General features: G+C 47.8%; 6 protein-coding genes across 32 annotated transcripts in view; 4 read left to right on the top strand and 2 right to left on the bottom strand.

Moving 5' to 3' along the window:
- Positions 1–21,368: 21,368 nt before the first annotated feature.
- Positions 21,369–31,052, bottom strand: COPS4 (COP9 signalosome subunit 4). The gene is made up of 10 exons (XM_082760147.1): positions 30,947–31,052; positions 29,542–29,621; positions 28,619–28,770; positions 27,186–27,289; positions 26,314–26,467; positions 25,052–25,202; positions 24,506–24,676; positions 22,846–22,961; positions 22,403–22,487; positions 21,369–21,936 (listed from the first exon to the last, which is right to left on the bottom strand). Exons 1-10 carry the CDS (start codon positions 31,018–31,020, stop codon positions 21,803–21,805), a joined length of 1,221 nt encoding a protein of 406 aa, XP_082616273.1. The 5' UTR covers positions 31,021–31,052; the 3' UTR covers positions 21,369–21,802.
- Positions 31,053–31,243: 191 nt separating this feature from the next.
- On the top strand, positions 31,244–65,827 carry LIN54 (lin-54 DREAM MuvB core complex component). Of its 8 annotated transcripts, none has more exons than XM_082760144.1 (14): positions 31,244–31,333; positions 43,490–44,217; positions 49,456–49,576; positions 52,210–52,355; positions 53,915–54,070; positions 56,450–56,666; positions 57,406–57,479; positions 57,635–57,832; positions 58,866–58,951; positions 60,283–60,354; positions 61,228–61,330; positions 61,639–61,776; positions 62,454–62,656; positions 63,116–65,827. In XM_082760144.1, the coding sequence occupies exons 2-14, from the start codon at positions 43,525–43,527 to the stop codon at positions 63,315–63,317; spliced, it is 2,409 nt and encodes an 802-aa protein (XP_082616270.1). In that variant the 5' UTR covers positions 31,244–31,333; positions 43,490–43,524; the 3' UTR covers positions 63,318–65,827. The 8 variants fall into 8 exon arrangements, with proteins under 8 accessions (XP_082616270.1, XP_082616265.1, XP_082616271.1 ...); XM_082760139.1 differs by having other exon boundaries at positions 58,860–58,951; XM_082760141.1 differs by lacking the exon at positions 31,244–31,333 and adding an exon at positions 31,545–31,581 and having other exon boundaries at positions 58,860–58,951.
- SEC31A (SEC31 homolog A, COPII coat complex component) lies at positions 63,380–103,211 on the top strand. Of its 16 annotated transcripts, none has more exons than XM_082760134.1 (31): positions 63,380–65,171; positions 66,150–66,268; positions 67,135–67,270; positions 67,519–67,601; positions 67,970–68,093; positions 70,023–70,221; positions 71,162–71,257; positions 72,769–72,909; positions 73,449–73,591; positions 74,090–74,189; positions 75,295–75,456; positions 75,637–75,789; positions 77,575–77,811; positions 78,334–78,408; positions 80,596–80,646; positions 81,449–81,526; positions 83,892–83,967; positions 84,644–84,822; positions 86,329–86,455; positions 87,217–87,362; positions 88,792–88,965; positions 89,244–89,417; positions 92,048–92,140; positions 92,790–92,898; positions 93,345–93,656; positions 96,098–96,136; positions 97,498–97,556; positions 98,795–99,061; positions 99,261–99,380; positions 101,698–101,769; positions 102,480–103,211. In XM_082760134.1, coding segments are annotated over exons 1-31 (4,026 nt in total). In that variant the 5' UTR covers positions 63,380–65,169; the 3' UTR covers positions 102,660–103,211. The 16 variants fall into 16 exon arrangements, with proteins under 16 accessions (XP_082616260.1, XP_082616258.1, XP_082616257.1 ...); XM_082760132.1 differs by having other exon boundaries at positions 96,098–96,145; XM_082760131.1 differs by having other exon boundaries at positions 93,345–93,701.
- Positions 103,212–107,924: 4,713 nt separating this feature from the next.
- On the top strand, positions 107,925–120,355 carry SCD5 (stearoyl-CoA desaturase 5). The gene is made up of 5 exons (XM_082759562.1): positions 107,925–108,126; positions 114,090–114,220; positions 116,503–116,708; positions 118,308–118,540; positions 118,690–120,355. Exons 1-5 carry the CDS (start codon positions 108,003–108,005, stop codon positions 118,878–118,880), a joined length of 885 nt encoding a protein of 294 aa, XP_082615688.1. The 5' UTR covers positions 107,925–108,002; the 3' UTR covers positions 118,881–120,355.
- A 1,905-nt stretch (positions 120,356–122,260) lies between these two features.
- On the top strand, positions 122,261–131,982 carry TMEM150C (transmembrane protein 150C). 4 transcript variants are annotated; one of them, XM_082759558.1, is made up of 8 exons: positions 122,261–122,344; positions 124,990–125,071; positions 126,058–126,111; positions 126,231–126,263; positions 126,366–126,433; positions 127,197–127,324; positions 128,901–129,078; positions 129,321–131,982. In XM_082759558.1, the coding sequence occupies exons 2-8, from the start codon at positions 124,992–124,994 to the stop codon at positions 129,527–129,529; spliced, it is 750 nt and encodes a 249-aa protein (XP_082615684.1). In that variant the 5' UTR covers positions 122,261–122,344; positions 124,990–124,991; the 3' UTR covers positions 129,530–131,982. The 4 variants fall into 4 exon arrangements, with proteins under 4 accessions (XP_082615684.1, XP_082615685.1, XP_082615686.1 ...); XM_082759559.1 differs by having other exon boundaries at positions 122,300–122,344; positions 124,987–125,071; XM_082759560.1 differs by lacking the exon at positions 122,261–122,344 and adding an exon at positions 123,678–123,967.
- A 148-nt stretch (positions 131,983–132,130) lies between these two features.
- The window catches only part of ENOPH1 (enolase-phosphatase 1), a 5,257-nt gene continuing 1,744 nt past the window's right edge, over positions 132,131–135,643 (bottom strand). The window contains exons 2-6 of one of the 2 annotated variants that reach the window (XM_082759564.1): positions 135,420–135,521; positions 135,103–135,305; positions 134,041–134,173; positions 133,594–133,717; positions 132,131–132,969 (exon numbers count right to left, since the gene is read on the bottom strand). In XM_082759564.1, coding sequence (XP_082615690.1) covers positions 132,830–132,969; positions 133,594–133,717; positions 134,041–134,173; positions 135,103–135,305; positions 135,420–135,521 — 702 coding nt within the window. In that variant the 3' untranslated portion in view covers positions 132,131–132,829. Of the gene's footprint in view, positions 132,970–133,593; positions 133,756–134,040; positions 134,174–135,102; positions 135,306–135,419; positions 135,522–135,643 lie in introns of both variants that reach the window. The other variant, XM_082759563.1, reaches the window with a different exon arrangement.

Below are 135,643 nucleotides of genomic sequence, written 5' to 3'. Positions count from 1 at the left end.
TAACAAGAGGCGGAGGAGAAGAGACTTGTCTTTTCATGTTCTTCACCAAGGAAAAAAAAAATATGCTTGAATGAAATGATTTGAGCTTAGTACTGGCAAAGGATCGGTCAAGAGGCATTCCTGTATAGTTTCCAAAGCTCACACATCCTGGGAATTTGGCAGACCTCCTGATAAAACAAGCCTCGCTCGCCAGTCGCCTGTCATCCCCGAGAGGGGATGGGGTTCACTGCACCCTCAGACCGTGCTGGAGCTGCTGGAGCAACTGGGAGAAACCTGGCCACAGCCAGCTTACAGGGGAAGCAGATAAAAGGAAATTATCATCTGCAGACCATTAACTGAAGGAAGCACCTTATGAGCACGCCCCGCCCCAGGCTTGTTCCAAACCAGCTAAACTCCATCACGATCAATAAGCCCTTGAAGTGTATCCCAGCCAATTCATACAGAGAAAAAAACAACAAATAAATCCCTTGAAACAGAAGAATAGCCAAACAAGACAAAAGGTAGAGGCTGCAGCTAAGTGAGTGCAGCCAAAGGTAACATGAAAGGCTGCACTCAAGACACAGAAGTCCACTGGAGCATCTCAAAGCACCACCTCTGTTATGCTGTACAAACCGTTCTTTTCTCTTCTTGGTTTTTATTATTGCTTGAGTGGACTCCAGGTGTTCCCCAAACAGATCTTCAGTTTCAGAACTGCTCCACTCAGATGAATAATGAATAATTACAAAAGGAAACAAATCTGAAGTTTCAAATGTACTTCGGCAGCACAGCAGTTATTTTTGCTCATTGTCTCCACAAGCGAACCTTACTGCCTTCAGAAAGGGTCTGTTTTCCACAAGAAAGGTTTCTAAACAGCAGAAAACAGGATTACTGGTAGCTTTTGCTTGCACAGCCCAGAAACCTTAACACGAACCTGAGCGCAGACCTGCTTAACTCCAGACAGCAAGCTTTTAAGGATTTATGTTTTAAGGACAGTGACAACAGCAGTTGTCGCACTACAAGGAGAAAAACACTCCCTTTTCCTATTTATCCTCTTCCATTTGTACTAGCTATGCCACAGGCTCCCCCCCACTTTGGGTGCATTAGGACAAGGCAGGCGCAGTCCCTGCTTGACACTCGCTTCGAGTGGCACAATCACTCACCATCAGAGCTGCAGCTGCGTCAGACCAAGCTGAAAGGTAAAACTTGAGTTTTCCGGGGCTTGGATTTTCACAAGAAGTAAGCTCTCCTAGGCTACAAGAGCATCAGAACCACTTTTATCCATCTTTTACCCAATAAACAACTTCAATCCAACTTTTTTCAGCCCCGTTCTGTGCACAACGATGCCGACAGCAAAGCTCCAGCACACCGAGCGCTGCCAGGAACACGTGCACAGGACAGACCCTCCTCACGACGCTCTTCCTGTTGGACATAAGCGTGCCTCACAGAAGGCTGGTTCCAAACTAAGTCAACTCCTTCCGGATCAGTGAAGCCCTTGAAGTGTGTTCCAGCAAATGCTACGGAGAAAAGAGTCTGTCCAAACAGAAGAGCAGCCAAACAGGACAGAAACGCTTACATAAAAACGAACAGTTTGGTAGCCAGCTTTCTAAAACGCTAAGCCTTGCAAAGGAGATGTAAGCGAGGAGCCAACAGCAGCAGTTAAAGTGACCTTTACTAAGTCATTTCCTACACTGAACGATGCACACAGATTTAGCTTTATCACAATCAATTTGATGATAACACACAACCTCTGATGGGAAAAACTTTGGGCAAATACCCTCCGGTGTCAACATTTTTGCTTGCGTGCCTTCCCGGCCCACCTAAGGAATGACTTAAAGGAACTGAACAATAGGAACTTGTCCTAGCAGGAGCACAAACTGTGGGACCATTCCCTTCCTGAACACATGGCTTTTGTCATCTGTTCCCTTCGCAAATACCTGCAATTGCCAAAAACACCTGAGCCACCTGCCCTAGCAGCACGTAGGGCCCAAGCCCTTCCCTTACATAACCCCTTCTCCTGTTGCACGCCGTTCTGACCACGGTGCAGCTGTAGCAGTAGCGACAGATCCATGCTGTCTGGCGGAGAATTCAGGCTTCTTCCCGGGGCCCACACCTCCACAACCACCTCCAGCACTCATTCCAGCCACTGCTGCCTGTTGTCCCCAGTCCTTGAGCTGTTTCCATTAGCACTGCTGTTGTGCAGCGAGGTCAGAGAGGCTCACCTCTCCCCATCGCTTCTCAGTTGTTTTTTGTGACCCACCATCGGTCTCTCCCTGTCGAGCTAATTGAACAGGAGCACAAGTGCTCAGTCCAGGATGCTCAGCAGCAGGGCCAGAGCACGCTGTCCTTTAGGAGCCTTCATGTCCTTACTTGTACTGCTGCCAAACGTGGGAAAAGCAAGCATCTGCCTGTCCCGTCTGAATGCAAATGTGGTACAATGTCGGGGAAATCCCTGTCAGGCAGAAAAAGAGGGTAAAAGTCCATTTCATCTTCAGTTGTGAAGCACTCACTGTTACCTTTTTGTCTTCAGAGACCAACAGCTTTCTCCAGGTAGCGTTTCAGGCCCAGGGTCTGAAGCAGTCTTTGCTCTCTTGTCCTTACAACTGCAGGTCACACGCAGAGGGACACCAGTAAGGGTAAAACACACAAGGTAAGTTGGTAATCCTGCCTAACAACTGTTGCATTCCTCAAAAGCTTAAGAGCACTTCTCTTCCTAAAAAGAAGGAAAACCTTACAAGATCTGGAAGCAGACAGACAGTTCTCTCCAGGCCTGTGATTTAGAAGCACTTATCTTGGAGACATCTGCGGAGCCAGTGCGAAGCACGCAGCACTCACAGGGGAAAGACCAGGTTCACTGCTCGCAGCTGGCATGCTGAGGAATGTTGATTCGAAAACAAAAAGGGGAAGACCCCAACTGCCAGCAGCCCCAGAGCTGCGAGGCGAGGCCAAGCCCATCTGCAGCTCTGAACTGAGGAGCACCACGCCACAGAGATCAGCTGGCAGGGGCAGAAGCAACAGCTCCAGGTGACAAGTCCATCCTGCAACACAATTAAGTAGAATGCAAACATTTGACAGGTCATTTTGCTGTCCTGTATGGAAAAAATGAGATAAAACAATGTTTTAAGCAAGTGCAGAGCAACTGTCCAAAAAAAAAAAAAAAAAGCGGAGTCTGGGTGCCAACAAGTGCCAGCATTGAAGCTTCCCCAGCTCTGCTATATTATTGACACCCCAGATCACTATCAATTATTGTGCAGTTGTCAACGCCAGGCAATTGCTGTCACATGCTTGTGACAGATCAAAGTGCTAATCCTCTGCTAACTGACATTTATTGCATTAAGCCTGCATGAATGAAGAGAAGTTCAGAGGTGCAAGGATGAGATCTCACTAAGGGGATGAAACCTGACACAAACTTAACCATTTCCCTGCTCCAGAACAGTTCTTCTGGAAAGCACGTTTTTGGTGCAATTACATTTGCTCAAAAATTACCTCTACCTATTTGACCATTACCAAACAGAAACAGGGCTGAAATTTGCAATGCTCCCAGGATCACGGAAAAAGTTTCCATAGCTGTAGCCCACAGTTTCTCCTATTAAGCACCAACTTGGCACTTTTGGCACAATGGGCACACAAAGCCTTGGTGGCACTTCCCTGTGTGTTGGTTTGAGCCTCACCAACATCACTAGACATTGGCCCTACACACCACGCACCTCTAGGAGATGGGCTGCCATGCAACACGGACCTGTGCAGTTGTAACCCAAGTCATTTTCCATTATTTCACAGAGACAGGGAGAGCACAACTGTTTTACTCAGTGCTTTGTACAAAAACACAAGTGGGCTAACTTAAGTAACAATACACATAGATGTGATGTGTAAATTGAGTTATTTTACATAAATGAGAAACATCAATTTTAACTCTAATTTCTAGACTACAGTAAGCTGTATTTCAATACACAACTGCAGTTACTAAGAGAAGATGTGAGAGAGGAAAGGACAGACACCAAGGACAAAAGCACCTTTAGGTCAGCCACAGGGTTTGTGACCTGTCTCTCCAAATGTTGGCAGTCTCCATATCTGAAGAAACAACATGAAAACTCCAGGACACTATTTGCTGTTTCTCAGTTCTTTTTAGAAGAAGCAGCAATGATCCAGCGGCCTTCCAGCTGCTCAGAGAACTGGATATGGATTGCAACACCCGACCGCTACAGTGGGAGCAGATGCATCACTCCGATGGGAAATCCATGAATTCACACCTTCATGCCCAGACATTTCAACCTCCTACAAATAACCTTCTGCTGTACAAGAGAGAGAAAGCGGGGCAAATATTTGTTGGGGTGTCTTGTTAGACAAGGAAAGCAGTAGGGAAAAAAGATTCATCAGCATGTCCTGGACCTGCCAAGAACATACATAAAAGACCTGGGCACCTGCAGTTACCTAGTTATGGCGTTGCAACTGAAGTTGCATTACAACCACAGGTATCACGCACGGGTTCACCCTTTTGTTCTCTCACAGAACCACAGAATATCCTGAGTCCGTACCAATCCACAGAGAATCACTGCCAGAAACATTGCTAACAGCTACACGGGCAAAAGCCACGATGGTTTGGCAGGGGTCTCAGTCAAGCAGAACAAAACAGTAGAAGTCTCCACAAGTGCACACAGTTAGCCTTGCCCCTGTCTGATAACAAATATTTTACATTTGTTTTAGCTAAGAAGGCCTGCCTAACACATTTTATGAATCTGACTGACTACAGAGGAGGTCTTTTATCAGATCTCCACTGCAGATTTATTTTTGAAAGCATTTTTAATTCAGCACATGAGTATAAGATTTCAGCTTTGCTCTTTATGCATCAATAAAAAATGTGTCACAACTTTTAGACATTCTGTGATGTTTTGTTGTTTTTTTAATAGCAAAGGTATTTCATTTCAAAGGAGGTTTACCACTGGTACAGGAAGTGTTTTGGTGCTATTCTAGAACCTGTTCCAGAAAACAGGTAATTAATTTGGCTAAAATCTTTTTGATAAGAATTCAAATTAAGACCAAACTGGAATCCTTCAACGTGAAAATCTTAATTCATGGCTGCCCTGCACATAGATGGAAAACTTAGATCCCCACGACGTAAAGACTTCAGAGAAATACTTCCATGCAATTGCAGAGCAGACACCCTACACGGCCCATGGGATCAGCCTGAGCTGTGCCTGTGGGAAGCCCGCTCACCCTCGGCTTCGTGTCCTCAGACACCTCCTGTGCTTAGGTCTGCCTGAGGATGGAGACTTACTGCTTCTCTTTCAAGGTTACACTCAGGTTTCGTGCACAGCTTGATCCTCAGCTGTTCAGAGCAGCTACTCAACTTGCATTTGAACTACTGGGTGTTAAATATACAGGTCTCTGGAACCACGGCCACCACACTGAGAATTTTGATGGCTACATTTGCATATCTCCACTTAAAACATGCATCCTTCTGAGCAGGTGAAATATTTCCATCTGCTCCAATTCATGGATTCCTTGATTTCAAGTCTAAAAGAAGCCCACAGGACTATGCCAGCTGATCTCCTCCCACCTGGCAGGAAAGCACAAAGCATCTGCTTTTGTGTTGTGTGTAGAGGGACCACACTGCTGGTTGCTCGCCTTGCCTGATTCACTCCCTGACATCTAGCGTCAGGGCAAGAGCAAAGCCTCACGGCATGGTGTGGAATAGCTGATCCTACTGCAATCCAGAGAAAACTCCCTGACCTCAAAGCTTACCAAGTGTAAAATCTCAGTTAAGTAATTTGCTCTGAGAACTTCAAGTTATTTGTTCATTCACAGGGTAATGTCCAGCAAAATCTAGTGGGCATAGCCCTGTAAAACAAAACATGAATTTCATGAGGTGCGAACACTTATAGAGGGCTGTAATCTGAAAGTAATTCTTTCTTCAAGCTGGCTCTCTCTACATGGAGACGTGGCGTTTCTTCCTGTCCAACTATTTTTCCTTGACACTATCCACAGGTTTGCCTTGGGTACTTGTTTATGGTGTGAAAATAAATTCATGATGCAAACTTGTATAAATACCCACTCAGATTTACTCAGGGAGGATATGTTCCAGGGGAGAAATAGATTGCCTTAGAACAACTGGTGATTGTCAGACCACAGCCAGGGTAGTATTACACAGACAACTGCAGCTAAATTTTCAGAAGGCAAATGCAGCACGAGGCTCTGTTTCACTGTTTCACTCCTTTTCCTACCATAGCCAGCTCCTTCTACTTCAGCTTTCAGCCCATCTCCTCTCCCTGTGTCACACGACAAGATCATCGCTTTAATTAGATGCCCTGTTGCTATTTCCTCCTTTTTTTTTTTTTGAGAAGTGCAACCGCGCATTCTATATCTGTTGGTGATTTGCCTAAACAGCAGTTATTCACATGGCTGTAGCAGCAAGCATCCACCGCCACAGCAAAAAACTCCTGTCAAATTACCCTGGTGCTGAGGAACTTCACTTTCCTGAGAAGTCAAAGCCACTTCTCAGAAAAAAGAAAACCCCTAGAAGCTAGCGGATTCACTTTTATTTAAGAAAAGGGAGGCATACTTGTACAGTTTAATACATTATTACATTACAGTCGTGCTGTATTACCTTACAATACAGTTGTAATTATTACATTTATACATTAGAGGGTGGTGAGGCACTGGCACAGGTTGCCCAGAGAGGTTGTGGATGCCCCATCCCTGGAGTCGTTCAAGGCCAGGCTGGATGTGGCTCTGGGCAGCTGGGCTGCCAGCCCTACCCAGAGCAGGGGAGTTGAAATTAGATGATCTTTAAGGTCCTTTTCAACCCAGGCCATTCTATGATTATTCCTTGACACTATTAGCGAGAGCTAAGAGCTTATCAGCACTACAAGACAAAGCACACAGTCCTGCTATTAATACATGCCACTTGTGGCTTACAGGGCCACTAAAACTGGCAGGGAAAAGAAACTGAAAGCAGACAGGCAGGAAGGTCTCTGCTGACCTCCAGAACAAGCACTCAAGCAAGGAAGCACCCCAGCCTTGCAACTGTGATCGCAGACTGAACAGCTGCGCTCGCCCAGCCCTCTTCATGGTAACTGAAAAGCACGGGGTGACAACAGAGGTCGTAACGTGTTTGGAGAGCTTTTCTCAACCTCGTGCTCGCAGCCAGCAGTCAGCTGCATCCAAACCTTCCTTCTCAATGACTGAGGAAGGGACAAGAAGGCTGAATGGCCATTCACTTGAGGACATGAGAAACACGAGCTGGCTTCAGTCAGAAACAGACAGACTGCAGGTTATATCAACTTGTAGAAAATACCAGGTTGTGTTCATCTGTTTTCACACAACCGTGAGCAAATCCAGTAACCTACATTTATAATTCTACCCTTACAGACGAAACTCACACAGACTTACCAAACAATTGGCTTTGTACTTAAACAGATCTTCAGAGATGGATTCGTTGCCTTTTTATAGGTTTTGTACCAATAAAAGCGTAACCAGTACAAAAGCTACATGCCTACAGATTCATTGTATAGCTGAGCTAGGTAACAAATCAAACACTAAAACACATTAAGGTGCCAGAAGGAGGCAGTGCCAGGCTACAGCATCAGCAATGAAAACAGCAGTCACACAGCGTCAGTGCTCACCAACTTCTGACACTCAGCCCACCTGCAGGGTCCCTTTTCAATCTCTGAGGCCAGATTGATGTAACTTTCACCAAAATACACTCTGCTAAAGGTCAGCACCTCCTCATTCTCACACAGCAACCCTTACTGCAATTGTCAGTGGCCAAACTAATCTTGCAAGAAAACACCACCCGGAATAGCATCGCTTTGCTGTTGGGTTACTTGATGCTGAGTAGCACCACGGGCTTTCTGGTCTAGGTTTTTGCTGCTTCAAATATATCATGCATAATGTCCTATCTCCTAGAAGAATCACGCAGACTGGGATGTTAACACATGGTCCTTATGTTTAACTTTTTTCAGGTCTTCTTTACTAACCCCCACCGACCATTTTTATTGCTCAGTTTAGGTGCTGAAGCATTCCCCTGACACCGGAGGCCTACACAGCGAGCACTGTCACCCTGTGAACAGACCGCACCTGGGACAAGTGCAGACTCCACGGGGTTGATGATTAATACCGAAAACAAATCAGAACAGAGTGGCTGGTACTATCCACAAAAGAGTTAATCCTGTGGGCAGAAGATTAAAGCCTAGCAAGGAACCAGGACAGCTCGTTAAAAATGAAATACTCTGCCTAATGTCTGCCCTGTTACTCATTCCCTTCCAGAGCGACCAGGGTAAATCTGCTGGTGTTTCAGCTTGTAGATAACCCGACTAGTAAATCAACGAGCAAGAGCACATAATTAGGAACTCATCTGTTTCAGATTATGGAATATACAATCTGTTTTCACGCGTAAGAAGATAAACCCCATAATTCACTTGACATTTCACCACCACCTTGACATATCATCTTTCCGCTGGTGAAAATAAATTGCCTGGCAGCTGTGTTATATATTTTGCCTAAATGTATATTTAGATCTGTCACGTGTGCAGTCTGGGGGATTTGTGGCAGTTTTAAGGGGCAGAGACTGCTCCGACTCAGCTGCACGCAGGCAGCATGAGACAACATGGCAGTAAATGGCACAGGGGTGAACACAACAGCAGTACCAGTGAGCAGGACAACTCCTTAATACCAATCGATTAGCACCAGCTCACTGAACTTCAGCCTTCACCATGCTTGAATTCAGATTGCACGGCTGCAGCACCCCAGTGCTTGGGATCAAAACAGCATGAACAGGACAATTTTCAGAACTGACACCTACACGAGTCTGTTGGGAAGCCCTACACCCCCGGGCTTGGCAAGCACAAGGTTTTGTACTGCCCGGGATGCCAGCAGAAAAGCTGCCAGTCTGTGCTTCACGAGCACGTACATGCAATCACGTGCACTGCCAAAAGAAATCCCCCCTTCAACAGCCAGCCGCTGGCGGAGACGCATCATTAATCCATCTGCCTCGTGCTGTGTTCCCCTGGGAGTTCATTTCCCTGCTCCATCCATCCCACTTCGATGCTGCAAGGGTTGAAGGCCTGCTGAGGGCATTACCTTCATCACAGCTGCCTGCAGTACCCGTTTGCTGGTACTCCACGACTCATGGGACATCGATATTGCCACAAGCAGAGATGATCCTGTCCTTTTACCTGGGAGTGACACCGCTCTCACCTTTTGGCCCAAGAATCAGCACCTGCCCAGGTGGCTCCCTGCACACCCACGCAGCCAGGCGGGGCATGCACACGGGCAGGCACACGGCAGCCAGCTTCCCTTGCTGCTCTCTTTCTTCTACCAAGACAGATGACATCAAATTAATTACATTAATAACATGCAACTGCTTTTTATTAGTTCACTTGCAGCGTAGAAAGGAAAAACGTCTCCCAAGAGCTAGCCATCACAAGTAAGTGAAGAAAAAAAGCTCAACAACTAATTGGCTGAAGTGCATTTAATGCAGGAGGTCAGCTGGCTGTAAGAGATGTAAAGGCACTTTCGGAGGGATCAGAGTGCAAGCCCTGATAATCAGGGAAGCATCCTCTGGAACATTTTTATTACTCACAAGTTAAAGCAATGATGGGGACAGCCCCAGAAAATCCTTCATACATGGTTAACATACTCTGAGATAAGGGGAGGAACCCAACATGGTCCCTTTCTCTCTATTTTGACATGCATAGGCCAGCTTTTTTCCCTTGTAGTCTCAAGTGGCAGCACTCGTGTACCATCACATGCTGTAGTAGCACTGTCACCACCAACACAAGTATTTTTTCCATCCACGTGAGCACATCTGTAGCTCATTTTGAAAATCTACAGAAGGGCTTAACCACTTACAGAGATCTGAGCATCACATTTGGAGCCTGACTGATTCTCAGGGGAGCTGTTACCCTCAGGAGCACACAGCCGAAACTGTGGTGGCCACGGGGACTGTGCTGTGAGCAGTGTTCATCTTGCCCACCGAATGCTGCTGAAAGGAATGAGCATGTCAAATCCATCACGTTGTCTCCCTCCACAGTCCAGTAAGAATACATAAACTTTTACATAAACCTTGTCTGCCTTATAATATTTTCTTGTCTAAACAGATCATCTTTTCTGAAGAGGACCCTATAGAAGAGCACAGCCTAAGTCCTGCCTCCAGGAACACCACCACTCCTGCTGAGCCTTCTCTCTAGCCTTCCTCGCAGGAGTTTTAAGCCCAGACGGTGCCACCAGGGACCAGCATAACGCAGCAATTTCCCCTCCAATGCTAGAGATATCCCTGCAGGGCATCTTCCAGCTAGCACAGATACATGACTGCCTAACAAGCCTGACAAGGCAAAAGCTGAAGGCGGTGCCTTGCAGCAAGGGGCAGCACGGCTTCTTGTCTCGTCCCTCCCTTCACAGGCCCCAGGGAGCCGCTGCCACGTCCTGCAGAGGGAGAGCAGGCAAGCACTGCTCAGCACACCCTGTAGGCGCAGCCTTCCCCCACAGTGGAATCTTCCACCATGGGATTTGGCTGCTCTGGAGGGAAACCTACCCGTTTTTATCGCCCTTGCAGCAGTAGAGCTGCCATCTAGATTTCAGGTAGCTCTCCGGGTCACCACGCACAACAGCTATTTCCAGGAAATCAAAACCGACTGGAAAGCATGAATAAAACATGAATAAAAATGGTCCGTGCACAGCAGGAAAGAAAAGCTTTTATCACAAGCTAAAACAACACTGCGTGCAATTGATTCCTCAGGGCACACACCAAACCAACTCGCCAGCTTAAAGGGTAACTTTTTAATGGGATGTAGATCACGAAACATTTCAGGTACCCAAACCCATCCCGCGGGTGAGTCCCCTCACATGGGCTGGAGGCTTAGGGCGCCCCCACAGCTCTGCCAGCACGGCTGGGCAGAAGGCAGCAGCCCAGGCTGGTTCATAACCCTGTGGCCTGCATGAGAAGGCTTGGCACTGAAGGCACTGCCTCCAAGCCGCGTTACACGGCCACGCTCAGTGTAGAGCAGCCAGGCCACCAACCCGTGTGGGATCCGCAGGTGCCAGCAGAGGCCTGTACACCCGGCACAGCCCAGCTGTAGTTGCTGTGAGACAGAACCCAAGTTTCATTATTGAAGCCCTTCAAATGTGGCAAAAGCAACCAAACCCTTTCCAGGCACCACATCTAACTCATGGAAACACGAAGAAGACATCCTGGTCCTCTCTGGATCACCAACCCAGCTAAATCGAGGGGCTTCCTCCACCAGAAGGAACACCTCTCACCTGGGGGAACGGAACAACTTGTGCTGCTAGTCCCAGCACTAGGGAGTGACAGTAGTGTGCTGGTGAGGAAGAGCTCAGCATCTGCATCAATCCCCTCTTCCCGTAATACAGGTTAATACTGCAATCTATGCTGACAGCAGCCAGGAGCAATTGCAACGTGTCAACAAAGGAAGAAAACGCCTGCCAAGCCTGCAAGTGAGAGAAACAAAGCAGCGCCCTTGGCAGAGCACAGGTGGAGCCTTTAACCATCTTCTCCTCTAACCATCCTAATTGCTTCAGACCCTCAGGAGCAGGTAGCAGCTGGCTTAGAGCTGTCTGCTAGCAAGGCAGCTGAGTTCAAGTCAGTCAGCAGAAAGCTACACAACAATTAAACGATCACAGTTAAAGCAAGGCCCAGAAAAAGCCATCTACCCAGTGCTAGCGAGCGCAGAACCAGTGTTCTCCAGCCTCATGGGAAGCCATTCCTCACAGCATCCACGCAGAGCCAACTCCACCTGCCCTGGTTATCAGCAGTCCTGCCCACAACTTACCTCCCTCACAGTTCCTCAAGTTTTCAGAAAGCTTCAGGCCTGACCAGACCATTAGGTCATCATGCCTGACCTCCTGCAGATCAGACCCTGGCATTTCTCCGCTACCTCCAGGCTGAACTCAGTCAGCATTAGCTGACAAACACTTTCCAGCAAACCTGCCAGTCTGGATTTCAGCAAAGGAAAAAGTGGAAGTCTACCCTTTTCCTGCTTTTAGGACCTGCAGCCTTATTTTCTAGTTACAGTTGCATGTTTCTAACTCCTGCCCATTTGTTACTGCATTTCTCACCCTACTTTAGTAAACATCCTTTCCAGGGAAGAAAAAGTATTGTAACACAGAGACTCCAGGGACTGCTTTTGAAAAAACTCAACAGCAAAAGTTCCTCAGGTCCTCCCTAAAAGGCATTTCCTTATTTATTTAAACACAAAAAATAAATCCATCTGACTTGGCTGTGACGTGTTGCCCTAGTGCTTCAATATCCCCTTTAAAAGGGGCATCAAAATGTCAGGGTTATTTCTCTCCATGGCTTTGCCAGGGCTAACATGCCAGCTAAGCAGCAATGACACACTTGCATATCTGTGTCTAACTCTGCCCGCACACATTTCGAGGTCCTTTTTGCTTTAGTGACTCACCTGCAGCCAGCCCATCTTGCCCACCAGCACATCCTCACTGTAGTGCAGCATCCCCCGATTTATTCTGTTTACTTGCAGGCTGTGACACAGATGCTGAGCTGTGGCTGTTTCTGACAAAAGCGTGCAGCAGGTAACGATTCCTTAATCAACAGCAGGAATGAGATCCGTTCTCTCTTGGCCCACTGGCTGGTAACAGCTAACACTTGCAAATCACCAACTCCTGCGATGCTGAGTGCCTCTTTTTTTCCCAAACCTATTACACCTGCACAATTGTTTTTTTCCTGAGCTGAATGCTTCTACTGAAGAGACACAGTGTGGCTTCTTTGCCAGCAACTGCTTTCCTTTAAACCAGGCTGAATTACACTACCACATTCCCAGCCTCTAATTCTTTATTGAGCGAATCTTGTTTGTCTTCTCATCTCTCTTCCCTGGCATTACGGACAGGCTGGCAAGCCTACCGATGAGCTCCTGGTGCACTGAACAATGCTCCTCTCTCTTCTGGCTCACTGCACATCCCACTAGGCAGAGAAACACCACTTACCCCCCAAAGGTGCGTTTCAGCTAAAATTAGCACCTACAGAAATCACATCAAACATGGAGCAGGTAACTGGGGATTCCCGTGGCAGAAGCTGCAGCACCAGTTACTCAGATCAGCATGAGGCCTTCTGGTCCCATTGTGGGCGTCCAGCTGCCCCTGCAGTACAAACCTACTTTTCAGGCCACCTGCATGGCCATACACCAGCCCTATTGGCTGCAAATGCATCCTCAGTTCCCAGCCAGGGCCTCCAGGGACCTTCACACTCATCTTCCCTTCTGTGAATCTCTATCCTGCGTGACAGCAAAAAGGCTCTCAGATCAGAGAAGCTGCCCTGAGGCAAGAGCAGCAGTTACTGAGCTCCTTTAGCAAAACCCAATAGGTCAAAACCATTAGTCAGCAGCTCATAAAGGAGACTAACAAAGGCAGCTCTAGCTTTCCATCCCCATCTCTCAGTTCCTTCTGCTTGAAGCAGAAGGACAGGTGCAATGTCCAACTACGACTTCAGTGTTACGTGCAACTTCTATTCTTAATAACTTCATAAAAAAGCCTTCAGCAAAGAATTAGGTTTTGCAGTTGTTTAATCTATATCCACAACCTTTTATCTTCATTCATTCTTTGTACCAAACTGAACTTACGAACTACGATCAAGCCTGCCTACAGGTGTTTTTAGAGAATTTTAAACATTCTAGCACAGAAATAACCTGAAATTGAGCTCTCGATAACAGCTCAGTAAGCTTCTTTATAGAGAAGATTTTGAATTGTTCCAGCACCTGGCCTCCCACTATAATACAGTCTTGAATGTTGTTCCCTCCTCTTTTTCCTGTACTTGTATTCATTTACAGATTAAAATCCTATCACACCCTATCTATGTTTAAAGCCCCTGTAGTGCTGTAACACAGCTGAAAACAGCAACACAACACACCTGGGAACAGACAACCACCAACTTGTTCCATTTTTACTCTGCAATATTTCTAAATCTTAAGTCTCTGTGATTATTAAATGTACACGTGTAGTTTGCAAGAGGCCTGGCTACTCAGCTGGGGAGTGACAGGTCTCCTATCTTAGGGTGTCACTTACCTTCATAAAGCAGATGACAAGAAAACAAGTACTACAGGCTTAAAAGAAGTTCAGGCGATAACATTATTTTACAAAGACCATAGTTCTTCAAAACCAAAACATCTTCAGGAGCTCCTCTCTTTTTTGCCACTTTTCCAATCGTCTCTCTCCAGATTATGCATATGCTAATCCAAAGCACAAAAAGCAGTCATGCTGCTGCCCGTGCCACTAAAGGCAAGCACAACAGAATGCCATGCCCAGGAGTGACAAGATCAAGAGCAGGAACTGTAAGGAGTGATGATTTCCTGTACTTCAGAGCAGAGGATTACAGCTGACACTGAGTTATGAACCCATGAAATCCTTACAGAACAGTAACTGCAGCATACCACACCTTAACATTTCACTCAGATTTTATACCTGGGGCTAGAGCTTAGACTGTCTCTACAGAGCAGAGTCAAGCTACATTGAGTACGCAGGGTAATGCGGTCTTCTTGCTTACTGGCTTTTTAAGAGACTCAGTGGCAGTTTAATGGAGCTCAGGTATGTAACTGCATGGCTTACAAGCAAAGTCTCTGCAGCACTGCAGTGCTTGGCATCCAGAACTGATCGTATACTCAGGTATCACTCTCTGAAGTCTCCTACAAACAAAAATGGAAGTGTGTATGTGCCCTCAAGTGTGTAGAAGTTGAAATGATTGCAGCACCCAAGAGCCAACTAAAAGATAACCATGCCAAACCTCTTCTTGAGCTGGGTAGTTTCTGTAACATGCAATTTCTTCAATCATTCCCCCAAAACCTTCCACTCACACTGTGCTGTAAAAATACTTTGTCAATTCCTCCTTTTGGAGTACAGCAGCACACAAAAAGGAAATCAGGAATCACTTTTTGTTTAGCCATAATGAAAAAATGCTGGCAACCTGTTTCTGCCTGGACAGTGGGGGAACAGGAATTGTCGTGATGGTAACCTTTGCTTTACAGAGATTTGTCTTTCTTGTTAGAAAGCAGATGAGACTGTACACAGGTTTTGCGCTAATGAAACCAAAAAGTAGCAAATGCTAAAAACTTGAAAGGAGACAGCTTTCCCTACTACACACACTGCATTAAGGTTTTTTAACAGTGGAGTTTAGCAAAAACCACTAGGCTTGTAAGGCACATGGTGAGCTAGCCTGCTGCACAGCCAAATAATCTCATTAACAAAATGCACTTGAACCAACTCAGTATAGTCAATAAAATAAACTACTTCTTTAATTAAAAATAACGATAGCAGAATGTGTTGAAGACTTGAGACCTTCCCTTATTATGGACAAACACGTCCTCCAGATCAATGCTTACGAGTGGCATATTGTCAGTTCTCCCACAGATATATTGAGCACAGCAATAAGGATCAAAGTACCTACTAGTAAACCTAAAGCTGTTCAGCAGCTGACCAGCTAATGCTACCCACACAGTAAAATACTCTGGATTATGAAATTGCCTTCTCTTTTTACAACAAAAACAAAGCAAACAACCAAAAAAAGCCAAGGGCATAGTAAATATCTGCATATAATACCTGTCGAAAGTATTTGTTCCTAGAACTTTAGAAAAAAAATGACTAAATATCTATTGCATTAAAAAAGCTTAAAACAATAATGAAAGTAATAACAATTTAAAAAAAAGAAATAATTTCTAAGGCAGGAGAAAGAACAATATGCTAACGCAACCTAAGAATAGTCTACCTACCATACAAGCTTATCTAAACTTCAACTAATTTGGCTCAATCAAAGCACTGATTAGCATTGAGTTAGCAGGGGGGAACAATCACTAATAACAGATGGAGAAAAATGCAAATAACTTGTCTGAAATACGATTCTTTAGACTATGATTCAGTTTCTTGGGATTGGGAGAGGTAAGGGGTATTTTATTTTGTTTTAACCTCTAATAAAGGTTGAATAATGTCTTCACTTTTACAAGCCATAAAATACTGTTATGGTTGTTGTAACGTACTTAGCTATTCGTACTGAACAGGTAGTAAAAGTTGTTTTATTTTTTGTTATAAGTCGGGCATCTCATCAATAGTGACTTAATCTACACTAATACTTGCTAGGACATGAGAGGGAGGTGTACAAACATAAATGCAGTTTTATTAGCCTGAACTGCATAAAAGTACTGTCATACTATCTATTTGCATTTTTATTGCTGTTTTATCTGTTTGATATCTCAGGAAGCTAGAAGAGAAGTTAAATAAAATAATGGTTGGTGGTAAAACTTTAAGCTGTCTGAATGTGCTTACTTTTCCACTAAAAAAAAGTGGTGTTTTTTTTTTTTTTGTTTGTTTTGTTTTTGGTTTTTTTGCAAGCATGACAGCCATAGTTTTAGTTCCTATAACCATAGGAATTTTCAACGGTGAGCAGCACAGGGAGGGCTGTGATTAGTTTAGTTATCCAGATTGTTTTCTACAGTCTATTTACTAGTAAAGCTGGGTTCTAGAAGTGGCTTGATCCTATTTTTTTTTTCAAGATAAATGGTTATACTTTTAATTCTTTGCTGCTGCAATGAAATAGATGTTGTATGGTCATTAAGCATCAACTGAAGATGACTGACCATATCCCAGCCTAGACTTCTTAATCCAATAAATTTGTTTTTTTATTCCTCATATGAAATGCTTTATGCCATGAAAAAAATAATTAACTATAAAGAAAAGAGTCATTACATTGAAAAAATGTCTTGTGTTAGAAGAGATCTCTAAGCTTTCTTAGAGAGAAAAATCTGAGACCTCTAAGCTTCCTTTCATGTTTTTTTTTTTCATGGAAGAAGTTATGGGGGGGTGGGGGTGGGGGGGGAGGTTGTCTTCCCAATGGCACAGTTTGCACCATTTTGAAGGTTCTTAGAAGTTGTTTTTATCAGATCTCTATAATTAAAGGGAACTAAGCTTCTGCTGGAGAAAACCATAAAACCTCAATCTCAAGAACCGCTAGTTCAGTTACACAAACTACTTGTAAATAATGTTATGTGTTCCCTTTAATCAGCTTGCAAAACTCAGGGGGACTATTTGTTCCTTGATACTATACCCTGTCCTTGTGCCTTTTTCACCTATTGGAGAAAAAATTCACTCTGCTGTGCAATGATCCACCTGTGCATGCTGCATAATGCGATCTGAATACATGTAAAGGCTCAGAAATCTAAAAGGTTTGGAGGCTGGGGACCTCTTTCTTCTGTGATCACTAACAGTGAACTCAGTTTAATTGCAATACCCAAGCGGAAATGTGCTCGTTATCCAGAAGAGCCTCTGCAACAGCTGTGTGCTCAGCTCTCCATCTAGTGGGGAGCTGCTCATTTGGGCTGCATTAGGGTAGCTTATGGCTAAAACAAGAAAGATACACACATCTCAGCCAGGAGTGCGGTTCAGGCTCAGAGGGATTAGTGTTGCCCCCGTTCACATGCTGGTGCTGACCACCAAAGATCACTCCTGTTTTCAGCCTAAAGCTAACCACCTGGATCCCTGTTTCAAAAAGGTTTCAAGGCACCCATCTCTTGCTTCCCAGAAGTCACTCACTCTGGTCCACTGGGAGAGAAAATATTGCACAAACTAGCCTTGACCACATCCTGTTGTGTTGGTTGGTTTTTTTTTTTTTTAGAGCTGTCTTCTGAGGTAGCAAATGGCCTAAATTGGAATTCATTTGCATGGCATACCCACCTCCATGCTGCGGAAGACATACTCCCAAGAGAACAGTTGTGGGCAGAAGTCATTGTGACTTCCTTTGCACAAATGAAATTGTTTCATAAATAAAATATAAACCACCAACCCTGGCACCAGACTAACGGTGACTATATTTGTAGCTCTGTACCTAAGATAAAGTTCTCAGGCAGTATCACTTTCAACAATCAAAAATAATTGAAAATATCTGGTCAAAATACTCTCCCTTTCCTTGAAAATTGACGCTCATTGATGGTACTACCCATTTGCTTGTCTGTCTGAAGCAGCTGAACTAACAGCAATTGCATAGGAAATAATATAACTAAACTCAAATGATAGCTGATTATTGGATCATGGAGGCAAGGTACCTTAGTGTGCCACCTCTCCCTAATCATCTAGATGATGCAATCACAAGTTCAGCAGTCAGCATGCTTTCTGTGTTCTTTCCTGTATCAAATAACCCGATTCTGTAGCAGCTACTTGCTGCTGTGAAATTATTTGAAGTAGAGATGTGCTGTCTTGCAAACAGAACTGCCTGCGCTCATTCGTCTAAACACTGCATTTGGGGGCTGTCTTGACTTTTCCCCACCAAGGCTTTCCTGCACAGATGACATGACAGCAGCTGTTACAAGATTAAAATAATTGCCACAGGCTACACCTGCATCACTCAACACAGCACTAAGCTTAGGTTCGGTCTAGAAGTCTGAGCAACAAGACTGTGTGCAGCACAGATCCGAGCAGGGCAGTGGCAGCAGGGAGCACAGCCAGCCCTGACACAATCCCAGATGCAGCTGCTGCTGCTCCCAGTGCTGGGAGCCACTCACCAGGGACATGCTGGGGAATCTGAGGCAGCGCTCTTCTGGTCACCCAGCTCTCTGCTTCTGTAAACAGCAAATGATTTGGAAAGGATCCGAGGTATGAAGCTCGATAGGCGATTGACTGAATGCAAACCCCAGCAGCACAAAAAGAAGAAAGCTCAAAAGCCTCTGCAGAATCACTATTTGTCACATCTTTTATATCAACAGCAGAAAAAGATCAGAAAGTGTATTAACATTTTGCAAATATCACTATGACTGTTTGACTCATTTAAGAAAAGAGTTATATAAGATACTTACTATTAGCAAATAGAAAATTTTCCAGTCACTATCTTTTCTATGTCAGTTCCAGTGCCAAGCAAATCCTTTGTGGTTGTCTTTGTTTTGGAAATAGTGGCTCTGTACAACTGCTCCTTTCAAATTCAGATGGTTCTGAAATTGCTTTTTCTCCCAGATGGGAACAGTGAAATGAGGGAAGTCTTGGCAACAAATGTTATGTTGCAATAGGGCTAAATTATTGTTATTGAAAAAGCACAAATTCATTTCCTTGTAGAATTAAACAGACAATAGCTTGTTCATCTAACTCAACCCCAAATCTATAAGCAACGTATGTTGGATGGGTCACTGAAGTTCTGAAGGGCCAACAAGAACGTAAATGGAATCAAATACAAACATAAACAATACTTGGTGGATAAGCTATGCAAACAACAAATCACTTTAAAGCACCGAGGCAGTGATGACAGATCCTCCCCAGAATAGTTGTTAACCAAGGGTACACCTAAAATGTCAAGCTGTAATGGTGCGACTAGCTAGAGGAGTGAGTTTACCACACAACTCAGTTCACATCTGGGGTATGAAGTAACTCCCTGCACTTCATTGAACTGATCAAAAGCCTAATCACCAATTTGTAAGGATGTATTTTTCCTCTGCTCATACTCTGTGCATCAAATTGTCTTACTTTGCCTACATCAATGTGTGTGGGGTTTTTTTGCCCCACTGCAGTAGGCTTTAAAAAACGGGGAAAGATTTAAAGAACAACCTTAAAGGTCACCTGCAGATAAAATCATTTATCCCGTGATTAGGCAAGGCCAGCTTTAAGTTCTGATGATGCTGACTTGGAAAAAGGAGTGCAGCAAAGATGCATACAGTACAGTCAGGGTTTGTTCTTGGTCAGATGGGCTTCTACTGCCACCTAGTGAGGTACCCAGCATCCTACCTGTAGCTGATACATTAAATACATCCGCTGTGTTGGAGGGTAACGCTGGAAGCTATTTTATAAAAAGAACAAAGACCCTTATGGGTATTGCATGCAAGAAAATGAAGTACCCAAACACATCTGCAGTAGACTGAGACACTTCTACTGGATGAAGGCACCCCACAGTGAAGGGCAACAGCCATCCAAACACCATCTGTGAATGTGGAAAATCCCCCCCCTCTGCTCTCTTAAAGGAACTTTGTAAAGCGGGCAGCTTCTCCCTGTTCCCACATCATCTCTGCTAGATAAAAACTAGATAAACTAAACAAATAAACTAAAGGATGTTGTTATCATTCACCAGCTCCAAATTGTTCTAAAAAAAAAAAAAAAAAAATTCTAACTGCAATGAATCAATGAATAAATATGCCAAAGAAAGCAAAACAAAAAAATCCAAGGCATTCTACTTGTGGATTTGGTAAAACCTTTTGACTGGTACATCAAGAACCAACATCCTCTGGGTTTTGAGACAAAAGAGCGTGTGAATATTAACTGCTAACTCATAGAAAGTTATTACTGAAATATAAAAACAAGGTAAGAAAACTCACAAAAGCTGGAATTACAGTTAGAACACAATGATCTAAGACTGCAAATCTAACCTCTGGAGAGGAAATAGCTCTTGATGGAACTTGCTCCTGGCTCTCCATTATCAGAAAAGCTCTGTCAAAACCTTGCCAGCAGACTGCATGTTAAGACTTGCGTATCAGCAGACTGCGTGGACATGAATCGCACAACAAATATCACGAGAGCCAAAGAACAGCCGTGCTGCCTGGCTGGTACACATAGCAGCTCTAAGACAATGGCTGCGTAGTGCCAATAAAATTGACTCCCACACAGAGCTCATTGGTTACACAGAATATTACAGGGCTGTACATATGTGGAACGGACACCACTCTGTGTTGGTGAGCTCAGGCAGAGCAGAAAGGCTGAAAACTCAATTATTTTATACCATTAAGAACTCCGTGAGCTGGGCCACAGCGTCTTGCTTTTTATGATTCAGTAAGAAGCGTAAGAAACGTTGCTGCAGCAGTAAGTGCAAGCCAGTTACGACACAATTCATAGGCATGGCACTTGACACTTCTTTGCTCTGAGCCATTCATGTCAGCAGCATTGAGCACACAACGCTTCCTATGCTGGGTGTATCTCACTGTGTACAACTGACCTGCACCACCCTTCCCATTTCAGGTGTTTAGTGCTTCATGGTGCAGAATCCCTACCTGGCAGGCTCAGGCTACAGCTGCAGCTCCAAAAACACTAACAATACATTTGCTGATTTACCACCTCACGTTGACCTAGAGAAGAAAAGAGAGTGCTTGGCTTTCCATACTTGATTTTTTGTTCTCATCATTGGCCACGTCACTGCAACAAGCTCGATGTAGAACACTGGCCACTACCCCACCTTTTTTCCTACAGCCACCTGTAGCCCACAGGATGCCACAGAGTTCTGTGCCCTGCAGCACCAATGCAGCAGAAGGGCCATTATTTTCTTCAGTTAGGGTTGAAGACCTGCATTGCACAAACAAAGGAAAAACAGAACCGCTTGCTCAGTTTATATTTTCAGGGGCCAAAAGCAATGTTTCCAAATACCAGAGTTACTTCAAGTTACTGCTTCAGGGGAAAAAAAAGCCAGGTCCCTCCAACACTTAAACCAAGTGGCTCACTGCAGCCTTTATTAGAATAGTTACAACTAAAAGAAACATGGCACTTGCATTTTTCACAGTGGGATAAGCACCATAGGAAGAAATGGGCTACAAAGCTATAGCAATACAGTGGAAAACCAAACAACATTAAATAAACCAAAACCCCAGCTCGCTGCAGATGTGACAGTTTCTTCTACGTGGAAACCGCAGCTTTCAGGGCAGCAGAGTGCAATGCAGGGGCAGCAACAGCATCATCCTATGCTCAGAGAACAGGGGGACTCACGCCACACACAGTATCGCCTAATTGTGTCCTAAGCCGGAGCGAAAGCACGAGGCGTGGCCGTGAAGGCAGGCCCTTCACTCAGTTCTCAGCCCTGCTCAGCTCGCTTCCTCCAGCACAGCGGGTGACTGCCTCCCCTCAGGCCACGGCGGCACAGTCACTGAGCCATCTGAGCCTCCATCGCCTGCGCTGTCCACTCCGGGGCCGTCTGACTGATCTTCTCCAGCAGGTTGTTAACCTGGAAGCACAGTGACTGGATCTGCTTGTCCCAGGTTGGCAGAGCTTCGCGAGCTGCAAAAAGGAACCACACAAAACCAAGTCAGTCCTGGTAATTCCCTGTCTGCTCAACTGCAACCTCCTCCTGTGGCACCGCCCTCACCTACCTCACAGGCAAAGCCTTCCTCGCAGCTACATTGTGCTCACTTCTGCATCAAAAGCTACAATGATTTTGGTTGTCTGTTACAAGTCTAACTCCTGCCTTGCAAAGGAAAAGTGAGCAGAGAACTTCCTGCTGAACGTGTTCCTACAAGGAGGCTGACAATCAAGTCACACTTTCCTGGAGGTAAGAGAATGTGTAACTGTAACAGGGATGGGTGAAGTGCGGTCCCCTGCTAGGGCAAGCTCTGCCACCTCCTGGCCATAGCCAGACACAGCGAGCTCACTGACAACAGACTGTAACTGTCTTATATTGTCAGACAGCAACTTGAGAAAAGGTGATTCCAAATGATGCCAAAGAAAATCCTGTACTCCAACTTACTCTCAAAATGAACAATTCCATCAATCTGATCAATGAATCCATTCATGCGGCCCTCAGTTATCATCTGAGAAGCTATCTTCTCTGCCTGAAATGATGGAGAGAGAAATATGTTAGGTAGCTGCTCTGTTCTAGAAGGAATGAAAAATTCATTTGGTTCTGACAATTCTTACAGGTTTTTCCATCATCTCTATACATGGGGGAGGAGGAAACCCTACAGAAAATGTCCAATCACACAGATCACGCACTATAACCGACATCAAACTTGGCTATTGTCTTGCTTGGCTATTCCATATTCTGTACCTTTTCTCATAAAGTATGTTAAATATTTTTTTTCATGTCTAGTATTGCATATTTAATGATTTCTTCTTCCTTAGCTATTTATTCTATTATTTACTAGACTTTTTTTCTTTAATAAAAGAAAAAAGGCGTAGAAAAAATAATACCTTAGCTGCAGGGATCTCTAGTAATGCTCCAAGCTCTTCAAAAGTAATGTTGTTGTAAAGTTTGCTTGCAGATAGCAAATTGTGTTCTATAACAGCTCTGTCCAGGATACTGGAACCTTAAGGGTTGGATGGCACAACAGGTAAATTAGTATGAATCAAGTATTTGGTTTGTATTTTAAAACAGATGGGAAGTGTGTGTGTTTTTTTTAAAGGTTGCATGTGCAGAACATTCAAGTGTGTCTCTTTGCCTTACATCAGTGTATGCCACCAAAAAAAAGAAACTGATTCCATGTGGTTATTTTTTTTGAGACAGGCAGCTTTAACCCTTGTAGTTAATTTCCAGAATAATGAAATGAAGATATTCCTTTTGCTGCAAGACCCAGCATCTAAGCTGAGGGAATCAGGTCTTGCAGCAAGTTCCTAGTTTGTCCAATGGTAACAAAATTATTCCCCCCCCCCTTAGCAGCACTTAGGGGCTTCATCTAAGCCCCTGAGATGACAAACCCTCATCCTGTTTGTCTGCTCTTGATTCAATTGACTCATTTGTCCTGTAACATACAGCCAAAGAGAGTTGATAATGCAAAAGATGCCTAACCTGTATTCTTCAACTTAAAAGATAAACAGTGCAGTTCATGTACAAAGAACATATTGACTTAAGGAAGTCTGCATCTTACTCATAGGAAGTCCCTTTAAGTAGTTTTCACCTGTGATGTTACAACAGAACTGTTTTTCTGTCCTTTTTTTTACTTTCTGTAAATTTATATTTCTGTATTTTTTTTTGCATTGTTTACTAGGCAGGCTTGCCAGTTGAAGAGATATTTCACTTCAATGTTTTTATTTAGGTTGGATGTTAGGAAGAACTTCTTTACCGAAAGGGTTGTTAGACATTGGAACAGGCTGCCCAGGGAAGTGGTGGAGTCACCATCCCTGGAGGTCTTTAAAAGACGTTTAGATGTAGAGCTTAGGGATATGGCTTAGTGGGGACTGTTAGTGTTAGGTCAGAGGTTGGACTCGATGATCTTGAGGTCTCTTCCAACCTAGAAATTCTATGATTCTGTGAAACTGAGACCAGCCTATTAGGATTCCGCTGAAGTCATTACTTTGCACAGTTTATCACTGTTCAGAAGTTCCAGGAAGAATAGAGGTATTCAGGCGTCAGTGTGACAGATCAGAAAACAATTTGGAGACCACGTGAAGTCCCCATCATCCCACCACAGTCTGTCAACAGTCAGGAAGAAGCTCAAATGCAGACTTTTCATGACCTAGAACAATTTCCAGCAGTCCTAGCTCATGAAAGTCACATTTCTAAGCATCCTATCCACTCTCAGAACTGGAGAAACTCAAAAGGACAAACTCACGTAGAATGAGGCATGAATCAAGGCTAAAACTACTGGGAGAGTGCGTTAGTGAAAAGAACTTGAAATGGGCAGAAAGATTATCTCTTTAGAACTAAGTTTCTAGAAGAGAACTTCAAAATCTTAATAGCCAATGACAAAAGATGAGACTAAGAAGCTTTACTCTACAATTGTACTCATGAGGATAACAATCCAGGAAATAACGATCACAGACAATACTGTGTTCTTTTCTATCACACGTAGAGACTGCAGCAGGCAATGCTGGATGACCAAGCAGCATTAGGATGCTTCAGAGAAATGCTTACCATCGGCTGTCGTTGCCTTCTGGTGAGGCATTAGCATAGCTGCAAACTCCTGCAGTTGGTTTCCACGTATAATTCGGTCGAGATACATTTTCTCCAAGATCCCATAGGCTGCAAGCTGCTGGCATCTTTCATCCTTGAAAAGCGTAGCAAGCATGCGAGAACGCTGCTGTCCTAGGAGAATCAAGAAGAATGCTCATCAACTGCCACCACAGAATTCAGAATTTACAAGTTAACAAGAAGTTGACTTTTTCCAATACAGATAATTAACCATCAAAGCTCCAGCAGCGAGGACTCAGCTGCTTTCAGTTCCAGCATGCTGTTTGACACTGATTTATTTTTGCATCTTCAGGCAAGATGGCACCTTATCACTGGCAAAGGTGCAAGTACTCCAACTCCAAATTAAAAGAATACCAGGAGATTGTGGATGGTGTTCACAGTTCTGGATTCCTCCACCAGTCCCCACATATAATGCGCAAGCTGACTTGCTTCAGGAACACGCAACATGTGCATGCCATCTCCAGCACGAAAACAAAACATGCATTTTACCTGCTGATGCTAGAATAGTACAATGCAAAGCATGCTTCAGTGCCTCCAGTCGCTCGCTTTCATGGACTATGCTCTTATAGGACAGCTCGTTGTATCTTTGGGCAGCCTCAATAAACTTCCTTCTGTAATCAAGAACTCGAGCATAGCAAACCTAGGAAGAAAATACATCTGAGTAACAGAAGACTAACACGGGGCAGTTAAGTTTTACATAGCATAATTTGCATTTGCTGTAATTCCTGCATTATCAATTGTCAGCTCCCATAAACATTGCTTTAATGAATCACCAGCAAATCTGTGTCTTGAAATGATGAGCTTAGGTGAGGCCTTGACAAGCCAAGTAACACTGAAAAGGCCTTTTCCAGTGCTGTTTACATGCTGAACTCTACACATGTCTAAAAACAAAGCAAATCAAATACTGTACAGCTGATAGTGTACCTAAGCTTTTCCTTCACTAGTGACGTTAACAGCTAGCACTTAAATAGTCAATTCTGTTTTTCATGTGTTTGCTTTTTTCTCAGAAGCTGTATCAGCACCTGGTATTTCTTTACACTTTTCACTATTCTAATGCATTCTAATCATTGTATTCCCCATCCAATATGGGCTTTAAAAGGTAACATGAGGTTTTTGTAGGGGAAAAGTGAAAACCAAACTAAAATCTCATACTCTAAGTTGCAACTCTTGTCACATCTGCTGTGTTGAAGAATTTCACAAGGCCCCTTTTAAACCACTTGATTGGTACGGTTACATTAGACCAATCACTGTCAATCACAGTTACTAAAACTTCATTTTCATTTTATTCAATTTGATTTCATTTGGGAAATTAGTGTCCAAACTCTAAACGCAGTAAGTTGTTCAATAAGCAAAAAGGTAAATTAATTGACTGCTTTGGACTGAAAGCTATTTTCACAGATGGTACTTGCTATTTATTTACTGCTGGGGGAAAAAAAAACATCAACTGGTTCCAATATTGTATGTGATTTTGTTTCCCTAGACTTACAAAGGTAGGGGACAATATTATCAAGTAAAACTCAGTTATTCTGAGCCACTAGAGCTGGCACATAAGCAACCTTTATGGGTTTCTCTCGAAATTTTAAGGAATCGGCTACCTAACTATTGCTAAGATGGAGCTCTCCTGTCCCCAAGGTCATTTAGCAGCTTTTCCCTTTGTCTCCTTTTGTGAAAGTTTGTGTGGCGCTGTCTAATAACCATCTCCGTGTAGAATCATTTCCCTTTAGACAGAGAACTCAATAAAGTTATACAACCTTATAATGGATTTGCAGCTGCTCATTAGTTGATTCATTCTGAAGCAGGGAAGCTCGATTAATATAAGCTTCTGCTTGAACTGGGTCATCGTCTTCCAGATACAGCCTGGCAATTTTCAGGTAGGTCTCCAGTTTATAATCTACATTGTACTGTCTGCAACAAAACAGAAAGGAGTGCTCAGAGACGCTCCGCTACTACCTCTGCTCTTTCCTGTTCTAAAGACACATTATGCTTCTTAAGCACTTAGCAGCTTCTGCTTTACCCTGCTTTCATCTTCCCTAAATCCAAAATTAGTGCCCTCCATTCGGAGTACAGAAATTCGAGATGAAGGCTAACTTAAGTCTGGCTCCTACAAACACCAACAGAAATGGGTTTCTAACGGGGTGAAAACTTGCCATGAACAAGGAGCCACTTAGAGGTAGAAGGCAAATTTGCAGTTGAACAAATAGGAGCTGAATGGGTAAAACCTGCTGCAACTCCTTCTACATACAAATTGAGAAAGAGAACAGAAAGGACAGCCAAGAAAAATAACAGCAAGGGTTTTACACTTGAAAAAAAAAGCTAGTATCAAATTTCAAATTATGTCTTCATTTTGAACTGTAGAAGCCAACGTTTCTAAGAACTTGCACAGACAATGTCAACATCTATTAAATAATGAAACACTTCCAGGGCAGTGTTTTGACAGACAAGAGCGGTTACTGCAAGCAACAGCCATCAAGCTACACTTGCATTGTCTGGAAAGCACTTTGGCCTAAACTACAGAAACTCCAAGAGAATACGCAACCCCAAAATTCCCACTCACAGGTACAGCTCACTAAGCAGTGAGAACGTACACTATACAAGGCAGAACAATGTCTAGCATGGTACTTACTTTTGCCCCGTTTCCAAAGGGATCCCCACCAACACTTGTGCTGCATTCCTCCAGTCTTCTTCTTTCTCATAGATGGATGCGAGATGTTGCCTTATTGAAGCAACCTAGGCAATAACAACAGTCACTAGCAAATGCTATAAAAAGTTGAATGGTTTGGGGTTAACATCCACAGTCCTTTTCCTTGTTTGCACATGCCTCTCCACCTCTCAACTAATACCACAGCAACATGCGCAGATAGAACCCTTCTGACATGAAGGTTTTCAATTCCCCCATCAAGTCTTTAAGACTATACGGTTTAAATAGGAATGCTGATTTGAAGTATTTCCTAATGAGCCTGCAACTAGATAAAGAGAGTCAGTGTTCAGGGAATAGTAAGTAGTTATCTCTTACCAAACTTTAAAAGATGAAACATGGTTTTTGACAACTACAACACCAAGATTCACAAGGCATTTCTTGCAGTTACACCTCATATCAGGCTGGAGAGATACAAATGAGGTGAACTATGACTAGATCCTGGCTCTGAAGATTCAACTTTGTAGAGCAGCTGTCAGCAGGTAAACTCCAAGTGGTAGAATCAGGGTTTTATAAAAACATTAAAAAAAGACATCATCTGATGTTGAGGATGTAATATATGCATAATCATTGTAACATATGGAAAAGTATGGCAGTGCTAGGTTAAAGGATGGACTAGATGAGCTTAGAGGCCTTTTCCACCCTAAATGATTCTACAAAAGCGAGTTCAGTTAAGATATAGAGCAAAAGCTGCTTAACAAGAGTAAAGGCAAAAAGACCAATATAAATCATGACAAACTGCCTTTTCTCCTCTAATAGTGCATCGCACAGGCTTTTCACATCAGCATCTTCTATAAGAATTCTCAAACAATGGTGAATAATTGTGGAAGAAAATTAATAGAAAGGAAAAAGATGTGGCACATTCAGCGTGTAACTACAAAACGGGAATTTCAAGAATATTTTTTCCCCCAGTAAAGTGATTTTGGCTTAAATATAAGCATACGTATCTACAAATAGTTTTTGTTTGTTTTTTTAATTACTATTTAAACAAAAGCTGCTTGTCAAAACGATTTAGTCCTTCCATCACCGGCCTGTTCCCCAGTTGGGTACAATGCAATACAATGAGTACCAGTCAGTCTCAGGACAGTGCCTCCAGTTGCTCAAGCACTGTTTCACTGTAAGACATTTTCTGGCAACAGAAGAGTTATATGCCCAGCATCCTGATAAGACACAGTGTCGGTATTCTGTGCATGGTTCTAAATACTCTCTGCATTTATCTCCTTTCACATGTATAGGAATGAAAAACAGACTCAAAGTAGGGATGTCTGTTTTGACCAGTATTTTTAAAGACTTCAAAATTAGTCAGAAGTTGAGAGGAAAAAAGCCTGCAAACCAAAACCCACTGCCACTGGATTTCTCACCTGCTCTTCAAATGAAATAACTCTAGGTTGTATCTTCTCCAAGGTGAAGTGGTAGATGTCTTTGGCTGTGCTGTCGGGAAGACTCGGAAGATGGGTACAGAAATCTGTCAGCAGCTGACGTGAGATCACTAGACTGACATTTTCGTTCACCACTGGTTCAGAGACACATGGAAGAAAAACATAAGATAGATGCAATGCTTCTTAGTACCTTTACTGTAAGCAATCCCTAGCCTTTCAGTTATTTACTTTTTTATTAAAGTAACTCAAAATTTTACATCTGTGTACCAGTGAAGCAGTGTTGTTTGTTCTAAAGATGAATTTTATTCCTTCAGCAACACTAGAGGTCAGAGTTCTAACACCTAACAGATAACAAATAACCTGTTTCTCTCTGATTTATAGTTTTTATAAACATTTCATTCAGAATCATTGTTCTCAATAGGACATTAGAAATATCTTGGACAAAATAAATCCTTTGGCTAAATTTCACTACGTTTATTCACAATTAAAAAAAAAATACAACTGGTATAATTTAGAGGTAATCAATAGGCCAAGCGTCCAATACAACACAAAACCACCTAGCCATTTCTTCTGATTGCTTTCCAAGCTAATCTGAGACTGAAAAAGGAGTTTGTTAGTTAAAAGACTGCTAAACATCCAGTATCCATTTTAACATTCAGAGCTTACTTGGATTTTACCTTCAGACACTATCACACAGACAGGTTGGAAAGTTACATTAACTTAGAAATCTTACACCTTTCCTCAACTTTTGAGCATGGTGCTGATGGCTCCTTTCCTAATCATTTTTAATCCAATAGAACCAAAAAATAACGTCTTCATGTAACCTCTTGGAGACGTAATAAACGTGATCCCACGTATGCCTGGCTTTCACTCAGTTTGCAATTAATTATACCAAAAGCACTTACTTGCTTCCACAAAAGCTTTCAAAGCTTCAAGTTGTTCTACACCCACCAGCTGAATTGCTTTTTCCAATATTTGACGATATCTGTCCAGAGGAGGAAAAATAAGAAACATCTGAGATTACATTTTCACTCACCGTTTCCGGTGTTCTGCTTCTTTTCTACCTGAGCCTTCCTCCTGCTTTTATTCTCTCTGCCTGTGAGGTAGGTATTTTCCAAAGCACTGACATTCACGTGCCAGGCACATTCACCTGAAATTGGTATCTGACTCTTACCAAAACCCAGGCCAAAAGGGTCAATAATGTAGCCAATCATCTTCTTATCTCTTATTATTTGTGCAATTAAGGTGTTGGTTTTTTTTTGTTTGGTTGGTTGGTTGTTTTTTTAGTTTATTTATATATCCTTACAACAGCACAGTTTTCTTTTGCCAAAAAGAGGTGATACAGAATAAGTAAAGAAAATTGTAACCCTGGTGGAATAACATTACTTAAATTAGACAAAGGTTTAAACTGCCACATTCAGTGACAATGAGAAACTGGGGTGGAATTTGGAAGTTAGCAGCAGGTTCTGGTCCCCTGAGACAAATACGCACAGAAAACATGCATTTTTAAGTGTTAAGTTCAAAGGGGGGGGGTGGAACATTTTTAAATGTTATTTATTTTTTTTTAATTTTCATGGTTCAAAAGGCCAGTGCAACTCCGGGCTTTAACCTGAGGACAACTACTACTCAAGAGAGGCAAAACGTGTCCGAAATGTAAAAATGTTTGACGTGCTTTCCTCAAGAGAGAGCTTAGATATTAGCAGGTATTTCGAAGAAAACATTTTAATTTTAACGTGAAGCTCCCAAAGGGAGAGAAATCCTCCAGGAAAGAAAGAGGTAGTCGGGGAGCGAAAAATTTTACTGTAACCGAGCAGCTTCGCAGCCTACCCTCAGGGAAGAGAAAAGAAAAATCCGCGTGAGAAGTCACACAGCGAGCAGCGAGGTGCAGCACCCAAAACGCGCGTGCAAATTAAAGGAGAAAAAAGAAAAATAAGGAATAATGATGTAAAAGAGAACTAGGATAAATAAATAAGTAAAAATAAAAATAAAATAAAATAAAATAAAATAAAATAAAATAAAATAAAATAAAATAAAAGGTTTACCGGCGTCCCGAAGGACCCGGCCCTGGCCTCACCGCGCAGCCCCAACGGCTCCCCCACAGTCGGGCCGCACAGAGCCTCGCTCAAAACCGAAAAATACGCAGAAAACGGCCAAACCCTGAGGTAAAAAATCCTTTTTTCTGTATTTTTCCTCACAAACCACAGCCGCAGGGCCCCGGCCACCTCCACACCCCACTCCCGGAGCACCCCCTGCACAAAACCAGCCTCCCCCTCAGCACTCCTAATGCGGGAGGCAGCCCCCGGCACCCACTTTCCCGCCAGGTCCTTGTGGGAGCCGCTGGAGTTCATCAGCTGCGCCAGCTCCTGCCGCGCCGCCGCCGCCATCTTGTGGCCCCGCCGCTCTCCTCCTCCTCCTCCTCCCTCCCCGCGCCCATGGAGCCCCGCGGCCGGGGGCGGGAGCGGCGGCGGCGCCGGTTGCCAGGGCGGCGCGGCGGAGTATTATGGGATGCGGCGGGGGAACGGCGCGGGGCGCGTGATTTTGAACAAACGCGGCCGCGGCGGGCGGGCGGGCGCCGCCGGGCGCCGCGGCGGGGGGGGGGGGGAAGCGGGGCGGCGGAGCCTGAACGGAGCTGAGGCGACGACGAGGACGAGGAGGAGGAGGAGGACGACGACGACGAGGAAGGGCAGCGGCCGCCCGGTGAGCGCGGGGGGCGGGAAGGCAGAGCCGTGCGGCGGCGGCGGGGCGCTGACAGCCGGCGGCAGGGCGCAGGCTCGGCCCCGCGGGGTGCTCCGTGAGGGGCGGCGGGGAACGGGAGCCTCCCCCCGGGGCCGGGGCCGGGCTTGGGCTTGGGCTTGGGGTTGGGGCAGGTGCGGCGGGGCCGGGCGGAAAATGGCGGAGCTTTCGAAACGGGGCCGGCGGCTCCCGGCCACCCCCGCGCCGCTGAGGTGAGGCGCCGGGACGGGGGTGGGGGGCGGCCGTTGGGGGCCGTTGGGAGCCGTTAGGGGCTCGCGGCTCCTCAGGCGGCCCCGGGAGGCTGCAGGGCCCCGGCCCGGCCGGCGGGGAGGAGCCGGCGCCCGCCCGGTGCCTCCCGGGGCCCGGCCTTTGTCTGAGGGGGGCTCTGTGGGGCCAGGAGCCGCACGGCAGCGGGCAGGGGGGGCAAAACCCAGCGGGCAGGGGGCGACCCCAGGCGGCCGCTGGCCCCGGTGCCTCCTCCGCGGCGGGGGTCTTGCGAGGAGGGACCCACCAGCCCGGCCTGCCCCCAAACGCCCGCTCCGTGCACGCCCTGAGGGCGAAGCGCCCCTCAGGCTGCCGGAGACAGCGCCGGAGAGGGCAGCCCCGGCGGCTCGGTGGCTGGAAGCCGCCCTCCGTGCCTCCCGGAGCGCTGTGGGGTTCAGAAGTTGGTTATGCAAGGCGAAGTGTGGAGGTGACGTCTCGGGAGCTGTATCTGGCGTTGTTTGTTTTGCTCGCACTCGTGTGCGCGTCCCAGCCCTGACAGCCCGTTACTGAGCGCCCAGCCGTTCAGCTCAGCTTCTCAGGAAAAAGGTTAAGGGTCTGCGGACCGCAGGTCAGATTGAAGTGTGACGATGGAGAGTGCTGGAGGATCCCAACCTCAGGGATGCTGACGCCTCACATGTGGAGCTATCGCCTTCTTTTAGGCTTTGGAAAGCGCTCGGTCTAAGCTCCTTGGTTTCATTTCCTTTACGCTTGTTTCAAAAATATTTTATGGGAGACGTAGCGAGACTCTCTACAGAAGGTTGTTGAGCTCTGCTTCTGCAACAAACCATGTTTCTTCATGTCACTCTCTTCTGTTTGTGCTCTGTTCCCTTCCTATACTATAGAAGTGGCCCTTTCCTACTTAAGATGTGCTTAAAAATGCTTTCTGATGTCCTAAGGAATCTGTATGTGGCAGTGGTGGCATTCATTACAAATGCCTAGGAGAGAATCTCCTGGTTTTTTTCTTCTTAGCTGCAGGACCTCCCAGAGAGAAGCAGAAAAAGGTCTCTAAAAGGTCTGCTCCTAGGTCTTGTGTTTTATCAGGCCTTACTCTTTAGTAGCTTGGATTACTCTGCCACTTAGAAAACCTGCAAAGCAGCATGGGGTTCCCAGGGCAGCCTACAACCAGACTGGCTAGCTTTATAATGGTAGAAAACAGAAACATTTGTCTTACACGGGAAAAAAAGAAGACATCCAGAATGACCCCTCGACTGGCAGTGAGACGCATAGCTATGCAGCACAACAGGTTCACGTTTCAGATGTTCCAGACCCAGGTACAGACTGGCGGCTCCTCAGCTCCTCCGCGTGTGTCACTGCCCTTTGCAGGCTGTACTTCTGCTCTCAGAGGCGTTCCCGCCCTGGTCACAGCTCCATCCCTACTTCTGGGCCATGTTCTGAGCCAGGCTACGAGTTCCAGGTACAGACACAGCCCCACAGTCTGTTTATCCCCTGCTTGTTTCTGCTCTTCCTTGAGATAACTACAGTTTACTACAGACACACAAAGTCTTTCTGAAGAAGGTTTTACAAGCCTCTTTAGATGAATCTGATGTTCTTGAGATAAGTTGTCATCTGGTTTTCCTGGGTTCTCTTGTTTCAATATTAGCTTTACCAAAAAAAATCCCAGTGGTCTCACGACTACCCATATAATTTAATCTGCCCTTCTCACCCCCATCTCACTTTTATTTCTCTTAAATGAAATGAGACCGAATCTGCAAAGCAGTAAAAGCTTTCTGTTAGAAAACATAGTTCATTGTAAATATTGCAGTGTCTGGGCAGAGATTTCCTTGCCAGCTTTCATAGTTTTCCCTTTTCTTTTTTATTATTCTCCCATTTCTTTGGGAGGCTTGGAACACATGCCTATGCATGCTCACAGCCCTGCTTGCTGCTGATGGCTCAGCTTCTCCCTGTCGGTTCATTCCTCTTGCATGCTTTCCCTTTCTCTTATGCCGCGTAAGCATTTAGGCAGCTACACGTAGACCACGCACCGAAAGGCTGATCTGCGTGAATCTGACCTGGGCTTGGTTGGAAGCTGGAGCAAATGCGGGCCAGGCAGCCTGTCACAGCGTACGGCCCGCCACCACGGGAGGACCTGGTTGCACTGCCCTCTCCTGCTGCTCCTGCTTGCTTGGAACTGACTTCTTTGCTGCAAGCTGGTGCCGAGCTGAAGCATCCCCGTCTCCAGGCACAAGCTGTGCAGGGAGTAGCAATGCCAAGCTGGGAGGGGCAGGGAGGAAGGGAGATGGCCGGGCTTCCCTGGGACCCCAGCCCAGCTGCATCATGTGCTTGGGCGAAGTTTCCTGCAGTGGCTCTGGCACTCGCAGCTTCTGAGCTGACCTGTCCCATTCACCGACCTGGCCAGATCCATTCATGGCTCTGGGGTGTGGGGTCCTGCTGGGTTAGCACATGGCAACAGCTTTGCCAGAGGCCTCTTGGGCCCCAGCATCAGCAGCTGGAGGAAGGAGGGCTGCAACAGCCTCGGGTTGGGTTTGGAAGGCTGGATCTAACCCAGCTCCGTTCCTTGATCTGTTCCTTCCCTGCAGCTACGAGGGAGCGTGTTGGGGGGGAAATGGATGGGCCAAAGGAGGGCAGGAGAGCTTGAGTAGTAGTGATGGTGTTGGAACTTGGAATATAACCCCGTAGTGCTGATGATGACATACCACACAGCGGTCAAATTTGCAGATGATATTTTAAATACCCATGAGAAGATATTCCTCTGATGTTTTGCAGTATTAATGTAATAGAAATAGGAGCAGGTGCTTAGTAGCCAATTGCCAGTTTGTTGACAAATAAGGGTTTTTTTTGCTACTGGTGTTCCTCCTAAAATCATAATGGAAGCTGACATGACCCACAACTTGCCAAGGGAGGAAGGATCTCCTCGTGGCTGCTGAGTGGGCAAGTGGATTTAATTTTTTCCTCCGGCCCTTCTTAAGAAAACGGCTAGTGCCTCTTGTGAACATGGCAGAGGGACACAAGCCTAATCTTTCCCCATTAGAAGTGAATGAACCAGCACAGTTGAACTGTGAGGTGTAAAGCTGTCACATGCCCTGGGCTCGAGGTGGGTGACTCCCAAGGAGTACGGGGTGCCACGAGGTGCACCTTGTCCGCACTGGGACTGCACAGGGCACCGTGGCAGGCATGGCGCGCAGCACACCATGCAGCCTGGGAAGGGGCTGCTGCGCCACCAGTGAGTTACGGTTGCCTTGGGAACCTTTATTTTGAATTTTGTGCCTATAGCCGGATGAATTTATGGCGAAGAACATGAAATGTCTCCTTAGATATAACACCTGATTATTTTTTTTCTTGGTGTTCCTCGCAGCTGATGAAAAAAACGGCTGCTTACCCGCATTATGTAATAAGCATTTGGTAAGGAGCAAGGTGGGGTTTTGTACAATAATTCGCATTGGCATGGTATTTGATAAATCTAGAACTGTGTTCCTCTGGGAAGGGTGCAGACCAATTCCCGCTATCTTGTCTTCTGCAGACAACGGCAAAGAGAATGGAAATTATTTTATCTGTTCCACATAGGTACATTTTTTTTACAATGTCATCATGATTTGTTTTTGCTTTGCTGTTACGTATACAAACATACTGAGTTTGCAGGCTTAGATTAGTAATTTTCTCTCTTACCTTTGTTAATTGTAGCTTTCTTAGCAATGCCGTTTTTGAGACGTGTATTTTTAAGGCCATCTCCAGTCCAGTAAGCTGAAACAAAAGACCCTCTGTTGAAAAAAAAAAAAAATCAAAATGCAGTGCTGAGTGATTTTGTAGTTCCCTGCTTTACAACAAAACAAACCCTGCAATTTTGAAGACAAAACATGAAGCAGAAAAGGGAGTAAGGACACAAGGAATGCATAAAATGAATGACGCTCCTTTGCCCATTATTGAAACAGGAGCAGAACAGAGGGGTTGCAAATAATTGGGCAAATTGTGTAGTGGCCTGAGATTGCCTGCACGCAGTTGTGGTCTTAAATGTGATGATAAAGTACCGGACAAATCTTGGCTATGCATATGCTTCCATGAAAGCTTTGCTGGCAAATGAGAGGAAAGATTTTGACTGTCAAGAGTCTGTTTAGAAGTGCATTTTCCCTCTTTTTGCACCATTGAACTTGGTGAGTTTGGGTGACCTGGACCAGCTGATGTGCGCTGTAAGTAGTGGGCAAAAAGAGGGGCAAGAATACAGTAAGCAAGGAAGTGAGTTGGCACGTTCTTTGTCTTGTTTTGTTGTGTAAAATGACCCGATAAAATGGTTTCTCTTAGATTTTTTTTTTGCTATTGAAAGCATCTTACAGCAGCAAGTGACCTATTCGTCTCCTTCTGACCTGTGGCTTGTTTCTGCGTTGCACGGGCTGCTATTCCGTGTCCCTGGCGCTAGCCAGAGGGCGGCAATCTGTGGGAACTACAAGCCTTGTATTTTTATACTGTTAATTCCAGCTTCTCCTGAACTAAGGTTGTTCTGTTTGCTGGGCTGATGTCCGGAACTTTACACAAAGTAGCAGTGTTCTGTTTTTTTGTCTCCTGCACAGAATGGGTTGGTGCTGGTGCGATGGGATGCTGCGGGGTGTTGGCTTGTCCTGGGCACCTCGGGCATTGTTGTTGTGGACAGCAGTGCAGCACAGTAAGGCGAGCCCATGGGACGGTTTGTTGGTGCGGTGCTGAGCCACAGCACACAACCTGCCGTGGCCGGCTCCTTGTGCACAGCCGGCTCTGGGTCGTGCCCCATGTGCCAGTGCTCACCTCTGGCTGCAAAAGTAGGAGCCGGCAGCTTGCAAAAGCTTCTCTACGACCTGGGTTTTGTACAGGTACTTGAGAAAACTTAGCAGTTGGTGTTCGTGTTATGCATACAGAAGCTCTGGGACCTTCTGTGATGCCATCTTCAGGCACGTGAGAAGCTTGCATTGGAAGTGGCCCATGTAGTTCTGGAGGAGAAACCAAGATTTCAGTGAAATTCTCATTTCACCTATTGGGTTGGTATTTTGTCTCAAAATTGTGATGTGATTAAGACTGGCACAAAAGCCAGTCAGATACTGTATAATCCTGGTTATTCAAATAAGTTTCTTTCAAAAGCAATTTGGAGGTCTTTTATCTAGAGATGGAAGTGGGAGGGAGGGGTAATGGTGTTTTTGGCACCAAGAGCTAGTCGTGGTTTGCCTGCAGGCAAGCTATTTATCTTCAGCTCAGTCCTGTGAGCGAGTACACTTGTGGAGTTGTCATGCTTGGTACTGGGACAGCTGCCGAGATCTGCAGGTAGGTGTGTGGGTTTGGGGCAAATTATTGCAAGAAAAGACTCAAATGATTGCATAGGACACATAAGGAATAAAGTTTTAGTACAAAATGCTTCATTGTGCTGTGTTGTAGAGTATTTTTGGAAGTGAAATCAGGGTTGCACGTGGTTTAATTTGGGTTAGAATAAACTGTGTAGCGTACTGACTGGGCAAAGGTGCTCAAGTACATGTGTGATGTACTGCCTCATCATCGCTCTTCCCCATTCGCAAAGCCTCAGTCAAGTCGGTGGTTTCCAGTGCTGTTGTGATGAACGCTTTCACATAAGCACAGTGCTACCATGAACTCGTGCAGGAGCTGTTGGCAGCAGGCCTACCCTGCAAAGGTGCCCAGCGTGATAACACCTTAGGAGTCGGTGGGGAACTCGCTATCGAGCCTTGGCTGGCAGCTTCCATGCTCCTCGTTCTGCTGCGTGTTTGGGGCGATAGCGCTGTGGGGTCTGAAGTCTGCCATAGCCTGAACTTGGAAAGCAAGACAATTTCCAGCTATATTGAACAGACAGAAGAAGCACTTTTCTCAAATCTGTGTTTCTGGGGCCAATAGATTTCACGTCTCTGGTAGTTTTCCAGTCAAGGTAAGTTCACTATGGCCATAGTCATTTTGTTGTCAGATTGTTCATCCTTTACTTTCGGACTAAATACAAAACTCAAGCATGTTCATGTTAGTTTCAGGGTATTTCTTTTGGTCTCACCACAAAGTTTGCATGGAACCTAAGGTTAGAAATGCTTCATTAAATGCACAGACCCAGCATCAACAGACAGGAAACTCAGACTGTTCGTGGCAGCAACACCTTCGGAACATATTCAGTGATCATAAGAACACCAGTGAAGTTCTGTTGCTCTGAACTGGTGCTATTGTGTGTCGTGAAAATGATGGCAATGGTGTGCAAGCCAAGGGAAGGGTGAAGGGAAGTGTTCTGATTTTTGGTTTCCACTTTATTTTTAGTTTGCATTGAAGCTCTGCTTGGAAGTAGGATGTTGTTTCCCATTACAGAAAGCAAACTGAACCGCTTTGAAGTGTTGTGCTGCAATAAATGTTAGAAGTGCCCCATTCTTTCCTCCAGGGTTGCAATAAGCAGCTGGCTAAACAGGCAGGGTTGAGCCTTATCATGTCGAAGCAACCTACACAGTGGTTCCCTCCTAAGAGGAGAGGAGGGTGTACAGATCCATACGGAACCTACTTCAGTGGTCAATCCCATTCACACTTCTGTTTGTCAGTAATAGGAGCATAAAGAGCTGTCCTAATTATTTCATTCTCTGTTCGAACCTTAACACGGATGTGCCGCTCCACCCTGAGCCCTTCTTGAGGAGCAGTTTTCTCATCAGCTGGTCCACTGTCGTCCTCAGAACCAGGCAGGAGTGCATGTCTTACACGTGTGGTGAGCCACCAACAGCCAACGCGCAAAGTGTGGACTGCGGGGAGCAAACTGTTTGTGTATGCAAATGGAAAATGCAGATCTGGCACGAGATACAGGCTAGTGCTAGTAAAACAGCCTGGGTTTTGGCCACCTTCTTAATAGATGTGTGTCTAGTGTCTGGGCCATGCCTAGGACAGTAGTGTAACCTGTAAGTGGCTGGGTTTTCTGGTCAGGATTAACTCAGGAGAGTTAACTCAGGAGCATGGCTTTTTCAGTAATGCTGCGTAATACCTCTTTGTAATCAGCCCCGGCTAGTGCCTTCTGCTTTGCTCGTCTGGTTTCATATCTGAAGGAGCATTTGGGCCATACAGTGCTTTCTTCTTGTGGTGAAAAGGGGCTGCCCAATCCAGGGGAGATACCTGCGGTTCTTGAAGTGATGGTCTTTTAGAGAGCACATGCGTACATGCAATGTAAGTCAAGCGCTGACAACCTCTGTGACATACTGTTTTCATCAAAAACTTGGCTGTGGCTTTTTCCCCTTTCTTTCTAGCTTCTGTTTCACATGAAAGGGTTTCTGACTCATGGGGATTTTTGGTCATGTACTATGTCGAAGGTCTTTGTTAGTTTTGTTGTGAAAATTGCTTTTGTACTCTGTATGTGTGTAATCTAATTTCTGCGGTAGCTCGCTGTGATGCCTTGTGTGGGAGAACTCAGCCTGATGAGGAGAAAACAGCCACAGGTCGCAGGACAACTGAGCCCAGCAGCCTGTTTGCATCGGAGAGGCTGGGGAGAAGGAAAGGGGTGGTCACGTTGTGTGTGTCACTTCTGAAGCTGTGGGTACCTTCAGATCAAGGCTTTCTAGTAAAGGCAGCGCGTTTCATCTGTCTTGATAAAGCATTTCTGTTTCAAGGCAAACAGAAGATGGATTTTACTCAACTTCAAGCAAAGAGATTTGTGTTGTTGATTGTGCTTTTGTACTCTTTTTAAAGCAAGTCTGTGCAGAACAGTTTCTGTTCCTCGGTGTGATTTTTGGCTTGCTGGTCTTTATCTGTCCCTGTCACTCTTTTTATACATCAGCGACCACAGCATGGAAAGCTGACTTCCACAGCTGAAGTGCAAGGTGCTTGTTGTCTGCCTCCTTGCCACATGCTGGAAGTTGAGGAAGGGGAGTGGGAGCAGGTGGAGAAATGGCTTCTGCATTTTTCCCACTGAGGGGAACTTGGAAGCTGCCCCAAAAAAAGAAATCCAACCAGTCAATGCTGAGTAATTTTGCGTTGCTTAATCTCTAGGTATTAAGGCAAAAAAAAATACATTCAGCTCGGAACCTCGAGATTGCTGCTATTGAAAAGTGTGCATGAGCAAAAGCTGAACAACTGAGAAGCGTTTAAGCACCTCGATTTTAATTGCATGTGGCTGGAAGTATCTCACGTTTCCCAAGTGAATAACTTAAAAATTGTGAACCATAATCATCCAGGATTCATTCTGTATTTCCACTGCTTCCTCCTGCTCTTGCCTCTGTTCCATTAAGTCGATGTAGAAATAGATTAAGTTATTTCTTTTAACTCTTACTAGATCAGCATACTAGGAATATGCTGATTTTGGTATTGCAACTTTATACAAATATTGCAAGAGTTTGGAGTTGTAAAATCCTGAAATATGAGGTGCAGCCTGCAGACAGTTCCCCCATTGCACCTCTATTTGGCAGAGAAGCCTTGGTGTTGCCTCATTCCCTTGCAGAGGCCAAGCACTCAAAACGTTACCCCTTTGGTATCAGCCAGCCCTCAATAGGAAGGTAACAATCGTTTGTGAACTTTGCAGACCTTTGGAAAAGCTGTGGTGGAGCCAAGGGGATGCAGAGACACTTGTATCTCTGCCACTGCAAGGATTCAGAGCAGTTTATTTTCTGGTTCAGGACCTTCTGCTCGTGGTGAGTGATGCACAAGGTAGTTTTCCAGCAGCTAGTTGTGCAGGTGGCACACATCCCCATGCCATTTGTCCCTCAGATGCTTGTACCAGCAGTAACCTTGTCAGGGTAGGACTTCACTCCGGTGTTTCATCGTTCCTCCTCTTGGAAGGCTCTTGCTGTCCGTAGCTCAAGAATCCGAAGGTATTTGCCCTTGCTGGCTCCAAACAGCTCTGCTCCGCCTTCAGGTGCCCGCTGTGCCTGGCAGGGCTGCTTGCTTGCCATTTGGTTCGCTTCGTGGGGCAGCAGGTCTGGAGACCCCAGAGCCATCCCTGCCACCAGGGGCTGTGTCGGATGTGATGCCTTCATGAAGCTTTTGGGTTAGGGCTTCACTTTCCCCTTCCAGGCGGCTGCTTGTGCTCAGGGCATTACTACAAGCTGCACCCCGGACACCCTGGTCTGTCAGCCTTCCTGTCAGAGCATGTATTTTTCCCCTGGACAGTTCTCACAGTGCAGAGCCCTCGCTGCTGGCTGTGCAGACTGGGAGCTCAGCTGTTTTTACCCAGCTGGTGCTACTGCCTTTGTGCTCACTGCTTTCCACACTGCTGTTTTACTCTGCCTGTTGTTTTGATATGTTTTTTTCCTGTTTAATGTGATAGATCTGCATGTTTTCACAACAAAGGTGTAATAATAGCACTCAATACTTAACACGGTTACTTTCCTGAAGATTTCGTGTTGGCATACTGACAAAGAAAAGGGGAAAAGAGATCAAAGTTCACAGGTAGCTGTCAGAACCCTTATCTCCATTCTGCATTTTGCCAATGTCATCACGTGTTGATCCTCCGACTTAGAAATCTTTTAACCTTCGTGAAGCTATATTGATAGGAACGTGGTGATCTTTTTTTAATAAGACTTTTTAGAAACAAATACAGCATTCAGGAGTATTGGAGCATGAGGTCGGGCAACAGCAAGGTTCAAGTTGTTCTCTGTTTTCTTTCTTGTGAATATCAGGTGTGGGTCTGTGCCCTCAGACAGATGGGCAGAGGTGGGCCACTTGAGCTGGTCTTCACTCCCTGCTGCCCTCCTAACTGCTGTCTGCTCTCTCAGTAGGTGACAGAAAGTAATTCAATGAAGTGATTGCTGCCAAACCTTGCTGATGATGCACTTCAGTCCCTAATTTTTCTCTGTTTATTTACTTTACTATTTTTGATGCATATTTAGCTAATTTTATGTCCTGAGCAGTGCTGGGGTAGAGTCTTCTATTAAAGCAATCTTCTTTCCATAACTTTCTAGGAGAGCTTTTAATTTGTTGCATGACCATTGTTCTGTGGCATGAAATGATCTGTTTGTGAAACTGACCATACAGTCCTGGGGGAGTTCTTCAATCCCATGGTGTGCTTACCCACTTCTTTGGTGTAGGTTTTCTTTCGGTTGTCAGCTACAAACATCTAAAAGCTTACAGATGCGTCCTTCTTGGAGGTCTGGGTAAAGCTCTGGCAAGGCCAAGTGACTCCAGGTGTAGGTGGTGAAGCCAAAGAAACTTCGAAATCTGGTTAAAATAGCGGTGTATTTTCTCTGTGCTCGCTCGAAGGTCTCAAATCCGTTAGAATGTTAAGAGTTTGGTGACCTTTTATTATTGGAAAACATTTTAGTAGAGGAGCTGAAAAAATGGAAACAGTATGTTTGCTATAAAAACATTTGCAAAAGTAAACAGCTGAGTGGTTGAGAAATCCTGGGTAAATACCTAAAAATATGATGTGCTTGGATGTTGAAGTGGCTTTTGATGACAGCAGCAGGTAGGACAAGATTTTCATCATTTCATTTCGTGCATCTAGTTCAGCTCTATCCAATAAACAAAGAAATCAAACAAGTGAGGTACGTTTGTGTTTTCTTTTTCTTGCTGTTTTTGATGACATGAGCCTAAATACAGTAATGAAAGCCATCTGTAAAGCGGTAAGACCTCATACCTCAAGAATCTTGCAGTGTTGATGGCTGTATACTGTTATTCCAACCACATGTAATGTTTCTTTTCTTTTAACTTACAGGTTTTAATGCCTGACTTGAAGCAATGTATGTCTTTTCCCTCTGCATTTTGATATGCGGGAGGTTAGAACTCAGAGTTCTGTTTAAAATCCTGACTCTGTTGCATTTTTCATTTCATTTTTTTCAAAGAGAGAGAGGTATTTAGCAACCGTCTACTGGTTTGTAGCATAACCAAATGGTAAGAATAAAGAATATAAATAAGTTCCTTTTGCACTGTATAACTGTTTAGATACATATAAGCAGTGTGTTCTGCTTATGCTGCTGAAGTATACTAAGAATGGCCTTTCTTCTAGGGAATAGCACTTAGAAATGCAACTTAAAGCAGTATTGTTTGAAATAATTTAAGGGTGTGTGGAGTACGTATACCCGTGCTGTGTACTCACCCATGCAGCGCCTGAGTGTGCTGAGGGGTCAGCAAATGGAGGAAAAGCTTTGAGGTGCTGCGTGCAGCCTCTGGCAAGGATGCGGTTTGTGGCAATAGTGGGTGCAGCTGCTCCCAGCACCGTCCTTAAGGTTTCTCAAGTGGGAACTGACTGGGGCTCCGAAACTAACTGTGGATTTGCTATCTGAGATGGTCCTTTCAGTAACCCATGCAAAAAATCCTGTTAGCATTCAGACAGGGTAGTGATTGTTTGGCTTTTAGGAAGCACTTTGAGTTGGGGCTCTTGCAAGTAGAAAAAGAAAAATTGAGTTGCATTTCTCCGTGCCAGCAGAGAGGAATGGACGTTCACCGTGGAAGGGCAGGACTTTAGCTTGCTACTGCGGCTGGTTTCTGGGGTAAATACAGCCCCTTACCAGGCATCTGTTTGTTTGCCTGACAGTTCTGAAATGAGGATTTAGACAAGGATGAACCCCATTACTTCAGCTCTGGGAATCGAGTCGCTGATACCTTGCTAGTAGATGTTGACGTGTGTGACAAAAGTCATCACTGTCTATTGGATTTGCAAAGCTTTTTACCTCCTGCTTTATATCTCAGTAAGCTTAAATCTCTGAACAACATACTGTATCTTGGGGGGAATGCTTTCTCTAGGCATACAAAATTGCCAAGAGTGGACTGGTAATCAACAGGAAGTTGACACCTTTATTTCACTTTAATGGATCATGTTGAAGAGCTTTGGTGTAAATTCTTGTAACTAAATCCAGCTAAATGGGTTAGTTGTTAAGAATTTCTGCTACTACATTTTCTTTTTTTGGTGATGTCATTCATAAAGCTTTGCAAAATGTCTGTGTTCTGGAAACCACTCACTTCTCTTTGTTTTTTCTCCTATTATTGCAGTACCTGCTCTAGTCACCACTGCCAAAACTGCCACAATGGAGGTGGTTTCAGCAGAAGTGAACAGCTTGCTCCCTGAGGAAATAATGGACACCGGGATAACGCTGGTGGAAGATGACAGCATCGAGGCGGTTATTGTGTCATCACCGATGGGAGATTCTATTCCAATGGAAACAGAACTGGAAGAAATAGTGAACATAAGTTCCACCGGTGACTCTTCGACTACGACTACAGCCCCAGTCACCGCAGAAGCGGTTACTGCGCCCAGTAATCACTCAGGCGATGCGGCGGTGAACACCGCGACTGCCAAAACTGAGGGAAACTCGATAGTAAAGCCTGCCTTTCAAAGTGGCCTCCATAAACTCGGTGCTCAGACCCCGGTCACGATCTCAGCCAATCAGATATTTTTGAACAAGGCTGCCGACCTCAAAATAGGCAATCAGAGTATTAAACCAGACGGGCAAAAGCTCATCGTAACAACTTTGGGCAAGTCTGGCCAACCCATTGTTTTAGCGTTACCCCATAGCCAGCTCCCGCAGGCGCAGAAGGCTGCATCCCAAGGCCAAGCCGGAGACTCGAAGGTACAAGGCCAGCAGATCAAAGTTGTTATCGGAGGCCGGTCAGAAGTGAAACCTGTTGTTGGTGTCTCAGCTTTGACGCAAGGAAGTCAGCTGATAAATACTGCCGCCCAGCCTTCTGTTTTGCAGACCCAGCAATTAAAAACAGTACAGGTAAAGTGAGTTATGCTGATGAAACCTCTGTAAAACAATTCTGTTGGTGCAACTGTTGTCTGCTTCCTTCGCTGACTGCCACGCGGTTGCTTTCAGCCTTCGCATTCATTCCTTGTATAAAAGTACAGTGCTGCTCTTAGCCTGCTTTTTCATCTGTGTAGGCATTTACAGTCTTAATGTCTTCTACCTCTAGCTACTGTCTAGGAATTTAGGGTTTGCCTCAGAGAAAGTGAGCTATCAAAATTCATTGAAGAGAGTTTTCCCATTGTTTTCATTTGATAAAAATAAATTCTACATGCTTTCAGAAGACTGAATTGAACTCTTTATGCCTGGCATTTCTTTATTCAGAATGTGCACGGCTTTCCTCTTGTATGATCAAGTAGCTTCTGCCTCTTACATTGAGCTTGTTATAAATAAAGTCTCCAAAGAACCGTACGGTATTTGAGAAGTGACAGAAAGGTACATCTCATCTGCCTCAAATCTGCTTAAGCTTATCAATAGATATTGATCAACTAGGCAGAATTGTAAGTTGGATGTCTCTTAAGTGCTGTTTCCCAACTCAGGCATGGATCTGGAGGTAACTAAAAACAGAATCTGATGGGATCTGAAAAGGTGTTGTAAAACTCAAGTTATTAATGAAAGGGCCTGATTTTCATCTCATGTGTGGCAGAACTAAATGTGAACAACTTCTTTCTAGATGACGGTGAAGAAAAACTAGAACTCAGTGCACGTTATGGTGGAAAATGATAATTGAAATTAGTGAAATGAGAAAGGAAACTGAAAGTACACGAATGAAAACAAATTTCCCGCACTTGAAATTCTTCAAGTAACTTTTAGTGTTACTTTTAAGCATGCCATGAGCACTGCTAAGTTCCCCCGCTAGCATTTCATGGTAAGCACGCATAAGCAACTGTCCAGGTAGTTTGGTTTAAATCAGCAGATGATCCCTGCACCGGTATCTGCTTTCCCCTCCTTCGTTGCTGTGTCATATCTCCAGACAAAACTGTTTAATAGTTATGACTATTTTCAAGATGTCTATGCACTCCGTGTGTGGCTCCTGTTTTTGTGCCTTCTGATGTTCATGATACAGTTGTCATTACAGTTTTCAAAAAAGCGATATCACCACAGGGATCGATCACCAGTAGGATCGTTTCCTACTGGCTTCAGTTACTGCCAACTAGCACATAAATGAAAGAGTACGATATTAAGAAAATAACTGCGATGAGCTTTTGCTTCCATGAGGTTACCTGTGCCATCCGTGACCAAGAAACTGACTCAGTGATTGATATCTGTTTGTCGTGAGGAATTCTACAGGCTCCTTAATATAACCCATTGTAAATGGGCTTGCATCCCTTTGTTAATCCATTTAATTGCAGTTGGGTTGAATTTGTTTGTTATGGTCTTTCTATTAAATCTTTGCTTCCTTTTGCAAAATGGAATGAATTATTGATGCCTGATATTCCTTTTTTTTTTTTTTTTTTCCCCTGTAAGGAGATGAGGAAGTAGAAATGAAAAGCAAGAAGGCAGAGTTCAGTTTGTTAAAAGTGACCGATACTGCAGGAAAGACAACTACACGTGCAACTCCTAGACAGTACGTCTCCCTGCAGGAAATTACTTAATTATCAAAAGGATATAGGAGGCTAGGTGAGAGAGTAAGACCATGAATCTATCATAGATGACAAGGGAGGTAACCCACGCTTAGAAAATGATGTCATGCATTAACCCCATGATCCTGAGGAGCCTCTCAGCCTTTCAGTGCCTTCTTGGCACCTCCTGAGTGGAAAAGGAAGCAGTGAATGCTTCCCTGCTTCCCAAGGGTCTTGTGTAACTTAACGCATGTGAAGCGGTTTCGGATGCAAGGCAGCGCAGCAGCTTGACTTTGTGCTGAAAAAACGAATTGATAGGAGGTGATGCCTGGGTAGCTATCAGCTCTGTATAGTTCTCCTTACATTACCAATTTTGTAGGGGCTTTGCAGGTCAAAAATAAAATCCTTTTGTCTTACTGGAATCTAATTGTGACGCTTGAGATCTCAGCACTTGAGAAAAGGCAGAGTTGATAGAGTTCTGCAAAATGTGCCTTGGAATCCTCCGCTCCCTCTCTGACTGTGATGTTAGAGGTATGAAGCTATGGGGTGTAAAACAGCGGGACCTCGGGCTTCTTCTGGAGCAAGAGGTTTATTGCTCTCCCTTCTGTAGACCTTGTGTAGATCTGGTCGGTTTGTTGTGATATAGTAGAAACCACTGCCCTGCAGTGGACGAAACCATTTGGCCAGCACATAATTCCAGCCTGGGACTCTGCTTGCATGCAGGCTGAAAAAGCACGATGTGCTGGCATGCTACCTGGCGCTTGGGTGAGAAGCAGAGGCCCAGAGCCATCACCACTGCTGCGGCTGAGCTGCTCCAACCTGAACTTGTCTGGATGTGGTAGCCGGCTCCACATTTAGGTGGTTACATCCGCGTGTCTGTAGCTACTGTGACAAGACAACTGCCACACTGTCAGCGTGGCTTTGTCTCACTGTGGGAAAATAACCTCACACACTCCCTAAGCCCACAGCAAATCTCTGCGTCTGACTCAGGGCCCTTATTATCTTCTCTCAAGTAGGCTGTTGTCTTCTATTTCCAGACTCTGTGAGGTTTTTTTCCTGTTATGCCAAGTAAAAATTAGATAGGGTGTGGCTGCATGGAGGAGCTCCCATGAGGTCATCTAGGGAGTGGGTTTATGCTATGTTAGCTCCTTTGTGCTAAGTGGCTGTGGCTGTTCCTAGCCTGCAGTAAATTCAAGGTATGTGAGTGCCTTTTTCTGTAATAATACCACGTTGCTTGACAGTTGAAGGCAGGCTGGTCATGGAAGCACACTTGTTCATCTTGTTTAGTGGGAAGAGCTTAGGGAGACACCCTTGAAATAAAGATGCTTGCACGTTAAGCTTTTCCTTTCTGCAGGGGGAAGAAGGCTGCTGTGTGCTTCTTAAACTAATAATTTTCTTAGGGAAGAGCTCTTTGCTCTATGAAGTACTTCTGCACTCTAATTCGAAGTAACTTTCCGAGAGCGTGCTTAGCTTACACAGGCAAAAAGGAGCAATGGTCACCTCCTTGTGATCAGCACAGGCAGTGACAGAGGGCTCCAGAGAAGTTGCTCTTGCTGAAGCATCGGGAGGACGTTCTGTCACCTTGATTATTTCCTCTGGTGTCTCCAGTCTCTACTGAAATGGGTAATGAGCTTCCCACCTTAGCCTGGGAGGCTCTGGCAGACACTGGGGCTATCGATGCTTCAGAAAGGCTCACTGCCAAGGGGCAGCCAGTGGGGCATGCGGGTTTTTCGCCACATTTCTGAAAGCCTGAGGGAGTTCCGTCATTTCTTAGAAAATGTAGAGCTGCTGCTTCCCAGTCCATCAGTTTCCCAAAAAAAAAAATCTGAGGAGGGTATCGCAAGTTGAGCCCCCTAGAAGCAGGGCTGCTCGTGTTGACCAGCTCTTGTTCTGGGATTTTTACTTTTCCCTGAGATACTCGCTGGTAACAGTTGGCTGGTGTTTTACAAGTGTTTATGTGAGTAATTTAAGCATGGATAATGACTGTTCGTGAGAAACAACTGCTGCTGTTTGCGTGCTCACTGTTCCTGCTAGGTGTTGGCCATGTTCTGGGCCAGACTTTGCCCTTGCTTCGGAGACTAGAAGCGTCAGCAGGTAAATTGTGGTGATAACTTACAGCAGGATTAGGATGAATTTCAACAGCATGGCAATCTCCAATCTGGTGCTGCCCAGGGTCAGAGCTGCCTGGGGGCCCCTGGCCTCAGCCGGGTACAACTCGAGCACGCGGCGTGGGGTTTGCTGGCGGTGCGAGGCCAGGAGCTGTGGTGCCACCCTGGGGCTTCCCAGCTGTGCTGCCAGCACGCTGCGGGCAGCCCAAGCGGCCTCACGCACCCTCTCCGCAGGCAGCCCGCTGGATTTGTTGCACGCTGCCGACCACTTGCAATGCTTCGGCACCGCGCTCCTGTAAAGGAGGTGTTTGCAGACAGCAAACACTATAAATAGGGGTTTTGTGTAGGAAACCACAACATCCAGCCTACTTGATTGCTTCATTTAAGCAATTGCATCCTTCTCAGGCTGTTGAAAGTAGCTGTCATCTCTGTATTTGTCTCCATGTGTAAGGTTTCTCTGCTTGTTTATGTAAAAGGAACAGATGTGTTATCTCGATGTGGCTCCCCACGTTGGTGCCATCTCATGCTTCTGTGACCTTGCTGCAGGTTGTGGCCAGTGCCTGTGGGATGCACACAGGCATATGGGGCAGAGGAGAGGCAGGATAGGGCTCATCTGCGGGCCTGAGTACAGTATTACTTACGGGAGAAGATCCTAATGCTTGCCCTCATCTGCTGGCAGCCTCGAGAGTTGGTGGTTTAAAGCCGTCTTTGGAAGAAGTCACCTCTAGGCTGAATTTTCCACGCCTGCATGCCAGGGTATAGAAACGGTTGGGATAAATCCATCTGGTAGCTGCCCCTTCAGCGTGGAGAAGGGAGGAAGAAGTTCTGATTGTCCTTGTTACCAAACCCTGCTGAAAAAGCCTGTACGTTGGTGCAGTCCGTCTCATTGAACTGCACGTACCCTTTCCTGGTCCAGCTGCACTGCAGAGGGGAGATGTCACAGAAGGGACACACAGCCCTACTCTTGGGCCTGGATGTACTGATTTGCTTTTGGCTAGTCCATGTCCTAGAATTTCAGGGGCTGATGATCCACGTTCCCTTTTCCCTTTTGCAGGGTAGGAGTGTGCTGCTGTGTCAGAACAGCTGAGGAAATGTTTCCAAGCAGTGAAGAAACATTTCAGAGCTGTAGTGGTCTCATTTAAGTGACTCAAGGAGCAAGTTATGTCCTGGGTGGCTGAAAAAGTAACTTTTTTGTAACCTTGAAATTTTGAGACTTGGCTTTTAACTTGAATATTTTTTTTACATAGGCAGGCCACAATATTTTCAGGACAATAATAAGGTGCCTTGAAAATGAGGTGTGTTTGTTCAGGGATACCTTATGAGATAGCTGTGAGGGGTTTGGCTGTCCTGCTTTGCAGGCTGGCTCTCTCAAGAGGCATAGATGATAACCCAGTTCTCTCCAACATGAGAAATGGAGGTAAAGTGTGAGATGATGAATTATTCTGTCTGTGAATATTGCGCTCTATCTTGTATGATGTCATTAACATGATGATTTAGATCTAAAACACTCAAGTTATTTGAGAATTTTTTTATCCGTCTTTCAGATTGCGAAGAAGACCCGAACCCCAACTTCTGGCCCAGTGATCACCAAGCTGATCTTTGCAAAACCAATCAATAGCAAAGCCGTTACAGGGCAGACCACTCAAGTGTCACCAGTCATTGCAGGTTGTACTTACTTGACTTGTTTTGCTTTATGATTTTTTAAGGTTATTCAAAGAGATGGCAATTGTAGGGTTTTTTTCCTGTGTTGATTTTTATTATAGTTTCTGTTCTAACACCTCAAGCAATTGGGGGAAAAATCAGCAAAGATTTTGATGTAGGTAGAAGCAGATAAATGTATCACAGAATCATCTAGGTTGGAAGAGACCTCCAAGATCACAGAGTCCAACCTCTGACCCAACAAGTCCTCCAATAATCCGTATCCCTAAGCTCTACATCTAAACGTCTTTTAAAGACCTCCAGGGATGGTGACTCCACCACTTCCCTGGGCAGCCCATTCCAATGCCTCACAACCCTTTCAGTAAAGAAGCTCTTCCTAAGATCCAGCCTAAGCCGCCCCTGGCACAACTTTAGCCCATTCCCCCTCATCCTGTCACCAGGCACGTGGGAGAACAGACCAACCCCCACCTTGCTACAGCCTCCCTTGAGGTACCTGTAGAGAGCGATAAGGTCGCCCCTGAGCCTCCTCTTCTCCAGGCTGAACAAGCCCAGCTCCCTCAGCCGCTCCTCGTAGGACTTGTTCTCCAGGCCCCTCACCAGCTTCGTCGCCCTTCTCTGGACTCGCTCGAGCACCTCCATGTCCTTCTTGTAATGAGGGGCCCGGTAGTGGTCAGTAACCTTACACTTTGCTCGTTTAGGTGACTTAGACTTGAATCATTTGATTTTTGGTGGGGTTGTATGCAGGTAACATTTAAGGTACGCAAATTATTTCCAAAGGACGCACATAGAAAGCCAGTCACCTTCAGAGCTGTTTCTAGACTGCCCCCCCTCCGAGCAGACCTAAAATATTTTCCACATATGAATGTGTTAAGTCCTTACGGAACCAGGACTTGTGCTACTTGTAAAAAGTCACACATATGCATCTGAACTAAGGTTTTTTTGTGTTTCAAAAACCCGACAAGCCACTTCAAACTTTTCATTTGGCAGTACGTGAAAACTGACAAACAGTTAAAGAACCAGAACAGAAATAGTTTTTGCAAGTTTTTATTGTTCCATTAGATTTCTATAGCTTGCTGTCTCCAGAGAGAAAAGAAACATGCAGGTCACAACAGATCTGCATCATACTGACTAGCAAATGTGTTATTAAAGAAATAAGCTTCCAGCTTTTCAATCAATAAGCTGGAGGACAGCAAGTACTTTTCCCTGAGCTGGTGAGGTGAAGATGCTTCTCTAAGTGAAATCTTCCTAAACATCTTCCCTTCCCCTCACAACCCCAAACAGCCAGTACAGCTTACCAGCTGAGAGGTTGGTATCACTTTAGGGAAGGTGTAGCACACATGCGTTCTGTTTAGATTTTGTGTGTGTGTTTTTCCTCAATATGATAGACACTTTTAATTGCCTGAGCATTTCTGAAAACCAAGGTGCAAGTTGTAATTTCGCAAGGATTGTCAATATAAGCAGCCAGATTCTGTTTAGGAAGCTGATGCCAAGCAGTGCAGAGGGGATGCAGTGAGAAAGGGAAAGCTATCACCAGGAAAAAAAAAAACCAAAACTAGAAGCACTGAATACTGAAGATGGTAAAATTCCCACAGATAGTGACATTTTCAGGTTGCATGTGGTTTTAGCAACCAAGTGTGCTGTTATTTAGGCTGCACAGAAGTGAGGGTTATCTCAGAGCACGTAGATTTCAGAGGAGGGCAGCTTTCTACGCGGATGACGCTTGATCATGTTAGTTGCAGCTGACCCAATTTTCATGTCATCAGTTGGCTTTGGATGGCAAAGTGACACTGCTTTTTCTTATATTTTGATATATATAATATGAGAGAATTGCTGAGAGAGGCTGTGACAGAAACACACATCTGAGCCGAAGTGCAGCAGAGGAAGGCTCAGTGGTCAAACACTCTTTGGAAAGCAGCTTAAAAGTATGAAAAAAAAAATCTATTTTCTGCTCTTGCAGAGTTTGCAATATTCATGAGGCTGATTTTGTGATTCAGAGCTGCTGTTTTTGATGTTTAAGCTTCTTTGCTATTGCAAAAGCAGATGGTATAGGGAGTTGCACCTCCATGCGTATTTTCACAGGAGTATCGTGTATTGTGTTAGGCAGTGAAAAAGCCAACCACCAGCACAAATGGAATGAAAAAAAGTCACAGTTGGATGTAGAGAGACACCAAGCGCCTTTTTGGTGGTCGCTGTCATAGAGCTAGTTTCTGCTGGCAGAGTGTTAAAGGGAAGTGCCCCTCCACCCCTTCCCAATTCACAGTTTTTCTGTACGCTGGCAGTAGCCCAGGGACTTGGTAGCACGCTGCCAGCTGGCTGAGTGCTTGCGTGCAGCGCAGGTGTACTGGAGGGATGCGTGCCTGGGGACGCTGTGCTGGCTTTCGAGAATTACCAGCTGGATGCGTCAGAAAACTCAAAGTAAACGTCAGTTTTGTTAAGCCTGAGAAAACTGTTCCTTCATTTGTAGTAATGCGGATTGTTTTTGCTTTCTTTCTGAATTAAGTTAAAGAATTCCACTGTCCTTCCTGGTAGGTAAGGTACCCTCAGAAGCAAGGATCAACAGCGTGCTAACCAGGGAAAACTTGAGCTTTACGAGTTCCAAAAGGGGATGCTGAAGCTGACCGTGTCTTTGTTGATTATAGGCAGGGTTCTTTCGCAATCTGCTCCAGGAACACCACCAAAGACAATAACGATCTCTGAGACTGGAGTTATTGGATCCTCTTTGAGTACAACAACACAACAGACACCGAATAAAATAGCTATCTCACCACTCAAATCCCCCAATAAGGTAAGGACCCCACTCTGGCTGCAGCCCTCCCATCCCTGCTGCAAAGTGATCTGAATGGAGCTCTGTGTTTGAGTCTTGGCTACGAGCTGTCTGTGATCCTGCCACTCCAGAGCCTCCGTTGCGTGGCACTACGCTCTGCGTTAATGGCCCACGCTGGGTTTTTCAACCGCCTCCTTTAATGTGGTTTTAAGTAAATAGGCAGTACTGCGTTAATTTCCCATTCCTGTCACTTCTCGCCATTCCCTCAGCATCCGTTCCCAGAGCAGCTGTTCTCCCCTAGCCAAGCGCTCAAATAATCCCTTTTTTTGTCTTTAAATGCATTCATAAAAATTCAACAGGCTGTTTAAGAGGAGACCTTGGTTATGTTAATAGGTTAACATTTACTAACTGTCGCCTGGTGCTGCATAGATAATTTAGTCTTCTCTAATCTTGTCTGACAGAAATGAGATTGGCAATGATCCTTGAGAGAACTGGAGATTGGCACAGGCAGGCAATTGATAGGAAGATAACTCATGTGATACAGACAAGCATCACGGCGAGGCTGAGATTTTAGACCTGATTAAAATTGCCTTGAGAATAGGAATATTACTGGAGAAAGGATGATTGTCGGGGGGAACCAAGACGTATAATGCATGCAAACTAAGTAGCAGGTATAAAAACTAGCACAAGAATTAAGATTTTCTTATTTTGGGTGTGCTTTTAGCTACGGAGAGTTAGACAAACAGATTTGTGTTTCAGAAATATTGCTGGGAAAAGCATTGCAGGGAAGCTGTTAAGTCAATCTTATAATAAAAATTAATAGATGAGTGGGAGTGAGAAGACTTCGTGCTACCTCTTGAGTTTACTGTAGATAAATAATTCTAAGTATCTTTTAAAAACAAATGGTTTCAAAAGCTGGGTTTCTTTTTGTTAAAACTTGAAGTAGGAATTTTAAAAACGAGTTGAAAACTGACCTTGGAAGGGTTGTGGGTGTTTAGAACAGAGTATTGAAATGATGCGCTCTGCAGAAATTTCTGGTCAGAAAACTGGATCATTACAGGAGTCAGAAAGGAAAAAGTATCAGAAAGAAAAAAAAAAAAAAAAAACGAAATAAAAAAGTTGAAAAATACTTATGAAGCTCTTATGTTTTGGCTGAATTAATAGTATAAAGTGAGATTGTTTTTCCTTTCCACTACCCTCCTCTAAAGCTTCCATTTGTCATGAAATAGTCATGGTGCTGATTAGAAAGGTGTTACCCAGAAATCTGTCCTGACAATGCTCAGGCTGAGTGTGCGGAGTTTGGGGATGGGGGTGAAAGGAAAAGAGAAGCAGTGCTAGCTTTCTGCATGGGACTTTCAGTGCTGGAAACCAGCAATGCCTTGAAGTTTCTAACATATCTCCGTGCTGTGCTTGCACAGTCAGGCCGTGTGAGTTGTGACTGAATACAGCGCCCTTGTTCACAGGAAGAACTTGAGCTACTGTGGGAGAACTGTACCTCTCTCACGAGGAGGGGGACGTGTATGTACAGGGTCTTGCATGCTGCTCAGAGATTTAAACTGCTTCTTTGTTTTGCCAAGCAGCTAACAGTGGTGTCAGTGGCCTCCCAGCCTCCCAACTCCCCCCAGAAGACGGTGGGCGTCCCACTGAATGTAGCGTTAGGACAGCAGATCCTCACAGTGCAGCAGTCAGCACCCTCCTCCCCTGGGAAGGCCATAGTCAACCACACAACCGCGCAGGTACAGACTGACTTTCCTTTAATTTCTAGCGTGTCTGCGTCTCATCTCATGCTCGTGAGAATCTAGGGTGCTAAGCTGCAAACTGGCAGTCCCAAGGTGTTCTTGTAGCAGCATTTGCTGAAGAGTTGGCAGAAACATTGCTCGGAGGAGCAGGCACTCCTCCCATCGAGGGCTGCCAACTATTGGCAGCACTCTCAAGGGCACGCACGCTTAGAAAGCAGGTGCCCATGCTGGAGAAACCCCACTTGGGGCATGTTCTTGTCTCTGCGTATTAAATCTCCCCAGTCATCTGAGAGGCACCCTGTGCCAGTAGGAAGAATTCCTGAAGTGGCTGGGTCTTTTCCACCAACGAACACTGTATTCCACTGACTAGGGCTGCTTCCTGGGTGTTTCTGAGGCTTGCAGCAATGGAGTTCATATTCTTGTGGTAAATGTCTGCATAACCAAGATGCTGTGGTCTGAGACCTATGGAATTTAAGTCAATAGTTCCATCTGTCTCATTTCTAGAAAAAAATTAAGGTTCTCCCTATGAGGTTGGATAAGTTGCCTTGCATTAATGGAAGATGAGACAGAATTGAGCAGCCTATCAAACTACAGTTCTTATTTTATCCCTCCTTTTTTGTCTTAGGGGAATCTTTTTCTATCTGAATCTCTGTATTCCTGTTTTGGTAAATACACGGGAATGTGTATGAGTGTAAATGAGCAAAGTGGACATAGCTCAGGTAGTGGACACAGTAGCATGCGCTGCAAAAGACCAGAGGCTCAGAGATTTTACTAGTCTTGTCTTAGCATGGCATGTGATAATGGGACTGGTGATAAGGAGACATAGGCACCAGCATGATTTGATATTTCGGAGTACAGCTGGCAAGATTGTTTAAAATGTATTTTAAAATATGAAATCATTCTAATGCAAGCACTCAAAGTGACAGAACTGAGATTCCTGGGTGGTAGGCATCTTGAGATCTGATCGAAAGCTATCTGAAACAACACAAGGGTTTCCCTTGTCATCACAGGGCTCAAGAAGATACCCTTTGAAGAGCTGTCACTTACATTTTACAATTTTCCCAGTTGTCTTTGGACAACAGTCAGAAATTTATGTGCTAGAGGGAGCTTTGCCCAAGCTGGTTTCCCTGTGAGTGTGGCTGTGAGTGTGCTTGCAAACAGTGCTTGTTTCCAATGGGTCTGAGTTCCTGAGGTTTCAATATATTTATTTAGGAAAAAAAAAAAAAAAAAAAGGTTATCCCAGGGAAAAACTTACATAAGAGTGAGCTTATATTTCCAGTCAAGTTATGTGTGAAATGAGATCTCAGTCTCGCAGGTGTTCGAAGCTAGGAAGCTAGGAAAATGTTATATCAAGTCATATTGTTGTATCAATTAAATTTAAAGTTAGATCTTAGTTCAAATGTACGTGATAGATTTAATATCAGTTTTAAGAGATTCTGAGAATAAGAAGCTGAACTCCAAAAGAAGTCGGATAAAAGGAGAAAGAAGAGGAATGAACTCACATTTGAGGTCATCAGAAAGAATGGTAAAATGGCTGCTATCAAGCCCACACAGTCATGAATGTTTATAAGAATAATAGACATAGACTTGTTATCAGTGTGTTGTTTGAGAGGAATTGCAAAGCTGAAGTACTGTGAATGTGAGATGTACTGCTACCCTGGCTGTGCAGCAGCACAGGTCTGCTAAAATCCGCTTCTTTCTCCTTTTGGCATTTATTATTTAGTAAATCTGTTTTGCTGCCGTTCATTGTTCTTGCTTCTCTCATTTCACAGCCTGCCCACTTTGTCATCTCTTCAGCAATCAGTTTGTGGATTCTGTTCCGTTTGCACCTCAAGGGCTGCACAGTGACTTGTGTGTGTTCATCATAAGCTGTGTCCAACAGGACCTATCTGTACACACAGATTAATCGTGCTGCAGTCCAGCACAAACAGTTCTGCAAGGAGTTCTTACTGCGTGTTTTTATTAATAGAAATATTTTTAGTTTTGTCCTCTTCTTGAGTTTGAATATGAAGTGAGCAATGTTCTCCTTAGTCAGCTGAAGTCTAATTTGGCATACACTGTATCTTGGGAAGCAGACTGAGTCATCCTACTCTTTCAAATATTAGTTTACTTGGGAGTTTGCTGTAAAGAATTGAAAACAGAACAGAGTTTGCTTTGCACCAAGCTTTGGCTGGCATTGTATCTGTTTGCGTCTCTTTTTTTTTTTTTTTTTTTTTTTTTTTTACTCTGGAAAGCAAAATATGGGGATAACTGACTGACTTCTCATGGATGCTAATGGATCAAAGAGTTCCTCACTAACGCATGGAGGAACAGACGTGCTGCTGTTCTTTCTGCCTTTGTAAAAGTAACTTTATGCTCTCTGTATTGGCTTAATAGGCTGTGAAATCAGCAGTGCAGACCATTACTGTAGGAGGAGTGGGTACATCTCAATTTAAGACAATTATTCCCTTGGCAACTGCACCCAATGTTCAGCAGATTCAGGTACCTGGAAGCAAGTTCCATTACGTCAGACTCGTTACTGCCACGACAGCCAATAGTTCAACCCAGTCGGCCAGTCAAAATCCCAGTACAAATACACAGCCTCTCCAACAGGGTAAGTGCTGGTGCTGATGTGGTGTCTGAACTAAGTTTTTAATCCTTTGTTTGGTTTTTAAGGATTTAAATAGTTACGTAATAGAAATTTTCAAGACTGCCAGATGTATCCGAGTTTGTGGTAGGTTTTCAAAGGTTTTGAGTTCTCCTGCTACCTCAGGTTTGTATGTGGAAATGCTCCCCTGTGTCAAATGGTTTCATCGTTGGGCCTGAATCCCTGCAGCATTTTCTGTTGCTTTCACCTAGCTTATCAGCATGGGGGTGACTTGTGGCAAGTGCCAGTTTCTCGGTGTGAGAAGTAGGAAGCCATGAAAGCCCACGTACATCTTGGCAAAACTACTGCAATGTTAAGATCCTTCAACATAAAATGCATTAAAAGTGCCAGATGTTTCTGATGGTTCCTGTCCATGCTTTCTGGAGCTGTGATGGAATCAACGATCTGAAACCAAGCTGTAGTATTTTAGTGTCCTCTTGGCAAAAGGAAACTGAGTGTCCAGAGGGGCTGTGCACCCAAACTGATTTTTAGACCATAGCTGCTAAGCATATGCCCGCACTCTTGTGCGCATAACTGTTCATGTAGGTGGTATTTTGGCATAAGTGTTGCCTGCTATGAGTTTGGTCAGTTATTCTCAGCGTAGTTGCAGTATTCAGTGTCCTTGGATTCTCTGCATATGGAAGTCTTGACTCAGCTCTGCTGAGTGAATAACGTGTGTTAATGTAATGTCATGTCTTCATTGCAGCAAAGCCAGTGGTGGTGAATGCCACCCCAGTGCGGATGTCTGTTCCCATAGTGCCGGCCCAGACTGTGAAACAGGTAAGCTGAATGTAAAAGGCATATTACTGGCTTGTCAGCTGGATGAAAAAGTCCAATTTCAGCACCATCATGAAATGTTCTATTTATAGAAGTGCATTCTGAACAAAAAAAAAAAAAAAGTTGGGGCAAGATTTCATCAAGACTTTTCTTTCCAGGTGGTGCCCAAACCAATCAACCCAACTTCCCAGATCGTCACTACCAGTCAGCCCCAACAAAGACTTATTATGCCAGCCACTCCACTGCCACAGATACAGCCCAACCTCACCAACCTTCCCCCAGGCACTGTCCTGGCACCAGCACCTGGCACAGGAAACGTCGGCTATGCAGTCCTTCCAGCTCAGTATGTCACACAGGTACAGTCTTAACCCAGAGATAAGTAGGAAAGTAGTGCTGTTATGGAACATCTTGCCTTCCAGTTAGAAGTCCTTGCTGCCCAGCCAAGGGGTTAGGGGTTAGTTGTACGCTTTGTCAAAATCTATCCAATGCTGAGAATGAAAAGGAGAATAACTGAAACCCCCTGCTGAAAGCTGACTAGCCAGTCTGTTCAGACAAGAATTCAGTCAGCCTGTGGCATCACCAGTACCAACCTTTTTTTTTTGGATCCCTTTTGGTTTTGTTAAAGCTGCTATTTGTCCCTAAAAACAGTTGTATTGCACTTCTGTGCATTTGCCCAAATGTTATCTTAAAGTGAAGAATACCATTTTTTGGAAAACTACTCAGACATTTGGTGTTCTAGACACAACCTGTCTCCTTCAGGCTGTGCACCGCAGGTCCACATCTTAAGTGCCAGTCTGTCTTCAAAACCTATCATAGCAGGAGAAAAGAGCTGTGTGTAGGTAGACAAAAAAAAAAAAAAAAGTAGCCCAAAACAGTGTCACCTAGCAAGTTCTTAGGGGTGATTCCTTAATAAGATAAACAGTGTGTGGGTCCAGATACAAAGATAAGTCGGGATGTAAATAATTTTGTTTTAGTTAAGTAATAAGGAGCTTGTAGGTGAAAGGGGCTACTCAAGTCATTTGTGCAGAAAGTGATCCTGATCTGTTGGCAGTCAGGGATGCTTAAGAAAACAAGAGTGAGATTCCTATTTTCAGGAGCTGGAACTGTTTGTGGTCTGAACATTTGTTTGTAGTCTGCATTATCCATATGTCTGTAGACACTGTGTTAAAGAACAAAAATATCATCTGAAATACTGGGGTTTTGCTAAATATGAAGACTTGAGCTTGCTGCCTGGTCCATGTTCTGCAAATTTCTAAATCTGTGCTTGCAAGCATATTATTTTTTATAACAGTAGCTGGAAAGCTAAGTAAAATACTTAGTACAAGTCCTCTTGAGCATGCTTTAATTTATTTCATGTTACACATTACCTTTTTGTTTTGTTAGTTACAGCAGTCATCATATGTATCTATAGCAAGCAACACTGGCTTCACAGGGACATCTAGTATTCAGTCCCAAGCACGGCTACCGTTTAATGGGTGAGTGTTTTATAAAGGTTGCTGGAAAAAAAAATAAAAGACAGCAAACCTGCAGTATAGGCTGATGAATTTGCAGACTTTTTTTCAGTACCATTATAAATAAAGGCAGGGACTCAGATGTTGGGTTTTGTGGGATTTCGAAGGACATCAAGTATACCGTGTTGTGGGTAATAATTCTGACAAAAGGACATGCATCTAACTAAGAATTGAACTACCCTCCTGATCAAAGCTATTGCAGCCCCCTCCACCATCTTTGGGTTTGTTTTCTGTTCCTATGGCAGAAAGTTGACCTGAAAATTTGTTGATGTTTGTGCTTAATTTTGCATCAGAGCCTGAGAGCTACAGGCTTGAGCTATTTTTCCACGTTGCTGGAAGGAGGTACTGGTCAATACAGGAGCAAGATGCTTAGCACAAACAAATCCAACCAAACCTCAAAATGCATCTCAAGCCCAAAATGGTTCATAATAGGAGGCTTTGGTTTTGTTTGTTTGTTTTTTTTTCAATATTGTATTTTCACTTGAAAGATGAAAATAACAGCTAACGTGAGATATTTTCCCTGCATTGACCCAGCCAGCTTTCAGCTGTTCTGCGTTGTCCTTTTGCGTTATTATTTGTTGGAAATTGTGTATGCCAAGGTGCTTTTTGTTGCTGCAACCTAAACTGTGATGCAAACTAATCCTTAATCCAGATGCAGCTATCCAAATGAATGGGTTTGATTTAATCTCCCTGGTATTATGTGCAGAAATTGCTGGATAGGGATGGAATGAATCTCATCAAAAGCGATTAGTGACACAAAATCCTAGTTTTTAAGAGCAGTTAAAGCCTGTGTTTGATATAAAACTCATCTTTGAGCTGAATGCCATGTTTTGGCTTGCTTGCCCACTGTTCTAGGTGTAGTCAATTTTGTTGTTGTTTTTCAAAGGTAAAGGCACGATCTTAATCTATGAACCTTTTTTGGACCTAGTCCCCTTGCATGATGACAGGTGCTGGGGAAGTTTTTTCTGACTGCCATTTGCAGTTGTAGTGCATCCTCTAGCTTTAAGCTTCATTTCTACTTAAGACATGTAGGCAGATTTGCAACAAATAACCCAGCTTTTTCTGGGTTGGAAATACACTATATATAATAGTTACTTACATCAGCCAAGAACCTAATGGCAAGGGAACATAAAGACTTCTCAGAATTTTCATCATCAACCGTTTACTTGAATTTAAAATAGGAAGAAACTAAAACTAATAGAACTGTGTGTATAAATAGATGTGTTTTGTGTGTAAATAGATGCAATAGATGTTTAAATAGTGTATAAATAGATACATTTTTCCCCCCTCTACAGAATTATTCCTTCTGAATCTGCAAATCGTCCCCGGAAGCCTTGCAATTGTACAAAGTCTCTATGTTTGAAATTGTAAGTACATCTTGTTTGTTGCTAAGCCTTATCCTTGACACCATATTTATGCCAAGAATCAAAAGGTGGTGTTTTTAATTATGTCAGAAATGTTATGTCTAGATTGTCAAAGCTGCTGGTGACACTGGTGGGAGATGTCCCAGTGCATGTGCCTTCATGTAACTCATGAGCTGTATGGACCCTACCATTTCATAATGTTGGGGTTCATAATGTGCCCTTGTGTGTGGTAGAGCCAATTCCACTCAGCAGCTGGAGTTGCAGTATTGCTGGGAGTGACATGACATCCCACAGTATCATCAGTGGGCATCTACTATGCTTTTGCAAATCCCTTGAGTAACACCATGCTATATGAAGTACTTCAGCAAAATTGGGCTGTTATATGTGTGTTTTTTTTTATGGTTGGTTGCGTTGCAGGGATCCTTGGTTTGTTTGTTTCAAACATTTGAATGGGCAAGTGATTTTTAACTGCTAGGTCTAAGGCTCGATCATCTTCGTGAAATCTTTTGCTGTTTTATTGAGAGCATTTGTAACAATTTGATGTAAAAGCATTTTAAGCTGAGGATCTTTGACTGTATGAGAGCTCCTGAAGGCTAACTTGAACCAACAGGGTCAGGAACTGCCTGTGAGGATAACCACCCAAGGACTGCCATGGAGCCAAGCCCTATTAGCTTCTTGTGCTGCTTTGAGGACCTGAGCTGTCTGAACGTCAGCTCAGACAGACACCTTGTCCATGTGGAGCTCAGCGTAGGGTGACTCAGGCGTTCATCAGTGCATGTGCATGGTCACCAGACTAGAAATGTCTGGTACTGCCAACAGTAGTAACACCAAGGTAATGGTCGTGTTTACAAATGCCTTGTCTATCTTCCATTTCAGGTACTGCGATTGTTTTGCAAATGGTGAATTCTGCAATAACTGCAACTGTACAAACTGTTATAACAACCTGGACCATGAAAATGATAGGCAAAAAGCAATAAAGGTGAGGGATTTTTTTATTTTTTTTTTTTTTCCTCTTTCTGATGTCATGAAAGGAAAGAGCCTGTTCCTGTTCGTATAGATTTTGGTGTGTTGCTGAGTAGTGCCGTGATGGGACAGCAGGCATTTTAGTTTGCTTCATAGATAGCTGGAATGAAAGAAGTAGCTGGTGTATTCTGAAGCCACAGCATGGGGCCGGGTGGGTGTGTAACACGCTGATCTCCCACCTGTGCAAGATGTAAGCTGTTGTGTTGCATCTGTAATGTCTACTCCCTACATGCGTTGTCTGACCCTTTGGGTCTGCCTTGACAGGCCTGCCTTGACAGAAACCCTGAAGCCTTCAAGCCCAAAATAGGTAAAGGAAAGGAAGGAGAATCAGATCGGCGACACAGCAAAGGGTGTAACTGTAAACGCTCGGGATGTCTCAAAAACTACTGTGAATGTTACGAGGTAAGAAGTATTATCTTGTCTTAAAGATGCTGGCTTTTCCTCTCAGTGCTGCAATTTTGCTGCTGTGCTTTGTCTTTTGCTCTTTTTCAAGTTGCAGTAATAGTTTTAGGTCTATCTTTTCTTCCAGCAGTTTACACATAGAAAGCCATGTGTTTTGCAAGACTGATCACTTCTGCCATCTGAGTTTAATTTTAAACCATGTAATAACTCTGAACACAGGCTTGGAGCTCTCCTTTATTGAAGAGCAATATTTTTAAAAGAAACCTCCTGCACCGCATCCCTAGGAGCTCAAGTAGTTATTGCAGAGACACTCTGGGATGGAACATGTATGTGGAAGCCAAAGGCAAAAGTTGGTGTTGCATCAGATAACTGATCGCTCTACGGATGCAGATATGGTGGCAGACTGACCTGTCCCATAGTTTAGCCACTTAAATTCTGCTGAAAACAGCAGATTGGGAAAGAAAGGCATGGGTGGGATACTGTTCATCTGCACTGGATTCAAGCATAAATTCTGGGAAGGCATCTCACCTTGAATTTAAAGAGAGGACGACTACCTGAGGATTTCTGCTGGTGGCTAATTGCAAACAGGCTAAAACAGGATCACCTTTCCCCTGTGGGTGGTCACTAAGGGTGCCAAAGCTGTGACAGGCTTCTCACATTCTGTTTATTTCTTTCAGGCAAAAATCATGTGTTCTTCCATATGCAAATGCATTGGCTGCAAAAATTTTGAAGAAAGCCCAGAGCGCAAGACATTGATGCATTTAGCGGATGCTGCCGAAGTTCGGGTCCAGCAGCAGACGGCTGCGAAGACCAAGTTATCTTCCCAGATCTCAGATCTCCTAACAAGGCCAACACCAGCACTCAGCAGTGGTGGGGGGAAGTAAGTTAACGCAGCTCACGGTTTTGCCTGGTTCTAATATGCTTTTTTGGATACGCAGCAGGTACATCCCTGTCATCTTCAAATGTCACCTAAGCTGTAGGACCAGGAGCACTCAGGTGACTGGAGCATTTTATTAACACAGCTTTGTGTCCTGTAAATATAGTGCGTGCCACATTTGGCTATGTTCAAGCGTGTAACCAAGCATGGTTGCCCACATGCTGCTAGGAACCATGAAGTACGCATGTCGCATTTACTGAGTGGTTGTAAACCTTGAGCCACCCTTCTGCTGAAAGCTGGAGAATTGTTCTGTGCACCTGGGCAGGTCCAAATGGGCTTTGCCATGTTTCCCAGTGGAGACAGGCACTCAGCACAACGGCCTGTCTGTTCGTTTGACTGCTGCTGTGGCGTGTTCGCTGCCCGTTGGAGTGAGTGGGTTCTTTGTTTTTCTGTTTGTTTCAGGCTGCCCTTTACATTTGTAACCAAGGAGGTGGCCGATGCAACGTGTGAATGCCTTCTCGCGCAGGCTGAGCAAGCTGAGAAGTTGGGCAAGTCAAAAGCTGCGGCAGAGCGCATGATCCTGGAGGAGTTTGGACGCTGTTTGATGAGAGTGATTAACTCTGCGGGCAAGTCCAAAAGTGACCCTTGTGCCATGAACTGCTGACGCGTGCACAAGAGCCACAGTGAGGTGGACTGAACAGAACACTTAAGGCACAGGGACACTTTGGTTTGGCATAGAGGATTTAATAATACTTGTTAATTTGGTGCTTGTTTTAAATTGATTTGCGGAAGATGAAACAAGAGAATATTTTATATCAAGATTTAGAGCCTTTTAAATCTTAACTAAATCCTCTTCTATGTAAGATGATGCCTAAAGGTCAATTTTTCTTCCTGATGTACAGCTTTTAACTTGGGTTTCTTAAGGGAAAAAAAAAATAGCTGTTTTCTCCCCTTTCCCTCAAAGTAATTGCCTGAAGGGCATATATAAATGATTATAATATATATTATTTACAGTATATGGAGTTGCATTGCTTTGTGTGTACAGGAAAATGCAGATGATGGCAAGAATCAGGTGACGCTTTGGCAACAGGCTCATAGTGAAGAGGTATCTGTGTGTCGAAGTCAGTTCTAAAAGGCAAGGTGTGGAAAGGAGCATCTAAGTGGAAGGTGGTACCTGTACGTAGGGCGTAACACAGCGTGCTTCTTCAGTGCACAGAGCAGTATGAAATATGCAGGCGAGTACACGGGGATTGCTTGCAGGTCTAGTGTTGGACAAGTGGTTGAGAATCTCGCTTGAGCAGACCGCAAGGAATTTGGAGGCAAACTGCATAATTGGGAATTTTTTTATATGATCATGGATGAGGGCTCAGATGTATTTTAAGGTGGAACTCATAGGCTGACGGTGGCCTGCTCTTGAAAGTGAGGAAGAGCAGCTATGCCACAGTGCCAAGCTGTCTGCCCAGCGTGTGGTGTTGGATGACTGCAGCAGGTAGGTGCTGTTGCTTGGGTGAAGCTGTGAGTTCAGAGGCGTGCAGGAGCCTAATCCCTCGCTGCAGGGAGGGATGTGCAGTCCGTTGTGTTTTCCAGGGTGAAGCTGTTGCCCCGGAGAAGTGTTTAAGCCCGAGGAGCTGAGGTCACAGGAGACCATGGAGCCACACTTGAGACAATCTGGCTTTTAACTGGCCTGTGACCACAGGTGGAGGTTACATTCAGCCTGGTTTTGTGTTTCCATGCTGCTGCTTCTCAATATCGTGGTGGTTTATTTGGCTAAGGGTTTTTTAAGCGTTGTTTTGAATGACGGAGAGTGCTGTGACGGGGGAGGATGCTAGCGCAGAATCAAGGTTGCTGCCAAAATAATGTATGGATCCTTTGATCCAAAAGGAGGAAAATATACCAACATAACACACAAATCACCTTAGAGCTCTGTGTAGATTGGAGCAGGGGATTTTCTTCAGTATTTGTTACAGGCCATCTCAGATCACGTTTTTGATAGTAGAATATATTTGCAAAATCAACGTGGTAGGTTACTTACCTAATGTGAATGTCAATAACAATTGTAATAACTGTCTCATTGCTGCCTGAACAAGATGGCTTTTCTTTTTTTTTTTCCAAAAAGGATTTTGCATTCTTCATGTAAAGCTGTAAGCACAGAGATGTGGCAGAGCTCTTGCTCGAGGTCTTCTGGCGGGGGATAAGCTGGGAAAAGATAGGGGCCAGGCAAATGTGCAGCAGAGCCGAGCACCTACAGGTGTGTCTGATGGCAGTAGGACAGGAAGAGGCTTCTGCTCTCTGTCTTCACCCCCTGGCCCCGCGTGGTGAGCAAAAGGCCCTCTGTCCTCCATGCTTCCTTCTGCCCCCCTCCCCAGGGTGGCTCGGGAGCGTGAAGGCCCTGGGCGGCGGGCCAATTTGGTGTCCTGCTGGTCACCGTCTGAAGGGCTCTGCCTGGTAGAAGCATCTCCCTCAGCATAAACCACAAGTCTGATAGTGCAAATCTCTGAAAAAGGAATCCATCTCTCATGTAAGTAACTATCTGCTTTCCATAATTAAGACTTGGGTTTATTAAAAGTCAGTACGGTAACTTTACACGTAGGTAGGGCAGATACTCAGTTTACTTCTAGTGAGCTAACATAGTATGTCCAGTAAGATTTGTATAAATGTAAATTAGTGTAAGTGAATAAAGTAATAACTACGTACATTATTTTTTAAACAGATTGCAATATGCCTTCTTTTGTTTAGACTTCAATCCATGTTAATTTTGTATATATTCTGTGTCTTACTCTAAATTGCACCTTTTGTGATGTGTATTTATATACAGTGTGCAGAAACACTTGTGAAATTTAGATTACAGTTGTAATTATGTATGATGGCATTGCTTGAGAATATTTTACTTGTAAAGACTTTGAAGGTGCAATCAAATGCTCTTAGGTTTTTTGGTTTTACTTTGAACAAGCTTTCTCCAATATTAAGCTGGGATTCCTCTCTCCCCTCTCCCTGGTGTAATACGTATGGATTGGGTTTTGTACTTCCTTAGCCATTTGAATCAAACTGCTGGACAAGATTTACAGTCAAGCCCATCCAGTTACATGAAAATAATTGGGAACGGGGCAAGGGTTCATTTTCTAGTTCTGTTTACATCTGAAAGTAGAAAAAATAAATTTATATTTACTAGACCTATTCAAAGAATACACTTTTCTATATTGTAAAAATGAAACAGTCAGATAAATCGCAAAGAAAAATAAACATTTATACTATTCTGTAAACACTCTTTTTGCACTCCTTTCCTTCAGCACTGATGAATACTTCCTAAAGAATTGCACTGAAGTATCAAAATCAATACATCTGTTAGCACCAGGCTCTCTTGTGATGCCAGTACGGGCTTGGCTTCCCAATATGCGATCGAATCCTACCAGAAACTCTTGGTGGTTAGCGTATTTTGACGTCTTTTTTAATTAAAAAAATAATTTAAAGACTTTAATGAAAAATGTAGTGTTTGCAGGACAAGAGTTGAGCAAAGAAAAAGCTGCCAGGCTGGACCTCTGAGCCCGTCTGCCACATCCCTGGGGCGAGCTGGGTGCCATACGGATCTGGTTGCAGGACCCTGGGCCAGACTCGCAGGTAAATGCTTTTGGGGAGCCTTTGGCTGCACAAGGCAGTTTGGATGTGCAGTTTGGGTCAGCTTCGGCCTTTTTGGGGAGCACGCATGTGACCCAAGGTAGCAATAGTGCGTGACTGGGCTTGGTTGGGGACACAGTTAATCGCCTGTGGGGTTATCCAGCCGAGCAAGAGCTGCTCGTGGCTTGGTGCAGCCCCCTAACGGGGCAGCAGTGCTCGGGGGTCGCCCTTGGGCTGCTCCCCCTCCGGGCACAGCCGGGCCCAGCGCCACGCTGCTGGCGGAAGCGCTGCCCGCGCTCCCGCCCGTCCCTTCCTGCCCTGCTCGCGGTCGTCGGAGCCCATTGGCCGCCGCCGCGCACCCGCCCCCCGAGTCCCGCTTTGCTATTGGCTGACGGGCCTTCACTCAGCCGCCGCCGCTCGCCCGTTGGCGGAGGGAGGGAGGGCGGTGCGAAGCCAGCGCGGAGGCCAATCCGCGGGGCCGCTGGGCAACCAATGGCGAGCGCTGCTCGCGTCAGCCAATAGCGGCGCGGCCCCGTCCCCTATATATAGCGGGGCGGGAGCGCGGCGCTCCCTCTCCCGCCGCGCCGCGGCAGGGTGCGGGCGGCGTCATGGCTCCGAGCCGCGCCGTGCTGCGGGCTGCACCCAGGTTCCCAAACACCCCCCGCCCCAATAAACAGCCCCGCTCCCCGCAGCCGCTGTCCGGTGATGAGCCTCACTGCTGTTCACATCCCGACACGCCGTGACGACCGCTGTCGAGCTGAGGACGGCGGCTCCCCCCTCCCCGCCTTCCCTCCCCCTTTGCCCCCCTCACCCCACTATCGCCCCCCGCTGACGGCCCTGTCCCCTGTCCCTTTGTCCCCTGTCGCCAGGCGCGGGCCGCAGGAGGAGCCGGGTCCCCGCGGGAGCAGAGGCGGAGCCGCCCCGGTCAGCGCCCGGAAGGCGCCGGCAGCGCCCGGAAGCGGGAGGCGGCGCCGGGGCTGCCACGTTGGAGCGGGCCCGGGACGGGTGAGAGCCGCCGCGGCCCCATTTGCCCCTTTTTCCGCCCCAAATCCCCCTCCGAAATCACGCTGGGGGCGGCGGGGCCTCCCTCCCCGTCGCGCTCCTCTTTTGGGGGCGGCTTCGGGCTCTGCCCCTGTGTTTTTATCCCCCCATCTGCCGCAGCCGCCCCGTTTTGCCCTTTTTTTTGAGCATCGCCCTGCCCCAAACGCCCTTTTTCCCCCAAACCCTCACCTTTTCGTTTTTTTTTCTTCCAGCAAGATGAAGCTGAAGGAGGTTGACCGCACGGCCATGCAGGCATGGAGCCCTGCCGGGCAGCACCCCATCTACCTGGCCACGGGTGAGTTTTAGGAAGCGGGGGCGAGTTTTGGGGCTGCCCGTGGGTGACAAGGAGTCTCCTGTCCCCTGTGCCAGGGCAAGGTGACAGCAACCCTGGCTGCTGGGACGCTTCCCTCGTTGCTTATCTGCCCCTTGCCGTGGCTTTCTGCCCATCCTCAGGGGACGAGGAACCTTCTCCCAAAGCTTTTTGCATCCACACTGGACAGAAAACTCCCTGAAGGCAACCATAAAAAAGAAAATTATATCAAAATCTAACTCAGGCAGAAATCTGACCGCTTCTCAGAGTCCTTTTTGCAAGTGTGTTGTTTTTTTTATTGTTGCTATTCTGCATAGCATCTTCTTCTCACTGACGAGCCCACTCCTCTGCAGGTACGTCGGCCCAGCAGCTGGATGCAACCTTCAGCACGAGTGCTTCCCTGGAAATATTCGAGCTGGACTTATCGGACCCTTCGCTGGATATGAAGTCCTGTGCCACCTTCTCCTCCTCTCACAGGTGAGCCATGGGGTTGTTGTGTGTGCTTTGCGCTGCAGGGCTGGTGCATGGGATTTGGCCACGGTTGTTGAGGACAGACGCTTTGCTGAAGGACATCATTACAGCCACGTATATGGGGCTATGTTTTCAATTCTTGAGCAGTAACTTCAAGGCCTAAAGATCTAAGATTCTTTTGTGAGATTTTTACCAAATACAGTCTCCTGGGGCCTGAGAAGTTAGGTCTTGCCTTTAAGTAGATGTGGAGGGATTGGAATGAGGTCTTTGCTGCATTTGCACACAGTAAGATTGCTTATAACGATTGATTGGCCCTGTTTCAGGATGTTCTCTGGATTCGGGTAAGTAACAGTTACAGGGGCTTTTTCAGGAGGAAGCAGGAGGTGTAGGGCTGCTGTCGGTCCTGCAGCAACGCTTTGCTTGAGTGCTGCTGTGGCTCACAATCCCTGCCCTGCAGTTGTTTCTCTTCTGATATGCAGGGCTGGGGAGGAACAGCCATCAAGGGCCCAGACTGCTTTATGCCTGAGCCGTGGCAGAGCTGGTGCTGACACTCCTTGCAGATCTGCTGAGGGCAGAACGATGACATTGAGCCTCTAGGATTTTTTCTCCCTTGCTTTAAATGCGACTGAAATAAGTCAAAGCTTGCCAAGTGGCATTTGCTTTACTGACTTTCAGAACCTACCCACTATGGCCAGGAGGATGTAGAGCTCCTTTAAAAGTGCTTCTCTTGGTGAACAGCACAAGTGTTTGACTTTGCCCCCAGAAAACAAGTCACAACATTGCAAAGGAGTTTGTTTGTTTGTTTGTTTGTTTTTAAGATAACAACCCATGCCTTAGCTTATAAAAGTATACATCAGGTTATATTGTGGCGTACAGCAAATGAAGATGGCTGGGCAAACAAATCCAGAAAAGATGGATTCAGCAAGAAATTTTGTTAACTGCCCTCCTGTGGAAAATGTGACGCTGCTTCTGTAGAACCACTCTTTATCTTGGAAAGAGCAAAGGGCAAGAGGAAAGTAATGGCACAGTTAACTCTGTTTTTGTTTTGTTCCTCATCTTTTTCTGCTCTCTTTTAGGTTATTTACTCGTTGAATCTTGCTGGTGGTGTAATACTAGCGCCCTGATAGCCTGTTGCTCACCATGCTTGTTCTAACCTTGCATAGTTAGGTGCAGAACTACAAAAAGCAGCATACCATTTTGGTTTGCGGTGTGGATGAGCACACCGTTACCGTAATCTGGGTGCTGTGGCAGGACAGTGACCGCTGACACTGAGCTGCTGAGCACTTGGTGCTTACAGCGTTTGTCAGTCAGCATGTGCTCTTTGTCTGGCCTTCCCCAGCATGATGTGCTGTGAAGAAATCAGTCATGGGTAATCCAGAGAAAAACAAGAGTTCAGTAGTAACACAGTGAGGGCTCAAGCAACTGGTCACCACCTTCCAGACCTGTGGGTTTGCATTCTGCTCGGGTAACACCTGCCGTGTGGCAGCGCGGTGTTTCATGCGGAAGAATGCCATGCTTTGCATGGCTGAATACACAGGAATGCTGTCTTGATTATTTAGCAAGCTGGAGCTGAAGTAATTTCTTCTTTTTTTTTTTTTTTTTGTGGATGGACACAACGGTTTGAAAACATTTCCAGAAGTATATTTAGTTCCTCCAGTTCAGCCTGGAAGCTCAATTGCAGTCCAAGTGACACGTGTCTGATGTGAGAGAGCTGGCTGAGCATCCAGCACAACAGAGGAAAGTTTGCCCTTCCAGGAGCACCTACAAGGAAAAGGATTTGGAATTTTTGAATAGCTCCACTGATTTTTCTTTCCCTTGTACAAATAGTTGGCCACATGTAGCAGAGGTTTCCCGCCAGGCTGCAGCCTGCAGAGTAAAACGGGGTATGTGGAGCTGACAGTGGCTGGCTGTAGCCGGTGGGTGTCTGTCTTGCAGGTACCACAAGCTGATCTGGGGGCCGCACAGCATGACCGCAGGCGAGCGAGTCTCTGGGGTCCTGATCGCTGGGGGTGAGAACGGGAACGTCATTCTGTATGACCCAGCCAAAATCATAGCTGGAGACACCGAGGTCATCATCGCCCAGAAAGACAAGCACACGGGGCCCGTGAGAGCGCTTGATGTCAACATGTTCCAGGTAGGTTTACTGCTGTTTGACGTGTGCAGGTGTGGATGAGTGGCATGTCTTAACAAGCTATTACCTTATGCGTATCTGTACCTTTACCAGCCCTTGAGAAGGCTGACCTAAATCTGTTCTTTGCATCTTTGTTAGTAAAAACCTGTCCTGTTGCTGGCATCTCGGGAGAGGGAATAAAGACTTGTAGGTGTCCAGTTGATTCCTTCCCCTCATGATTTGACGTTGCCAATGTTGCAGGTGTTCTTAGCTCAGCCTCAGTGTAAAACAGAGGTGGTTTTCTGTGCTGCTTCAACCAGTCTTCCCTTTCAGTTCCCATAGGATGTGCTGATTTTGTCCTTGTGACATTTCCCTGGGCTGTCACTCTTTGTTCTGGTGACGTTCGATTTAAGGTGTCCCCTTTAGGGAGATGGCATTGGCATCTCTAAATCTCCTCACTGGAAAAGGGAGGCAGAACAAACACACTGTGACATGGTCTCTTAAGGCAGAACAGCTCTCAAAATCGGCAAGCTTGCTCCATCATTAATTAGAGTTCAGTTCCTTGTAGATACAGTGGCTTGGCTTTTCTTCAGCCCCCTCCAGCTGCAAGTCAATGGAGTTGATTTCCTTTCCTAAATAGCACTTTTGTCCCTGGACGCTTGCTTTCAGCAAGACCATCCTTTGTTCATTGTATCTTCTCGAATGGTTTCCTCTCCTCTCCTGGCCCTTATGAAGCTGGGACTTGCTGGTCAGCAGACATGGGATGCAATCAAAGGGCATCCAGTGGCCCCTGCATCTCAAACACTGCTTTTATTTCCTTAAGCTGCTCTGTGTGAACCAAAGGCTATATCCTGAGCTCATACGCGAAATTGGCACAGTCTTGTCCATCTGATGCTTCCCAGCAGCTAAGACTGTGAAAGCTGATGCTGAAAATACTCTTAGCGTCTGTTAATGTGTCTTACAGACTAATCTGGTGGCCTCTGGTGCTAATGAGTCTGAAATCTATATCTGGGACTTGAACAATTTTGCCACGCCAATGACTCCAGGAGTGAAGACGCAGGTACGAGATTGGTATTTGTTAAATACTGTAAACTAATGAAAAGCATGAAGGTCATTTATCTGGAGAGCTCATTAAAATCAACTTTAGAAGCTATATGGAAAAAAAAAGAGACTTAGGATAGAAAGCAATTAGTTGTAGTTAGTGATGAACTGCATTTCTGTCGATGGTTGTCAGAGTCCTTGTACAACAGTTGTTTCCTATTAATGTAAGTAAAAATATGTTACTTTACCGCATATTGTTCCCCAGTGGCTTCCTGAAAGGTCAAGAAAATTGGGCTTTTGGTGCTTGCAATGGGCTTTTTTTAGTCTGTGGGGTTTGAAAAGTGGGTATTTTTGTTCGTGTGATGTGCTTCTGCTATGGCAGGAGCCCATGTCCCTTCAGGAGAGCTCTGTAGGTGCAGCTGAAGCAGCTTTCAGTGAGCGCGTATGGTAGCACATTGGTTATGACAGCACTATGTTTTGGCTTCCATCATGTCTAACTATTATGTCCAACCACTGCTGCCTTTCTGGGAGCACAGCTTGAGTGCTGTGCCAGTCAGTACCATCCTGTGCAGCCCCTGCAAGGAACAGGCTGCTGTCGTTCCCCTGCAGCAACGTGGGGTGTGCAGAGCTCGTTATCCACACCAGAACTGCGGTTTTCACTGACTGCACAAGCATTTCTTGGTGTCTTCACGTGGCACAATTGTAAATAAAATATGTTTTAAAAGTTCCTTTTAGTCTTGGAATAATGTTGCGTTTTATCAAGCAGTAAGTACTAACAAGCAGAATCTGTCTGGTTACACCATTTTTTAAATATCCATAGCCACTGCACACAGGATGAATCTCTTCCAGTCTGCCTTTGTATGGTTCACTGCATGCTTATGTCCAAGGACCACAAAGGCAGAGACTGAGGGAAAACACAAGTAAGACTAGAAGCAGCTGCTGAAAAGGGAGAAGATGAGGCAGTAGGCTTGGCAGTCACATTTCTGTGTTTCAAGGAGTGTTCAGGTGACGGCATTTAGCCTCTCTTCAAAGATCTCTGGGGAAGAAAATAGCCTTTTGTCCTTTGTCTTTGATGGAGCTGGAAGAATGAGAGGAAGTTGTTTAAAAGCAGGTACTTTACACAGCTCTTGTTAGGAAATTAATTACCTTTGTAGTTACTGGAAAATCAGTGTACTACTGCAGGGTAAGTTGGAGGCAATGAAGTGAGGAAATAGAATGAGCAGAAATCTGGAGTTTAAAGATTTCTAGTTTAAAACTGTTAGTGTGGATACTTTGTTTGGGATGGGTACTTCATTATCACGTGGATATTGTGGGAACCTTGCTTTTGTTAAGGGTCTTGCATAGGATTTTCTACACTGACAGCTTTTTCAGGGGCTCTGCCCTGCAGCAGGTGTGTGTAGGAAAGCAGAATAATCACAGTACGTTGGGTGACTCTCCTTGCAAACACATTATATAGCGAGGCCCAAAAAGAAAGCATTTTGAGGCCTTTCTTTGCTAAGGGTGTGACAGGCTGTTCTGTGTGCCCGGCAGCCTCTCGAGGACATCAGCTGCATTGCCTGGAACAGGCAGGTCCAGCACATCCTGGCATCTGCCAGCCCCAGTGGCCGAGCCACCGTGTGGGATCTCAGGAAGAACGAGCCCATCATCAAAGTCAGTGACCACAACAACCGGGTGAGTTAGCTCTGGAGGAGATGCGCGGGGGCTCCTGAAATAGCTGCTTGGTCACTGTGCTCTGATTCTGATAAGCTTCCTAACTCGTGTTTCACATACCTGGTCCCTGACATAACAGCAGCACAATAGGCTGGCTTCATCGTGAGATTGCAGGTTGTGATGGGATGTTCCCACAATGGTAATCTCTGCCTGATGATGGCTTTTATTAAAATATCAACGAAAGTTAAAGTTAGCCAAAAAGCTCTGTGTGGATGCTTTTACAGCATTCTTAGATTAAAACGTAGTATTTTAACAAGACAGTACGAAGTCACCTTCTTGAGAGGGCCTTGGGGAACTAACTGCAGCTCTCCTTGCTAACAGAAACAAGGAGAGCATCCCACACTGAGCGCAGTCAGAAACAATGCCCAGAAATACAGCCACAGAGTGGCACTTAGCTGAAGACCCTGTTCTCCTCACGCTTAGACCTGTTCAGGCTGGTTGTCTTCCGTTCTCTAGCGCTGTTTAGTTACCCTGTGCTTTGGCACAATGTTGTCCTTCAGATGCACTGCTCGGGCCTGGCATGGCACCCTGATGTTGCTACCCAGATGGTCCTGGCCTCGGAGGACGACAGATTGCCTGTGATTCAGATGTGGGACCTTAGATTTGCCTCCTCGCCACTGCGTGTTTTGGAAAGCCACACAAGGTATGAGAGAAGACAGAAAAGGTTCCTTTTATGGGGCCTGCTGGTTGGAAGGAACGAGGCCTCACATTAAAAACACCTTCCCCCCAGAAAAAAAATCGACATTCCTGATTTGTTTTATGCTGTACATGAGGAAGCTGGAGTTCAAAGAAGTAGCAGAAGCTTGCTTAAAAAAAAAAAAAAGCCTACAGGTTTGCACATGCTGTAGAGGCAAACACACCCTTCTGGTACACTGGTATCGACATTCTCCTACAGAGAGTGTTGAATTCAATTTTCCTATATGGTGGCTGGACCTTTAGAGCTACTCATGCAGAAAACAGCATCTATTTCAATATATCAAATGCTGATAACATTTAACAATTTCTTACAACAGAGGGAGGAGGGGGGAGGGTATTCTGAGGTGGAATGCTCCGATACAGTACCAACTCGCTTAAACACATGCTCTGTGTTACCATTTTTCATTTATGTTAATCTGTTACTTGGCTGTGACTTTTCACACAGGGGTATCTTGGCCATTGCTTGGAGTATGGCAGATTCAGAGCTGCTGCTTAGCTGTGGGAAGGATGCTAAAATTCTGTGCTCCAACCCTAACACGGGCGAGGTATTGTATTCACACAACTTAATAAAGTCTCAGTCTGTTTGGAGATTGCACAGTGGCATATGTAAAGGAGCATTTGTAAAAGCCGTTGATTTTTCCTGTATTGTTTTACCCATTCTCACAGTATTTGCTTCCCTGAATTTTCACTGGTTGAGAAGGGGAAGGAGAGGGGGGTGGATCTTTGTTCGCAGTCCTAGGAATTATGCTGCTGTGGGGTGTTTCTCCATGTTTACTTGTGGTTGATAGATGCGCTTCCTGAGCTTGTTTTGGTGCAGCAAGACCACTTCCTGTCATAGTTGATCTTACACGTGGGTCCCTACTGCTTTTCTGCACCTATTTAGTAGTGCAGAAAAATTATCTATCTCAATAGGGATAGATATGGATATCACTAAACTGAGTGGATCCTCTTTACAGACCACGTGAGTGTTTGCCCCCAGACCATGACACTGTTGGAGGGCTTCTTGCTTGCCAGTGTAGGCAAGACAATCCTGGCAGACGAGGAGATACGTGTTTCCAAAATTCAGGCAGGAGTGAAGTACAAAAGCTGAGTAAGACAAAAAGTGGGGGTGGTGATTGTGTGATCTAAGCTGGATGCTGTGCTGCCTAGAAGGCTTTACGTTTGGATGACTCACACCACATGTTTTTATTTAAAGGAAAAATGTTTCCTAGGAGACAGCAAGGCAGCTACCATTTTGTTTCTTCAGCACAAAATTGTTAAACAAGTGAAAAATAACTTCTTAGTTTGTGGTTCAATCCCTCCTGTAGCCGTAGGCTTTTCTGTTCCAGGGCAGGAGAGACCGTCTACTCAGAGTGCAGGTTTAACTTTCCCAGTTATCCCCCAAAAGTCAGTAGCTGCACAAGCAGCGCAGACATAGGCAGCCTGCCTACATGGTCACGTGTGCATTAAAGAGAAAATTTAATGGGAGGAGGAAATAAAGCAGCAGTGTGTGGTAATCTCTGATTGTCACATCCTGCCTGTTGTCAGTGTGTAGGGTAATGTGGAAGCTGCCGGGGAGCAAGAGGAGCAGCTTGAAAACAGAAAGATGCTGCTGCTGCTCATGGTGCTTGCTAAAAGCTCTGATCTGCTGGACTTGGTTTTGTTGCCCAGGTGCTGTATGAGTTGCCGACCAACACGCAGTGGTGCTTTGACATCCAGTGGTGTCCCAGAAACCCTGCCGTCCTGTCTGCCGCTTCGTTTGACGGGCGGATCAGCGTTTACTCCATCATGGGAGGCAGCACGGACGGGTTGAGGCAGAAGCAAGTGGACCAGGTATTGAGAAGCTGAGAAAAGTGGACGGGAAGAGGAAAAAGCACAGGCTTGGGGAAACCTTCGGGGGGTGTTGCAACTCCATGCAACAGGAGTACTAATCCAGTGCAAAAAAATGATGCTGCTTGGCTTATCGGAGATGGTGTCTTAGAATTTCCCCATCCTCTTTTATTTTTGTCAAAGCTTTCATCCTCGTTTGGGAACCTGGATCCGTTTGGTACAGGACAGCCCCTCCCACCCCTGCAGCTCCCCCAGCAGACTGCCCCACAGAGCGTCGTTCTGCCCCTAAAGAAACCACCCAAATGGATCCGGCGACCTGTGGGAGCATCGTTCTCGGTAAGCAGGAGCCAAGGCTGGCCGGGCAGGGAGTGAGACAGCGGTAGCACCTGCAAAGTACATCTGGAAGAGGGGCGTTGGTCATCATGCTCCACCTTGTGAGCATTTGCCCAGAGTGCTGTGGTGGCCGAGATGCTTGTGGGAACATCTGGAGTGAGCGCTTGGGACAGTCGGCAAAGCATGACAAAAAAATGCTTGGGAAAAAGCAACTGGGAAGCCCTGTGTTCCCACCAGGCACTTGTTTTTTTCTGTTTTGGGAACTAAGGCTTTGCTGCATTTCTGTGGTGTTTGCTTAGACTGAAAAAAAAAAAAATGCAAATTTGGGGGTGGGGGACAATAAGTTGGGCAAGTAGCTGAGACTCCAGAGCAGCTTGAAGGTATTGTCTCATTGCAGAGAAGAATAACTCAGCCCTAATGGAGGTAGCTGGGGTCTCTGCAGCAGCACGTAGGCCAAGGCTCCTCTGTGGATGTCAACCTGGCAAGGCCCTGCTTTTCATAAGAGCAGAGTCACCTCCTCTTCAGCTCCACTAAGGGCTTGTTTCTGTGACTCAGAGGCCATTTCCCAAGAGACCTCCTAAAGATTTTAGGCAGTTCACTTGAAATGGATTTTTGTGCCAAAATACTACCTGATTTTCAGCAGTGTGTGTCTGCTTATTCATTATCTCACCCATGTCTAAATCAGCTTGGAGCTGTAAACTGAAATAATATAAGCTCCTTCCATTTTTTTCCCTTTGGATTTCTTTCCATGTGATGAGGCCATTCACTGCCAATCTCTCAGTAGCCTTTCAAACAGTAAGCTAGCTGCCACGCGCAGGGTACGCATCGTGCCTGGGCGTGTATTTAATGATGGATAGGATCCTTTAGTGTGTTCTACGTTTACCCAGGTAGGCAGCCACGCTTCATGTAGCTGCTCACTGGTTGCCCTGCAGGTGGGATGGGCAAGAAGGTGAGAAGGATTAAAGTGAGAAAATTCATGGGCTGAGATAAAGACAGTTCAATAGGTAAAGGCAGAGCTGTGTGCAAGCAAGTTAAGATAAGGAAATCAATTCAGTCACGTCTGTCTTCATGCAGATTTTTAGCCATTCAAGGAAGTGGGGCTTCGACATGTGTCACGTTTTCTTGGGAAATGCCATAACTTGGAATGTCCCTGTTCCCACTACCACTTCCTCCTCCTTTACCCCAGCTTTTATTGCTGAGCATGACACCATGTGTTACAGGATACCCCTTTGGGCAGTCTGGGTCAGCTGTGTCCCCTGCCAGCTCCTTCTGCACCCGCAGCCTCCTCGCTGGCAGGGCAGCCTAAGAAACAAAGACCTCAGTGCTGTATAAGCACTGTCCAGCAACAGCTAAAACGTGGGTGCATTATCAATGCTGTTTTGGGTACAAATCCAAAACATAGCATCATATGGGTGGCTGTGAAGAGAATAATCTGTATCCCAACTGTAACCAGCACAATGTTGCAGTAACATGAGTTAATCTGTTTATGCTGGCCACTGTGCAGACAGATTTCTCAGGAGTTCCTAGACCAGGTCCTCAGCCTGAGGGGAAAAGAGGGATAGGAATAGTTGTGTTTATGAACTCACTTGAATGTGCACACGCTTACCAGCAAGCTGCTTCAGTGCATAGCATCGTGTGCTGGTGGAGGAACACCATGAGCTGATGCCAGGACCATTTGTCCATTGAATGATAAGCATACATGCCTTAAACAAAAGCACGCATACGTGTGTGCATAGTTTGTTTGCATATACTTGTATTTTCACGTGTCACATGTGTTCTCAATTCCAGTTTGGAGGCAAGCTGGTTACATTTGAGAACGCCAAGCCTCAGCAGCAACCAGGCATCGAGCAGCAGCAGCAGCGTCACCACGTCTACGTGAGCCAGGTTGTTACAGAGAAGGAGTTCCTGGCGCGCTCCAACCAGCTGCAGGAGGCTGTGCAGTCTGAAGGCTTCATCAGCTACTGCCAGAAGAAAATTGACATGGCCCAGGCTGACTTTGAGAAGAATGTGTGGGCTTTCTTAAAGGTAACAATGACAGCAGTCCGGGAGTTCCCCATGGACCTGGAAAGCCAGTGCAGGAATATTTTATTCTGCATGTTACAGTGTTCTGCCAGAGGAGGGCTTAGGAACAGAAAGTGCAGGCTGGGGGAATGGTGCTACTTAAGCTCTGTTGGTGTAGGGGTGGCTCAACAGAAGAATGAGGGTCCCAGGGTCAGGGCCCTTGGGACACCATAGGAGAAGCCACAGCTTGCCAAAGGTGTTCTGTGTTTTAGTCATCCCCTATCACTGCATCTTTGTGCCTGCTTTTCACTGTTTGCTGTGAATATTTAGAGGTTCCTGGGTGAAGCAGATTTGCAGGCAGTTAACCTCCATTAACCAAATTGAAGCCTTGCTTACCTGCTCAGCTGTCCAGCTCACTGAAACCTTTCTCATTTTTTTATGTCTTTTTTTTCCCTCTCAGTCACTGTCCCAGTCAAGTGAAAAGCCAGCTGGGTGAGGGTGTGGAATTGATGAATTGAAATGTATTCTTTATAACTTTTATTTAAGGTGAATTTTGAAGAAGATTCACGTGCTAAATACCTTGAGCTGTTGGGATACAGGAAAGACGATCTGAGGAATAAGGTAAATGTGCCTGGAAGCTGGGCTTAAACGCTTTGCTGTTGATGGCTGTATCTGCCAAGTACAATCGATGTAATCATTTACATGTGGGACTGCAGGAGCCTCTGCCAGTAATCCACAAGCTGTTCCATACGTGAAACTTTTTTATACAAGGCTGTTTTCAGTGTGTTTCTCATCAGACAGTGTTTGTCAGCGCTGCAGCTTTCCAAATAGCTGTAAGACCAGTGGTGCTCGGTCCTCTGTGTAAACAAGGCGGACGTGAATATTTGTGTTATTTGAGGAATTCCTTTGTTCCAGGGGGTACTAGAAACCTTGAGTAATTCTGGTATTTTTACAGCACTTGCGGTTTCCTTTGGGTTTTATTAGCTATGTCATCTTGCAATATGGTTGTACAATAAGAATTTCAAAGCACCCGACATACTTCTGAGGCCTGTTTACATCTGAGTGTCCCTTGCTGATGGGAAATTTTCACCCATCCAAAGCTTTGATATTTGTTGTTACAGTTTGTGTGATTTTGTTGATATGTGACATCTTGATTTTGCAGTATCACTGAATCTCATCTGGTTTTAGGCTTTCTGGTTGAAGAACATGCAAGCACTCTTCAGTGTTTCATTAACTACTTTGCTAACCTTGGATAGTCCCTTTTTGTGGGGGGTGACTTTTGGTTTTAGGAAAAAAGAAAACAAAGATCACACATGACTACATTTGGAACGGCAAACTGGGTTTCAGGAAGCAGTTTGTACATCTTAGGAGTTACCTTGGTTATCTTAGTGGTACAGAGGGATACTTGCTGTGAGTTTTGGCTCCTAGCTGCTGGCAGTGCTGTACCTAGGAACTGTCTAATGCTTTATCAGTTCTGATTCAGTAGATATTTAAGTGTGTGACTCATTTCTGTTGTATCAATCTAATGTTTGTTTTGAAAGAGTGGCTCTGAAAATGGCATCATGTTTATGAATTAAATGGCTTCCGGGCCAAACTCATTATGATTAGCAAAAACATTACGTTATCTGTCACAGTTTGTCCTCAGCATCTAGATTTTTGTAGCGTGACTCAAAGACAAGCACAAGACAAATCCTGTCTTCTGAAAGCAGCTTGCAGTTAAAATGCTCAGGTGCAACTTGGTCCTGCTCCCGCAGAGGGAGCAGTGGTGGTACTGTGGGGGCAGACGGGAGTCCCCCACCACTGCTGCTCTTGGGTTGATGGGCATTGCCCATGGGGAAGAGCTGGACGTGACTGAATCGAGCGGCCTGAGATGTTGGACTTAGCCTATCGTTTTCCTGAATCACAACTTGCTTTTCATCTTACTGATAGAGCAGGAAAAGCTTAAAAAAATAAAATACAGCCAGTGACTTTGGCTTCTTGGAATCAGTTAGTAAGAACATGGTGTTGTGTTTTATTATTTTGAAAGGCTGGGATTGTTATATGTGAGCCAAAAACTGGTTTTCTCCTTCCGATTGTATACTAATGATTAAAAATGAAAATTATCCCTAGCTATTTGACCTTTTTTTTTTTTTTTTTTTTTTTTTTTTGTGAAAACCAGCCTGTGGGGGTAAAACACAACTTGCTAAATTCAAGGCGATAGATGATAATAAGCAGCATTACTAAATCCAGGCTTCTAGACGCCCAACTAATGTGGGGGTTTTTGCGTGTGTTTTAAATTCTGCACATGAAATTGGCATTTTGAGGGCCTCAAAATTAATCTGGAGTCTTGATTTGCCTTTAAAAGCAGTAAAAGCTGGGGATTTAACTCCTCTATACCTTAGAAAGTTCTACCCCGAGGCCATACGCCTGCTGTGCTTGAAACCACAGCTTCCTGACCAGTTCCCTGTTCCAGCAAGGTTGTCACCGTTTCCTTTTCCCTAATCAGTGCAGACAGAGGGTTTTTTCTTGTATGTTCTGACAGTGTTTTTATTACTGTGGTTTCCAGCAGCTCTAGTGAGGTTTGAGGCCCTCGAGTTAACAATTAAACCTTTAAAGGCATAGAGAAGTTGTTGTTTCCACCAGAGCTTGGGGTACGCAGGGCTTAGCAGTAAATCCATCGCCAGGCTGGGGAAGGAAATGGCTCTAGCTTCGTGCTAACTGTTGTGCAAGCAGCAGAGTAGCCACGTTTGCCAGTTGGAGAGATTGGTGGGAAGTCTGTCCCTAGAATAAACGTGCACTTACTTAATAAATCTTGGTTGTTCTTTTTAGATTACGTCAGCTCTGAATAAAGAGGGTCGTGCAGATGGTGAATTGGGAGAGGTAAGCAAAGACGTACGTGTTAACTCCTCGTGTAGTTTTATAACGCCATCGTAATGTGCAAAGGAAGAATAACTTTCCTTTCTGCTTGGTGACTGTCCCAGACAGAGCAAGTCAGAAATAAGTCAGCACAGGACAATTCCCTACATTCAGTAGGATGAAGGTACCTGTGGAGAACGCAGGACTGCTTTCCTCCACTCAAACCTCCTCCTGTTTACTAACGATGGGCTGTCAGTCACAGGTTTTGGTGAAAGGTCTCAGTCATGTCCCCATACTTTCTCCTTTTGCTGCCCACATCCCACCCACCGTTGCACTTTGCTGTCCCTGAGGTAGGACAGAGCCTTACTGCTTGGCAGCTGGTGTCAAGAACAGCACCTTCCCCGGGCTTAAAAAAATAAATAAATAAAAACAGGACCAAGAGTTGGCTCTGTAACGCTGCACTGCCTGGCAGATGCTCATCGTGCAGGCACTGCCTGTAGTAACAGCCTGAGTCCACCGTGGGGAGTGCTTATTCTTGTGCCCTACGCATCCTGGATGTCATCTGTTGTGGCCTAAGGGGGAAAAAAAGATTTGCTGCACGTTCTCAGAGTGTTTAAGATTGAAAGATACTGTGCAGTAGTAAAGAGCAAGGAAATAGAGGCCTCTGCCACGTTTGTCATATTTGTGTGTGTGCTGCCAATGTGTTTTGCTGCTTTGCAGACTGGCTCTGACTATCGGTTGGAAGGTGGCTGTGCTCTGCAGCGCAGAGTATTTCTTTCTCTTCTGCTGGCTCTTTTTATTTTATGGCATCTTCTCTCTGCTGAAGGCTCCCACAGAATCTGATGCATCTGTACCGAACGAGAGGGATGAAGGCCAGGCTGCAGAGGAGCCGTTCTTGGGAGAGGTATCTGTCGTCCTCTAGACTAACCCTGGTGGCCTACTGCATATTTACTTCACCACTGTGAAGAGCATTTCATCTTGTTGCCTTTTTCTGCTGCCGAGTATTTCTGGAAATACAAGAAGTTACTGAGAATGAGGAAAATGCGGGCTCTTGTTAAGTTCCACGGGGTTTTCTCATCAGTTGCAGCTGTCACGCAGACAGGTTTTGGTCGCAGTGAAGAATGTGTTCATTACCTAACAGTGCAGTTAGCACCAGACCCAAGGACCATCATCTGCCATAATTTTTACTCTGACACTCAGCTAACACATACTAAATGATCTGCCACAACTCTCATGCATTCCTCTTTTTTTTTTTTTTTTTTTTTTGTCTTTGATCACTGCTTTCTTCTTTTCCTCTGGCTGATAAGTTACTGAGCAGTCAACTTATTACTGCTCTGCTTCTAGACAGAGCCCTTTACAGAGATGTAGCTGTGATACTGGGGGAAAAGGGGAAATACTAGTTGCTTCCACTGGGTGCCAGCCCATTTGCACCTGAACAGGGAGTATCAGTCTTCAGTAGTTAGCTCTTAACTCTGTTGCAACAGTTTGGTCAGTTTTTTTGTGGGCATTTTGTCCTCCACAACAGTGCTTCCTGCAGCTTTTTGTTTGCTTCTGCCTGTCTGAACAGCGCTGTTTCCATGTACAGGTCTGTGATTTGAATGAAGGACCCAGCCTGTGTTGCATGTGGTTAACAGCAGTGAAAATACCCACCTCCCTCGTAGGGTAGAATTTGAGCTGTTAGCCCAGCAGTGTTGATTTGCAGCGTTGCATCAGCTTCCCAGTGGAGTTAAACTTGTCTGGGGCCTGTCTGTAGTTGTCTGTGATGATGAGGATGGTGGTGAAGGGCTCACGTGTTGGAGCAGTGCAGCTGTCAACTCCACGTAACAGCGTGTTAAGGACCCCAGAATGGAGCTGCCTTTAGCTCTGGTGTGCTTGGTTGTTAGTTTATAGGTCTGTAGCGGTGAATACACACACACATTTTCACTGTATGTGATTTACAAGATACCTCACAACCAATCTCTTCTAAGAGAAACTTCCTGGCCAAACCCACCCGTAGCCTGACGGCATGGCTGGTAAATATTTGTGAGGTTGGCCTGGAGCCACGGGTGCTGCACGAGGGAGGGCTGTCACATCCATGAAGTGAATGGGCCCAGCCACAACACGCTCTCAGCTGATATCAACCATGCGTCACGCAACATCTGACAGCAAATTAATTTTGCAGACTGCCTGTCTCATGAGCCAAACATAGCACTTGTTGCAGTTTTGCCTCCCTGCTCCAAATGCTCTGTCAGCTGTGTGCCTGTTGTTCATCCTCTCCAGTACTGTTCCTCAAATCAGCGTGTAAGCAGGGCGTTCTTACCGGGCCTTTCCTCTTCAGCTTCCACTGCATCTACTGGCACGCTGACTTATGGCAGAGACCATTTTTTGCACAATTTATGGTGGAGAGAGACTTGGTTTTGGTATTGTAAATTGAGGAGAGGTGTTGAAAATCCCCAGATTGAAAAGTTTGCCAATAATGACCTCCCTCTTAATTCCTGGGGGAGCCTTACACAAGCTTCCATCTGCTGAGCACTCTTGTGCTCACTGATCCAGCAGAGTCCTTAAGCCTGTGCAGAGCACTCTGAACTTCCATGTTCAAAGTGAAGCACGCGTTCATGTGCTTGTTAAACTGGGGGGTGTGCCTAATGCAGGTGTTTGGAGGATGAGCTGAAACCCTACATGGAGCAAAATGAAACCTGTGCAGTGTTAGGGGAGGCTCTTCTTGGTTAGGACTGGAGGTGGAGTAGGAAGGAAAGGAGAATATCTGATTTTGTGGTTGTTTTGCTTTGAGAGGGCTGTGTGTGTGTGGGCAGGGTGCACCTGTGCAGAGCAGTACCCAGGATCCAGGTGTCTGCCTGGTGGTTTTTGTGGTCGCCAGGTAGGCATACTTAGGCTTGTCTAAGCCTTCAGTGGTGGTAAATCTGGGGGTTTCGCTGCTTTTTTCCCCTTTGCATCTGTTGTAAAAATAAATGGTGTGGTCAGAGAGATTGGAGCTTTTGTAATGCTGCATTTACATACACTAGAGATCTTTTGATAAGCACACTGTGAGAAGTCTTGACTTAGGAGCTGATTTGGTGCAGGCACTGGGAGAAGTTGATTCCATGTGCTGAAGCAGTTTTATAACAAATGACAGGTAATAACGTTCTCTCCTTCAAAACTAATGACTTCTTAGGGAACTGGCAGGTGAAGTTACCTTAACTTCTAGTGCAAGAGCCATGTTGTTTAAAGATGCGTGTATGCATTCCAAATGTGTGCATAATCTCAAAAACCTTGCTTTTTCTTTCTCTTAGAGGGTTAAAGACAATAAGCAAGAAACTGAAGATTTGGGATCTGCGAAGAAGACATTCAACATCTCTGTCAGTGGAGGTAAAAAAAAAAAAAAAAAAAGTGGAGGTATCAATTCCATTGTGTGTGCTGATGTTTATAAATAATAATGTTGCTACTGGTGTTCCAGTGAGAAGGAAACTTCTGCACAGATTAGGAAGGATTATCATGACTGGCCTCTGTTACTCCATTCATTGTACAGCAGTCTCGAGACTCCTGCAAATACCGCTTTAATGCGGGGAAGGAAGTGTAAAGCACTCCTGTACCCCACTGCTGTAATGTGGCTACTGTGAGAGGGATTACAGTTACCATAAAAGCATGCGCCTGGTCAGGCATGAAGCGTGTTAACCTCCCTGTTTGTAAAGAAACTTAGAGGAGATCCTGAGTAACACAGAAGCCATCCAAACCCTGTCAAGGTTTGACTTTGTTTCCAGTAATGCATGCATGGGAGTTGTTTCAGAGGTTGTTTAGAAAAGTGCTGCCTATGAGGTACGAGCATATTGCTCTGCAGCAAGGTAAGTGATGCTTGGCAGTGTCCCACCTGGTCATCCTGTGACCACAGTGTGACTGGAGATGAACCTGGAGCATCCCTCTGAGTGCCTGCAGGCTGCTTTGCAGAGGAAGTTGTGCAGCGTTGTAGAGCGGGACTGAATCACCAGCTGTTGCATTTCTAGGTGACTCTTCTGCCGTGGTCTGACCAGGCACTGCTCTCTTGCAGATGTGGATGGCTTGATTACCCAAGCTTTGCTGACTGGTAACTTTGAGAGCGCAGTAGATCTCTGCTTGCACGATAACCGCATGGCTGATGCCATTATCCTGGCCATCGCAGGCGGACAAGAGCTGCTTTCTAGGACACAGGAAAAGTACTTTGTGAAGATGCAGAGCAAAATCACCAGGGTATGTATTTTCAGCTAAGAAACAACCTGCATCTAGACTCTTGACAACCCCCTTTTCACCTTAGAAGTTTTCTTGCTATCTCACAGGTTTGTTGCTGTGGGAAGCTAACATGTATTCCAGTTTTCCACAATGTCTTGGAGCAAAAAGATTTTCTTTAATATTTGATTGATAAGGAGGGAAGAGGCACAGTGCATGGATATCACTAAAGTGTTCTTTGCCTTGTTTCCAGTGTCTCTGAGATACATGTACAGTAGTAGATTCACACTGATAAATATTTTAAACAGTGTACTCTTCAGTCTCTGACATGTTTTCAGGTGCTGTGCAGGATCTGTGCTCAGTGCCAGTAGCTTTAAGTAATGCTTGGGATCAATCTGAACAGATTTTGCTGATGCTTTGTTTCGCTGTGTGCACAGAAGGTAGCTAAGTCGATACGAGGTAATCTCGGCACGCTGCTGCTGTGTGCAGGAGACAGCATGTTAGGGCCAGCCAGGTATTGATTCTTGTCAGCTTTCTGCCATGCTGGGGACTGCTGACACTGCTCTTCTAAATCTTCATTTGTGAGTACTGACACGACTAGCAAAAGAAGGATGAGATGGGAGAAGTGACCTTAGAAGAGCACAGGACGGTGTCTAGCAAGGATGGCTGCTTTTACAGGAGGAGAGAAGGTTCCTGTTAATCTTCAGCAGTCCAGTGGCAAAGAAAGATATTTGATGCAGTAGCGGGAGGCGGCCTCTAACCGGGCAGCTGCTGAAGTAGTTTCCTGGAGCAGAACTGACTGCCATGCAGCACAGCACGGTCATTTGGGGAGTTAGAGCACCCAGCCTCACGAGCTGCAGCCAGCCCGCAGGTGGAATTTTGTTGGTCACCATCTGTGAGCCAGTTTGAGGTGGCAATGGTTTGCATTTCTAGTATGACAGGAGGAGAATCTCAAGTATTAGCACTTGGCAGGGTTTCTTCCCCAAGCTTCTTTGCTGCATTTGGTCTAAACAAAAGAAAACTTGGTACCTGGATTGGGAAATGTGTGCTTTACTGAGTTGATCCTTTAGAGAAAGGTGTTTTTATGGAGAGCTGACCAGTTATCTCTGCCTGTGCTAACAAGTGGGCCATGACCTTGTCGTTACAACCTTGTAGTTGTTGTTCAGGTGGTGGTGTTTCTTTTCTGGCCCGAGCTGCGCCCTTAGTGCTTGTTCAGCTGTTTCCAAGCTTGAACTCTTGGCATGACAAGGGCATTGTTCACTAGACTGAAGCGCAGCTGCCAAGCCTGTCTTTTGTTTGAAGCAGAATAACTGGAGACGGAGTTTGAGACAGAAGAAACTGGAATTTCACTTTCAGGGGTTGTGGGCAGACAGCCTGTGTGCATGAGGGAAGGCTCAGGTTACCACAGCCAGCTCAGGTGCAGTGGGAATAAGTCAATCAGTAGACAGAAATTACACTGTACTGGGGGGAAAAAAAAAAAAAGGAAATCCTACCAAGATCTTAACTGTGGTCTCTCTCCTTTGGCCCCAGCTCATCACTGCAGTTGTAACAAAGAACTGGAAGGAGATCGTGCAGTCTTGTGATCTGCAGAATTGGAGAGAGGCTTTGGCTGCTGTGCTCACTTACGCCAGGCCGGATGAGTTTGCAGCCCTTTGTGGTAAGGATGCTTTACAGACCAATGACACTTATCCCACTTGCTGCAGAAACTACGCTTTGCCACTGTTTTTTCCCTTCAGGTAAATTATTGTAATGCCTCACTAGCTGCTTTGATGGGTCATGCAGTTCTTCAGTACCATTGCAGAGGAGGAGAGGAACCTCTGGGGTTCTGTATTTATTGTATGTTCCCTGTTTTTCTGGGCCCAGAGTGGACACCTCCTAGCAGCTGTGTGTGTGCACTGTACAATCCATGAGGAAGTTTTATTGCCAATACTTACATGTCCGATGCTTGTGTGCCTCTCAGATGTCAGCCACGGTGTCTGCTGAGCTGTGCAGATGTGTTTCAGCACACACATAAGCCCTGAGTATTTTGACAGCTTTGCTCGCAGTCCCTTGGCAGTCATGTACTCACTGTTCTGAGTGAGGATCTGCAAAAAGCAGGTGATAGAGAGGATGGTGATGCCCCAGCCTCTTGTCCTCTGTCATGTCAGCTAGTGGACTGTCCTCTCTGATGTGTTTCTGGTTTGTAGGCGCTTGGCAAGTCCTTGCTGCCACAACATGAGCTTCCCTCTGAGGTGACCTGTGCTGAACGCTGGAGTACATGTACATGTATGTCCTCACAGATGGAGCCCAGAGGCAATATTTCTTCTCATGGTGCTAAGGAGATGCACAACAGGTGTTGACAGCTTCCTGTGCCCCAGTAGCAATGGGGAGATCTGTGAGGTGGTTAACAGGCATCGTCTTTGCTCCTGTTTTCCTTAGATCTCCTGGGCAACAGGCTGGAGAGCGAGGGGGACAGCCTTCTGCAGACGCAGGCCTGTCTCTGTTACATCTGTGCCGGCAATGTGGAAAAGCTTGTTGCCTGCTGGACCAAAGCTCAGGATGGAAACAGCCCCTTGTCCCTTCAGGTTGGTATTGCTGTGAAGAAAGAGGTTGGAAGTAACAGATGGGGATTCTATGGTGTTCAAATCAAATGACCTGTGTGGAGTTTTGATGAAGAGAGCTGCTTATCTATCAAGATGCAAAACTTTTGCTTCTGGAATGGGTGGTTTTAGTAGAAACGACAAGTATATGTGGTATCAGAAATTACTTGGTGAAACACAAAGGCCGTGGGGTCTGTTCTGTTCTTTGTGGGGTCGGGCTAACATGCCTTCTGTATAAGAGGCCCGTGGGAAGTCTGAGGGCCTAGAGTGTGTTTGTAAAGAAGTGGCTTGGAATGGTCACATCTTCTGCAATCGGTGTGTACTTCTACATTTTTGCTTCTGGAATATATGGCTTAAATATTAAGGGGGAGAAATCTAATAAATATGATTTAAATGTAGAGAAAAACCGTGGGAGGGTTCTCATGAACGTTGTCTCTGGGGGTTTGCATATACGAGGTTTGGTTTCCAGCAGAGAAATGCATCGCATACAGCAAATATCTTGGGGGAATAGGAGGATTGATGACAGTGAAATGAAGCAATTATTGAGTAATTTATTTTATAGTGTAATCTTAGTTTCTTTCATCTGTTCAGGGCCTTTGAAGGACAAGTTTTAGAAAGTACTCAAAGTAATGCTACCTGTTCATGCTGAAATTCTCTATCTTTAGAAAATTGAAGGGACTGGAGTAATTTGGATATTACTTTATTTTTTTCTCCCCACTTGCAAAATGAAAAGTTCTTACCCATCTCTTCAGTGTGGTGGCTTTGTTAGACTTCTGTGTGAATTTACATTTTGATTCCATTGTTTTGTTCTCAGTAATATTGAAAAATAGCAGTCATAATTGGTGTGCTTGTTGTTAACTGTGGTAAGAAATGGCTAAAAAACCTAGAAGCTGGTGGGTTTTGTGATCGTTTTTTTACTTGCATTTTTCCTAATGAATCAGTACTTCAAAAAAGGCAAGTCTATTACTGCATAGTCAGTCAACACTCCAAATTAGTGAAGTATTGTTGAAATCCTTTGTGGTGCACTCTTTTAAATCCGTCATTAGATTTGAATGATGGCAAATGAATATTTGCAGTACCTTGCAATATAACATAGTTAGAGGAAGAAAATAGGAGAAGACGAGAAAACTACCAGGAACATGTTTCTGTAACTTAGCACTAGGTAGAAACCCCATCCCTGTGGTAGTTGGGGATGTACAAGGAAGGCAGGACAGGGAGCATTCCTCATGAATACTGGAAAAACTGTCCTCACAGTAACAGCCGGAAAGCCATAGACAAGTCTCCCAGTGCAAGTGTTGGTTGCTTTAGATTCAGGTGGTTAAGAACTGACTTAGTCAAATGCTGCAAACAGGTAAAAACAGGAACAGGTTGGCTCATGTTCTCATTTCTTGTTTCCTTTGTCCTGACCTCCTAGGATTTAATAGAGAAAGTCGTGATCCTGCGCAAGGCTGTGCAGCTCACCCAGGCCGTGGACCCGAATGCTGTGGGGGCCCTCCTGGCTGAGAAGATGAGCCAGTACGCCAACCTCCTGGCTGCCCAGGGCAGCATTGCTGCAGCTCTGACCTTCCTGCCCGCCAGCACCAACCAGGTATGTGGCCTCTGGGCTTCTTTGCTTTCTTTCGGTTTCCCCCCTTCCATCAGCTGGTATTAACAGGCAGGCTGGCTTGGGAGCGATGCAGCCTTGAGGTGGGAAGCAGGTGCAGGTTTCCCAGTGGCAGCAAGGCTGGCCCAGTAGCTGCCTTTCTCCTGCAGGAACGATGGATTGCAGTCCCGTAAAACAGAGCAGGCTTCTTGGAGGGAGCTCAGTGGGATGCACTGGGTGGTGGGCAGTGCACTTAACCTTCTTTCCTTGTCCTCTGTCCGCAGCCAAACATCGTGCTGCTACGGGACAGGCTTTGCAGAGCCCAAGGGGAGCTGCCAGCAAGACAGGAGGCCGTCAAGGCGCCGTACGACAGACAGCCCATGCCCAAAGGACGAGCTGGCGCTGTGGCAGGGCAGATGCAAGGGCCTCAGGCCCCAGCACAGCAGTATTACCAACAGGTAATTGGTTTTGGCAGTTGCTGCAAGACATCGTGCTTGGGTTCCGGAGCATGATGCAGAGGGCACTTTGTTTTCTGTTCTCTTGGGGCCACTCTGGGGCTCTAAGATGCACCTTCCAAGCAACCTGGGGGGCAAATGATAGGTGCTGCTCTTCAATCAGTGCGGATGCCTTGTTTATTCCTCATCTGAAAATACCCCTCACGCCTTGTCAAGCGGTCTGGGTTTGAGGATGAGTTTGAAAAGCCGTCCTGACCATGCTTAAGGGGAGTGTAGGTAGCATGGGCAGCAGGTGGGACGGTAGCAGGCCTGGGCTGAGCATCGGCTGTGCCAGAAGACAGAGCAGGTGAGTGTGGGACTCTGGGGCTGGGAGCTGTGCCGGGATGAAGAGGAGGACTGGGGAGGCAGGTGCCCTGGTTTTACCGGCAGGCTGAGGATGGTGCTCACCGGACTAGGAGGTGGGATTTCGGCCACAGCTTTTTGCAGAGCGGGGCTGCACTCACGGCGTGGCTCTTGGCCATGTGCAGAGGAGAGGGGTGCAGGCGCAGGCGTGTTGCCCAGTGCTGCGCTTGGAGCACAGAAAAATGGGGGCAGGATGGGAGAACGGCTGGGACGAGGTGGGGAGCTGGGCTTTGTTCTCTCCCTCTTAACAACTGGGGGTGCCTTCGCCTTCCCTTGCGGGCGTTAACAAGGCCGCCTTCTGAAGGGACAAAGCCTTCATCCCGTTTGTACAGCGGTACCTTGCTAACATAATTGTGTCTGATGTTAAACGTGTTGCTGCTAATGATGAACTCAGCTGTTCTGTGCTGCCTGTCTGACCTCCCTTCTGTAACCAATGAGCTGCACTGAGAAGCGATGCTACGCGTCCCTTGTGGCTGTGGAAAACAGCACCTTGCCTCTAGATGGCATGAGCTTAGCCATGCTTTTCACAGCACAGTCTCCTATTTCTCCTCCTGTCTCCCAAATGCCTCAAGCTATTATTTAAGAAGGCTGAGCACATGATTAAAAGCTTGCAAATATTGCAGGCCCTGGAGCACACTGTGAGAGGGATTTGCCCTCTGTGCTCTTGGCTTTGTGCTCAGCAGGAGCTACAGGAAGGGCTTGCAGCAGACAGGGCCGGCTCCAAAAGGTGCCCAGTGATCTGTTGGTGAACCAGAATGGAAACAAATTGCACACTTAAGCCTTATCTTCTGGTTGATTTTTTTTTTTTTCCCTTTTAAGCAAGTGGGTATATTTGACTTATGGAAAACGGACTCCACAATCAGTAAGACTGTACAGTAGGTGTGTTTATTCAGCTCTGGGCAGCACAGGGGTAGTCCTACCAAAGTCGTGCACACCTGATGCAGCAATTTGCCATGATTATATGCAGCAAAGAGCTACATGTGCTTGAAGTTTCACGGTGAGCCTGTACATATTCATAACCTGTCCTCACTTTGTATCAAAACTAGTTCCAAGGAGTCATTTCCATGAACTCCTCCCATCTGTGCTTACACAGTGTATCCTGGTGGTGGTCGTCGGGGGTCATAGGGATGAAGATTGATGACTCTTCCTCATCGCTGCCAGTTGACCTCTTGTCCTTGCTCCTTGGCTCTTGTCCATCCGCAGGGCCAATTTCCACCAGTTTAAGACAGGTTCACACTCTTATTAGGAGACTGACCTTGGTAAGGGGCTCGAGGCTTCCTGCTTCAGTCAGTTTGCACGATGCACCACAGTTAGCAAAGACTAAGCAGCATCCTAGTTTAATGCCATCAGCACTCTGTCTCTACTTGGTAAGATTCTCCTACCTCCCTCTCTCACAGTGGCTTGTTCCAGCTTGAGGCGGCATTTCTGTAGTTGTTGTCCCTAACAGGAACATATCGTTAAACTTCCACTTCCTTCTGGCATAGGATTTCACACCGTTTTTCACCTTTTTTCAAATAAAAATGCACAAGTGATGGAGGGTGGACAAATCTTTTAGATAACTCCAGGGTTCAAAGCCTTACACAGACATTCACAGCAGTTGTTGTACAGCTGACGGCAGCGTTGGCCTTGGCACTGCGCAGTGTTGGGGAAAGACACACCAAAGTTGTTTGGGCTTTCCTTCTGCCTGCACTCAGGGAGAAGCAGTTAGCATTAAGATGTTTGTCTGTGCCTATGCAAGAGCTTAGCTTCAGATTTTAACTTCTTTAATGCATCAGAAGCTCAATTTAAATGCTTTGTGTGAAGCAGTAGGTTTGAATTTAACAAAGGATTTGTGATTTCCAGCTGTGGTTAGCGATGCTCCGTGCCATGCAGTAGCCTGACGGGAGCTTCTGCAATAGGAGTGTGTAATAAAAAGGGCTTAGCAGTAGTCGTGTTGTGGGCAAACCCAGCTTCGTTGGCACATGTAACACTGCACTCGCTCCACGGCCCTTTGTAGCTTCCTCTTCACTGTGCTTCATCTTCACTCTGTGATTCACTTTGGCTCCAGTGCACGGTGATTTTAGCAGCCTCGAATGCACTTTTTCTCCTCCCTGTGTGATTTTTTTGGCTGTGTTGGAAGTGCCAGCATGCAAACCTTTCTCTGTTCATTTCTTTGCATCTCGGTTTGTGAAACCCTTTAGACTTTCTTAATGTTTTGTTTTCCATGATTGCTATTTCTTTGTTCGATTCAGGTTAGAATTGCCCCTACTGTCACTACCTGGAGTAACAAAACTCCCACTGCCCTTCCCAGCCATCCTCCTGCAGGATGTCCCTCTGACACACAGGTATAACCTTCATTATTCCTCTCTGAGCCCCTGCTCCACCCCGTAAGTCCCCCATGTGCAGGCTGTGCGCTTGACACAGTCTGGCTCGGATAGGCGGAAGGAGCAGCAGCTTTTGCTGTACTCAGGTTTTGCTCCTCTGCATCCTCCATTATACATTTGTGTTTTTAACAAAAAAAAAAAAAAAAAATTTTCACCTTCAATCAGATGAGTGGCTTTGGCAAGCCTCACATGGTAGCTCAGGGTGATCTGAGTCCAGTCCTTGCCCCACACTGGGATGTTTCAAGTGTGAAATGTTTTTTTCTCCCTCCTCTCTCTTGCGACGCATCAGAGTTAAGGTGAAAGTCACTGAGTTGAATGCTGTGGATGGCAGGGCTCTGTCAGACTCGCTGAGCGGCACGCAGTGTTGTTGAGGAGCTCTGCCCTCAGCAGGAAGCTGCGTGCTCCTCTGCTGCTGCTGCTGAAGTCGCGCTGCACCTGCAGGCTGTGCTTCCAGCCCCACGCAAGTGTTTGCCCCCGTGCCCGTGGCTTTTCAGGGCAGGTGGCTTCATGCCTATGAACTGGGAACTGATGATTTCGTTACGGTTCTGCCTCGGTGCTGCTGACCATCACTAAACCCTACCTCCCCCCACCCTTTTTACTCATTTCACAGGGAGACAACCCGCCTCCTCCGGGATTTATCATGCCGGGAGCCGTGAACCCCAGCGCGCCGCAGCCAGCCATGTACTCGCAAGCAGGGGCCCGGCCCGCCTACCCGCAGAGTGAGTAGCTGCAGCTCCCCGCTCCCTCCTGCCCAGCTGGACTGGCCAGGTGATAACTGGGGTTACTGGGGACAGCCAGCCCCCTCCTTGGCGTTGGGAGGGTTTAGACCAAGCCAGCCCGATGCTTTTTGTCAAGAATCTGCTGGGATGACCTCGAGAGATGGGTGGAGGAGAAGTGGTGAAGTTGAAGAGCCCCAGAGTCCCTGGTGAAAGGCTGTGAGCTTGGACTGGCTCCCCGAGGATGTGGTTCACCTCCCGGGCACAGGCTTCCTGTTGATGCAAACCCTTCCAAGAGGCACCGTGGGGACTGCAGTGGGTCTCAGCCGGCTGGCAGTGCCGAGAGCACCAGGCTTTGGTCTGAGGGGGGGGGAAGGAGCAGGAAGCAGAGAAAACGCACCCCTTTGTCCTGATTTACTGACTGAATCTCTTCTTTTCTCCGTTTGTAGCGTATCAGGCCACACAGCAGTACTCTTTCGGAACGGGGGGACCAGCTCTCTATCAGCCTCAGCAGCCTCTCTCTGCCCCTGCTTCAGCCCCTTACCCCAACCCAGCCACTAACACCACCCCTCCCTACCTGCCCTCTGCCCCTGCCCACCCTGCGCCCGCCCCCCTGTACCCGGGGCAGCCTCAGCCCTCCCCCACTGGCCCCAACCCTGCCTCTTCCTTCCCCCTCCCTCCTTCTGGTGCATCCTTTCAGCATGGCAGGCCAGGACTTCCAGCAACTTCTGTGGCTTATGCATTGCCTACTGGACCAACAGGTACTCTGCCTGCAGCCAGTGACCTTCCTGCATCCCAGAGAACAGGTCTGCGCTTGGACGGGGGGCAGGCGGGGAGGGGGCTGGTTTATGAGCTCGGTAACTCTCCTACCCGTGTGCACGTTGCCTTGTGAATGCTCTCTACCAAGTTGGCTTGTGCCAGTTGAAAGCATTTCTAAACCACATCATCATCCCTGTGCATCTGGTGATGCTATGGTTGTGTCGCTGCAGCCAGTGCTCCCTTGTGTCTGGCCCGGGACGTGGTGCTCTGCACCATCTCCTTAGGAGGCTGTCGTATCCAGCAGATGGGTGGTGGCGCAGCGTTAACCTGCTGAGGCTGGCACCCAAACCTGCCACCTGCTGAGCGAAAGAGAAAAATGAGCTTGTCCCTGTGTGGTGAGCAGCAGGTCAAGCCCAGGACTGGCAGCATGTTTAATTCACACGGCATTCCCTGTGGCATCAGCTCACTTGTTTTTTCCCTAGCCACTTAGCACGATGGGGTTTACTGTAGCCATCAATGCCTTAAAAGATAATCAGAAGTGATTTAGAAATGCTTTCACATGGCCTCTTTCCTAAATGTGAATCAGAGGCAGGTGCACGTGGCTGGCCCTGAGAGCATGTTTGAGCACACAGCAAGGTGAGGAGCGAGGGCTCCTGGCGGCCCTCGGGACTGCCAGCATGTGTTTGTGCTTGCTGTGGGACACCGACCTCGCTGAGTTTAACCCACCTGTCTTGCATCAGGCCTTGCAGGAAATGTGCTTCACATCCAGGGGTCCAGCTGGAGAGGCAAGGACCAGAGTTGGGAGCAGAGGGGCTGTCAGGCAGGATCCGAGGGATGTCTCAGGGACGCTGACGGGATGGCCTGAAGGATCCCACTGTGACCCCCTGTCGTTGGGGTGGCGCAGTGCACAGGAGGCATCTTGCCTTGGTGTTGGCAGCAGAGCTGTGAGGAGGTGCTGCAGGAGGCTGGGAGCACGCCATGAGCACTCTGCCTTCGCTCACGGGCATGTGGTTTTGGCAGAAATGGCCCTGTGCTCCAGTGAGAAACACAAAGGAGCACAGTGAGGCAGGGAAGAGGCTTTTTCCCTCCATCCTGCAGCCACGCCTGGTGTCCTCTCTGTTACCCTTGCAGATACCCTACTGGGACCTCCCTTGGCCCTTCGTTACAGGACGAAGCACACTCTGCTTCTCAATTATACATAATTTTCAAAAAACACATAAATAGGAAGGAGGAAAAAACCTTGCCGTGTACATGCTGCAATTAGTGTGCCTAGGCTTTATACGCTGCGCTAGCAACATGTATTCCAGAAAAGCAACGCTGCTTGGGGCAGGGTGCCTTGGTATGAGATCCACCAAAACTGCAGCAGTAAATCTTAGCTGTAACTGTTGTGATGCAAAGCATGGAGCTGTGCTGATCAAGGCTTTGGGGTGCTGTGTTTCTGGGTTTTGTGGTGGTCTGCTACAGGAACATCAGGTTTCACTTTGCAAATGTGATTCGTTAAGGGTGGCTGGGAGAATGATCTGAAATTCAGTCTTGAATAGCACCCAGCCTGTGAACTGGGTTGGGTTTAGAGATGCACTTAAAAATAAACAGCTCTGTTAAGACCTCAGATTTTTTGTAAGTGTGTGCAACCTTAGTGTGTCAAGCCATACTTAGAGCTCCAGTCAGCAGCTAAGCCCATCTTCATGCTCATTTTCAGCATCTCTCTGTGAACCTGCTTTGAAGAGAGTTGTAGTTTTCAGAGTCTTGAGTCTTGTCTCATATTGTGAGCTAAGGGATGTGTTTGCAGCAGAGCTGCGAGCACATCAGGCCGACATCAGGGGAGAATTGTTAAACCGTGGTGTTTCTCTTCTCTTTGAAATGGAGAACAATGTGTTGGCTCTGTGGTGCCATCTGGATTTGCTGCTTGGCCAGCAGGCAGAGCATCTTTTTGCACAGGTGTAAGGCTCCTGCGTCTCCACGGTACAGATAAGAGCCTTGACTCAGGAAAATAGGTGACATCCACCCTAAAGTCAAACCCTCAAAACATCTCCTGAAAAACTTTGTGTAATGGTAAAATGATGGAGAGAAGATGGTTGCTCAGAGCAATGGTCTGCCAGTTGTGCTGGAATGGCCTGCAGGAATAGGAAATGAGAACACAGGGAGAGGCAAAGAAGTGGGCCAGGACTCCGGAACTTCTCTTAGAAGTGACTAGAAACAATTTTACTGCATGGCGAGAGGAAGGGATTTGTTTTTGGGGTAGACAGACAAAAAGCAATTTCACAGGGTGAGTTGGTCAAAGGATTCCTGTCTCAGTTGGCATTATAATTAAGTTAGGCATTTTTCTCCTGACTTCTCCTGCTTATTGAAACTAAATTGCTAATTTAAAATTACAGGCAGATTGTCTTATCAGTTTTGAAGAAAAACTTTTTTTTTTTTTGTTCTCTTTGCGTTTTATCTGCAGAAAACCTACCAGCTCCAGACCAGGCCTCTCCCCTGGCAGGTGAACTAGGTACCTCTTAGGCTGGAAATGATTACAGCCCCTACGTGAAATTAATTGAACAAACATCAATAATGCATACGTTTCTCAGAGAACATTAAGTGCAATGCTGTTTGCCAATTACAATTTAATCAAATCAAACTTTAATTCCTTAATTAAAACCAATAACAACATGTCTGGAGTTTTTAACCACAGAATCAAATGCTGTTTTGCCTTTTTTTTTTTTTTTTTTTAAGCAAATTATTCCAGGAAATTAATATCAGACGGGGAGGTTTTCTTAATGTGCTAGCACTATCAGCACTGCAGAAGTTAGACTTGCTGTATCAGAAACACTCTGGGAAGGGATTTTGGCGATAGGGAGGAGCAGAGCCCTGGGGACGCTGGTGTTGACTTTGGTTCACAAGAAACCAGATGTGAAAGGGGGGTTAATTTGCTTTTCATTTACCCCGCCAACGTGCTCTGGATGTGAAACTCGTTCAACAAAAGCCCAGGAGAAAATGAAATTCCAGATCACTTGAACGAATTCTGCAGTGGTGTTGTGTTCTTCTGTCCGAGGCGAATTGATCGTTTGCTAAGTGAAAAATGCTGTGGTGAAAAAATCCACTGGGCAAGGGCTTGGGTTGGGCTTTCTGTGGCTTTGTGCAATAAATCCTGATGGCTTGTCGAGCCCACGGCTGACAGATAATACTGTGGTCCCCACAGCACATGCTCTGTGCTGAGACGGGACCCATGCCTAACACGCTGATGCTGTGCTTGAGGAGCAAAAGGGCTGGCACAGAGCACTGCCCTGGCCTGGGAGTGGGTCTGCTCAGCCATCCTCTGTTGTTCTTCAGCTCACAACAAATTGTCTGTGTTGGACCAGGCTACATTTGGTCGCCTTGATCCAGCAGCTCTGCTCTGCCTGCAGGGCACAAAGCGCCCGTAAACCTGCTATCGCTGGCAGGGGAAGCCTGGCTTTATGGCTCCGTGTGTTTCCACAGTGGCTGGGTGATCTGGGCTGGAAATGCTTAAGGCTCCCCTTGCCTCTTTTATGCCTGTAATTACCGTGTTGTGTTGCTGGGGAACACGTATGAAAAAAAAAAAAGACTGACTAATGTCATATGGGGAGGAGAAAACTTCACAGATAACCGTCAAGTTGCCTTAACACAGGCGGTCTGCGTAGCAGAGCTGTGTTTGGGCCACGGTGTAGGCAACTGCCTGCCTTTTCGTGGGGTCCATCTGTTGAAAGCAGCTATCTGGCAAGAGATGTGCTGTTTAAAAAAGAGGCTGTGCTGGTGGAGCTGTGACAGGGAGCCAGCCGGGCTGGGCTCAGAGGCAGCACCGTCCCTGAGGTACTTACCGTCTCTGTTTTCTTTCTGTCCCAGGGCCTCAGAACGGCTGGAACGACCCTCCTGCCCTCAACAGGGCTGCCAAGAAGAAAAAGGTATTCAGTCTGGGGAGCCCTGCCTCGAAACAACCGAGTGCTGACCATTTCAAAAGCAGTAATTTAACCTGCTCTGGGGAAGCTTGTTGGCAGGAGAAGGCAAAAGAAGGGCTAGCTGCAAACAAAAGCCACGCCGTGTGAACAGAGCGCGGCCTTCCTGCGTTTGCACTATGCAGTATCTCTCTCAGAACGGTTAGGCCTCTAGAGAAGGTGATTTTGTGCCAGAGTTGTTGTTAATAACAGCATTGATTCTGGTTTGAATGAAGAGAATACCTTGGACCATGTTCGTTGCAGCAAAGCAGATGAGGTTTTCCAGAGATGATACTTAAGCGAAACGATGAGGCTGTGCAAATTGTTATAGATTAATGGTGGTGCTGGAGCTGAGAGAAATTTATCCTGATTAAGGGGTGGACCTTGAGAGATCTGCCAAAAGTAAGATAATTTTTGTGGTACAGACAATGTAGTTCTGTAAAAAGAACGTAGATTGTAGCAGGACAAAATAACTGGGGGTGGTTGGCACAGAGCAGAGCGAGCCTTTTCATCCCCTGGTGCTGCTTTTATCTTGCCCATCTCCCCAGCAGTCAGCATCACTTACAGGTGCTGCTGGGAAGCAAGACAGTCTGGAGTATGTGGAGTGTTCATTGCAAGAAGAAAAAGCTGGAGCAGGCAAGATAAGGCCTGTGCCAAGGTGAGGGCAGACGTCTCCTGTGAGCCTGGGGTTTTGGTCTCTGCAGCTGGTTTTGAAGCTGTTGGAGGACAGACCAGGGGTGTTTTGAGTGCTCCTGGCTGCCCCAGTGCTGGGACGTGTCCTACAGGCAGCACGCTGCCTTTCAGGCCTCCAGGTCCTTGGGTAGGAGGGGAAGAGTTGTCAGAGCAGCTGCCAGACCTGAGGGCTTGAGGAAAAATCCTCCTGCGAACAGAACAGGGCCTTTGCTGTCTTGCATTTCATCCCGCAGAATAATTTGCAGCCATTTTCTCCATAACTAAGGATTTACTATTTTGGTCTCAGTCTCCCGTTGTGATTCGCTGTATGCATAAGCATACAAACACTAGCAGCTCATTTTATTGTCTCTTCTCCCTACCATATGTTTCTGAAATACCCACAAGTAGAGACTGGGATCCCATGTTGCCATCGTGGGGTATTGCCCTGTGCCCCAGCTGCTGGGGTGGATTAGTTGGTGGGAGCTGGATGCCTTGCTGTGCCACCAGCCGTGTTGACGCTGTTCCTTCTCCCCCAGGTCCCCGATAACTTCATGCCCCCGGTGCCCATCACGTCGCCCATCATGGCCCCGCTGGCAGACCCGCAGTCCCAGATGCAGCAGGCCCCGGCGCCGCCCACGGGCGCTCCCAGCTTCCAGGCTCCACAGCTCCCCACGGGGCAGCCGGCGCTGCAGGGCCCATACCCGCCCGCCCCACAGCCCCTGGGGCCGTGCATCGTTCCTCCTGCTGCCTCCAAACCCAGCACCGAGGGGGCTCCGGGGGCCCCGATTGGCAACGCCATCCAGGTAAAGCAACCCCGCTGTTTGGTGGGGGGGGTGGACGCCAGCAGAGCCCCATGGGGTGGGAGATTTGCTGTACTTCAGAGGTGCTCTGCAGAGTTCTTAGCGGTGGTTTCTTAGCACTGGTTTTGTGCGGCTGTGTTTAGGTGAAAAGGATGGGTGGTGGCAGAGTGACCTGGGAAGCCTGACTTGCTCTGTTTCTCAGCACGTGCAGGCACTGCCAACAGAGAAGATAACCAAGAAGCCCATCCCTGAGGAGCACCTTATTCTGAAGACCACGTTTGAAGCTCTTATCCAGCGGTGCCTGCTGTCTGCCTCCGATCCAGTAAGTCCCTGCGGTGTTCCCAGAGCCTCCCTGTGTTGAGGAGCGTGCACTGGTAGCTTCAGCCAGGCTGGCCATCACAGCCCATCAGAAGGCTGCTTTGAGCAGCCACGAGCAATGTGTAGAAAAGCCACGCCATCCCCGAGCTTCCCGTTTATCTCTGTGGTCAGTGAAGAGTACACTGCCCCACAGCCCAGATGCTGACGGTTCACCTCACGCCTGCTGCGTGCTGAAAGGTGGATGGTGAAGGCTGGGGGCGTCAGGAGGGATTTCCACGTGCTCGGTCAGCAGCCCAGACACTCTTCTGTGCTACCAGGAGCTAAGCTGTCGGAGAGCTCTGTGGCTGTATATTGGGCACTCGACGCCACTAGCGTGAGGTCTGCTGTACCATTTCAGCTGGCTCTGTAGTTTTGACTTGATGTTGCAGGTACTTCTTTCCCCCTTGGGTCTCAGCGCAGCATTTTCATAGTGGACTCACCTGACCCCTCCTTCACAGAACTTTTTAGAGGCCATAAACCCTGCTTTGGGGGCAGCCCATAAGGCTCAACAGCATTCAACAGCTCAAAATCCTGTTTTTAAAGGTTACCCTGTAGAACAGAGGGATAGAAGCCAGATACAGCACAGGGCCCTCTGACCTTTTATTCCTTGAATGAGTCTTCCCTTTTCTCCTAGACACACAACAAAGGCAGAAGCATTCAGTTCACATCTGTACCCAGGGATTGCTTCTCTGCTCTGCCAACACAAATTGCGTCCTTGCTTTTTGTACAGTCTCTATTCTTAGGCAGAGCAAGCGTTCCTGGTATGTGACACTGAGAAACACTGCCCTGACTGTTTCCAGCAGTTGTTGTCGGCACACACGCAGGCACTGCTCGGTCACTGTTATACCAGGGGGGAAAAGGGGTGGATGAAGAGCATCACTGCTTAGGGCTGGAATGGGAAGCAGGGAGTCAGGAGAACAAACAACTTCAACTTGTGCCTGATTTCCTGTGGCTGGAGAGATGTATTGCTGCATGTGGGGCACAATTTATTTTTCTTTTCCTTAGCCATTTGTAAAATCAAGTAAACTTGTGGGTCTTTTAACAGGTTTTGAAAGAAATGTAGGAAGGTCATGTGTCCGAGGGCATTACCAAGTCCAAAAGACGATTCCTTAGCTGTTCCTAGCATGCTCTTTCTGTATGTGCCTCAGTCCCTTGACAACATAACCACTGCTGAGGGTACTTACAAGTGGCATGAGAGACCTGTGGCCTGTGTTCTCCTCTCTGCCCTTTGCCATCCAAGCAGCTTCCCCTAATTTCTGGCACAGCAGGCAGCCACCCGCCTGTCTTTATACCTGAGCTGGAGCATTCCCTGACGTTTGTTTTCTCTCTGCAATTACTTAACCCAGGGAAAATTTCCCAGTAGCCAGGCAAGATGGCACTAGCCTAAATGAAAATGTATTGATGTGTGTGCTGATGGAGGAGAAAGTTCTAGTACTTAAGTGCACTGATACCATTTCTACCGCTATTGACCTTCTACTTCTTTTTGCTTTTGTAATTGTAACCTAGATGATTTATTTCTGCAGTTTCTCGTTATTTTGGACTAAAATCTTTTTTTTTTCCGTAGCTGTTTGTAAAAACAAGTGGATAAAAATGCATTTCCGTTGCAGTGGTGCTCCATGTGAAATTTAATGGGATTATTTTAATAGTCTTTTGTGGTAAAGTCATCCCAGAGACACCAGTGGGTGGTTCACTCTATCACGGAAGCAGAAAGGATCTTTAAGAAGTTAGGGTTAGGCTATTAGTTTTTCTGTTGACAGTGAAGACTTATAAACAAGCTTTTGGTTTTATGAGTCATATAATGAAAATTACAGCTAGGATTTGCTGTAAATGATAATGGAATTGTGCACACTCAGGCTTCAGTGACTGCATGTGCCCTTAAGCTCTCCATGACATCATCAGATTAGATTCCAGTAATATTTTTTCCAACTGTTACAGTGATTTGCCAGTGACCCATAAAACAATGCTCCTGCTGCAACTCGTGCTTTTGTCTCTTGGCACACCAGCTATAGCTGCAGGTTTTGCAAGTGTCCCTTTGGATGTACCTGTAAAGCTTACTGTACCTGAGAGGTCACGAGAACAGTTGCAGGTGGAGAGCTACAGTCATATCATCTGGTCTTTCCTAGCAAAACCAAGGGAGAAAAGTACAGAAAAGAGTTAAAATTGTGCATTAAAATGTTTTCAACCAAGGAATTTGATGGGTTATGTGGACTTCTTTGCACTGGAATCAGCTCAGAACGGTGTCCTTACTGTTGCTAGTTCTTAATGTGTTTTTCTTTTTGCAGCAAACCAAAAGAAAACTAGATGATGCGAATAAACGCCTTGAATGTCTATACGATAAACTTAGGGAACAGACAGTAAGTTTGTGTTTTGTTTTGTTTTTTAACACTTCACCCTCCATCAGATACTGCAGGTTATGGCTAAGAATTGGCCTGGCCCCCTCTGCAGTATGTAGCCACCGACTGTCCATTTCTGGAAGTGTGCTTCAGATGTGCCTATGCAGGCTTGGCAGTGCTGTGGGGTCACTCTGCTTACGGGGGCCCTGCACAGGGACTGAGGGCAGAGCCTCTTGCAGTGGGCGCTGGGTGAATGCATCAGGAGGGTCCCAGTCCCCAGCTGGCAGAATCAGACAACAGAGTTTCCTCACTCCCAGTAGGGAATGTGAGATGCATGCAACCTGGAGTCAAAAATAAATAAATAAAATAAAGTTGCAGGCATTTGAGGCTCACAAACTTGGTTGGAAGTCAGAAGTTTGAAGATCTGGTAGCTTTTCCAAAGGCTTCCAGAAGGTCTGTGGTAGAATAACAGACTGGCTTTATCTCTCTTAGCACCTCTGTAGTGCTATCTTCTGCTTGAAGGCTGCTGTCGCACTTGCCAGCAGCTGTGCTCAGGGTGGAGCACCTCCAAAGATTGCCGTCCTTAAACCAAGGACCTAATTCCTGCACCTTCTCGAGGGCCAGAGATGGCACTCAGGACTAACAAGCACTGTTACTATTTCAGGACTTAAGTTGTTGTAGCATTGTTACTTTTTCTCCGTGCTGAGCTGCGTTGTCTGGCTTCCTTACAGCTCTCTCCAACCATCATCAGCGGTTTGCACAACATGGTGAAGAGCATCGAAACCCGCAACTACGTGGAAGGACTGAACATCCACACGCACATCGTCAGCACCAGCAACTTCAGCGAGACCTCGGCTTTCATGCCGGTTCTGAAAGTTGTCCTCACCCAGGCCAATAAGTTGGGTGTCTGAAGAAACCCTGTGCTTGCAAAGCCTGCAATGGAGGCTTATCCAAAGAAGTGCATTTCTACAGCAACCATGCAGGAAGCGGACCAAACGCTAGTCCTCAACGCATGTTGCAGTAGAGCGCTGACAAATGGCATTACACTCTCCCTGCAGAATATTTTAGGCGGGCCTTGGAGCCCTGGTGCTTTTCTTTTTATTTTAATCGTTCCCTCATCCCTAATGATCGGTCCACAAATAGTGTATTTAATGGATGATAGCCCATACTGTCGGTTTTTAGATGCATGTTATACTGCTAAACAGCGGCTTTTAATAACAGATGTATGTGTGAAAACAAAAAGATAGGTTGTGTATCAGACCCTAAAACAGATTCTTCCCCTGCACCCCACTGTTCCTTATCCACCAGATTAAAGAGTCTGATCCTATTATCAGTGTATTTGGTCTTTCATTTTATGAAGCTGCTTGCAGATCTGTTATAACAATTTACATGTTAAATAGCTTAATTTTGCACAGGGGCAAAAAATAGAGGCTACTGTGATATTTTCAATAAACATTAATTTATTAAAATGTGTCTTGATGAAGTGCAACTTGGAGAGTTTGAACCTGGATTACAGTGGGGAAGCTTTATCTTGCTTCGGAGATGCAAGGAGATGTTGATCTCCCATTGATCATGTAAAAGCTCTGCTTAACGTTTACACTGAGGTGTTTACATTTCAAGGATTCTGAATGCATCTCCATGCATTTTTCAAAAGCTAAGAGCAGAAATCATGCAGAGTGGCTTAGGCCATCTGTACGGTGAGGTAGATATTCCCTGTGTAAACAAGATGCCAATTGCTTCTTGCAGTCCCCTGCAAGTTTGCCCTGCAAGTACGTGCTGTGCTGGGAAACTGCAGCCCAAGCTTCTGCTGGCCAGTAACAAGAGCAGTGGGGTGGGTGTTGCAGCTCAGATGGAGCTGGATTTACATTTTAAACATTTCCAGCAAGTGTGCCATGTCTAGAAAGAACAGTTGGAAGAAGGAATTGTCCAGTTTGGAAGAAAAAAAAAAATAACAGGACTTGGCCTGTGTGAAACTGCTTCTCATGAAAAATAGCTGGAGTCTGTGCCTGTGGAAATCAGGTTTGGCAGTGAAGATCGCAAGAAATGTTACAAATAATGCAATCACAGACAATATCTGTGACTTTAAACTGATAATGAGTTATAGATTTGTCAGGGACAACAGTTTGTTTCTCTCATGAAATTGGGCTTAATCTTATTTCCTTTCCAGTATTTTCTGACCTTGTAAGCTTTTATAATTGGGGAACATAAAGCAGTGAACTGGAGTTCCTTTGTTTCAGGAGTTTAAAAAGCCATAGGACTGATTTTCTTCCCATTAATCTGGGTTATAGGTTTCTCAGCAGCGTTACAAGTAGTTTGTGTTCCGCTCTTGGCATTCAGAAGGGCTTGAAGGTACCCTGCTTAATTTAACCACGCACTTAATAAATCTGGCCGCAGCAGGCTCCTGCATTGGCTGAATCAAAAAGGTGAGGATTGGTAATGGTGCTGGAAACCAGTAACGGGGAAACAGAACAGCTTCCCTCACCTCAGTGGGAAAAATGTCCCGATCACCGGTCCTGCTTCTGATGGCTGGGACCGTGCTATCCAGGGAGTGTCCTGCAGGGAGTTCAGTTTGAGGTCTAAAAGGACCAGGCTCCTCCCAGACCTGTTAGGCTGTTCCGTTTGGTTGATAGGTTAAACTGAGGAGCAAATTTTTAAAAAGAATAAATCCGAAGGGAGGTGGGAATAAAAAAACCTCAGTATGGTGCAAAGCAGCTGTGCTGGGCAGCGCCGATGCTTCTGTGACAAACTGTTGTGTAGGGACAGGAGTGGATGCAAAGATCTGCTGCTTCTCTTCCGAGAGCAGCTGAGATGAAGAGTAATTGTCCATCAGCTACACTGCCGTCTGCTTTACCTTCAGGGAATGCCAAGCAATTTGCCACCCATCTGATATCACAAATGCAAATGGCCAGCTTGGTTTACAGAAGGCAATGAAGCTCTGCCAATTTACACTGGTAGCAGAATTTGGCCCCAGACAGCCCAATTTTCGTTTCACCAAGTGAGAATAGACTCATACTGTGGCATTAACGCCAATCAGGCTACTTGTGGTTGCTGCGAGTAAAAATAAGAGGAAATAAGGAAAACCTAAGCATGTACTCTGCAGGGGTATTGCCTGGCGGCCTCCGACAGCGGGCAGTACCTCACTGCCACAGCTATCGCCATCCCCACAAAGCCCCTGGCAGGAGATGGTGCAGTAAGGGCAGCGTTAGCAGAGTTTTCTCCCACTGCCGAGGCCACTGGACTGGGAGCTCAGTGGGGTGGTACCAGGGTTCGTGCTGGCCCTAGGCAGAACACACAAGTAAGGGAGCAAAACCTTTTTTCTGCCTGTGGAACTCTGTAATGGATTTACCTTGTTTTGGCTGGCAGGAGCCCAAAGTCAGCATTAGGTGTGAATGCTGGGGATTGTCTTTTAATCTCTGCAGCACTTGCAGCCCGTGCAGTGTTTACATCAGATTTGTTCTGTGTTGTGCCTCTCAGATCACATCGTTCCCCAACATGCAGATTGGGAATGTGGATTTGCAGAAGGGAGCATGTGCCAGGCTGCCTGGGCTACTGAGAGAGAAGGAAAGGGGCGTCCTGCTGCCCTAGCTGTTTCCCCCAGCACCCAGGAGGTGTGGGAGCACCTTTTGGAGGACAGCTTGTCTGCAGCCAGGGCCAAACAGGCTGCTGCCTCCCTCCCCTGCAGGAGCTGCTGGGGCAGAGCTGAGTTGCTCAGCCTTGAATGAGAGCCGAGGGCACCTGGCGAGTGCTCTGAGGCACCTACACCGATAGTAGGAAGAGCAGGGCAGGCAGGAGACAGGAATATGTTTAACGCGAGCCCCACTCAGCAGAGGCAAACCTGATTACAATTCCCATGAGCTTCAGAGACGGAAGCGTGTCTCATTCCAAGCATTTCCCCAGGAGTGCCCCAGGACAGCAGTGACGGATGACCTTGCCCCTAGGTCTGCAACTGCCCTGTACTGTATGAAGGAGGCTTCTCAGGAACCTGCTGCCCTGTGGCACTGGAAGCATTTCAACATGTACATAGCGAACATATATTTCTCATCCCTCCAATGTCCTAGGCTTTGTTTCCTACTCTACCACTTAAGCCCTTAATTTGAAAAATGCTTTGTGGACACTGCTTAATTTTTCACAAGAGAAAATGAAAAAAAAAAATGAGGTCAATCTTGTCAATGTTTTAAATAGCAGAAATGTGCTGGTAGCAGGCAGCAGTAGCATTAACATGACACTCACGGTGTCCCCACAAATCATCTGCCAACTTTCATTGTTGCTGTCCTCTTTCTTCTTTCCAGGCGGAGAATTCTAGAAGAATGTTTAAAATATATCAGAAACAATCTGGGGCTTAATTATATGCTCTCTGCTGATTCAGTTGCCTCAGGAGGTGTAGTTAGTAATTAATTAGCACAGCATGCTCATGTGCTTCATACCAGTATCGCTCACCAGGGTCCGTGTCCCTAGCCTTCACCCCACAGGAGCCCATGGCTCAGGAAAGCCACTTTCACTGGCTTTCTGTGGGGACCCACAGTGACCCCATCAGCAGGACAGGCACCCACATGCTGCCGTGGGGCCCAACATGACACACAGGGGTTTCTTTTGCCTGGGAGGTTGGAGGAGGATGTGTGCACAGGGCAGGAGGTGCCGGTGCTAACAGAGAGGAGCCAGCGTCTTGCTCAGGTCAGCAGGGCACCATCCAGCAGAAAATCTGGCTGGGTTGCCAGCAAGTGCAATATGCCCAAAGGAGGGGAGCGCTCTGACATGTCCCTCCGAACGCTGGCCTCCGTTCTCATTTCCAGCCCGTGTGCAGCCACCACATATTTTCCACCAGGTGCAGCTGATAAAACCAGGCAATTCATATCACAGATTTCTGAATCACACTCAGGCTACTTTGTTTTGTTTTGTGTTTTGTATTTCCTTTGCTTTTGAGAATATGAACCCTGGGGCATTTACAAAGAAAATCCCATTTTGTGTGTGCTGCTTTGCTTGCAGCTATTTGGTTTTCTTCTTTAGGCGCTCCTGGCTCACAGAAACAACAGTCAGATTTGCAAAGTCTTTTATTTGCATCTCCTGCTCTGAGCTACAGCTTAGCCTGGCAGTGCAGGTCTCTGTCTGCTCCATATGGCCCTAATGTCATGATCAAAGCAGCCTGGTAACTTTTTAAAAGCCAGGGGCTCCCAAATTGTACTGCCACTCACAGTCAGCACAGTGATCAGGGGCTGACACCAAAGCTCTGCTGCTCGAGTGGTGATTCCTGGGGTCAGGGGAGCAGTGACGTGCCCCACTCACACATCACAAGGAGTTTCCCGGCATGTTTGCCTCTTGGCTTTCACCTGGGCTCTTAGAGCTGTGCTCCCTGCATGCTGTACGTACTCCCTTGCTGCCTGGTAGCGCTCCCGTTGTGCTCGCCCTGAGCCTGACCTTCCTCCGTTAAACACGGATGGCACTGTCCCCAGCATATGGCACGATGGCACTGTCCCCATGTGGCACGGGCAGGACGAGTGGTGCTGTTTACCCTTGGAAGCCTGAGGATCTCCTCTCCAACTCACTCCTCACAGCCCAATAAATGTCACCACCCTGCGGGCTTGTGCCCCCTCATGACACCCTGCCCCTCCTGGGGCTGTGAGCTACACCCGTGGCTGTTGGGACCCTGAGGGGCAGCCATTGGGGCCACTGTGAGGGGCAACCAGTGGGACCCTGAGGGGACCCGTTGGGACCACTGTGAGGGCTGGCTGCTGGGACCTCAAGGGGCAGTTATTGGGACCACTGTGAGGGGTGACTGCTGAACCCTCAGGGGCAGCTGTTGGCACCCTGAGGGGACCTGTTGGGACACTGTGAGGGACAGCCATTGGGACCCCAAGGGGCAGCTGCTGGAGCTCCATGTGGGGGCTGTTGGGACCTTCATGGGTGACCGCTGGCACCACCCTGAGGGGCTCCCCCTGGGACCCTCGGGGGCGGCTGCGGGCGCCCTGAGGGGAGCCGCGCGGGGTCTGTCCCCTCAGCGCGGCGCGGGGCGGCGGCCATTGGCTGTCGCTATGCGGGGCCGGCTGCCGGCTCCTCCCGCCGCCCGCCCGCCCCCCGCCGCGCGGTGCGGGAGAGCGGCGGAGCCGGGGCAGGAGGAGGAGGAGGAAGAGAAGAAGGAGGAGGAAGAGAAGGAGGAGGAGGAGGAGGAGGAGGAGGAGGAGGAGGAGGAGGAGGAGGCGGCCGCCCCGAGGCGCCCCCCGGCCGCGCTGCGCGGTCTCCCCCCCCCGTGCGGCTGCGAGATGGCGGCGGGCGGCGGGCAGGCCATCGTGTGGCGCAACGTGGTGCTGATGGGGCTGCTGCACCTGGGCGCCGTCTACGCGCTCAGCCTGGTGCCGAGGGCGCAGCTCCTCACCCTGCTCTGGGGTGAGTGCGGGGGCCGGGGGCAGCGCGGCGGGGCCCCTTTCGCCGTCCCCCACCCTCCTTCCCTCCCCTCCTTCCCCTCCCGGCCCCTTTTTGTGCCGCCTTTGTCGGCCGAAAGCCGCCGAGGGGGGCGGCGGCGGCGGCGGCGGGGGGCGTGAGGGGCCGGGGGAGCCGAGCCGGGGGGGGCGGAGAGGAGAGGAGAGGAGAGGGGCTCTGCGGGGCACCGGGGATGGGCTGCCCGCTCGAAGGATTCCCCATTTATTGCATTTATTTATTTATTTATCCGTTTATTTATCCATTTATTTATTTATTTGTTTCCCGTGGGTCCGGCTCCATGCTGGTTTCAACCCCCCCCAGCCCAGCCCCGTGTGTGGCAGGTGGGCTTTTCGCTTATCCCTGTCGCCTTCCTGAGGAGGAGAAAACGCCTCGAAATCTCCTCTGCTTCTGCTCCATGGAGCTCCTAAAGGCAGGGGCCGAAGGATGGAGCGACCAGCCTCAGCCCTCCATCCATCCATCCGTCAAGGTATTTTTCCTTCTGGTTGACTTTGCAGAGATGCTGAGCAATAAACAGAGCTCGACGACTTTGCGACTGAATCCCTTTCTCTCTCCCCGTTCCCCGACACTGTTACTGGAAAGTTTTCACTGGAGCTGGCTGGGCACTTGCACAGGGGCTCTCCAGCAGGCAGCGAGCAGGCTGGGTCCAGCCACCCGGAGCAGCGGGCGAAGTAAAACACAGCACCTCCTGCAGCATAGCTACGGCTGAAGCGTGTGCCATCATGCTGGAGGCAGGGGTAGACAACAGCGGCGTTGTTGTTGCTCAGGTTAATGAACTTGGCCTCGGTGGTGCGTGGCAGGATGCGGGCAGCGGTCGGTGGCTCACCAGCGCCTGCCTGGCTTCTGATTTATCCTCCCCAGGGACGCCTGTAGCTCAGGAAGCACTCGGCTGGGCGGGGTGGGTGCTGCCTGCACAAGGCAGGGCACGCTTTTCCCTTAGTGAACCCACCTGGTTGTCCCTGATGCAGCAGCACCTCTGTGCCGCCTCACAAACAGCTGTCCTCACCCGAAGTGCACGCTCAGCAGGACCCATTTCCACTGGTAATTTATTGACACTCGTCCAGCCACACGTAATAGACAACGGAAAAAAGCTGGCAGGAGAAGGCTTGGCTGGGTGTTTGCTCTGGATTATCTGTGCTCCTCTGTTCCCGTTGCTTCCTGCACGAGCACGTGGAGGCAGGCGTTGCAGCTCATCAAACCCCACACACCGCTGGGGCTGTGGATGGGACCCACACCAGTTCTGTGTGACACCACCAGGCTGCCTAGAGAGCACTGGGAATCGGGTTCTCTCTCCAAGGATGCATGCTTACACCACTTAAAACGCCGGCTTTTGGGTTTCCTGCTGCTTCCCTGGAACTTGTGCCGCACCTTGGATACAGCCCCTGCTCTGCCAGCCCCTTCCTGTCCTTGGCTGCAGTTCCTGGGCCCCCCAGGAGTGTGTTCAGCCATCGGTGAGGTTTCAGCAGCACTTGCTGGGCACTGTCGTGTGTGTTCATGGATGTGAACTTGTGCGGAGGGGTCCACAGCGCGTGTGGCAGGTCGCAGCCCTTCCATGAGACAGGTTAAGTGACCAGCCGGTGCTTGGGCTAGTTAACACAAAAATCCCTTTGGCATCCTACAACGGAGGAAGTTACAGCCTCGTGCCCATGTGCGAGGAGAGGTTTGCCACTGCTTTTCGTCTTGTTCGGGACATCCCATCGCTCAGGGGCTGCAAGCCAGTGGACCCCGGGGCTCAGTGTGGTGCCTGCAGGGCTCTGCCATCATCGCCTCCTCCTCCTCCTCAGTCCTTCTGGCAGGCGATGGGCACGAGGAGGCACATGTTGCTGCTGTGCACTGCAGATGCAAGTTTGATTGGGCTTTCAGGATCCAGAAGCCGTGTGTGTTCTTGAATGCCATCTGCTGGCGTGTCGGGTGTGGACCAGCTTTGGTTGGCAGCACCTCTGCGCGGTGTGCTCACCTCGAGAAGCTCCCGCTGTGCTAGAAGCACCACACGGATGGTTGGAAATAGAAATGCTGGCTCCGGAGGGGTTGCTCTCTGTACCCCTGAGACCTCCCTGGAAGCAGGACGTGGGGATGCTCCCTGTGTTTCAGGTGTGGAGTGGAGGTGCTGGATTTAAACTCCTGCTGTCTCTCCTGCTGCCGCTCTGCTGGGAGCACCCTGGGGGCTCTGCGGTGGTTATACTCGGGTAACTGCTTGCAGGCAAGATTTTGGATCAGGAAGCAGATAGTGACTGCTTTCCTCTTAAAATTCTGCGAGGAGGTATCCAAGGCTGCCTTGGCAGGAGGGATTTACTGAGCAAAATCAATGCTAGTTCTTCGTCAGTGTTTCTAGAGTACTTGCAAGCCAGCGGAGCCCTCGCCAGCCTGCGGATTGAGGACAGCAGTGAGGTCACTGGGGGAGAAGTGAAATCTGCCGATGGTTTTGTGACGGCGCGGGATCCAGCTGAGCCGAGAGAGGCTGCACAGAAGCATCACAGATTTCAGAGAAATCAGAAATCAAAGCATCTCCCAGCCTTCTCTTTTGATCTAAAAATACACGGGAACCGCTCGGCATCTTGAGGCAATCTTCAGTTGCTGGCGAGCTCAGGGGATGTGTGTGTGCTTCCGAGGGGAATTACAGCGTCCTCTGGAATACTTGCTGCCATCCCGCTGCTCTCCTGGCTTTATTTATGTCGCTTTGGCCGCAGTTGTCAATGCGAGCGTTTCTGCTATTCCAACCGGAATAAAGCCTTTTGTGTGCTCAGCCAAAAGGGCTGGCTCTGGGGAGCCTTCCTGAAAATGTGTAGGCAGGCGTGTGCACCCAGACAGAGGCAAGCTGGGTGTCTTGGGCCACGAGGGCGTGACAGACAGCTTCTGGAGCTCCTCCGCCCTGCCACTGCCAAACTCACCTGCTTCGCAGCTCCAAACTGCCTCCCCTCTTCCTTGCGATGCGTTTCATCTTCTCTTTTTCTCTCTCGGTTCGATTTAGAGCGGCTGAGAGAATGTGCACATCTAATTTTAGATGAACCCGCTCCTGGCCTGAGATTTCACACCTTGGCTCTTCACACGAACGCGTGGCTCCCCCGAGAGCTGCCGGGCGCTTCCCAGCGGGCGGCTCGGGGAATCGCTGCCTTTTAATTCTTGGCTGCTGCTGCTTCGAGTCCAGCCCCCGGTGCTTTTGATGCCAGCCTGTGACAGCTGGCAGGGCTCAGCAAACAGCCGGCGGCTCCGGGTGAATGCTGAAGTGGACGGCAGCGGGAGCTGGGTGACCCCGGTGTGAGCTAGGGGCGTCCGTGTGCTTCCCCTCATTTGGGCAGTACTCGTGCATTGGTCCTAAACCCGCCCGCCAACAACAGCAGAAACCCACAGGGGAGGAGCAGGAGGCGGGTGGGGGATATGCAGATGTGATGTAATTCTTAGAAAGGGAAAAAATCCTAACGGCAAGGTGTGGAACTGTTACATATTTATAGCGACCCGCCAGCTTTGCAGCGCTCGCCCTGTGCTGGAGCAGCTTGCCGTTTGTGTTTCTCACCCAGTTCTCGGAGCCTGATGGAAGACCTTGACTTCTATGCAGCTGATTATTAAAATTCCCTTGTGAGCAGTGTTGCTCGGGCTCCGCAAGCTGAGGTAAATGCCAGCGTGTAAATTCCCAAGGGCTGCGTGCCCGTCCCTCGTGGTTTTAACCCTCACGTTGCTGCTGATGCTACCAAGTCAGGCTGCGGGACCCCACGGGAGCCGTCGCCGAGCCACGTCCCGTGTGCTGCAGCCCATTTCTGCAGCACCGCGGTGGACACACTATTGATTTTTGTCTCCCAGCTACTATTTTTGTATCTGCTGCTCTGCCCCTCGGAGATGAGTGCAGTTTGCTCCATGTAACTGGGTGATGTTGGACATCGGCGCGTGTGGATGGCTGCTCTCCGGTGCTCTGCCTCCTTGAGAGCTGTGTCTGAGGACGGCCAGCCATTGCCCCTCTTTCAGAGTTCAGCCAGTGCCCCTTGCATTCCTTGTTTAGGTTCATTTTATTTATTTATTCATTTATTTTTAACCAGGTGAGTGTCCAAAGCCCTCATTAATCCTCTGGATTTGCTACCTGTAGATACATATCCCACCTCCAGTGTGCTTTGGGAAAGAAAACAAGTTCAAGTAGTGACGTTAAACACACAACGGACATGGAATTCTCAGGGGGAGAGATTTGCTCTGATTTAAGCCACCACGCAGAGCAGAGGGTGGTTTTCTGATGCCTCCGGGGGTGCCACAAACCATTGAGATGTTCCCAGTCCTCCTGGAGGTTGGGCAACATCCCTCTGGTGTCTTGCTGCCCTATCTGTGGCAAGCTCAGAATATTTTACATGCTGCTGGTGATCATCCTTGCAGGTGCCTGCTTCCCCAAGCATCTCATCCTCGCTGCAGATCCCTGTCTGTGCTCGTGGCCCCAGCGCTGCATCGCGTTGCTTTTTCCTACCCAGGCAGATTCTCTCTCTCGAGCCTTTTCTGCGTGGATCCTTTTGTGTTTCTTTGCTCTCTCACTACTGCGCCGAATTTAGCACCCTCTGCAGTTGTAATTAATATGCTGTTTGCCTTTGTTTCAGGTCATTAATAAGCATGTTGAATAAAAATCTGCTGCCTATTGATTCTGGCGCGTTCCCAGAAATAGCATCTGTGCAGAGGCACCGCGTGCGTGGAGCCTAGCAACCTGCCGGCTCCCTGTGCTCGAACCTCTGCTCCCTCTTCATCTCCTGTCCTCTCCTTGCTCTCTGTGCCGGCCACTTCTTGGCGCTGGCACAGCAGGGATTGGTGGCCAAGTGACATTGCCAGGCACCCGAATTCCTGCCAGAACCGTGGCGATCCAGTCTCACTGTTCGGTGTGTTTGTCCAACAGGATTTGTGTCTGCTCCGGTCACTGAGGTCCTGAGGTGGATTTCTTGTTATTTTTTCCCTGGGGATGCTTCAGCCCGTGGGATCTATTTTAGGAAACTTCCTGCTGTTGCGATTCCTCCCCTGCAAAGCCAAAGAAGAGGCGTGCTGCGTGGGTACAAAGCCCAGCCACTCCAGCTCCCCTTTGTGCTGCGGAAGGGCCAGCAAGCTATTCTTTTTGGCAATACCTCTGTCTCCATCAGAAAATGGGATTCACAAGGAGGATGCTCTTGAAATACCAAATCCCCTGAAAAGAAGAGATGGGTGAAGACAGGGGATTTCAGTCCCTAGGCCCAGCATGAGGTTAACAAGTGAAAAACCCACAGACAATATGTTCTTCTGATGATTCAGGACTCCAGCCTTAATATTTCTGTGTTGCCTGGATAATGTCAGTGCTCGGTGTGTCACAGACCTCTTCCCACCATTGCAGTCATCTGAGCAGTGTGAGAGGCTCTATTTTGTGACGTCCCTGACACATCGTGGCTTCGCCAGCCCGGCGCGGCTCGGTGTCACGTACAGAAAATGACAGGATGGGTTTCCCTGCATTGTGCCAGACAAGGCTGTGTCCTCGCCGTGACAGGGCACGTGTCAGAGCAGCGAGAGGAAACCGTTGTGCCTTTGGGTCCCTCCCTTCGGGAAGCAGGCACGAGCCTGGGTTTGGCAACAGGCTTCAGCGCTGCACTGGCCTACGCAGCTGAACCTTTTCTGGGGGTAGTGTGAACGGGTCCCAGGGTGAGAAATCAGTGCTGCTTTTGGAAGGAGGCAGAAGAGGCTACTATCCTGGCAGCTGGGCGGCCTAACTGGGAGCAGCTGATGTGCTCCAGACTCCGCCGAGCATCACACCAGAGAAGCAGGAAGGGGTGGGAGGAGAAGTGCCGCATCCCAGGGCTGGGCTGAGAGCCTCCCCTCCTCTCCTGAGTGTCCCTGCAGGCAGGGCAAGGAGCAGCTTTACAGCCAAGAATGCAATGCTAAGGCCGGCCGGCCCCTGGCTCACCTTTCCTTTTCTTTTTGTCTTTCAGCCTATTTCTGTTTCCTGGTGACAGCCCTGGGTGTGACGGCTGGGGCGCATCGCTTGTGGAGCCACCGTTCCTACAAGGCCAAGCTGCCTCTGCGCATCTTCCTGGCTGCAGCTAACTCCATGGCTTTCCAGGTGGGATCGTGGTTGCCTGTCCCGGTTCTTGGCCTCCTGGCAGCTTTACCTCCCGTGCAGGGATCCCTCCAGCTTAGAGACATCAGAAGCACTGTATGTGTACACAGCAGCACAAAGATGTTTGCTGCTGACGCATGGTGTTGGCTTAGGGGACGTGCAGCCCCTCACACTGCCCACACAACACGTAACAGACAGTCCAGGAGCAACAGCTATTGAAGGACCAAGTCGAATGTGCCCAGATCAGGGTCTCAGCAGCTTCTCTTACCCAGGCCAGGCCCCTTGCTTCAGAGGACAATGTAGAAACTTGCGTAAGGGACGGCCTCATGCAAATACGTCTGCATCATCAGGTCTCTTTGTCCAGCCAGGCAGTTGGAGTTCTCCACATGCCCAGAAAGGAGAGCGGGCATCCTTTCACGCGGTCTGAATTTATCTCTGTTTGATGCCGCTTTTTTTTGGCAGTAGAATTTAAATGCATTTGTAAAGAAGTGTGTTACTAGCTTTGTGCTTCCTGATAGGCAATATCAGACTTCAAAATCTTCTTGTAACATTCAGCTGGTGGTAGGAGGTAGCCCAGAACCAGGATTTCCGTGGTGTGAACGTAGTTGTTCCTTTGGCTGTTCAAAGCAGCTACATGCATCTGTGATAGCATTACACTGTGGCACTGCACACCACGTTTTTACCTTTTTCTCTCCAATATGTGTGCATGATTTCATGTGCCTCAACAGAGGATGAAGGGAGTCCCTTCATCCGCTTCTGTACTGCTCATTTATCATTGATTTATCTTCTTCCTAGGGTCCCATTTGACTCTAACCCCCTGCTTAGAGCCGTATTCCAGCCGCTTCGTGCTGCTCTGTGCCTTGCAGAGCTTTGCAAACCCTTTGCTCAGTGCTGTTTCAGAGGGGGTTTCACTCCTGAGTTTACCTGAAGCTTCACCAAGAGCGCCAGCTTCCTGAACACTGGTTGCTATTAATGCGCTCGCAGGGACACGCGTGGCGCTCCCGCTGTCGGTGCATTTATTGCCAACGGTTCTGGCCCCTGGCCTTTATTTGCTCTTAGCCTTTGTGGTTTTAATTACTTGTGATTCGGTTGTTTCACAGCTTCCTTGCACTTTCATCTGGGGAATCCTGTTTTTGCCAGCCCTGCAGGTGTTTGCTGTGGTGTGAGAAGCCAAGTTAATTTCCTACAGTATCAGTGCTTTGACCTGGTTACCTGCTGTGCCACAAGTAATTTTATCAAGTGCTCTTACGACAAGCTGATCAATAGTCTCACTGGAAATACCATTTCTGGTTAAGAAAGAGGACCTTTCCTAGGTGTGTGCTTCTCGCATGAGTCTAGTTGGTTTTAAATGCCTTGATCTTAGCATCTCCTAGTCCTCTGGATGCCCCCTCTAAAGTGTACATCTGCCCCTTGAAGCCACGCAGTGCCTTTCATCCCCTTTCATTTCTCTGCAAGGGAAAAAATGAAATGGCAGCAAGGTGAAGATCTGCCCTTGCTCTCATTGAGGAGCTTGGTGGCTTCCTTCGGGTCGTTTTGCTCAGCTCACTTTGCTTTCTTGGGCAGTGGGTTTTTGTTCCCCACCTGTCTCTTGCAGACACCACCGTTGCAATGCTGCCATCAAACTGATGCATTTGAGCTGGACTATTTGGTTATTTTTAGTTGTTCTGGAGTTGTTCAGCAGCTCGGGTACCCCTGGTGCTTTCTCTCAATGCTGGCAGCTGAGAGAACGAGCAGCGATTTCCATTATGCTCTCAGCATAGGGCTTGGGTCTCCCAAAACACAGACAGGCAGGGCTGTTGTTAGCCTGGGTTTGCCGTGTCCTGCAGCGTCCCCTGCCTCGATGGCTGCCGCTCTGCGGTTCCTCGCAGACACCACAAAGGGTTTCCTCTGCTCTGGGAGTGAAGCTGCTGTGGTTGGTGGTTGTGGGTGCTGCTGCTGTTCCAACCCAAAGCCTTCTTTCTTTGGGTATCGCTGTGTGGGTCCCTCCCTGCCTGTGCAAAGGTGGAAAAAAAAACACAGAAAAGGGCACTCCACCAAGCATTCTGTGGTTGAAGTTCACAGTGCTGTAGATCCAGGTATTAAATAGCTTTTTTTTATTTTTATTTTGTTTGATGCAATTGAGTTCACGTCTCAGTCTCGTGCTCTCGTCCACACCCCGGCAGACAGAGCAGTCATTTAAGTGGAAGTTTTCCTGTGAAAGACTCATCCCTCCGAACTGGGTGCTGTTCCCATGCATGCGAGGAGCTGGGGCCTCTCTCCCCTCACCCGCTGTGCTCTCTCTGCAGAATGACATCTACGAGTGGAGCCGAGACCACCGCGTGCACCACAAGTACTCGGAGACGGACGCAGACCCGCACAACGCCCGCCGTGGCTTCTTCTTCTCCCACATCGGCTGGCTGTTCGTGCGCAAGCACCGGGACGTCATCGAGAAGGGGAGAAAACTGGATTTCACTGACCTGCTGGACGACCCCGTCGTCAGGTTCCAGAGAAAGTAAGTGGGAGCGCACGGCCATCGCGTGGCACGGGGTGGGGGGGTCCTGATCACCTCATTGTGGCTTCTTCCTCATTGCTGTCTGTCCTCTTTCTCCCCCAGACCGAGTGCTTCCTCTCGCAGGACTGTCATCCTGCATCCTGCACAGCATTAGTTATTTCCCCTGAGAATTAGCGCAGAGTGGATTCAGCTTGAAAGAAGCTAAAAAGCTTCTTTCAAAAGCAAAATTTTTTTTTCAAAAGCAAAAAATTTTGAAGAAAAATTCAGATTCCTCCTTTTAGGAGGCCAAAGTGGTCTTTTTGACAGCACGGAGCAAACAGCGGGTGGTGTGTTGGCAGCTGCAGGCTCTGAGGTGTGCCTGGGTGCCGGGTTTGCAGCCAGCGCTGAGCTCCCCTGGGACTTCAGGTGCTGGTCTTGAGGTTTTTGCTCCGGGACTGGGCCTCAGCTGTGGAGCCCCAGCGTTGCCTGCTGCTGCAGGGTTTGTGGCTCTCTTTGCGTTCTGAATGGTGAACTGATGTCATGCAACAGCAGGGAGTCGAAAATCTCCCTGCTGCTGTGTGGCTCCTTCCCCTGCAGTACCAAGCTCATCCTCTGGCAGCCCAGGCAAGAGCTGGCAGAGCTGGGGCATGCTCTGTGGCATGCACAACAGGGACCACTAGCAATTTTTTTCCCCAACACTGCTCCTGACACATTAACATAGTTTCTCTCATAAAACAAACAAATAAAACAAACACCTCAAGCTCCAAAGATTTGGATACAGCTACGATCTGCTGAGACATCATTTCAGTTAGACATGCAAGAATGTTCTTGTGGGTTGAGCTTTTTCCTCCATTTTTGGAGTGGGTCCTGAATTAGCAGCAATTCTTTTTCTGCCATCTTTCCATAACATCCTAATAGCCATAGCTGTTCCTTACCTGGCACTTTTTCCTTTCACATCTCCTGGTGCTTTTCAGTGCAGGTGGGTACTTGTGTCACTGCTTTAGAGAGGACAAGAGTGGCAGCAGAGTGGTGGTTCCGCTCGAGTGGGCAGCTGAGCCCCACCACAGCCACTCTCTCACTCCCCCTCCTCAAAGAGGAACAGGGAGAAAATATGTGAAAAGGGCTCAAAGGTTGAGATAAGGACGAGCAGATCACACAGTAATTATTGTAACGGGCGAAACAGACTCGGCATAGGGAGACAGTAAGATTTATTGCTTATTACTAACAAGCTAGAGAAGTGAGAAACAAAGGAAAGAAACCAAAAGCACCTTCCCCTCATCCACCCTCTTCCACCTCCTCCCCCCTGAGTGGCGCAGGGGAACGGGGAAATGGGGGTTATGGCACTTCTTCTCTGCCGCTCCTTCTCGGTCACTCTCGTCCCCTGTGCTGTGGGGTCCCACCCACGGGATACAGCCCTTGATGAACTGAGCCGGTGTGGGCTTCCCACAGGCTTGGGGGAATGGATGCCTGCCCTAAGGACATACCACTCTGTAGACGTGGATGTCTTGGGTTCAGACTCTTCCAGGGTTCCTTGGCTCTGTTCAAGTTCTTCTGCAAGTTCTCCTCGCTCCCCTGCCATCGTCCCCACCACGGTAACAGTGTCCTTTGGTTTCCCCGCAGGTATTACAAGAGCTCGGTGGTGCTGATGTGCTTTGTGATCCCCACCTTTGTGCCGTGGTACCTCTGGGGCGAGAGCCTGTGGAACGCCTACTTCCTTGCCTCCATCCTCCGGTACACCATCTCCCTCAACGTCACCTGGCTGGTCAACAGCGCCGCGCACATGTACGGCAACCGCCCCTATGACAAGTACATCAACCCCAGGCAGAACACCTTTGTCACTCTGGGAGCCATCGGTAGGTGCTGTAGCCCCTCCAAAGAGATTTGCAAACTCTGAGCTCTAAAGTGGAGGCAGTCAGGGGTCAGGGCTTTGAAAATGGGGTTGGGATGCCCCACCCCAGCACGGTCCTGAATTCATTCCTGTAACTCCCTCTCTGTTTCCCAGGTGAGGGCTTCCACAACTACCACCACACCTTCCCCTTCGACTACTCCGCCAGCGAGCTGGGCCTGAAGTTCAACCCCACCACCTGGTTCATTGACTTCATGTTCTGGTTGGGGTTGGTCACCGACCGAAAGCAGGCTCCGAAGGAGATGATCCAGGCGCGCAAGGAAAGGACTGGGGATGGCAGCGCTTGACGAGCGGCGCTTCTCCCTGCGGCAGCGCTGGGGTGCGCGTGTGGGCACCCCCTGCTTGCTGGAGGTTCTTCTCCTCTGGTTAAATATTAGTTCCTTCAGTTGAGCCGAATTTGTTCCACGGGTTCGGCTGCAGCTTTTTTGTCTTTATTAGTTGTTTTATGTCCAAACTTCAGACTATTAAGTGTAAAAATGTTCTATATTATTTAATATTAGAGTTAAAAGAGGAGAGAGATTTGATTTTAGTCACTGTAGTTCATGTCTGAAATACATTGTAATTTGCTCGTTCATGGTAAATGTGGCAGGTTGGAGGGACTAACTATCCTTTTAAAGTGCAGTGAGGGGAGAATTTGTTTCTACTCTTAATCAAATATTCTTTTGAGACACAATGCTTGGAGAGGCCGGGGCAGGGCCCAGTGTGCTGTGTCAGCTACAAACTGACGGCACCATGGAAAACAGGATGTCCGAGGCGAGCAATGGGCCGAAGATCAGTTTGATGTTAGTTTGAAAATCTGCTTTCTTCTTTTTGTTAGCCCTGTTAGCCAGACCAACGCGCTGCTGTCTTTGCTAAGTACGAAAACCATTTATTGCTGAGCAGGCTTTTGTGTTGAAGATTAGTCTCTATACAGGCCAAAATACAACCTGATGCTATGTTGAGATGATTCCTTTCTTGTCGCATATACATTGTAATTTGTAAGGGTACAGAGCTCAACAATGTCTTAAGCCAAATAAAGCTTTGGTTTCGATGTTCGGAGACCTGAGTTATATTCTAATCAGTCATGGCCATTGATGCATGCATATTTTAGCTCCTTTTGCACAAGAGGCCTCTTAATTTCTTTTGCTGCCTTTGACTAGCAGGTCTTTGAAAACCGACCTTGATAGAAGTCAGTTTCTACTCATGTTTCAGCTGCATGCAACATCCATTGGTTTCTGAGCAAAATATAAAGACAGTTATGTAGCTTCTGAATTTAACATTTAACAGTTGCCTTGATTAAAAAGGAAAAAAAAATAAAAAAGGAAAAAAAAGGAAAAAAAAAAAAAAGCATGTGGAATGGGACATAGAGCCCTTTGTGTTAGATGTTAGCCAGTGCAGGAGAGAGGCTTTGTACCATCAGCACTGGAGCACTTTCGAAGATAGAGGGCATGATTTTCATTTATAAAGCAGGTCACCGCCTTGTCCCTCGCAGAGGGGTGCTCACTTCTGGGCCGCTCGGCCCCACGCCCCGGGCAAGGCAGTGATCTCGAGCTAAGTGAGACTCGGGCCCGGATATTTTCAGGAAAGATGTAGAATTAAAAAACAAAGCCACGCAATTTAAAATCAATTCTTTTTTTCTCGTTTCTTGTTTTCCAAATGATGCCATATAATATTAAAGAGTTGTCTTTATTCTGTATTTCATCCAGCAGGTGTTTTAACAGTGTTACTTTGCCATTAATGTTGTGTAAACTCTTGAGTGATTTACAATAAACAGTTATGATTAGACGGGCTGCTGTGCTTTGTTCGGAAATGTCTCCAGAAGCGAAGGGCTTTGTGCAGCATACGTCAGAAGCACAGCAGTGTTTTTCACTTGGCATTTCCAGGTATTCTCTCGGTGCAGCATTTCCAGAGTACCTGCCCCCTCCATGTTTGTGCATTCCTTCGCAGGGCTGTTAGCACACAGAAGGGCCCCATGAGACTGGATTGCTTCTGGCTTCGTTGCCAAGCTGATAAGGAGGGGAACAGAAATTTAAAGCTGACTTAAGCTTGAAAGGGGACCACGGCAAGTTCTCACGTGTGAAAATCCCAGTGCAGTTGGGCCGTTTGGTGGAATTACACAGCGTGGGGGGAAGCTTCTCCCCACCACCCATTACAGTGCCTACTTATGGATCTGGTGGAGAGCAGCATAAAGCCTTCAGACCGATGCCAGAGATGGGCTTGGACATGATGTGTGAGTGTAGGAGCGAAGTGGGGAAGAGGCAAATGCCTCACCTTAATGGTTCTTCCATCGTGTGGTTTGTGCAGCTTCCTGGCTGGAGAACCGCAGTGAATGCTCTTCATGGCAGCTTACATACACATCTTCCTGTTGATCCTTATCACATTTTAGATGTTTTTTTAATGTTGTGCTGCTATTGCTTGGACTTCCCTAAGCTGATTCTTGTCAAGTACGTGCTGTAAGAAGAGTAACTGGCCCTGCAAAGAGACACAGGCTGTTTTCAGTCTGACTACCTGAAATTATACCAAGGTAATACACGTTTTTCTTGGAAGTGTAAGAGTGCAGTGGCAACACCAGTTCCAGGGGGATTCAGGGATCTGAGACTTTGAAACCATTTGCAAGTTAACCATGATTTTGAAACAAAACAAAAACTGGAAGTATGCAAAGAAACATCTTTCAGAAACTGAAAGGGTCCTCTATCAAATGCCTGAGGGCTGGGATCTGGGGATATTTCACATGTAAGAGGGGGCGTTTTGCAGGCAACAGCCCCTCTGGCAAATCTCAGGCACGCCTGTTGCCACCGTGCAGAGGGGACACATGCTCAGACGGTGTATGTTTAGCGGCGGGGCATGTGCAGAAATGAAGTCTATCAAAATATTTTAAAAGCTGGATGAAGGAACAGATGGCTGTGATGAGAGATGATCTGGCTAATGAAACGCGGGTTATCACTGAAACTGAGGAACAGTTGCTCGGGCGCTGTATTTAGCCCGTGTCACAGCTCTGCGCGCTCCCCGGCCCCTGCCTGCCGCCCCCAGTGCCGAGTGGGCGACGTTTCTCGCCAGGCCCGGCGCCAGCTTCGGCACGGAGCGGAGCAGGACAGGACAACCAGTTGGTACGTCTATTTTCAGAGCACACGCGTTTTCCAGGAAGGAAAACAAACGCCGAGCAATTCCTGTTTCTTCCTTCCCTCCGCTCACCCTGCAGAAACAGCCCACCAAAACCATGGCGAGCTCGCCAGGGCTGAATCGCCCCTGAGAGGACTGTGGTGAGAGGGGTTCCCCTCACTTCTTGCCGAGCTGCCAGGACGCATTCCCCCTGTGTAAATCCTGTTTCACACGGAAAGCATCTCCCCTCTGCCGTGGGAAGAAGGTGGACGTGCAGTTTGGTCCCCAGTGGGTTTGGTCCCCAGTGGGAGCACTGATGTGGCTGAGCGTGGACAGGGAACGCCCATACACCGCAAGGCATCGGGAGGAGGAAATATTAATTAAGGACAAAGCACAGCTGTAATTTTCAACATCTGTGTGCGTAGGAGCTGGTTGTGGGCTCGCTGCTGGTGCCTTCAGCCCCGCTCCCCACTGGGGTGCTGTGGCTGCCGCCTGAGGGCTGCGGGGCTGCGGCCGCGCCTCATGGCGGGGCCCTGCCTGGCCGGGGCGGGGACGGCACCAGCCCGGCCCCCTCCTTCCCTCCCTGCTTCCCTCCCTGCTTCCCTCCCTGCCTCCTTCCCTGCCTCCTTCCCAGCCTGGGCCGGGGACGGAGCCGCCGCCGCCCTCTCCCCAGGTAGGAGCCCGAGGGGACAGCGCTGAGGGGTCGGGGGGTGCCGGGTGTCCGCCCCTCTGCCCGCCGCGGGCACCGGCGCTCGGCCGGCCCCCAGGCCCCCGCTGCATGGGGTCGGCAGCTCGTGAAATGGGCGAGAAAGTGGCAGGGCTGCTTCCCATCGCGACAGTGTCGCGACAGAGAGCCGCCGCTCTGCCTGGCAGGGGTGCGGGGTGCGGGCGGCTGCCGCCTTCATCCCCCTGCTTTTGACTGCGCCGCCGCTCTCCGAAATGCGCCGTGGCCTGGTGCCGGGGCATGCAGGCAACTGCTGCGGCTTGTCATCATCATCATCATCACCACCATCATCACCACCACCATCATCATCATCATCATCACCATCATCACCATTATCATCATCATCATATCCCTGTGCCACTTGTGGACGGGCCCTCGAAACGCACCGGCTCCATAGAGCCGAACCGTGCTGCTGCCACGGTGGCCGCGCCTGCCTCGTCCTCCATCCGTGGTTGTGGGCACAAGCAGCCTGAGGACGGGCGAGGTGTGTGTCAGGGGATGCCCTGAGCACGGCTGTGGTGCCAGCACGAGGCTGTGGCAGCCCTGGGAGGGAGTCCGTGGCACCACGGGGTCTGTTGGTTGCCGGAGGCTTTCCTTCTCTGCAGGCTTCAAAAAGCAGAAGAGCAGCGGGGTGTGTGCGGTTCGCAGACACCTCCCAAATGTGTTTATTTGGGAAAATACAGGCCTGCAGAGATGGCTGGAGTGATGCTTGGGTTTGGGGTGCACGGATTTGGCACCCCTAGGTGGGGTTGGTGCGGGCCAGCCTCGGGAAGGAGGTGAGGTGGTGTGTAGGGTGTGTAGGCATTTCTGCACCCCGATAACGCGGTGGGGAGCCGAGGAGCCGTGTCCAGGTGCAGAGTGCTGGGTTTAAACCATCCTCCGTGCATGCGGGAACGGCTGAACTTCGGGCACGTGTGGGACATGAGGATGGAGGGCATCAGAAGGTGTCTGCTCCACCCACTGCCTGCGAGCGCTCCCTTGGTGGGTGCAGCAGAGGGTATGCGTGCCCCTGCCTCGACACGGAGCCTGTCTGGAGGGCTTGGATGGCAGCGATGTCCTCCCCCGGTCGTGAAGCGCAGTCTCCCTGCCACCCAGCCTCCCAGCCCCGTGCCACCTCCCTCTCCCCGCAGCGGACAATGCTGGAGTAGCTCAGGAAGGCTGTGATGCCGTGGCAGGGAGGCATGCTGGCACGTGAGGAGCTGTGGTAACCCGTTAATGAAGACAAGTGCTCTTTCTGGTGTTTGCTTTTATTGTGAACACGAATCCTTTGTACCTTCCTGAGGGGGAAGAGTAACAAGACCTGCTGTCTCCGAGCTGAAAGAGCTGTATTACCTCGCTGTAGTCCAACCGCCGCAGTAGAAAGCGGATAGCAGCAATTACCTCAGAATAAATGAGGGCTGTGATGGGAGCTAACATCTGCCTGCCTGCTCCCCTGCGGCCAGGACGGGATCAAGGAGCTCAGCTGCACCTACGGGGCACCAGCATTTCAGAACCGTGCTGCCAGGCTGTGGCAGGGACGCTGCCACCTGCCTCAGGATGCCGCTGCGGATTTATGGGCTGCAGGAGAACAAGGCAAGGGCACCGCTCGCAGAGCAGCCACGGCTGCTGCAGCAGGGGCCGGGGGGAAGCCGCCCTGCCCAGAGCTTTGTGCAACCTTCAGGGGGGGCGAGGAGCAGAGATGGGGTGGGTGGGGGAACCCAGCCCACCCACACAGCCAATTCCTTCTGGGCTGCTGCACCGTGACCGGGATCTGTGCGTGCACCGGGGCTGCCTGCCTTTTATACTGACGTACGAAGTGCTTGCGTGGCTTTGTGCTCTCTGCGTGCAGTTCTTCCTGCTCCCGGGCTGGGGGGGAACTCGTTGGATAGCTTTCCTGCCATCTACGTGGTGTGTGGTTTATCCATGCTTGAGGCTCGGGGTGCAGCGAGCCCCCCGGTGCAGCTCTGTGCCCCCAGCAGGCGATGTGCAGGGTGCAGGGAAGGCGGCACCGCTGACATGCTGCTGCTGCTGCTGCTCTAGGGGAGGGAAAGCAGGCGCCGGAGCAGGGAGCCTCGTGTCCTTCACTTTCGGTTTGTGTCCCTGGTGCATGGAGGAGCGCTGGCAGAGGACGGTGGAGCACGAGGAGGTATCGGGCTGGGTGTCGGAGGGCACCACGGCGTTCCTGGATCGCGTGTGCTGCAGGGACAGCCCCATGGTCTCAGATCCTCATCCAGCGGGATCTTGCCTGCGGGATGAGTGCTTCCTCCCAGGCGGTGTGCACGGCATCTGCCCCGCACAGCACCGACACACCAGGACCTGGTCCCGTTTCTTGTGCCTCCTCCCGGCAGCGCTGTGGTGCCGGTGTTTGTGCTTGGCTGCCGGAGTGACCTTGTGCGAGCTGCCAAAGGAAAACACCTGGAAAACCACCATAGGCGCGTCCAAAAGTCTCCCCACCACGCTCCAGGCTCAACCTAAGGAGGTTGATCTCGGGGTGCTTCGGCACCTGTGGTGCCTTCAGCTGGGTGCTCTTGCTGCTTTCAGCACGGGGGGGGTGGAGGAGCAGGGTGCCTCTGCCCTCTTCCCTTTGTTTTTACTTTGTGCTTTGTTTCTAGCAGGTATGGACGGGAAGAAATGCAGCGTGTGGATGTTTTTGCCTCTTGTGTTCACCCTGTTTACATCGGCCGGATTATGGATAGTGTAAGTTACCTCCCTGGTTATTTGAGATAGCGAGGTAGCCCAGGGCAGCCTGAAGTGCTGCTGCAGTGTGGGCTGCGTCCCAGTAGGAAGTCTTTTGAGGTTTCTTTGTCCTCGAGTTGCTGGGGGGCAGGAAAGACGCGCAGTAGGGGCAGGGGCCAGTGTGTGGAGGAGCACATGTGTTTCTTTGAGGTTTTGTGCTCCCTGAGCCAAGCTCCTGACCTTGCCTTCCTCTTGGCATGTGCTGCTGGGAGCCGCCTGAAAACCAAGAGGCACAAACAGAGCTGTTCCCCTTCCCTTTCCAGTAAATGACTCAGCAGGGCTCTGGGAGGGGCGCTCGGGCCCCACTTTGGGGCGCAGAGTCCAAATGTGGCCCCATATGGATGGCCCATCGGCAGCTTCGTGCTGATGCCTTGCTTTCTCGCCAGCCCTTCTTAACAAAAGGCACGAGGCGTGCGTCCCCCTGAGCTGGGTGCTCCCCGGGCACGCAGGCAGACAAGTGCAGCATCAATCCGGGGGCAGTGTGGGATCAGCAGTGGTGCTCAGCCCGAGGGGGCTGTATCGTAGGTGATGGCTTCAGCCACACGTTGGTGGACGTTGTTTTTCAGCAGCAGGGGCAGCTTAAGCTGCTCATCTGAGCCCTACTGCTGGTAAAACAGCTTTTGTGTGGGAGCAGAGTGAACGTGATGAATCCAAGGCTTCAGATTAAAAATGAAAACGTTTCCCTGATCTTTAATCCAGCTCAGTTCAGTGACCCTCATTCTCCACCCGGCCATGCAAAACAGGTGTAGCACAAAGACAGGCACACAGTGGGGCTGGGAAAAGAGAGAGCAAAACTGCCTGCTTAAGCAGAGGGAAGGATTTGCCTCTGGCAGCTCCTGATTTTGCCTGACCTGGTGCCAGTGTGCTCTGAGGCACTCTCTGGGTGATTGGGGTGGTATTGGGAATAGAAACCAGAATGAGGTTTTCATCTTCTTTGTTTTTGACAGGTACTTTATAGCAGTGGAAGATAACAAAATTATTGCACTAAATGTACCGGAGAGGTAAGAGGTGGCTGTGGGTTTTACTCTCAATTAGTTGTTTCTACATGATAATTAAACGATAAAAGCTAAATGGGAAAGAAAATCTTGAATCTTGGTTCCTGTGCACTTCTGTCTCGTAGGCAGCCTGGTTCCAAAAGACCACCTTACATAAGGTGAGTGTGTGATTTCCTCCCAATTCCTGCTCTGATTAACAGTTGTTATTTGTGCGTCTCTGCCACCCCGGAGTTACAACAATGTGCTTTGTGTTTTCAAAGTATTGCAGGTGACGCTCCTCCTGCGAGCTGCGTGTTTAGCCAAGTCATGAACATGGCAGCATTTCTAGGTAGGAACCGCAAGGAGAATGCTTCTTTCTCTCTCAAAATGGGTTGTGAGAAGTCACTGGGACATAAGTAGTATCCGAGATGTATTGTTCTTGGGTAGGCTGATGTGAAATCTTTTAAGCTGTGATTGCTACTGATTAAGCCAGGATTGTTTTGTCTTCTGCTGTAGAAAGACAGCATGAGGCTGGATGCTTTGAGATGTATTGGTTTCTGATTTATCCTCATATTTTTAATTATCTCAGCCTTGAATCAATTGTGACTGTTTTTCACTGTGTGTTGGATTTCTGGTATTTGCTGCACATGTGAGATAATGGCATGGGGATGCTGGGAAGTGCAGAAACTGACTGTGCAAAATATTGCCTGTGCCAGACTCTTCCCCCCCCACCTCTTCCCAAAATCCATCACTGAAACAATCCAAGCTGACTGGCTTTTTCCAGCAGCAGATGTCAGAGTGAAGCATCACGAACAGAAGGAGTACCTGAAATGTACAAACGCTGGCAAAAGATAACTGCATTAGGCCCTTAAAACTGTTTATTACCTACACTTTGACTTATTTTGAAGAAATGATCCCAAACTTAAACGGGCCAATAAGTCATTATTTTAACTTGGAATTGCTGTTCTTCAGTAGCACTTGCACTTATCTTTTCCCTATATGGGACACTTCTTTGGTTTTCCCTGTATGGGACAGATGTTGGTGGCACCTCCTGCTCAGTGCAGGGAGGCCACACCGAGCGAGCCACCTCGCCTCCTCTCTTCCTTCCTCAGCGCTTGTCGTCGCTGTCCTGCGCTTCATCCAGCTGAAGCCGAAGGTGCTGAACCCGTGGCTGAACGTCAGCGGCCTGGTGGCACTGTGCTTGGCCTCGTTTGGGATGACCTTACTGGGCAACTTTCAGGTATGGGTCTGTGCCGTGAGCTCCTGCAGGCTGAGAGGATTTGCCCGGCTCCTTGAATTACACATGCCTGGCTGCACCCCAGCGCTCCTGGTACCCGCTCTGCCCCCTCTGCCTGCCCCTAAAGGGGCTCCGGCGATGCGTGGAGATGAAGGGACACGATTTTTCATGTATTTCACACATGCTTGACCTGCTGAAAGCCGGTGCAAGGAGCCTCCTGAACCTCCTGAGCCCTGGGGTTTGGTGCAGATGGCCGCGGGTAATCAGACTGAGCTGGAAGTTTGCAGCTGCATCTGTGCTAGCAGATGCACAGCTGCCCGCGCAGAGCTGGCAGGCAGCTTAATGTCCTTCACCCCAAGCTATGTTGGTGAAATCCATCTCCTGCTTCTCCTCAGACTGGCCACAAGAGGGATGTGGCAGAGAAACTCTGCCTGTCCCCCTGGTGTGATGGGGGCCTGGCTGAGGTCCCTGTAATTCCCCATCCGTTCTGCAACACAATCATTACAAACAATGGAGCTGTCAGCTCCACAGCCTGCTCAGAGGGGCATCCACAGGCATCACCAGGCTGTGTCTGTCAGGGCTGCAGTGAAAATCAAGGCGGTACAGCCAGTGGGATGCGTGGGTGTCCCTGTCCTGCCGCTGTCCTGATGCCCTGCCTCTTCCCGGGAGGCAGGTACAGGGCCCCAGCTGCCGGGAACTGGGAATGGTCAGGGCTGCAGATTCTCAACTGCCTCTGTAGGAAGGGAGCTGGCTTTCCTGCTGATAGAGGGAAAAATGCCCATCCTGTGAGGGGTGAGCAGCTGTTTGGGTTGCGGAGCAATTGCTGGAACGTTGTGTCATCCACACAGTTTTCTCTTTTTTGTCTTTGTTTTTGAATGAGGTGTGAGCTCACTTGGTGATTCTGGACCTCTTTCTAACTCCACGTCCCAAGCCAAAAACTTATGGGTTTGCTTTTTTTGTGAGAGATCCCCAGGCAGGAGCTGCGAGGCCTTCGTAAGAACCACATCTAGGTGTGAGAAGGACATCTTTATTGTGGGGACTAGGCACAAGGAAGCAGTTCCAACATCTTGTTCCTTTTTTCTCCCCCTCAGAGCAAATGCTCGTTCTTGAAGAGTGGATATTTTGAGTCAGTCATGATTATAAATTTTTGGACTAATAATCCACTCCTTGTTAGCTGTGTTCTTTCTTAGATCTTGTGCCAACCCATGAAAGCATATGGTAATGAGATTTTAGTCTGTGTTTTTCCCTGCCTGACTGCAGAGCTGAATGTGGCGTTAAGTCACATTGCTAGACAATTACAGATGGGATGTTTTGGAGGGAGGTGAAGGCTACAAGCCCCGTGTGGTGCAGGCTGCCTTGGGACAAACAGCTCTATCCTATTTTTGCATCTACCATCATTTGAACCTGCCCTTTCTGGAGGGAAAAAAACAAACAGGGTAGGGAGGAGAGGTTGGTTATCCCACACTGTCTGAAACCCCGGTGGTTCTCAATCTCCTCTGTCCCACCCCGGCAGCAACCCAGGGTAGCTAGCAGATGGCTCCTGTTTGGTCCAGGCAGTCACTGTTCTGTTTCCTCCCAGCTTTCCAACGATGAGGAGATCCACAACGTGGGTACATCGCTGACCTTTGGCTTTGGGACTCTGGCGTGCTGGATCCAGTCTGCCCTCACCCTCAAGATCAACCTGAAGAACGAGGGACGGAAAGTGGGGATCCCGCGCGTCGCCCTGTCGGCCAGCATCACCCTCTGCGTGGTGCTCTGTATCCTTTGGGCCTGCTCTGTGGCAAGCTGGGTATGGGGGTGTCTGACTCTCCTTGTTGGTTTTGCCACCTCTGTTTTACAGGGATGCACTGCTTCTCTGATGGGCTGCTTCTCAGCTGTCAGCCTGGTGGCTCTGATGGTCAACATTTTATTATCTTCCTGTTGGCTTTCTCCCATCCTGGCTGGTATCTCTGCTCCCACAGGCTTTCCCAGGATGTTTTCCTTGACTTGCCTCTTCCAGATTTCATCCTGATGGCTCAGGGCATCCACATGCACGCTGCCAGGATCCAGTGGGGCCTGGTGATGTGTTTCCTGTGCTACTTCGGCACGTTTGCGGTGGAGTTCAGGCACTACAGATTCGAGATCGTTTGCTCCGAGTACCAGGAAAACTTTCTGAGCTTTTCTGAGAGCTTGTCGGAAGCCTCCGAGTACCAGACAGATCAGGTGTAGCCCGTCCTCTGGCAGGGGGGAGGGAGGCAGGCGCGGTCCCATGGTTCGACATGACCTCATTTACACTTGTTTTGATGAGTTTGTTTTCCACGTGCAATCATGATCGTATTGCCAAAGGGCTCGGAGAGTGGCTGCCTCATGAAGAGCCACACAAAAGCAGCTGCCTGCTGGAAAGAGGGTTCTCTCTGAGCCGCAGTGCCAGAGAGCACGAGGTGTTTGATCCGTGCTGCCAGGGACTTTGCCAGCAGCTCTGTCGTGCTCTTGATGCTGAAGATGTTCAAGGCCAGTCCTCGCAATGCCCTTCCGAGGTGGGCACGGCTCCTGCAAAGGAGATGAAGGAAACAAACCTCTCTGGGCACAGGGGCTTCAGATGTGGCTGCACTTTTCATGTCTTACTGCGTTGTTTTCTCGGCTGCTGAGCTGACAGGCGCGACCTGGGAGCGTAAGAACAGTGGCTGTTTCTTCTGGACTGGAAATCCAACCCAAAGGGACTGGCGCTGCTGGCGAGCAGGTGGGGCCTTTCCTCCATCCTGGGAAGGAGCTGAGGGCACGGCGGGGCTGGGTGACACCACGCTGCCATCAGGCGTGCCCAGGCCCGAGGGCGCTGTGCAAGGTGCGGTGTGTGGACACCACGGTGGGGACCGATGGAAGCAAGGTGCTGAAGTACAACGGGAATGGCTGTACGCGCTGAAGATGACCCAGAAGAGGCTGCTCTTTTAAGTGTTTAGTGTATCCACTACATATCGTGTCATGTTTTAAAAGCTTTTTTTTTTTGGGGTTCTTCGCAAAGGGGGAAAAACCTTGTGTTCAAGACTGAGCTTGCCTGCAGTGCAAAGGGAATCACTGCAGGTGGATTTTATGGGGCAGAGGGTGGCTGGTTGTTTGCTTTTTTTCGGTCCTTATGCACTTAGAAGTCAAACTTCAGACACACTTCAGCCCTGCGTGGGATCCAGACCTCTCCACGTGGCCAGTTTTCCTGAGAGGACTTGCAAGGTGCTTGGAGGCAGTGCTGTCCTGGGGGCTGGGGGCCTCGGCCTGAGGATGGCAGGTGCTAGATGGAACCCGCACAACCACGCGAGCCTCTCCCTCCCTGGGGACATGGAGCTAACTGGACCTTTTCTCAGAGCTGAGTCACCGAAAGCAAGAGCAGCTTTGCTGTGCCCTCCAGGTGGAGCTTGAATTCAAAGGCTGAGGGAAATATAACAACAAGAAACTTCCTACAACCAAGATGGTCTGTGGGCAAAGAGAAAGCAGGAACCCAAAGCCTGTATCCGAAAACCCCTGAGCCTGGGAAGGCTGCTGGGTTGGCCAAGCAGGGGATGGATGGGAGATGTTTTCCATTTCCCTCAGTCTCTCCTGTCTGAGCTGACACAGGGCATCTCATCGCCCCTGCAGGAAAAGATGGTGACGAGAGGCATCTGAAGGTGAGCTCTGACCATCCCATGGCGTTTCGGGCAGAAACGGGAAGGGCACGAGGCCATAGAGTGCTCTGCAGAGGTCAGGGCCCGATACGGCACAGAGAAATGGCCAAAAAAACCTTGTGTCTAAACCAGCATAAAGGGAAGAGATCAGCCAGCCCCCTCCTTGATCTTCCTTGGGCCAAAAGCCACGCTCAGGGAGGGAGGCGCTGAGGCTGCGTGTCGTCCCCCGCCACACGGGATGCAGAGGGAGCACAGAGCAGTGCTTTAAGTGTGTTTTACTGTAAATAGTCCACTGTAGGGGTTTTTTCCTAAACCAATTACTACTTTCAGTTTATCATTTTATATTTTGTAATAATTTTAACAAGGAAAACATGAGATGATGTTTGTGATTTGTTTTTCCTTTTCCTATATGCAATCCAAGCTGAACTTCAGGTTTTTGGTGATAACTCTGTACATTTCTTACCGTATTTCTAAAAGCACATTTCAGTACGACTCGATGACAAGCGATATACACCGAAACACAACCACTAAATAAAGTGCTTTTATGGAGAAAGTGAGTTTTATTTTTGTCCCCTATCCCATGCATAGCTTTATGAGGGCAAAGGCAAAACAGAACGTGTTCACACCATCACGATGCAGATTAACACTCCACAAAGCCAGGGACTATTCAGCCATGCAGGCACGCTGATTGTAAGGCTGCTAATTAGCAGGCTCTCTCTACGAGGAAGATCCCGCAGCCCAGAGAGGCAGTCAGACTCAGAGCTGCCACCACGAGCGTCAGAAGGGCAGTGCTGGGATGAGGTGGTTTCCTCCCCCAGCGCTTTTCTTGCTTGTTCTCCACGCTGCAGCCTCAGCAGGGACAGCTGTGGATGTGCAGCAGGGCTCGGGGAGGCGGCACGCACTTATTTGCTAGTCTGCCCTGGCCATTTTGTTGCCAGAGCCACGAGGGCAACCTCCGGCGCAGCCGCAGAGTAAGCAGCAAGTGCCTCTGCCACTGCACGGCTTAACCTTGTCGCGGCTCTCACCAAGTCCCTGCTGAAATCAACAGACCAGGGGTGGCGAAAGCAGAAGAAAAAAACAAAGTATTTAAAAAAATAAAGCACTAAAACAATTGCCTGTAGGTGCTGGGCTCACTGATGATAGATAGCAAGGCTAAACACTGGAACAGTAAACACAGAAAGCAAAGATGTGTTTTTATTGGCTACGTGAGGAAAAGCTCCATGACCACTGCTATAAATTGGCATGATTTTAGGTAGGGTGGGTGAAAAGATCTGGGGGTTGATTCTCCTTAAATACAGCAGGATATGGCCCTCGACAGCAGCTGTTTGCCAAGGGCCGCTCACAGCTGAGCCATGCTATGCCGCGTGGTGCCACCTCTGAGGAGGAGCCCCCCAGTTAGCACCAAGGGAGAGGCTTCAGAACCGCAGCCAAGCGTCTGTCTGGGCTCAGCTGGTGAGATCCTGCAGCCCAGCACCACACAGCAGCAGCGTGGGGTGGCTCCAGGATTTAGTTTTTAAGGAATGTGATTTTTACTATTTGCTCTGCTTTGGTCCCCGGGCTGGCTGTTTGAGCAGCACCCCGACGCCAGGCATGCTGTTCTGTACCTAGGACCTGCTGTGGGTGGCTGCAGCCAAGATTTAAGTCGCTCCTGGTCTAAAGAGCTTGCCTGCGCCAAGGGCTGGCTTCCTGCGTGGCAGCCAAAACGTCCTGCACAAGGAACCCCACACCGTACTTCCCATCCATACCTGCACTAGCCGTGGGTCCGATACATGACGTGGGTTTGATAGTAAATTCTGATTAAGGACAGTTATCACCTAAAGTTACACGAGGACAATTCAGCTGGAGCACAGCCTTTTCTTTTCTGCGCGTGCTGCTCTCCCTAAGTGGAGGAAGGCAGGAAAAGTTCAGTGAAGGACGAGATGAGGCTGTAATAGGATTTCTCATCGTCCGTCAGTCCTGCGTTGCCAGGCCTGATCACCACAGCCACGTGCGTGTCCGCCTCCTCGGCCGCGTTGGCTTCTGAAACAGAGAGTGGGAGCGTGGAGATGTGCTCAGGGCCTTCTCCACACGAGGGCCCTTAAGGCATGGAGAGCCCCTAAAATGTATTCTCAGAGGCTGAGCCTGACAGAGCCGCGTTTGCACGTGGCGCTGCAGGGCTCTGGAGACTGAGCGGCTCCTGGCTGACCTCCTGTGGGCGACTGCAGCTGTGGCGTAAGGCGAGGGGATGGAGCTGGGATCTACATTTTCCTGCTGCTGTGCGCAACGTGAGCGGCAGACAGCACCCAGCACTGGGCACGCCACGTGGCAGCAGACATTGTCTGTTCCCAGGGGAAGCCAAGCAGGGCCAAGAGAACTACTGACCCCGTTGGTAAATGGGGCACGCCAACAGCTTCAGCAAAGGCTCTGCTGTAAGATTCTCTCCTTGCTTCCTGGGGCAAGGGCAGGTTTCCTACCTGACCTATTTTCTCTCAGTGCTATCCTGCTGCTGTTTGAGCTGAAGGAAGGAGCCTGGCAGCGGCCAGGTGGATGCCCCAGACGTGAGGTGGTCTGCAGGGTTTATGGGTCGCTCGTGACAGGGTGGCAGCGTGTGCCCAGCCGGTGCCCCCCTCCCGTGAGAGCCAGAGGGGCTGGCAGGCCACCTACCTCGAGGGACGTCGGTCAGGAAGAGGATGTTGTTAGTGGCGCATCCGATACTCGCGGCGATCCTCCGGTAGCTCTCGCTTTCTACCTTGGGGCCTATTTTGGTATCAAAGTGGCCATCGAAGAGCTGGAAGACGAGAGGAAAACCGAGGCAGTTGCTGGACGCTGCAAAGAGCAGAGCTACAGCTCGCTGCTGAGCGGTGATTCCTCTCCTTCCTGCTGCAGTGACGGCAGATTCAGCCTCACTGCTCAGCCTGTTTTTTGTTGTTTTTTTTTCCTGCAGGACTTGTCCCAGCAGGGACTGCCCCAGGCAGAGGGGATTTGTATGGCACAGGTTTCAGATTTTTTCCATCCGAAACTTGGCTGACAAAGCGTTACAGCAAGAGCAGTCCTGGGAGGGGGCTGCTCTGCAGGCAGAGAAGCTGCAGGGAAGACAATAAGGTTATCTACCTCTAGGATATCACCTTCTGTAGAGTATCCAAACAGAAGCTTCTGGGCTTCGACGCTGCCCGAGGAGTAGATGTAGACCTTCATGCCGGCTTCCCTCCACTTCCTGATGGCTGGCACCACGTCCTCAAAGACTCTGAAGCAGAACAGGGCGGGAGGTGAGGACAAAGCCAGAGACACCTGGGGACACACCTTGAGCACTGTTCCCAAAAGGGACTTTGTTTTAAAGGGCCTGAGGAGTTGGGACTCCCAACAGATGCACAAGGAGGTGCGGGATGGAGAGCTGTGCAGCCTTGTGGCAACCAGCTGGCCCCTTCCTCTCCAATTTCTCAGCCATATGGTCACTGCCTTGCTGTGTTGTCTATTCAAGAAATAAAATAAAAAACCCCAACTTGTTCACTTTTTTTATGGCTACTTATTAGGGCTGTCTGGTACCAGATGAAAATATTGCGAGGCTGCTGTACAGCACCTGCAAACCTCACTCCTTGGATGCTGCCAGGCAGCAAAGCTAAACCCACAGATTTTGGGCCACTTTGAGATAATTCTCCCTGTTTATAAAAGAAACCTCAGGATGGCTGTGCCTCTTGACTCACTGTTCTGTTTTGTGCTGCTTTCTCTGGTGGACGTTTACATTTTTGGTTGAGCTACTCTTCCTCATTCTCGCCTTGAGAAAACACTTCATGAACATAAGGGTTTATTTTGCTTCCTGAAGAACTTGAAATGTGTAGTTTTAATGTGTAGTATCTCTGGGCATAAACAAGGAGATTGGCCTTAACTCCAGTGGTCCCTACTTCTGCACCCTGGTGTTGTGGCTGAGCCGTAAAGAAGAGCCCGAAGTCAGTAAGATGTGGAAAGGCAGAAAATGCCCAGGGAAGTGGCAACGCAGGAAGGGAACAGCTGGAGGGACCTCACCCCCAGGCAGCCAAGGTCGCTGCCATCCCGCCTCGTTGTGGGCTTGCTCCAAGACACAATCGCAACTCAGGGCTCAGATTAAGCCCAGCAGGGCTGCGTTTCACCGCCCACAGGCACCCAGCACCTGCAGAGCTGTTCCTCGGGGCTACTCACTCTCCTTTCACCTGCCCCGTGGTGTAGGCCGCCCGCCAGATGTGCCCCTGCAGCTGCTTGAGCGCCGTGCTCTTCCTGTCCAGGGCCATCTGCCACAGCACGTTGTCCACCACAGCCTGGATCACCCTCTCCAGCTCCTCGTCCCCGTTCCCGCTCTCCACCGGGATCGGCACGGCCCCCTCCAGCCCGGCGTCCTCCTGGGCCTGCGGGGAGGCGAAGCAGAAGGGTGGGGGGCGGACGGGTTTTTGGGGTGGGGGGGGACCCGTGGCCTCGTGCCACGTGTGGCGGGGGCACGGCGCGGCGTGTGGCGGCCCCACCTGCTTCCTCAGCAGCCCCACGTCCCGCTGGCACTCCTCCTCCTCCCAGTGGGCACGCAGGTAGGCCCCCACGTTGTCCCTCACGTAGGGGAACAAGGTCTCCTGCCGGCACACCGCGCCCTCAGCCCGCAAATACACCCGGGCAGACACAAAGCTAAGATCCCCCCAAACGCACCCACGCTGCTGAAACCCTCCAAAATCTCTCAAAACCTCCCAAACCCACC

The sequence above is a fragment of the Aythya marila genome, assembly GCF_965140915.1.
Source record: "Aythya marila genome assembly, chromosome: 4".
Lineage (NCBI taxonomy): Eukaryota > Metazoa > Chordata > Aves > Anseriformes > Anatidae > Aythya > Aythya marila.
This window is presented reverse-complemented; position numbering and strand designations above follow the sequence as displayed.

What these genes read in the sequence shown, in the direction of transcription:
- SCD5 (XM_082759562.1), top strand. Translation starts at nt 108,003, where the DNA reads ATGGCGGCGGGCGGCGGGCAGGCCATCGTGTGGCGCAACGTGGTGCTG. An exon ending in GCTCCTCACCCTGCTCTGGG is followed by an intron (nt 108,127 to 114,089) that starts GTGAGTGCGGGG and finishes TTTGTCTTTCAG; the next exon opens with CCTATTTCTGTTTCCTGGTG. An exon ending in GTCGTCAGGTTCCAGAGAAA is followed by an intron (nt 116,709 to 118,307) that starts GTAAGTGGGAGC and finishes GTTTCCCCGCAG; the next exon opens with GTATTACAAGAGCTCGGTGG.
- LIN54 (XM_082760139.1), top strand. Translation starts at nt 43,525, where the DNA reads ATGGAGGTGGTTTCAGCAGAAGTGAACAGCTTGCTCCCTGAGGAAATA. An exon ending in AGCAATTAAAAACAGTACAG is followed by an intron (nt 44,218 to 49,455) that starts GTAAAGTGAGTT and finishes TCCGTCTTTCAG; the next exon opens with ATTGCGAAGAAGACCCGAAC. An exon ending in CACTCAAATCCCCCAATAAG is followed by an intron (nt 52,356 to 53,914) that starts GTAAGGACCCCA and finishes TTTGCCAAGCAG; the next exon opens with CTAACAGTGGTGTCAGTGGC.
- COPS4 (XM_082760147.1), bottom strand. Translation starts at nt 31,020, where the DNA reads ATGGCGGCGGCGGCGCGGCAGGAGCTGGCGCAGCTGATGAACTCCAGC. An exon ending in GAAGGCAACGACAGCCGATG is followed by an intron (nt 22,962 to 24,505) that starts GTAAGCATTTCT and finishes CCAACCCTTAAG; the next exon opens with GTTCCAGTATCCTGGACAGA. An exon ending in TAGAGATCCCTGCAGCTAAG is followed by an intron (nt 22,488 to 22,845) that starts GTATTATTTTTT and finishes CCATCATTTCAG; the next exon opens with GCAGAGAAGATAGCTTCTCA.
- TMEM150C (XM_082759558.1), top strand. Translation starts at nt 124,992, where the DNA reads ATGGACGGGAAGAAATGCAGCGTGTGGATGTTTTTGCCTCTTGTGTTC. An exon ending in GAACATGGCAGCATTTCTAG is followed by an intron (nt 126,434 to 127,196) that starts GTAGGAACCGCA and finishes TTCCTTCCTCAG; the next exon opens with CGCTTGTCGTCGCTGTCCTG. An exon ending in CCTTACTGGGCAACTTTCAG is followed by an intron (nt 127,325 to 128,900) that starts GTATGGGTCTGT and finishes GTTTCCTCCCAG; the next exon opens with CTTTCCAACGATGAGGAGAT.
- SEC31A (XM_082760123.1), top strand. An exon ending in CCCCATCTACCTGGCCACGG is followed by an intron (nt 67,602 to 67,969) that starts GTGAGTTTTAGG and finishes ACTCCTCTGCAG; the next exon opens with GTACGTCGGCCCAGCAGCTG. An exon ending in CTGTGGGAGCATCGTTCTCG is followed by an intron (nt 75,790 to 77,574) that starts GTAAGCAGGAGC and finishes TCTCAATTCCAG; the next exon opens with TTTGGAGGCAAGCTGGTTAC.